This window comes from Phacochoerus africanus, chromosome 14 (assembly GCF_016906955.1).
Source record: "Phacochoerus africanus isolate WHEZ1 chromosome 14, ROS_Pafr_v1, whole genome shotgun sequence".
NCBI lineage: Eukaryota > Metazoa > Chordata > Mammalia > Artiodactyla > Suidae > Phacochoerus > Phacochoerus africanus.
The window spans coordinates 26403289-26540218 of record NC_062557.1 but is presented as its reverse complement, the minus strand read 5'-3'; the positions used below and the strand labels follow the sequence as shown (position 1 = coordinate 26540218).

Genomic DNA, 136930 nt, shown 5'->3' with positions numbered 1-136930 from the left:
CAGTGGACACTCCCAGCCTGGGTATATATGTATGTTTGTATGTATTTGTCTTTTTAGGGCAGCATGTGGAAGTTCCCAGGCTAGGGGTGGAATCGGAGCTACAGCTACCAGCCTACACAACAGCTACAGCAATGCGGATCCAAGCTGCATCTTTTTTTTTTTAGGGCCGCACCTGCGGCACATGGAGGTTCCCAGGCTAGGGGTCGAATCGGAGCTGTAGCGGCTGGCCTACGCCACAGCCACAGCAATGTGAGATCCAAGCCGCATCTGTGACCTACACAACACAGCTCACCGCCACACTGGATCCTTGACTCACTGAGCGAGGCCAGGGATCGAACCCGCAACCTCATGGATACTAGTCAGGTTTGTTTCTGCTGCGCCACGATGGGAACTCCTCAGCTCCTTCTTCTAAATACTCTCTCCCTACCCTGAACGTCTCTCCCCTCCCCAGAAGCCCCATCTTAGTCTGGCAAACCTGCCTCGTCCACCTTTTCCTAGCTTTTGCCCAAGCTCTTTCCTGCCAGGCTTTGACAGCTTATATACTGGATCTTCAGATGGGGGCTCCCTTTGTGCCTTGACCCCACCCCAGGCTGCCCCCAGCATTGCTTTGCTCCAGACACTAAGTCTTTCTTCCTATCTATGTTTCAGACCAGGGTTCCCTGAGGCTGGAACCAGGCCCCACTCTGAATGCCTGGAAACCTCAAATGGACTGACCACGACACCCGCTGGGAATTCCTTCCTGAGCTAGAGCTGCAGTTTCCCCTAAGAAGGCTGAGCTTCGTTCTCATCTGACATTCTCATGGACTTGCTTTCTGCTTGCTGTCCAGGGGCAAGTTTAGTTCATTCTAGGAAGGAGGGTAGCACAATGACTAAGCATGAGGACTCGCTTAGGATTTGAATGTGAGTTCCACTGCTTATTGGCTGTGTGACCTTGTGTAAGTTACTTAACCCCTCTGTGCCGCCATTGCCTCAACTGTAAAGTAGTTGTTGTATGAATTGAATGAGTTAAGACAGAAAAACATTTACATGTCTACTGGTCAGCATGCGGGAAAGGGTAACTTTTTTCTTTTTTTTCTTTTTAGGGCTGCCCTATGCTTTTTAGGGCATATGGAAGTCAAATCGGGGTCGAATCGGAGCTGCAGCTGCCAGCCTATGCCACAGGCACAGCAACATGGGATCCGAGCCGCATCTGCGACCTACACCGCAGCTTGTTGCCATGCCGGATCCTTAACCCACTGAGTAAGGCGGGGGATCAAATCTGTGTCCTCATGGATACTAGTTGGGTTCTTAACCCACTAAGCCACAGCGGGAACTCCCACTTCTTATAGGGAGCCTTCGGTTGTTATTATCATTGGTGTGATTTTATTAGCCACCAGGCCCCCTGATGAACTTGGCCTCCTGTGGGGGGATGATGTTTCCAACCCCTTTTCCATGAACCCACTCACAGTTGTGGGCTCAGCCTGGAGATCTTTTCCCAGACTACCTGTTGCTGGGTCAAATAGAGAGCATGGACTTTTCAGTACAAACAGTAAGGACTGGTTTTCTTAAAGGGGTGAGGGCCCTGGGCAGGGTAGAAGCAACCTGCTTACTGCTGGACTACTGATCAAATCAGGAAGGGGAAGTGACCCCCATCCACCCCCAAGTCTCAAGTAGTGGACACAGACTCCAGCTAGAGCCTGGATGCCAGGAAAGACCTTCTAGATTAAAAAAAAAAAAAAAAAAAGGAAAAAGAAATGGAGTTCCCATCCTTGCGCAGAGGTTGACGAATCCGACTAGGAACCATGAGGTTGTGGGTTCGATCCCTGGCCTCGCTCAGTGGGTTGAGGAGCCGGCGTTGCCGTGAGCTGTGGTGTAGGTTGGATCCCGAGTTGCTGTGGCTGTGGCGTAGGCCGGTGGTTACAGCTCTGATTCGACCCCTAGCCTGGGAACCTCCATATGCCGTGGGAGCGGCCCTAGAAAAGGCAAAAAGACAAAAAAGAAAAAGAAAAAGAAAGAAAGAAAAAAGAAAGACTTTCTAGCTTCATGCTGAATGGGCCACATGCCTTCCTGGTGGGGGTAGGGCTGGGGGGTAGGAGCAAGAACTTTCTGGCCAGCAGGGGGAGGTGGAGTCGCCCTCTTAAGGCTCAGGGAGAGTCAAGATGAGCTATTGAGTCTGGAATTTGGCAAGCAGCGTTGTCCAAAACACAATTTTCCATTCCCAGGCAAGGGGAGGCTGAGAGGGGAAGGGAGCCAGAAGAGTGAGCCTGGGAAGGCAGCCTGGAAGGTGGCACTCCCTAAGGTGGGGGAGGCCTAAGCTGGAGGGCCCCCTCCCTGCCCCCAGCCTCAATGTCTGGGTCTCATTACTCTAGCAGCACACACAGGTGGAAAAAATGCTCTGGGGACATTTTTTTCCAGAACAGGAGCAGAAGCCAGACCCAGGGCGCTCTCCCCTCCATCCTTCCACATAAACACTTGGGCGGACAAACCAACAAGCAGGTGTGTTCACACACACACACACACACACACACAGCCCCTTGAGCCCTGCCCCTGGCACACAGATCACAGAAGAGGGTCACTGGGCTGGAGGATGTTCCGACCCATAAAGTCTGATGTAGGTGAAAAACAGGCAGCAGAATCCCAATTTTGGATGATTCAAAAAGTAGGAGACCTTGGAGTTCCCATCGTGGCACAGTGGTTAACGAATCCGACTAGGAACCATGAGGTTGCGGGTTCGATCCCTGGCCTTGCTCAGTGGGTTAGGGATCCGGCATTGCTATGAGCTGTGGTGTAGGTCGCAGATGAGGCTTGGATCCCGTGTTGCTGTGGTATATATAGGCTGGCGGCTACAGCTCTGATTAGACCCCCTAACCTGGGAACTTCCATATGCCTCGAGTGTGGCCCTAGAAAAGACCAACAAAAAAAAAAAGAGAGAGAGAGAGAGACAGACCTTGAACAAGAAAAAAAAAAAAGGATTTTGTAGAAATAAATCAACACAAAATCCAAACCAACAAAGATTAATATCGTACACAGTAAAATTGGTTATTGATTCCAAATGGATGGAGGAAGCATATTTTCCAGACACCAGCAGAGCTTAGAAAATTGACCCAGGAAAGCTGGATGTGGTAGAAATAACTGGTCCTAAGAAAGTATCCACAAAATTGATCAAATTTGCCACAGGCCAAAAATATTGAGGTATAAAATCCTCCTCGTGAAATTTGCATAGAAAATCACTGGTCCCAATTGTGACAGGGGAAGTGGGGGAATTCTACCAAATAAAAATGAAAAAAGAGGAGTTCCCGTGGTGGTGCAGTGGTTAACGAATCCAACTAGGAAACATGAGGTTGAGGGTTCGATCCCTGGCCTTGCTCAGTGGGTTAAGGATCTGGCATTGCTGTGAGCTGTGGTGTGGGTCGCAGACATGGCTCGGGTCCCGCGTTGCTGAGGCTCTGGTGTAGGCCGGCGGCTACAGCTCCAATTGGACCCCTAGCCTGGGAACCTCCATAAGCCGCGGGAGTAGCCCTAGAAAAGGCAAAAAAAAAAAAGAAAAAGAAAAGAAAAAAAAAAGAGAAAGAAAATCCCCTCCCCCCTTTTTTTTGTCTTTTTAGGGCTGCATTCTTGGCATATGGAGGTTCCCGGGCTAGGGGTTGAATCAGAGTTGTAGCCCCTGGCCTACACCACAGCTCCTGGTAATGCCAGATCCTTAACCCAAGGAGCGAGGCCAGGGATTGAACATGCATCCTCGTGAATACTAGTCAGATTCGCTTCTGCTGCGCCACAATGGAAACTCCCAAATCTTTTTTTTTTTGGCAGATACGCTGCCCATCCCATTGTGACCCAGCAGGGAACTCCAAAAAAATCAAATCCTTTTCATTGTTTGTATAAAAAGTTGATGAAAGGATCAACTTCAGTACATCCCGGAATTACACTTCTGTTCCCTCTGGACAATTGATTCCCCATTCCAGTTCATTAAGGTTGATATAAATCTGATTCTAGAAATGTATTCTTCAGCCCAGTGGGCTGAGATGGTGGGGTCAGCATGATGGGTTTGAAACTGGGCTCGCGGGTCCCCCAGCATGAGCTGGCAAGCACACACACAGCAGAGGCCCCAGCCGCCTGGCTCGCTCAGCCACAGCTCTTTTCCCCTGGCCTGTCGGATGCCCACACACCCTGGCATCTCCCGCCTGCCCCTCCCAAGAGCGAACAATGGGGCCACTGTGACCCCCACAGGATTCTGGTGGCCTCACAATGTCCCCCTGAGGTCACCACAGAGGTAACCCTACCACCCAGGGACCCTGGGGCACAAGTCTGCTGAGACCAGTGTGGGTGATCATCCTTGGTCCTCCTCTGGCCACCCAGGGCCAGGCTTGGGCCAGATCCCTACCAGGAAGTCTCTGAGGGAACCAGGAACAGGGTCACAGCTCCCCCACCCCCACCGAGGAGAAACTCAGGGGAGACTTTCCAGCCGCCATCCTGGAGGTCCTTACGCCCAGTTCCCTGCAGCCGCCCCAGGAAGAGATGCAGAAAGACACCTCCCTGCCGCCTCCATCTGTGCCCTTGACCTCAAACGCTGCCCTGGGTGCAGGCCGGCAACCCAGCACATCCGGATTGCCTAGCAAGAGCGAGCCTGGGCGCCGTGCCAGCCCCAAAGCCCCCCGGAAGCCCAGCATGTCCAAAGTGATCCTGGGGGTTGTGGCGAACAAGGGGGCCCGTAACCGCGTGTCCCTGGCCACCCTGAAGAAGGCCGTGGCCACCAGGGGCTACGACATGACCCGCAACGCCTGGCGCTTCAAGCGAGTGCTCAAGGGCCTGGTAGACAAAGGGATGCTGAAGCAGGTGACAGGCAAGGGGGCCTCAGGCTCCTTCCTCATGGGCAAGAAGCAAGCCCCCAAGTTCAAGCTCAAGGCCAAAAGTCAGCGGCGGCGGCGACAGCAGCGGAGGCAGCAGCCTGCGCAGCGCCGTCCTGGGCCACGCCGGTTGCTCCTGGGCTCCAAACAGGGGTCCAAGCGGCCCGTCAAAGGGGTTCGAAGGGCAGCCAGATGCCGCCGTAGTTAACCAGGCTGGCTGGGCAAGCAGGCAGGGGCACCGGGCCCGCCAGAGGCTCAGTGCAATGGAAATAAAAGGAGCCTAGCTTATTTCACCTCTGCCTCCTGGAATCTCTGGGGTTCAAGGGAGTGGGAGAGGACAAGGTTTGGGGGCGCAGAGGTGTAAGGCCATGGATGGGGGCAGGGAACCAGGGCAAAATAAGGGTGAGAGATTTGGGAAGGGCTGGAGGAACTGAAAGCATGCAGGCATCGGCTGGTTCAACCGCATCCTCTTTTGGTTGTTTGTTTGTTTTCTGTCTTTTCTAGGGCCACACCCACGGCACATGGAGGTTCCTGGGCTAGGGGTCGAATCGGAGCTGTAGCCGCCGGCCTACACAAGAGCCACAGCCATGTGGGATCCCAGCCGCATCTGCGACCTACACCACAGCTCATGGCAATGCCGGATCCTTAACCCACTGAGCAAGGCCAGGGATCGAACCCTCGACTTCATGGTTCCTAGTCGGATTCGTTAACCACTGAGCCACAATGGGAACTCAAGCCACATCCTCTTGGATGTGGCTGAAGAAACTGAGGCCAGAGAGGATCACAGGAATTATGTGGCAGAATGCAGCCTGGAACCCAAGGGTCAGACTCAACAGCAAAGTGTGGTTGTGTGTGTGTGTTAAGTTGCTTCTCAAACCCTTTCCACCAGGGTGGCAGAAGATCCCTGAAGCCTGGCTAGGTCCCCACTCCTGTCCCACATTAAACGCTTTCATGGAGACCAGAAAATGAGAAAGCGAAGCCAGGACAGGACAGGACCAGCACCCAGCCAGCCCAGGGCTGGAGCTCACAGGCCAAGGGTAGCCCATGCTTCCAGAGGAATCTAGTTGGGTCTATGCTGCCCTTGGAGGTTGGGGGGGGGGTCAAGCTTTATAGTCCAAGGGAGCATCCTTCTGGCCCCCAGATTTCCCCTACTCACTCAGAGGTGGCCAAGTCTCTCTTCAGCCTGTGGAAAAGCAAAGGAGGTGATTAACTATTATCCATAACCCCGTCCTGGGGCCAGGCCAGGCCAGGACCCCCTCCCCCCCAACTCCTTCCCTGGCCGAGGACTCCGCTCCCTGAAGGGTGGGGGTCCCCACAAAGCACAAGTGCCACAGGGGGTCCCATGGATGTGAGCACCAGCCCCGGTGCCCTCCCTGCCCTCCGCGCCCCACACTCACCGTCCCTCCCGCCGGCAGCACATGACGTAGGCCAGCAGCAGGGTGAGCAGCAGGGCCACCAGCAAGGGCACCAGGAGGGTGACCAAGGCATCCGTCAAGAAGTCTCGGGCTGTGGCCTCGGTGGGTGGGCAAAAAAACGGGTCGTGTTCCAGGATCCCATCGCCCGGAGTAGGCACCTCATCTGCGGGCTCTGGCACTGACTTGTCCACCTGCTCAGAGAGCCCAGGCTGACTCAGGAGCGGATGGCTAGACACAGACCCCCCCGGGGCAGGAACTCTGAGGCCACTGTCCTCTGTGCAACCACGGGGATGCCTCCTGCCTGCTCATGGGATGGACCAGGACATGCACTGGACTAGGAGTCAGGAAAGAAATTCTGAGAGAGGCAGGACTGACCAATGATTAGAGCTCAGCTCTCTGGTCTGACTTCCTGAGTTTGAATCCTGTTTGGGACAAATGCTGTGCTGCAATGACTTACCTCTAGGTGCCTCTGTTTCCTCACTGTAAAGTTGAGATGTTACTAGCAGTACCTGTCTCCTGGGTGATTTTGAGGCTAAACATGTTGATTGTATAGAACCTGGCCCATAGCAAGTGCTCAAGAATGTTGATTACCAGTTCCTGGTTGTGCTGTCGGTCAAGTCACAGGAAGGGGTCCCAGCCCTGGGAATAGGATCTCGAGGAACCCTAGACACCTCTGCTCAATATCCCACAGAGCAGTAGGGAGCGTCTTTGGTTTATAATACAGGAGTGAGAGCTATCTGTTCCTCACTGCAGGCCGATTTGCTAAGTGACACCTTAGTGGAAAACAGAGCTGTCACATGGAGGCCCTCGGTGAAGAAAGGGGTTTGGAACCACCTTGCCAGAGTGATTGTTGTAGCTGTTGGGTTGGGCAGAGCAGGGACTTGGGAATGGAGATTCCTTGTCTGGATTATGGACTCTGTTGCCCTCTCGTGGCAGAAGGTAGAACTTCAGTGCGTGCATGTGGGTGGGGGCGGTGTGGGTGTGGGTGGGGGCGGTGTTTGTGTGTACAGATAACTGGAGAAACAGGGAGAGATGGGATGGGAAGATGGGGGATGAAGGAGACCATGACGGGGGCTTTGCCCCTCCCCCACCCCGCCCCCAGCCCCTCCTCACCAAGGACACATTGCACCAGTCAACTCGGAAGTGAGGTGCCAAGGTGTCATAGCAGGACAGCAGTGGAGGCTGGCCCTGAGCACAGCGAGCCTGGCTGTCGGGGGATGCCACCATCTTCAGGCAGGTGGAGAAGGGTGAGGCAGAACCCACCTTGATGTATACGCTGGGCACAGACAGAAGCCACCATCAGCAAACTATCAGTAAGTACTAGGATTTGGGGTCATGGCCACCCTGAGATCTGGGGTTATGGTGAGAGTACACAAGGTACCCCAGGTTTATGGGAATGACCATTGATGGGTGGATCTTTCATGTCCTTATGGGCACCAGGAAGTACAGAATTCAGGGTGACTAGGGTTTGGGTCCAGGAAGGGCAAGAGGGAGTGGAGCCAGCAACCAGAAGGCGGTGGACAGTGACGTGACACTGTCACTGTCACATCAGGTAAAGATGGGCACGGTGAGGGTACAAAGAGATGGGTAAAGCCCCACCCAGAAATTAGAGAGACCCACATTTCGCCTATCACCCAGGCAGAAGGCCACCTGCCCCCTCCTCCTCCAGGAAGCCCTCCCTGGTTGCATGCCTACCCTTCCTTTCGACCTTCGATAGGCAGGGGGACTCGGCCCCCTCGGTCCAAGGCAGAAGTGATATTGATCAGCTGGAGATCCCCCGGCTCCCAGAGCCCCCCGAGGGCTGTGAGGAAAAGGCTGGCAGGTGTCGAGGGCAGCACCTCCTCCACGTCATGGCTGCGCACCAGGAACTCAGCCTGGTATGGAAGCAGTGGGCCTGGGAGGGCCAGGTGGGCACCTCAGGCTGTGCCCAGCCCCCACCCTGCCTGGATCATTCCCAAGCATCCCCCCACCCAAGCTCCTCCCACCCAAGCATCTCCCCAGATCTCCTCAGCTCCCTTCCTTCTTCTTAGTACCCCACATAGCAGACCCTTCCTCCACCCTTGCCCCACACCCACGCCCCAACGACTTGCCCAGAGCCTCCTCTTAGTGTATCAGCAGAGCAGCGAAGACTACAGCTGCAGTCTTAGCAGGATGCCCAGCTCCCTACTACTCCCAGGTATCCCCTCTTCCAAGGGACAGCCCCCAAGACTGGCATTGGTAGGGTAGGGGTGAGGCTGGTGGTACCTTCTGGGTCTGCAATCAACAGCACCAGCCTCTGCCGGGTGGTGTCAAAACTGTCCCGGTTGTAGGCTGTGACCTGGAGGATGGGGAGAGAGAGGGCTGAGCACCCAGTTACAGGCATGGGATTTATGTAAATGAGGGTACGAAGCTTCCTGCTGCCGGCCACTCCCTGGGGCCCCTGCTGATACCTCAATGACCTGGTGTCCGCGATCCTCTGGGGTGGCAGTGCCATAGAGGAAGCCAGGGTGGTGGGGGCTGCGCTGGGTGTAGCGGAGCCACCGGGGCAGGTCTGGGTGTCCCTGGAGGTGGGCGTGGTAGGTGACAGGGACAGCTGGTGGAAGGGAGGAGAGGGGCTTGGAGACACGACAGGAAGCCTTCAGAAGCCTCCAGCTGCACCCCCCGCCAGCCCACCCAGTGTCCCCCAGGCCCCTCTTACCAACGTGCTCAGGAAGCTGCAGGAAAGCATCATGGTCCAGTGTGTGTACAAACACGCGGCCCACGAGTGGGTGCAAGGTGGTCTGCTGGATCTCGGTGCCCCCCAGCCCTGCCAGGAGACCTGTGGGGACCCACACCCCCAAACACACAGACCAGCCTCAGTCCTGGCCAAGGAATAAGCGTCCCCTTTTCACCCAGTCTCTGGTGGCCCTAAGGGACCAGAGAGACGTGTGCGAGGAGGGAGACAGCTTTGCTGGCTCCCAGGAAGGATGGGGTTGGGGCCCTGGCCGAGCCACACACTTTAACCAGCGAAGAGACCCAGGCTTTAGTTTGGTTTGGATTCATGGAAGCCCCCTCGCTCTTCATGTTAGGCCCCCATTGGGAGTCACAGCGGCTGGCTGGGAGGGGTGTGTGTGTGCATGTGCATGTGTGTGTGTGTCTACACATGCGTGCATGTCAAGAGCACTTGGAGGAGTTCCTGGCTCAGTGGAAACGAATTTGACTGGTATCCACGAAGATGCCGCTTTGATCCCTGGCCTCGCTCAGTGGGTTAAGGATCAGGCATTGCCACGAGCTGTCGTGTAAGCGGCAGCTGTAGCTCCGATTCGACCCCTAGCCTGGGAACCTCCATATGCTGCGGATGCAGCCCTAAAAAATATAATAAAAAAAAAATTAGGAAGAAAAAAGCACTCGGAAAAGAATGCCAAGCTGACTGTCTGGGCGCCTGGAGGGGTGGGAGGAAGAGAGGGAAGAACCCCTTGGAGGAGGCAGGTGGCCATTCTGGGGTTCCCACCCCCCTCCTTTAATATCCAGGGGGAACAGGGCCTCCACTGGAGGCCACTAAGAGCTGAGCAAAGAGGATCCCGAGCCCCAGGGAGAGGACCTGCCCCAGCGGCCCCCACACCCTCCCGGAGCCAGATTTAGCCTGGACTCAGAAAGAAGCCAGCCCAGCCAGCGCATTAAAGGGCCCATGACACTCTGGGCCTGTGTGGTTAGGCCCGGCCTGGCCCAGGACACCCCACCCCTCCCAGGTCCCAGCCCCCCGTTCCCTGGAGCCCCCACCAGCTGTGGCATTCACACCCCAGAGTCCTTCTGCTCCTGCCTTGCCCTGGCCCCCAAGCCCTCCCCTGAGGAACCTCTCACCCCCTCAGCCTGGGCCTCTCCCCTGAAGAAGCCCCCAACTTGCCCACGAGGAGAGAAATCCAGATCAGCGTTGCTGCCATGGCCGCCCCAGGCTGGCCCTGCCCTGTGAGTGACAGAGACAGGAGCAGGGAGGAGGGCGGAGGGAGGAACGGGAAAGTGGCCCAGAGCAGCTGGGCCCGGCTTCAGCCCGTGGGGCCCTCCCCACCCCTTCCCAGAGTACGCACTAAATCTAAGGCAGACACCTCCTCACATGACAAGGAGTTCCCATTGTGGCTCAGTGGTTAACAAATCCAACTAGGAACGATGAGGTTGCGGGTTCGATCCCTGGCCTCGCTCAGTGGGTTGAGGACCCGCCGTTGCCGTGAGCTGTGGTGTGGGTCACAGACGCGGCTTGGATTTGGAGTTGCTGTGGCTGTGGTGTAGGCGGCAGCTCCGATTCGACTTCTAGCCTGGAACCTCCATATGCCGAGGGAGCGGCCCTAGAAGAGGCAAAAAGACAAAACAAAAAACAAAAAAGACAAGGTCCCTCCAATCCTCCCCTCCTTGGGGCCAGAGTATATTTTCTAAACCTCCAACCTGATGGCCTTGATCCCCTCCTTGGAACCCTAAGGGCTCCCATTGCTCTGAGTTTCCCAGCTGCTGGTGGCTTTCAGGCCCTGTCTGCTCTTGGCTATCCTATCTAGAATCCCCTTCCCTTCTTTCTTTCTTTCTTTTTTCTTTCTTTTTTTTTTTGTCTTTTTGCCTTTTCTAGGGCTGCTTCCCGCAGCATATGGAGGTTCCCAGGCTAGGGGTCGAATTGGAGCTGGAGCCACTGGCCTACACCACAGCCACAGCAACGCAGGATCCAAGCTGCGTCTGCAACCTACACCACAGCTCACGGCAACACCGGATCCTTCACCCACTGAGCAAGGCCAGGGATCAAACCCGCAACCTCATGGTTCCTAGTCGGATTCGTTAACCACTGAGCCATGACGGGAACTCCCCCTTCCCTTCTTTCTAACCCCGCCCCCAACACACACACACACACACACACACACACACCACACACACACACACACACACACACACACACACACACACATACACTACCCCAGGCTTCTGTCCAGCTCACTCTGGCACCCCACAACCTGATAAGCTCCCCTGAGTCCACATGCCTTTGCATATGCTGTTCCCTCTGCCCCGAATTCCCTTCCTGCCCTCATTCAACCAGCAAACTTCTGCTCACCTCTCAAGACTCAGCAGGGGCGTCCTCTCTTTTTCTGTGCTCCCTCCTTCCCTAGGCTGAGCTGGAGCTCCCTTAGCCCCATGCACAGCCCAACCACACAGAGTTGCAGACAGATTGGGATCTTATAATCTTTGCATCCCTGGGGCTGGCCCAGGGCCCAGCAACTGGTAGGTGTAGAGGGTGAAGTGACAGCTTCATGAATAGTACATGAGGGTGCCCGTTCACCCAGCCCTGTCCTCAGACAAGGTTCCCTCCCCCGCCAGCATACGGCCCAGGTCTAGGAAGAGAGAAAGCCCTGGAGGGGACAAGTCAGATAGACAGACGGGGTGTAAAGAAGGTGGCATGGGCTTGGAGGTCTTTCGGGCCCAGACCTGAATCCCACCTTGACCGCTCACTGGAGAATGTGGCCTTGAAAAAGTTTTTTTTTTTTTGTCTTTTTTCAGGGCTGCACCCTCAGCATATGGAGGTTCACAGGCTTAGGGGCTGAATCAGAGCTGTAGCCACCAGCCTACCCCCACAGCCACAGCAACATGGGATCCGAGTCTCATCGGTGACCTATATCACAGCTCATGGCAACGCCAGATCCTTAATCCACTGAGCGAGGCCAGGGATCGAACCCATAACCTCATGGTTCCAAGTCGGATTCGTTTCCACTGCGCCATGACGGGAACTCCCAGGCTCTATTCTCAAAACTGCAAAGTGACAAGACCAGCGCTCACCTCCTGCCATCCTTGTGAGGAAGCTGCACAGTCCGGAATTCAGCACGTATTTACAGAGCACCTACTGTGCACCGGGCAGTGAGAGGGCAGAGATGAGCAGCCCCTGCTCCAGTGACGCTCACGTGCCTGGAGGTAATGACAGCGACCCCCTGCCTGCTACTGTGCTAAAGGTCTTACATATATTTACACCTGGGAGTTTCTGTTGCAGCACAGCGGAAACGAATCCAACTAGGAACCATCAGGTTGCGGGTTCGATCCCTGACCTTGCTCAGTGGGTTGAGGATCTGGCATTGCCGTGAGCTATGGTGTAGGTTACAAACGCAGCTCGGATATGGTGTTGCTGTGGCTGTGGCATAGGCCTGCAGCTGTAGCTCTGATTCAACCCCTAGCCTGGGAACCTCCATAAGCTGTGGGTGTGGCCCTAAAAATTAAAAAAAAAAAAAAAAAAGCGTGCATTTATATCCGGTAATTCATCCCATCCTCACAGCCGTTCCTCAAAGCAGGTATTATCTTTGTCCCCATTATACAGATGAGGAAACTGAGGCACAAAGGGTGTATAACTTCCCTGAGCCCTTACTACAGACAGCTGAATGTGTATAAAGCACCAATCCAGGATGCCTCGAATGTCCCCACAAGTGGGGTACCACTTCCTCTCCCTTCCCGCATCTGATCTCAGCCCAGGTGTGAAGGAAGCGGGGAGTCCCTCTTTCCCTGGGCTTCCCGTTCAGAGCAGGCAGAGGGGCACTCTCCCCAGATGCCCTGAGAAGGAGGCAGGGGGCCAAGGGTTCCAGGGTTCCAAAGTCCTCAGTGCCCATGTGGGCATTCTTCCTGGGCCTTGAGACAAAGGGGTTGGCACCTCACCACTATAACCAAATGCCCGAGGCAAGGACAGCTGGGACCGCAGAGTTCCCACTGTGGCTCAGCGATAACAATCCCGACTAGTATCCATGAGGACATATGTGGGTTTGATCTCTGGGCCTCTTTCAGTGGGTTAGGGATCCAGAGTTGCCATGAGCTGTGGTGTAGGTCACAGACATGGCTCAGATCTGGTGTTGCTGTGGCTGTGGTATAGGCCGGCAATTGCAGCTCTGATTCGACCCTTAGCCTGCGAACCTCCATATGCTGCAGGTTTGGCTCTTAAGAACAAACTAAAGGACATCTGAGATCGGTCCTGGGTCAGCCTGAGAGGGAGGGTGCTGGCCTGCAGACTGCCTACCCAGTAGGCAGAGGACTCTGTCCTTGTCCCTTTCCCTGTCTCCCCACCGGACCATCCCACCTGTCCCTGGATCCAGAGTCAGTGTCCACTCAGGCTCTCAGACAGGGCAGTGTACGTCCCAGAGACACCTTGGCTCCTCTCTGCCTTCTCAGAGATGGAGGGCAGGAGGAAGAGAGGTTCTGGAAGGGGAGGAAAGTCAGAGGGCTCTGGGGGAGCAGGCAGAGGTGCCAGGGCCTGGCTAGCTGCCCAGGCCTCAGCCCCTTGGTGACTCCACGTGACTTCCTCCCTCCCCTGCTGCTGCCTCTCCTGCTATTTTTAGAGCCACCCCTTCATACCCTTAGCCACTGGAACCTGGTGCCACCAGCCTGCTGAGGCCAGCCTTTCTTACTGATCCTTCTCCCTCCCCCCAAAACCAGAGGAGCCAGGGCCTGGGCCAGGAGTCTGCTGGAAGGCCCAGAAAGTCTCCTCTGGCCCCAGAGAACCTCCCCACTTCAGGGCTGTCTGGATTGTAACCCACTGCTATAACGCTCAGCACCTTCTGTTCCTTGAGGCCTCAGGGTAGGGAGGTGGGAGTCACAGGGTCTTTAAAGCTATTTTGGACATTTTCTTTTTTTTATTTATTTATGTTTTTTTTTTTTCCTTTTCTAGGGCCACTCCCGCGGCATATGGAGGTTCCCAGGCTAGGGGTCTCATTGGAGCTGGAGCCACCAGCCTACACCAGAACCACAGCAATACGGGATCCGCGCCACGTCTGTGACCTACAGCCCAGCTCACAGCAACACCGGATCCTTAACCCACTGAGCGAGGCCAGGGATCGAACCCTCAACCTCATGGTTCCTAGTCGGATTCATTAACCACTGAGCCACGACGGGAACTCCCTGGAAATTTTAAAATAAAACTAAAGTATACAGACCAACACAGCCCCCCTGTATCTATCACCCAGCTTCGACAATGATCAACTCATGGCCAATCTCATTTCATCTAGTCCCCTCTCAATTTTCCCCTTCTGTTTAACTTCCTCTGTTAATATTTCAGTACAAGGAATTCCTGTTGTGGCTCAGCAGGTTAAGAACCCGACTAGTACCTATGGGGATGCAGATTCAATCCTTAGCTTCGCTCAGTGGGTTAAGGATCTGGTGTTGCCAGGAGCTGCAGTGTAGGTCACAGATGTGGCTGGGATCCGGCATTGCTGTGGCTGTTTAGGTTAGGCCAGCAGCTGCGGCTCTGATTCCACCAGTAGCCCAGGAACTTCCATATGCTATGGTTAATGGGCCTAAAAAGACCAAAAAAAGAAAAAAAAAATTTTTTTTTTTAGTGTGAATCTTTGAAAGATAATGACTTTTTATTTATTTATTTATTTATTTATTTATTTATTTATTTATTTATTCACTTATTTATTTATTCACTTATTTATTTAGTCTTTTGTCTTTTGGGGGCCGCACCCGAGACATATGGAAGTTCCCAGGCTAGGGGTCGAATTGGAGCTGTAGCCGCTGGCCTACACCACAGCTACAGCAATGCAGAATCTGAGATGTGTCTTCGACCTACACCACAGCTCATGGCAACGCCGGATCCTCAACTCACTGAGCAAGGCCAGGGATCAAACTCACATCCTTGCGTACACTTGTCGGGTTCGTTAACCACTGAGCCATGACCGGAACTCCCCAAGATAATGACTTTTTAAAACATAATCGCAATTAATATACCCAATCACAAAATTTTATCTTAAAGTTAATAATGAATAATTCCTTTATATGAGATCTATAGTGTTCAAATTTCTCATTTCTCAGAAACGTCTTCTTAATCTTTTTTATTTTTTAACAATGTATTTGTTTGAATCAGGATCCAAATACGATGTACACATTGCAACTGATAGATCTCTTTGAAATCTCTCCTTTTTTTGGCCACGCCTACACCATGCTGAAGGTCCTGGGCCAGGGATCGAACCCATACCTCAGGAGTGACCTGAGCCACAGCAGTAACAACCCTGGATCCTTTAAGCACTAGGCCACGAGGGAACTCTCTTTAAATCTATAGGTTCCCCCTCCAACTAACTCTCTCTCTTTTCCCTTGGGGTAACCATGTCATTTGTTGACTAGTTTCCCAGTATGGATTTGTTTTCTTTTTAGGGCTGCACCCACGGCATATGGAGGTTCCCAGGCTAGGGGTCAAATCAGAGCTACAGCTGCCCACCTACACCACAGCCACAGCAACACAGGATCCGAGCCTCATCTAAGACCTACACCACAGCTCATGGCAATGCCGGATCCCCAACCCACTGAGCAAGGCCAGGGATCGAGCCTGCATCCTCATGGATTCTAGTCAGATTCGTTTCTGCTGCGCCATGAAGGGAACTCTACCCAGTCTGGATTTTGCTGATAGCATCTCTACTATGTTCATTAGCATATTCCTCTGACCTCTGTGCTTCTAGTAAATTGCATTTCCTGTACATCCTTATGGCTGGCAAATTCCAGGTGGATGGAGAGTCCCGATCAGGGGTAGGTTCCACGTTCTTTGGCAAGATCACTTCATAGGTGATCATAGGAACCCATCTTGAGCTCCTTATTTGGTCCTACCCAGTTGAAGCATCCATCAGGGGGAACTGGAAGGTTGGTTCTGCATCTCAGTCTCTCTCATCCTTGTCTCCAAAAGCTCAGCTCAGGTTCCCATGCCTTTGCTTTCCTCTTGCTACCCCAGCCCTGACCTCACTGCTGCTTTGCCATTTCACACCTGTCTCTCGGCTTTCCGCCCCATCTTGGTCGATCAGTAGCTCAGCTTAATCCCTTTGGTCCTTTGTCCCTGTCTCTCCGCATCTCCACGAATGTTTGCTGAATAAATGAATGATTGAATAATATATCATTTCCCCAACTCTGTCTCTTGAACCTGTCTCTTGATCTCTGAGGGCCGCAGTTTCTTCATTTGCATTTAAACGGAGGATTAGATGCTGTCAAGAGGGACAAAGGAAAGGGATTCTCGTCACTGTGATCCGGCTGTCGCATCTGCCTCCCAGACTCCACCTACAGCTTTCTCCTGCATCCTCTTCACCGCCCCCAGCACAACAAAGGGTGTGATCTGTCAGTCTGCCACGAGAGGGCGCCTACGCCGCCTCGAGCCCAGACCTGCGCCTGCGCACTACTGGCCCCGAGGCGGGTGGCCAGTCGGAACTGCCACTCAGCGCCCCGCCCCAGACTGGGGATACGCGTCAGAGATGCTCCTGGAGGGCCGCCGCGGCTAGAGGGGGCGACGGGAGAGCGGACCCAAATTCTCTAGTCCTACCTCGTCCTCCCCTTCCGGGTCCAAAGGATGTTCTTCCAAACAGGAAGCAGAACCCGCGTGGAGGCAGAGGGCTGCATACAGTGCCCTCTTTCCCACATTCTCCATCATCGATATATCATTCCCATGACTTTCAAGGACATGTCCATCTTTCCCCTCCCCCACAACGCTTGGGGGCACCCGCCTGAGGACCTAAGTGTACCCAAAATCCTCCCCCCGTTTTATCGGTGACCTTTAATCCTCAAAGGGGTTCCTTGAGCCTCGTGACCACCTAAAGCTATCAATTATGAGTCTGCCAATGCCAGAGACCATCCCTGGCCAAACTTTTTAGCACTGAGGAGACACGGAAGGAGAGAGACTGACTGAGGTCCCACAGCCCAGTATACTGCCCAGCCAGATCGCTGGACTTGAAGCTCAGAGCTCTTGCTACCCAGACACTCCCTGTCTGTAACGCGGGGGCAGTCTTAAGAATCGATGAGATAATGGAAGTGAAAGTGCTTTGTAAACTGTAAAGCTCTGGAGAAAGTAAGGGGGCTTTTATTTATTTATAAATGATAGTGCAAGGCAATAGCTGCCCAGGGCCAGCCCACGGGCGCAGCCTGAGAACAGAAAGAAGTCAGATTTAGAAGCCACCATTCAGTGCTAGATGATTAGGAAATTCAAAACAAAACAAAACAAAACAAAACAAAAACTCTTTTTTTTTTTTTTGGCAGACAGTATGATTATCTATACAGAAAACCCAAGAGATTCCACAGGTATGTTGTCAGATACCTGCAAAGGTTAGCATCCAAATACAAATAAAATACAAAATTCAATGGTGTTTTTACATATAAGCAATAATTTATAAGAAACTATAATATCTTTTTTTATTTTTTCTGGCTGCATCTGTGGCATGTGGATGTTCCTAGGCCAGGGCTTGAACACAAGCTACAGTTACCACCTGCACCACAGCTGCAGCAACCCCAGGTGCTTACCAAGCTGCGCCACAAGGGAACTTCCTGTTACATCTTTTTAAAAATAAATCATCACGGTAAAATTAATATTGTACAGAACACCCCCCCAAAAGGCTTAGAAAATATAAAGATATTTGTGAAGAAAAATTAAGCGTTCCTGCTTTAGCTCAAGGGGATCTTCAGTATCTCTGAAGCTCCAGGACACAGGTTTGATCCCTGGCCCAGCACGGTGGGTTAAAGTGTTCACCGTTGCTGCAGCTGTGGTGTAAATCAAAGCTACGGCTCAGACCTGATCTCTAGCCCAGGAACTCCATGTGTAGCAGGGCAGCCAAAAAAGAAAAAGTAGATGAAGGAGAAAAAGAAGAAAAACTGTAGCCTATAAAACTATAAAAATTATAAGCTATAACAGGAATAAATTTCGAGATGGAGAGGTGTATTAAGTTTAGGGGTGAGACGCCTCAATATCACAAAGTCAAGTCTGTCCATAAAAATCTATTGATTCAATGCAAGTCCACTAAATATTCCAACAGAATTTTTCAGAGTTAGACAAAACTGATTTTAAAATTCATACGGGGGAGTTCCTGTTGTGGAGCAGCGGAAACGAATCCGACTAGGAACCATGAGATGGCGGGTCGCTCAGTGGGTTAAGGATCCAGCGTTGATGTGAGCTGTGATGTAGGTTGTAGACTCGGTTCGGATCCCGCATTGCTGTGGCTGTGGTGTAGGCCAGCAGCTGTGGCTCCGATTCAACCCCCTAACCTGCGAATTTCCATATGCCTCAGGTATGGCCCTAAAAAGCAAAAGTAAAAAAAATTCATATGGGGGGGTTCTTCTTGTGGCTCAGCAGATTAAGAACCCAACTAGTATCCATGAGGATGTGGGTTTGATCCCTGGCCTCACTCCAAGGCTTAAGGATCTGGCTTTGCCATGAGCTTCAGGGTAGGTCAGAGATATGGCTCAGATCTGGCGTGGCTGCAGCTTTGGCTGTGGTGTAAGGCCAGCAGCTGCAGCTCCAATTTGACCCCTAGCCTGGGAACTTCCACATGCTGCAGATTTGGCCCTAAAAAGAAAAAAAAATAATAAAAAATAAAGTTCAGGAAATCTTATAACAAATAGAATTTATAAATGCTATCATTTATCATTTTTGTTTCTGGTTCTTCCATGTAAAAGAAACAGAACATGAGAGGTTTTTTGGTTTGTTTGTGTCTTTTTAGGGCTGCATCTGTGGAACCTAGGCTAGGGGTCAAATCGGAGCTGTAGCTGCTGGCCTACACCACAGTTCACAGCAACTCTAGATCCTTAACCCACTGAGTAAGGCCAGGGATCGAACCTGCTTCCTCATGGATGCTAGTTGGGTTCGTTAACCACTGAGCCACTATGCGAACTCCAGAATAGGAGAGTTTGAGCTGAGGCCCCTTTCTCTTTCTCCCTAGTTCCATTACCCACCCCACTCCTTCTTATAACTTTGCAGTGCATCCTTGACAGCCAGTAATTTTTTTTTGGGGGGGGGGGGTTTCGCACCCACAGCATGTGAAAGTTTTTGGGTTAGGGGTCGATTCAGAGCTACTGCTGCTGGCTTACGCCACAGCCACACAGGATCCAAGCTGTGTCTATGACCTACACCACAGCTTACAGCAACTCTAGATCCTTACTCCACTGAGCAAGGCCAGGGATCGAACCCGCAACCTCATGGATACTAGTCAGATTCGGTTCCACTGCACCACAGCAGGAACTCTCAGTAGCCCATAATCTTTAAATTACCACTTTAATTTTTATTTATTTTTATTTTTTGGTCATGCCTGAGGCATGTGGAAGCTCCAGGGCCCAGGATTGAACCCTTACCACAGCAGCCATCTAAGCCACAGCAGTGACAACACTAGATCCTTAACCTGCTGAGCTACCAGGGAACTTCTAAAAAACCATTTTTTTTCCCATTTTTTCAAGTTTTATTGAAGTACAGGTGATTTACAATGTTGTGATAACTCCTGCTGTACAACAAAGTATAAATGACCACTTTTAATTGTCAAAGATACATAATATAAAATTCACTATTTTAGGAGTTCCCGTCGTGGCACAGTGGTTAACGAATCTGACTAGGAACCATGAGGTTGAGAGTTCGATCCCTGGCCTTGCTCCGTGGGTTAAGGACGCGCGGTTGCCGTGAGCTGTGGTGTAGGTCACAGACATGGCTCAGATCCGGTGTGGCTGTGGCGGAGGCCAGCAGCTACATCTCCAATTGAACCCCTAGCCTGGGAACCTCCCTATGCCATGGGTGTGGCCGTAGAAAAGACAAAAAATTTTTCATCTTCCCAAACTGAAATTCTCTACCCACTAAACGGTTCTCCATGCCCCGTTCCCCGGCCCCTGGCAAGCACCATTCTACTTCCTGTCTCCCTGAATTTGACTGCTCTAGGTATATCATATAAATAGAATCATACCGCATTTGTCATTTTGTGACTAGCTTTTGCAAACAGCATAATGTCCTCAAGATTCATCTTGGTTGTAACATAGACTTTCCTTCCCTTTTAAGTGTAGCCCATAATTTCATATTTCCCCACACATTTAGGCATTCATAATGCAGCATATAGTAATGCTTTCTGTGCTATTAAAACCTGTAGTGGAAGTTCCCATTGTGGCTCGGCAGAAACAAATCTGACTAGTAACCATGAAGACGCAGGTTCGAGCCCTGGCCTTGTTCAGTGGTTTAAAGATCTGGCGTTGCCGTGAGCTGTGGTGTAGGTCACAGACATGGCTCAGATCCGGCATGGCTGTGGCGGAGGCCAGCAGCTACATCTCCGATTGAACCCCTAGCCTGGGAACCTCCATATGCCGAGGGTGTGGCCCTAAACACACACACACACACACACACACACACACACACGAGTGTATAATGACCATCATACTGTGTGTATCATTTTGTGTCTTTTTTTGCTTGATCATGTTTTTCACAATGGAGACACATTGATCCGTGTGGCTTTGGTTCACTTATTTTTAACTTCTGTGTACTATTTCATTACGTGAATAAGCCACAACTTATTTATCAGTTCCTCTAGTGACGGGCCTTTGAGTTGTTTCTGCTTTTTGCTGTTGTAAGCAGGACAGTGATGAATACCCCGTGCTTGTCTGAACCCGCTGCTGGAGTGTGCACCTCGGAGCCGGAAGCCAGGGTTGCAGACATACTGTCACCTAGACTAGTGATGCTGAGCTGCGCTCTACAGCCACTGAACTATTTCATGCTCTTGCCACCAGCGTTTGTACAAGATGTCCTGTCTGACCACATCCTTGCCAACATCTGCTCTTGTTAGACTTTTTATTTTTTGCCAATCTGATGGGCGTGAAGCGGTATCTCACTTGAATCTGCATTCCCTGCCTCTGAGGTCGAGTGTCTTATCATACTCCCTGGCCATCTGGGTTTCCTCAAGACAAATTACTTATGTCCACGCCCTTCGCTATCCAGTACAGCTGTTAATACAAGTTACAGAAAGCCCAACTAGAAGTGTTAGTTTAAGCAAAAAGGAATTGTATTATCGTGGAGTTCCCGTCGTGGCTCAGTGGTTGACGATTCCAACGAGGAACAAGAAGGTGGCGGATTCGATCCCTGGCCTCGCTCAGTGGGTTAAGGATACAGCGTTGCCGTGGCTGTGGTGTAGGCTGGCAGCTGCAGCTCTGATTCGGCCTGTGGCCTGGGAACCTCCATGTGCCACGGGAGTGGCCCTAGAAAAGACCAAAAAAAAAAAAAAGGAATTGTATTATCTCATATAACAAGGAGTCCTAGGGTGGGTGCATCTTAGTTATGATACCAAGAAGAGGTTCTTTCCATCTTTCTCCTCCTCATCATGTTGGTTTGCCACCTAGACTGGCCACCTCATAGTCCTAGATGGCTGCCTCGGCTCCAGGTATCTCACAAAGACAACAATGTCTAGAGGCAGAAGGAAGCAGATGCTTAAAAGGAACGAAACACTGGCATTTTTAGCGACATGGATGGACCTAGAAATGATCATGCAAAGTCAGTCAGACAATGAGACACCAACATCAAATGCAATTGCGGACATGTGGAATCTGACGGAACAAATTTCTTTGCAGAACAGATACTGACTCACAGACTTTGAAAAACTTATGGTTTCCAAAGGACACAGTTTGGGGGTGGGGTGGGGGGGGATGCACTGGGGGTGTGGGATGGAAATCCTATAAAATTGGATTGTGATGATCATTGTACAACTATAAATGTAATAAATTCATTGAGTAATTAAAAAAAGAAGAAGAAGAAAGTAGATGCCTTTCTCTCAGTGTCTTTTTCTTAGAGGCCTGTAGGAGATCTCCCTTCTGGTCTCAGTGGACAGGACTGGATACATGTCCACAGCTAAACCAATCACTGACCAGAAGAACTGTATTATTATCCTGTATTTAGACCAATCACTGTACACTGGGGAAGGTCCAGCCTCGCCCAAAGCCTAGACCCCTGATTCCTGAATCAGGCTTCTCTTAGGAAGGAAGAAAGGAAAGGATGCTATTTGGGGTGGCACTCAAAAGTTCTGTGCTTGGAGTTTCCGTTGTGCAATGGAAACGAATCCGACTATGAACCATGAGGCTGCGGGTTCAATCCCTGGCCTGGCATGGTGGGTTAAGGATCTGGTGTTGCCGTGGCTATACTGAAGGCCAGTATCTGTAGCTCTGACTACACCCCTAGCCTGGGAACCTCCATATGCCGCAGGTGCGGCCCTAAAAAAAAAAGAAAAAAAAATCGAAAAGAATTAAAAAAAAAGTTCTGTGCTTGCTTCATTGATTTGTAGAAGGTCTTTATACATCCTGGATACTAACCTTTTATCTGTTTTATGTGCTGCCAACAATATTGTCACCCAGGTTAGTGCTTATCTTTTTTTTTTTTTTTTTGGCTATGTCTGTGGCATACAAAAGTTCCTAGGCCAGTAATCCAACCCAAGCCACAGCAGTGACAATGCTGGATCCTTAACCGCTAGGCCACTGGGGATTTCCACTTGTCTTTTTACTCAGTGTATAATACCATTTTCTTTTCCCTTTTTTGTCTTTTTAGGGCTGCAACTTCAGCATATGGAGGTTCCCAGGCTAGCAATCCAGCCTGCACCACAGCCACAGCAACACGTGATCCCAGCCACATCTGTGACCTACACCACAACTCAGACAACGCTGGATCCTTAACCCACTGAGCGAGGCCAGGGATTGAACCCATGTTCTCATGGATGCTAGTCAGAGTCGTTAACCGCTGAGCCACAACAGGAACTCCCATAATGCTATTTTCATGGAAGAAAGCTTTCTTTTTCTTTTTTCTTTTCTTTTCTTTTTTTTTTTTTTTTTTTGGTAATGGAGTAAAATCAATCAATCTTTGTGAGTTGTGTCTCTCATCTAAAAAACTTCCAGAGTTGCCATCGTGGCTCAGTGGAAACAAATCTAACTAGCATCCATGAGGATGCAAGTTCAATCCCTGGCCGCCCTCAGTGGGTTAAGGATCCGGTGTTGCCGTGAGCTGTGGTGTAGGTGGCAGACTCGTCTCAGATCCTGCATTGCTGTGGCTGTGATGTAGGCCAGCAGCTGTAGCTCTGATTCAACCCCTAGCCTGGGAACCTCCCTATATCACAGGTGCAGCCCTAAAAAGCAAATAAATAAATACATACATAAATAAATAAAAACTTCCCTACCCTGAGATGTCCTACATTTTCTTCTAATTATTTTAACCAAGTTTTGTTTTTCACGTTTAGGTCTAAATCCATCTGTATTTGTGGAGGGTATAAAGATGGCTCATATGAAAAGTCACTTGGTGTGACTGTTCATTGACCTGTCTATTCTGTCTCGCCGGGTGGTGATGCCTCTGCCATCATCAATTAAATTCCCACATAGGCTTGGATCTGTTTCTGGGCACTCTGTTCTATTGATCTCACTGTCTAGTCCGGCACCAGTACCACACTGTTTTCATTACTATTGCTTTCAAATAAGTCTTGGTATCTGTTAGGCGCTTGTTCTTTTCCGGAATTGTCTCGTTTCTTCTTGGTCCTCTGCTTTTCCAAATGAAATTTTTTTTTTTTTTTTTGAGCCACAATGGGAACTCCTTGAACTTTTCTTTCTTCCTTCCGTCCTTCCTTCTGTCCTTTCTTCCTCTTTCGTTCTTTCTTTCTTTGCCTGCCCCCAACACGGCACATGCAAATTCCAGGGCCAGGGATCAAACCTGCGCCAGAGCAGCAGCCTGAGCCACAGCAATGACAACAGCAGATCCTTAACCTGCTAAGCCACCAGGAAACTCCAACTTTTCTTTTTTCTTTCTTTCTTTTTTTCTTTTCTTTTTTTTGCTTGCTGGGAAATGTTTATTTGCCGCTAAATCACCCAAGTATGCCACAATCACAAGGAAGGTACAGGTTTTGGGTTTTTTTCCCCCATAGTTAAAGTTTCACAGCATCTCCCCCATCATAAGTATTACAAAGGAAGAGCAAAGAATCACATTTTCCAGATCTTAGACTTGTCTTCCGCATTTAGCCCAAAGATCTCACCATCTTCAAAAAATAGTTCTCCTGCAAAACTCGTCAGCTAAAAGTTCTACCCAAACTAGCTCATGGCAATTCTTTCCCCATTTTCTCTAGCCAGTGAGGGCTGAACAGCAGAGCGTGGCCCAGATTGTAGGGGTGGAAGGGTAGGACATGAGGGCTAATTTCCCCCAGGACAAGATGGCATCTGAAGCTTGATGGGAGAGCAGAACTGGAGAGACTCGAGGGAAGGGTCCAGGCCCTGTATTCAGTCAGAGTCACTGCTGGAAGAGGAGGCGGAATGCTTGCCATGCTTGTGGTACTTGCGCTTCTTTTTATGAGCTTTCTTCATTTTCTTCATCTTGTCCATCAACCATGCCTGGTCCCACCATGCCAGGAGCCAATGGATTCACAGGTGGCATGCCAGGGGAAGGTGGTGGGTAGGGACCTGAGGGCTGGCATCTTGGATGCCCTGGCTGTGGCGCAGGATAACAAGGCCTGCCAGGGGGAAAAGCTGGATTCTCCTGGGGGAGTGGGAAAGGGGCCTGGAGGAAAGGGAGGGTTGGCAGGTGGTGGATGGGCAGGATTGCAACCTCCAGGGTATCTGACATTAGGCGGGTAAGGATTTGGCCTTGGCTGCCCGGCATTAGGATTCCACATGTTCAGTGGTTTTCTCCAGCCCTTTAAAAAGGGCAAGCAGGGGAGTTCCCATCGTGGCTCAGTGGTTAACGAATCCGACTGGGAACCATGAGGTTTGCGGGTTCGATCCCTGGCCTTGCTCAGTGGGTGAAGGATCCAGCATTGCCTTGAGCTGTGGTGTAGGTTGCAGATGCAGCTCAGATCCAGTGTTGCTGTGACTCTGGCGTAGGCTGGCTTCTGTAGCTCCGATTTGACCCCTAGCCTGGGAACCTCCATAAGCCGTGGGAGTGGCCCTAAAAAGGGGGGGGGGAGACCAAAATAAATAAATAAATAAATAAATAAATAATAAATAAATAAATAAAAAGGGCAAGTGGACAAGTGGAGACCCTGGCTCCCAGCAATGAAGGGACATCTCACCCAGGAATGGAGAAAGAAAGAAACCAACTTTTCTATTTTTGAAGAAACTTTCCAAACTAAAGTAAAAAAAAAAAAAAAAAGTCTATCTTTTTTTTCCTTTGACAAGTTCTCTAAAGACTGCTCTGAAGGGGCAAGCTTTGTCAACCCAACCTCTGGTGTGAGGCCACCAGAAGTCTGAAGGATTGCGTGTAGGGCCTGGCGAACTGGTGCTGCGGAGGCCGTGCCTGGGCCAGACGCCCACAGCCTGGCCGAGCCTGGTGGAGCCAGTCTGCGGGGGGAGCTGGCAGGGCCAGGTGCCTCTCTCCCTTGACCCAGGGCAGGTGAGGCAAAGGCTGGTGGAGAAAGGTGACTCCGAGAGCCAGTCTTTTCCCCAGGCACCCCCTGCAGATCCAGAGAGCAGATGAAAACTAGAAACCAGCATCAAAACACAGGAATGTGTAATAAGAGCAGTTGGAAGAAAGAGTTCTTCGAATCTGCTGATGACAAAATAATATTGCTCAATCTTTCCGGTTATTTTTTTTTTTTTCCTCTTTGACCTCCCTGCATATCTCTGGAGCTCCCACAGCTCTGGCTGTCTGCTTTGCAAAATACATATTTACAGGCCCGCTTCGCCTGTCTAAATATAGGCTTTTTTTTAAAGCAACTGATGATTTAGAGAAATCGTTCCTCTGTCCTCCCCCTCCCCCCTCCACACACACCCTGACTTCTTCTTGTCTCCCTTCTGAATCTCCAGGATGTCTCCAAGATTGCCAAGTGACACTAGGGCAGAGTGTGGAGGGGGGGGGACAAAGGAAAGAAGGGGCCAGGGCAGAGGGACCCAGGCAAGGCAGTCTCCCAGTTGTGGGAGGACCCCAAAGGCCTCGCCTCTCCCTGCAGGGGCACTGGGGGACTTGGGACAACAAAAGGCAGGACTGAGAAACTCTTTGAAAGGTACAGAAGGGAGGTCACTGCCCCTCCAGTGACGACCCTAAACGATTATGGAGGAGTTGCAGGCAAACTTCAGAATTTCCTATAACAGACCTTAAAGGGAAACTCGACGCCCTGTAGCCCAATGAAGTGTGTCTTAGAGATGCAAATACTGATGCTCAGCTTCAGCCACCCTGTCCCACACATGTACACGTGTGCACACACACCTCGACGTATACGGATGTACATTTGTGTGTGTGTGTGTGTTTTTGCCATTTCTTGGGCCGCTCCCGCGGCATATGGAGGTTCCCAGGCTAGGGGTCTGATCGGAGCTGTAGCCACTGGCCTACGCCAGAGCCACAGCTAGGCCAGATCTGAGTCACGTCTGGGACCTACACCACAGCTCAGGGCAATGCTGGATCCTTAACCTACCGAGCAAGGGCAGGGATCGAACCCGCAACCTCACGGTTCCTAGTCAGATTGGTTAACCACTGCGCCACGACGGGCACTCCCATATATGGATATACATGTAATCAGTAATGACCAACACACCAAGATCCTACCTCGTGCCAGGAGCTGTTCTAAATGTAAATTCTCACAACGATGGGAGGTTGGTCTAACATCTCCGTTTTACAGCTGAAAGAATTTAACTGGCAACGAGTAGTAGCAGGTTTACGATCCTAACCAAGATGGTCTGGCTTCAAAGCCCCCAGTCTGCTCTCTTCTGGAATCAGGGACACCGAGGATGGCCTCTGCTCCGGAGGGACACTCAGACATTCAAAGTTGAGCCCTTTGAGGAAATTGAGGCTTAGGAAGTGGACATGACTCACCTAAAGTCCTGCAGCAAACGGGTGGAGTTCAGACTCAATTCAGTCCTTGTAAACCCTGGTGTCTTTCCTCCCAAACTAAGTCATTTCCCCCTTCACATCGGGAAGTCTCAGCTGTCCTCATTCCCCCTGGGAAGGGGTCAGCCAAGGGCCACTAAAGGCCCTCCACTGCTGACATCCTGGATGTGAGTTCTCCTGGATGTAAACGTGTACACACGTCTTCCCAGCATCCTCGGATCAGCCCAGGTCCCCAGCAGAAGAGGACAGATGAAGGAGCGTGATCAGGGCAGGGGCCACGGGCTCACCACAAATGGCCACCCTCTGCTCAGATGACCCTGGCCACAGAAACACCACTTTCAGAGGCTGAGTCTCAAGGCCCCAGGGCTGGGAAGAGAAGCCAGCCTTGGCACCCAGCCTGGAGCTGTGCCCAGAGCACTAAGGGCTTGGGATTTATCGCAAATCAGGTCTCTCCCCGCCTTCATCACCTTTCTTTGCAGTTAACACCTGGTGTTTAAAACTAGCAAGCCCCGGAGGAAAGGCCTCAGAGGGCCCTGATCAGATTTGAGGGCAGGTGGGAAAACAGGGAGGGACTTGATCTGGAGGAGGATTGGGAGCGGATTATCTCTTCCTGTAGAAGCCTCTAGCCTTTTTAGCAAGAATGGAGAAAGGCACACACCCTACCTTCCTGTGTCATCCACTGTCACCTCAGTTTATCCTCTTAGGGCACAGAAAGGCTAAGGGACTTGGCCAAGGTCACACAGCTAGGAGTAAATGGGGGAGCCAGGATTTGAACTTGGGCAGCCTGACTCTTGTGCTAACTTTGGGAACCACTCCCTATTCCAAGAGCACCCGAGTGACTCCACAAAGGATCAAGGGGAGAGAAAGAACAGTTAAATTACCCTGAGGCTCTGAGCTGGGAGATAAGTGAGGATGCAGCCTGAGGAATGAAAATTGGTCTCAGACCCTTCAGTTTGGGTGTGACCTGTCCCCCCTACCCCAGTATCTGCCCTCCCCTCCCTATCCTCCTGGCAGGTGTGATCACTGCCTCAGGCAGGCAGGGACGGTGGTGGTGATAACACCCCATTCCCCACCCCTTTCAAAGGCCGGGGCCGGCCTGGCGCCAGACCCCAGGGAAGGGACGAGTAATGGCAAAGCATTCTTTGCTCCATAAAAGCTCCTTTGGGAATGCCAGTTGGGGGTGTCGCTGAGCGAACCCGGGGAGCCCAGGAAAGAATGATCCCACTCATTCGCCTCAGTCATCCAAGCTCTGGGCTGACTCCAACCTTCCTGCATCCCGAAGTCCTTAAAGGGCTTTCACTCTTGGAAGTTTCGACATGGCCGAGCCGAGAGCATCCCAATAATTTCAGCTCACGCCAAGCTGCGGCTGGAGATGTTGGGGGTTCTGGGGGGTGGGGTGGGGTAGGGGGGTGTCCGCTGGGTCTGACAGTTGGTTCTCAGCTCCTCCTCCCATCCTTAGAAGCTGGCTTCCCCACCTGGCCAGAAGCGTGGGCACAGACCCCTTGGGCTGGGACCAGTTAGAATGACTCACCAAAGGGTGTGGGAGATTCTGGGCAGAACACCCCAGGGCTCGCGCCCTCCCCCAATCCACACAAGAGCTTCTGAGGACACTCTGCCCAAACTCCCAGCCCCTACCTAGGTGAGACTTCTGTCTCACCTAGCTTCCTTAGTGACGTAGGGGTGGGGCTTCAAGCCCCAGATGGGCGTAGGGAACCCAAGTCCCAAAGCCCCTGCTGAGAACCCAAATCCTCCTTCTCCCTTAGCCTCAAGATTGCCAGCCTCTAGATCCAATCCTGTGGTTCCTGGCCCCTCCCTGTCCCAATATTCAAGGTTCCCAGGCGGCTTCCCACACCCCATCCCCCATGCTCTTTTGCACGTGCTGACCGGTTTCTATCCCACAAAACCTGCACATTGGGGGGGCTGAGTGGATTCCTTTTGACAGCCCTTCTAGGCAAAGGGCGGGGGAGGGGGAAGTGGGAAATTGGGAAGAAGAGGAAGAGGATGGAAGGGAAGAGGGCGGGGGAGGAGGCAGAGGCCCCGCAGGAAGGCCTGAGATGCAGGAAGCAGCTGGGAGTGGGGGGAGGCTTTGTGCCTGAGTTGTTCTCTGGGTCCTAGGGTCCACAGTGTTCATCAGGTTCTGGGATCCAGGCCGTGAAGCGGTACATCTGGATCTGTCATGGTCTAGGGGGTGGACCTTCCTTCCCAGGCCCTGGCAGCTGAGAAAGGGGAGAGGGCAAGCCCAGGCCTCTGGCTGTGTGTGTGGCGGGTGGGGGACCCTGAAGACCAGCTGCCAGGGCGGGGGATGTGAAGGCCCCTGCCACCCTTCCCCTCCCTCCCCGCACACACATGCACACAGTGTGTCTTCAGATCAGAGACACAGCTAGAGCTCTCTCTGGTGAAACTCTGGCCCCAGGCTCCAGAATTCCTCCTCCCAAACACTTTCTTCCTGTTTGATAGGCATGAGTGCCCTCGTCGGGGGCATGAAGATGGGGGACTCCGCTCCTCCTCTCCAGCCTGGGCGCAGGGGAGGACACCATCTGCAGACTTCCAGAGGTCAAAGGCCAGCTTCCGGCTGCCACCTGGGTGCTGAGGGGGGCTTCTCCCCTCCCCGTCCTCTTCCACCATCTCCGCGGGGCCAAGGTGTCACACCTTAAAGGGTGCAAAAGCTTTCCTAGGGGAGATTGTTCAAATGCAGGTTCCGGGGCCAGCCTCGGAGATTCCGCCTCACAAAGCTTGAGGGAGAGAGGATCCAGAAATCGGAATTTTTGAAAATTTCAAAGTGGATCATAATAGGGAGCTCCAAGGACCTTGAAGGAAATGATCGTTTGCCCCTCCCCACCGTTCTCCCGTCACGTCTGGGGTAGAGAAGGGCTGCACTGGAGACCACGATGGTGGGTCGCCTCCCCCCCCACCCAGTATTTAGAAGGGGTACAGTTACGTGGGTTGTGAAAAGCCACAGAGGTTGGGATGGAAGGCTTCAGGAGGACTAGCCAGCCTCTGGGGTCAGGGCACGGCTGCGGCGAGGGACGGGCAGGGGAGGGAATACATTAGGGTGGAGGGGAAGGGGAGGGCTCACAGGCTCCGGCCCCGGAAATCCGATCCCTTTAGGACCCAGAGGTGCCAGTCCCCCAGCGGCGGCGGCGAGAAGGGCAGCCGCTCGGTCTCGGGCAGCCGCCGCTCGGGCAGAGCCAGAGAAAGACCGAGGCTCGGGGCGCGGGGGGGAGGGAGGGAGGGTGGGTGGCACGGCGGCGGAGCGGCCCGGGCCGGCCGAGCAGCCATGGGCGCCCAGGTGCCGGGCTCCCCGAGAGCCAAGGCCCCCGGCCGGGGTGGGGGGCGCCCGGGCTACCAGCCCCGCTGACACCGCCTCGGACGATGTGAGCCGGCGCCTCCGCCGCTGCTTCGCGGGCAGGGCGCGCGGTCCCACCCGCCCCGGCCGCCGCTTTTCTAATTTGGGTGGGGGAGACCGTACCAGGCCGCTCGGCCTTTGGCAGAGGGGCTGGCTGCCTTTGGCAGCTTGATTCGGGGAGGCGACCCACACAGGGAGCTGGGAGATTTTTTTTTTAGCCTTTTTTTTTTAAAGCGAGGTTACTGTTTTTGGCAGCTGCTTTTGGGGGAAGCCTACAAAAGGCCTTTTGGGGTTCCTTTATTCTGGGGGAGGGGGCGGTGGTCCCGACTTGGCCAGCCGCCTGTTGGAAGGGGGGAGCGGGAAGCGTGGGGATGCGAACCCGGCTCCCCCCACTATGATGAAGACGGAGCCGCGGGGGCCCGGGGGTCCCCTCCGGAGCGCCTCCCCGCACCGCAGCGCCTACGAGGCGGGCATCCAGGCTCTGAAGCCGCCCGACGCGCCCGGGCCCGACGAGGCACCCAAGGCGGCCCACCACAAGAAATATGGCTCCAACGTCCACCGCATCAAAAGTATGTTCCTGCAGATGGGCACCACGGCAGGCGCGCCGGGCGAGGCGGGCGGCGGCGCGGGCCCCACCGAGGCCCTGCGGGCGCCCGAGCGCGGCGTGCGCCTGTCGCTGCCGCGGGCCAGCAGCCTGAACGAGAACGTGGACCACAGCGCCCTGCTCAAGCTGGGCACCAGCGTGTCGGAGCGCGTGAGCCGCTTCGACTCCAAGCCCGCGCCCTCCGCGCAGCCTGCGCCGCCGCCGCACCCGCCGTCCCGGCTGCAGGAGACGCGGAAGCTGTTCGAACGGAGCGTCCCGGCGGCCACGGGCGGCGATAAGGAGGCCGCGGCGCGGCGGCTGCTGAGGCAGGAGCGCGCGGGCCTGCAGGACCGGAAGCTGGACGTCGTGGTGCGCTTCAACGGCAGCACCGAGGCGCTGGACAAGCTCGACGCTGACGCCGTGTCACCGACCGTCAGCCAGCTCAGCGCTGTCTTCGAGAAGGCCGACTCGAGGACCGGCCTCCACCGCGGGCCAGGGTTGCCCAGGGCCCCGGGCGCTGGGGCTCCCCAGGTCAACTCGAAGCTGGTCAGCAAGCGATCCCGGGTGTTCCAGCCGCCCCCGCCGCCGCCCGCCCCGTCGGGGGATGCCCCGGCCGAGAAGGAGCGTGGCTCCGGGGGCCAGCAGCCCCCGCAACACCGAGTGGCCCCCGCCCGGCCGCCCCCCAAGCCCCGGGAGGTGCGCAAGATTAAGCCGGTGGAGGTGGAGGAGAGTGGGGAGTCGGAGGCCGAGGCAGCGCCCGCGGAGGTGATCCAAGCGGAGGTGACGGTCCACGCGGCCCTGGAGAATGGCAGCGCCTTGGCAACCAGTGCCAGTCCCGCGCCCGAGGAACAGAAGGCCCAGGCGGCCCCCGAGGAGGAGGCAGCGACCGTGGCGGCGCCTGAGAGAGGGGTGGGCAATGGTCGGGCCCCGGACGTGGCCCCGGAGGAGGCGGACGAGTCCAAGAAGGAGGACTTCTCGGAGGCGGACTTGGTGGATGTGAGCGCCTACAGTGGGCTGGGGGAGGACTCTGGGGGCAGTGCCCTGGAGGAGGACGATGAAGACGACGACGAGGAGGGGGAGCCCCCCTATGAGCCCGAGTCGGGCTGCGTGGAGATCCCGGGGCTCTCGGAGGAAGAGGACCCGGCCCCAAGCCGGAAGATCCATTTCAGCACGGCGCCCATCCAAGTAAGTGAGCCCCCCTCCCCGCCCCCGCGCCGCCCCTGCCACGTGCACGCTGTCGCCCCCACCTCGCCAGCCTGCCAGCCTGGTTTGGCAGGCTGAGTCAGCCCTGTCACCCAGCCCCCTTCCCAGAAGTAATTCCCCGAGGGGGGCGTGGGGGACTTCCAGCTGTGCGTCAGAGCAGGAGGATTTTTTGGCCTGAGGCGGGGTGGCCTGCCCCGACCTGCCCCTGCAGGTTCCTCTGCCTGCTGCCCTGCCCGGCGCTGGGGCAGGGGCACAGCGCCCTGCCCCTGCGCGGCTGCTCGGACACCTGCAGAGGCTGCTGGAGGCGGGGGCTTGGGTGACGGGAGGATGTGCCTGACCTCAGGAGCGCCTCTGCACTTTGGTCCTTAACTCTCCTCTGGGCAGGAGGAGCCTGGGGAGCTTAGAAACACCCCCCAGCTTTCTCTCTGCGCTGGAGCCGCACAGGGGAGGGAGGAGCCGGGAACTTCCCAAAAGGAAGGGGCAGGGGCCGGAAGCCCTTCCTCCAGACTCTTCTGTAGCCCTACCCCAACTTTGCAGAAGTGAAAGGAGGAAGCAAGTCTTTGAGGGTGAGCTGGGCTGGGGACATGTGACTGGGGGCCCTGTTCCCTGGGGTCTGTGCGGGGGGGCCCACACGGGAGCTGGGGGTGCAGGGTTCCACAGGGGGCAGGCAACTTCTGCGGTTTTTGAGGAGGCTCGGAAAGGGGGGTGGGGCTGAGAAACCTTCAGGTGCCTGGCAGCTGCCCTCCTGCTTTTGCCCTTGGCCTTGACAGCCTCCAAGCACTCTTGCCTCATCCTCCAGGTGCCCTGAAAGAGGGATGGGAGCAGCCCTTTCGGGAAGAGGGGGGGGTGTCTCAGCTGCCCCCCCAACACACACACACACACACACACACACACACTATTGGTGATTGGTTTGTGGGTTTGTGCCAGTGCCCAGAGATCCTCAGGACAATGCTGATGGGGCTGGGGACATCCCCTGGGAGAACCAAGAACCCTAGCCTCCCACCCCACTTTCTACTACCCTCCCTTCTTGGCTGGCACATGCGGCCTCAAGGTGCTTGCCCACCACCCAGGCTCAGCTGTGCTTCAAGAGGATGTCCAGGCCAAGGCAAGTCCAGCCTTTACCCCTCCCGAGCCAAAGCCCCATCTGTTTGATCCAAGTTTCCATAACTACTCCTGGACCATGAAGCTGCCCAAGTTTCCTCTCACCTGCCCCCCGTGTCTTAGCCTCTCTTCCTCTCCCATCTTCCAAAAGGGCTACTCCCGTCCCAAGCCAACCCCTGCCCCCAGACTGTGACCTTGCAAGCCTTGTCTCCACCCCGACCCCCCCACCCCCCGCCTCTCCCCTCCTGAAGGTCCTGGGATCCCGGAGAGAGCGAATCAAAGCTTATGGGTTGTTTTCTTGGGACACTGAGGCCCGTGGAAGGGACCACCCTATCCCCCACCACCGCCAGCAGTTCTTTGAGCTGCCCGGTCCCCTCGGAGGTGGAGTTTGGTCTTTCAGTGTCGAGCCTCTGCCTGTCTATATTTGACACCTTACCCTGATTCTTGGGTAAAAAATAGCGCATGATTTAGAGCAGTGCTCCCTGACTCCCTGGTGACTGCTGCTCGCCTGAGTGTGGGAGCCTGTGGTGTGTGGGGCCGCCTTTGTGTGTCTGCCTTTTGACCTTGCTGGGGGAGTTCCTCCTCTCTGTCCCCACCCCGGCGTTGACATTAAGTCCAGGGTCTTGTGTTCCTCGGATGACCCAATTGCTCCCTTTACGGAGGCTGCTCTTGAAGATGGAGCTCCAGTCCCAATTGTCATCTGGATTGCCATCTGGACTGGTTCCGGGGCCCTCTGATAGGCTGGCCCCATGGTGGTGGGCCATGCGAGTGGTGGTCGGTGGGGGGGGGGTGCCTCTGAGCCCGGCGAGGCCTAGGTTTCCTGCAGGGGGCAGGATTTGATAGGCTGAGAAGCGAGGGGAGGGCAAAGCGCAAGACAGGCTGGGAGGGTGTTTTGGAGGTCACAGTGTGTGTGTGTGTGTGTGTGTGTGTGATTGCGTGTGCTCACGCCTGGGGGCGGGCTTTGGCTGACCCAGGCCACCACCTAGACTGAGGGATGAAGGGACTCTCTGTTGGAGTGGTAGGTGAGGGTTAAGGAACACAGATGCAGAAGTGGGCCACAGCTGGTTTGCCGGGTCTAGGCGAACTCCAGCCCCTGTCCCAGGGCCTGGAGCATGTGTGCAATGGGGACAAAGTCTCCGTGACCCACCTACCAGAGCCCAGCTGGACGCAGTCTCATCCCTCCCTGCCACGGGCTAACCCGCCTGACCTTGGGCAGTGGTGGACCTGGCATCTTGCACTATGTGCAGACAAAGTGGCCTCTTCCTCCCAGGAGCTTGGGTCCCCTGGCCAGATGTCAGGAGGGCAGTCCAACCGCGGCACCATCAACAGGAAGCTGGAAGGGTCTGAGCTCGGACTTTCTCTGATGCTGTGAAATTGAGGGCAGGGAGTGAAGTGACCACACAGGCCCTTCCCAGCTGGGAACCCCTTTGTGGGAGTGAGCCTCTGCGGTGGGGCTGTGGGGGGGGGGGGTGACACCAAACCAAGGCTGGGACACGAGTGCTGTTGCTGGCCTGAGTGCCGGAGGGTGTGTGGGGGGGGCTGCTTCTGGAGGAGAGGGGCCCTGGCAGGGGCCTCAGGGAGACAGTGTCCCACTCCAGCGCCTCAGGCCCAGCCATCTGATAGGAGCTGCTGCCACCCTGCGTCGCCCCCGCTTGGCTCCAAGTGGTGCCAACCTGTCGCTGCAGGCAATGAAGCAGGAACACATCACGGTACCCCAAGTGGTTCTCATTAACCTCCCACTGGGGGCACCCCGCCTGGACCCAGAATTAGCCACTCCTGCCCGGGCCCTTGTCCTACCTTCTCTGTTCTTTGGAGGTGGGTCAGGCTGGGGGATTCCCGTTTCCGCTGAGAGACAGCAGAGGGGGTACAGGGGACAGTTAGACTGGGTCGCTGGGGATGGTGTCAGAGGCTGCCACCTCCCTGATCTCCTTGCTTTGTCCAGGTCACTGGGCCCAGGACCTCTGCCCGGGCCTCCTGGGGCCCAGGGGCTGAGGGGTGTACCTCAGAGAGGGAGACAGGCCCGGCCGTGCAGGCAAGGCCGGAGGGCACTTCGGGTAAAGGGCCTGCCCTCTTTTCTAGTAGGGTAGAGATGGCCCTTTGTGCCTCCCTCCTCTACCCTGGCCTCAACTTCAAGTTCAGGTCTCTTGGGTGCCCCTCTGCCTCTTCCCACCCCTCTCCTCCGCCACCCCCCATCCTGGAGTCTCACACCCGCTCCCCCCCCGCCTCCCCATCTGGCATCCTCCAGCATCTTCTGCACTCTTTGCTCCCCTCCTCCTCCTCCCCTCTTCCTCCCAGCCTGTTCCATCCTCTCTCTCCTGCTGTCTGTGTCCGTCCGTGTCCGCCCCCCTCGCCTCTGTCTGGGACAGGGGCTCTCTTGGTCTCTCTCTGACCCTGGGGACCTGGGTTTCCCAGCCTGACGGTTTCTCTCTGGATCCACTTGCCTTTCCGACTCCAGCCGGCCCTCGCTCCTGTGGTCAGGGCTGTGGCTGGGGGCAAGGCTGGGTCCTTTTCTCTCTCACCCTACAGCTCCAGCACCGTCAGGGCCTTCCCTCTGAGCTGGGGGGGTCATCGCGGGCTGGCAGTGGGAGAGGCCTGTGGCAGGAGGGGCGCATGGTGGGGGGGTGCAGCCTGCCCCTGTGGCGGCCTCCTTGCACCAGGTCAGCGCCCCCCCACCACCGTCGGCCCCTCTGACAAGTGGCCTCCCCTCTGCAGGTGTTCAGCACGTACTCCAACGAGGACTACGATCGGCGCAACGAGGACGTGGATCCCATGGCCGCCTCCGCTGAGTACGAGCTAGAGAAGCGGGTGGAGAGGTTGGAGCTGTTCCCTGTGGAGCTGGAGAAGGGTGAGCCGGGGTTCCTGGGGCTCCTCCCGGGGCGGGGGGCAGCTTCTGCCCTGGACCCTCAGGGGTTTGTACCGGGATGTTCCTGCTCCCTGGGAGCGGGCCCCTGTCCGCGTCTCACAGCCACACAGACCCAGCCCAGCCCAGGCTCCCGCCACCACCGCCCCTGTTGTGCGCGCTGCCCTGTGCGCTCCTGCGGTTCTCAGTCCCTGGGGGAGCATGTGGGCTGGGTCCACAGGCTAGGGGAGCCCTGAGGAGGTGCAGCTTGAGTTGCGATCTGAAGAGATCAAGGGAGATGCAGGGAAGAGGAGGGACCTGGTGGATTCAGGTGGTCGGGGAAGAAGGGTGTTGTGAGCAAGGCCTCTTTTTTTCTACGACGGACTGGAAGCCTTGCGAGGCGTGGGCCAGGTGGTCTAAAGAGACCACACCAGGCTGTGCTGTGAGTCACAAGTGGATGGAGGGGAAACCACTGTGGTGTGGACAAGAGGATGGCCATACAGGAGATGGGTGGACCTGAGCAATCCTTGGGAGGCGGGATCTGTAAGATCTGGGGGTTACTTGGCTTTCACAGAGGCTCTGAGGAGGCGAGGGGAATCCAGGCATCTCCCAGGCCCCGTGAAGGAGTGGCAGACGGGGAAAGCCTGTCTGTGGGGGCAGATCATGAGTGTGGATGTCGGAGGCCTGTGAGAGAGGCAGGGGCAGCTGCGGAGAGAGGATTGGTCCTTGGGGGACAGAAATCAGGAGGGCCCCTTGGGTCATCGAGGCTGTGAGCCGGGGCGAGATGGCTTAGGGAGGGGGAAGCCCGAGCCCACGGTGGCTCCCCCACTGGTCCCCTTCGGCCACCACACGCCATCTGCATACAGAGAGTCCCGCCTCACCACGTCCTGCTGCCCACCAGCTCTTTGGGTGGGGCAGAGGGCAGGGAGTGACCCACGAGCATCCTGGTTGGCTTGGCAAAAAGGGGGTGGACAGACCCATGTCCTTGCCCACGTGCGGGACATGCCCTCAGCATGGAGATGGCTTGAAGTGGGGCCATGCCCCAGAGCGAGGGATGGGATCGAGGGCGCCCCTCTCTCTGTCCCCCGCCAGCCCCAGGCTGCCGCTCCTCCCCCCACCAACCCCCACCAGCTTCTCCTCACCCTCTGTTCCACAGACTCCGAGGGCCTGGGCATCAGCATCATTGGCATGGGGGCCGGGGCGGACATGGGCCTGGAGAAGCTGGGCATCTTCGTCAAGACAGTGACCGAGGGCGGCGCGGCCCATCGGGACGGCAGGTACTGCCCCCAACCCCCACCCCCCCGTACCCGCCCCCTCATCAGTCATCCCCCCCTGCGTGAGGCTCATAGGTTCGTGTACCAGGTGCTGGTCCAGGCCTCAGGGTTCAGTGAACAAAACAGATGGAGCCCTCGCCCTCATGGCGCGTGTAACCTAGAGAGCCGTGTTGGTGTGGTGTGTCCTGGTTTTAAGTGTGTGTCCGGCTGTGGTGCGGAGAGCTTAGAAAATACCGAGACCCTGGAGTTCCCATCGTGGCGCAGTGGTTAATGAATCCGACTAGGAACCATGAGATTGAGGGTTCGATTCCTGGCCTCGCTCAGCAGCTCAAGGATCCCTCGTTGCCGTGAGCTGTGGTGTAGGTTGCAGATACGGCTTGGATCCCGCGTTGCTGTGGCTGTGGCATAGGCTGGAGGCTACAGCTCCGATTTGACCCCTAGCCTGGGAACCTCTATATGCTGCGGGAGCAGCCCAAGAAATGGCAAAAAGACAAAAAAAAAGAAAATACCGAGACCCGGACGCTGCTGTAAGGCTGGTGCCAGGCCCTGGGGAGCCGGTGACGAGGGCTTTGCCTGCGGGAAGCAGGGACTGTAGCGAAGCAGGTGGACCTTCGTGGACCTTTGGGTGGATACACGGAATGTGGTGAGATGGAGGAAAGGTACAGCTATGCAGGAGGGCTTGACCTCTCTGGGTATCAGAGGAGCCTTCCTGGAGGAAGTGACTTTGGAGCTGAGACCTGAAGGACGAGCAGGAGTTAGCTAGGCTGAGGGAGCGAGGGGTGCAGGGCATTCCGGGCAGGAGCCCGAAAGCAGACAGGCATGGCAGGACCCAGAGACCCACAGGGATCAGGTGTGTGGCGTGGCTGGAACAACCAGTGGGTGCAAACCAGGGAGGAGGTTGCTTCTTGCCAGTGTGCCTGTGTTTGGCATCTGAGGCTGGAGGGTGTGAGTCCTGTGGGTCAGAGGGCTCAGGGAGGACCCCCTGGAGTCCTGGGCAGCCCACTGACCCCTCTGTGGGCCACCCCACTGTGTGTGCATTGCCAAGGGGAAGTGGGAACCGCTTCAGGGCACCCCTGGGTTGTTGTAAGTTAAAGGCTGAGGGAGCTCCTATTGTGGCTGAGCAGGTTAAGAACCTGACATAGTGTCCGCAAGGAGGCAGGTTGGATCCCTGGCCTCGCTCTGTGGGTTAAGGATCTGGTGTTGCCGCCACCTGCAGCATAGATCACAGACGCGGCTTGGATCCCGAGTTGCTATGGCTGTGGTGTAAGCCGGCAGCTATAGCTCTGATTCGACCCCTAGCCTGGGAATAAAATGCAAATAAATGAAGGTTGATATCAGGGCTACCTTGTGGTGCCCCTAAACACCCCTCCATGTGACAGAAGTGAGGGGGTGTCCCTGTAAGGACCGGGATCATGCTTCGAGAGGTGGGGTGCTTCATCCAGGGAGCTTCTGCTTACTAGAGCACGGGTAGCATGTGGACAGCCCAGCTGAACCAAGAAAGGGAAGGGGACCATCCCCGCTGTTTCATTTACCCCCTCATCCGAGCTTCCCAGAGCCTTTCCCGTGGTCGCCTGTAGGCCATCGGGGGAGTGTGTGTGTGCGTGTGACAGTGTCCACAGCTCATGCCCCCCGTGCGGCCTGTGGGGCAAGCTGTAAACAGCCTGTGGGAGGCTGTTTCCTGCATTTCCAAGTGCCTGGTGCTCCTGGTGGAAGTTGGGGAAGGAGGCGGCCCAGGGTCCCTCCCACTCCTTCCTCCCCCCTCAGCCGGCCAGGCTGGACCGCCTGCATCTCTTTCCTCAGGTAGAGCATAGGGGCTTCCGGCACCGCCACCACCACCGCTGGAGCATCTGGGGGCGCTGTGCACCTGTATGGGAGGGAGGTGACCCCGCGGGACTGTGCGGGAACAGGGTCTCAGGCCTTTGGAGGAAATCTGTGGACTCGGGTCTGCACAGAAATGGGAGCGTGAGAGGGCTGCGTGTCACGCACGTGCTGTGGGCCCTTTGGCTGTGAGCGTGGCTGTGATGTGCTCTTTGAGTGTCATCAGGTCTGCGGTCTGTCGGGTGCGAGGAGGAGGGGACGAACGTGTGATTGTCGCAGAAAGCGTGCTTGTCACTTTTACCCGTCCCAGTGTCTGTGTCTGGCGCGCTTGCTTGGGCGTCCCTGCCCACAGGTGGGCCCGGCTGCCATCTGATCCTCGGCCTCGTGCATCTTCGGCAGGGAGACAGACTACCGGGTCCCCGTGGGGACTGCGCCTTGAGTCACTGATGGGAGGGGGGCTGTGTCTACCCCAGCTCCACGGTTCCCCTCATGACCCCTGACCCATGTCCCCTCTCCCAGGATCCAGGTGAACGATCTCCTGGTGGAGGTGGATGGAACGAGTCTGGTGGGAGTGACCCAGAGCTTTGCAGCCTCCGTGCTCCGAAACACCAAGGGCCGCGTCCGGTGAGGCTCGGGCGAGTGGCCGGGGGTGGTGGGGAGTGGGAGCCAACAGGAGGCTCCGCTTTCATCCAGCCCCTTTGCCCACCTGCCCACACCCAGTTAAGGCTCTGGGTGACCCAACTTATAGCGAAGGTTCCGCTGCTCGCCTGCCAGAAGGAATTGCTGGCTGCATATCCCTTGCTCTCTCCACCTTCCTGCCTCCAGCCCCTGACCACTGCCAGCCACCAGCGCTCAGGCTTCAAGGCCCGCCATCCACCGCACTTCCAAACGGGTCTCTTGGACTCATTCTCCGTTACCCCTGACAGTCCCGACTTATTTACTGAAGATTCAAGATGTGTAGCGAGGAGTTCCCATCCTGGCGCAGTGGAATTGAATCTGACTAGGAACCATGAGGTTGAGGGTTCAATCCCTGGCCTCGCTCAGTGGGTCAAGGATCGGGCATTGCTGTGAGCTGTGGTGTAGGTTGCAGACACAGACGCGGCTCAGATCTGGTGTTGCTGTGGCTGTGGCATAGGCCAGCGGCTACAGCTCCAATTAGACCCCTAGCCTGGGAATCTCCGTGTGCCGTGGGTGTGTGGCCCTAAAAAAAACCAAAAGCAAAAAAAAAATGTTCAATGAGAATGGCATCCAAATTGGGCTTCACCCCTCCCTCCTCTCTAGCCCGGGGTAGTCCTAGGAGGATGCTCACTTATGGGGGTTGGGTTAGAAGCCCCCCATGGTCCTCTCTGGCTTAACATTCAAGGACCACTCCCTCCCCCTCCAAGAGTGGCACTGCCCCCAGGAAAGGGTGGTAGAGAGAAACAGGATGTGGGTGGCCACGGAGAGGAGGGGCTGGTGCCTGGAAGTTCCACTGTTTCCTCTCCATCCTAATCTCCAGTAACCATCATCCCGCCCCTTCCTGAAGCTCAAGGGCCCGGGAGCACACACAAGACACCCCACCACAAGCCCAGGGTCAGCTTCGTCAGGCCCCTGCCTCGTTTTCTCCCACGTGATGGAAAAACATGGCTGCTACACTGGCCCGTCCTAAACTCATGTCCCCTGCAGCCCAGCCGGACGTCTGGCTGACAGCTCCCTCCCCCAGAACTGGCCAGCAGGGCCAGGGGGCCGCTGCCTCTCCTGGGAAGGAAACCCAATAAGGGCCCCCTGTTCTCCCATTCATTATTAACACTCTGCAGCCTCTGGACTCAGACCTCTCATTTGACGTCCCCTGGGAGGACCTGGGGGTGAGAGGGGCACACCAGCGGGGAGGATGGTGGCATTATCCAGCTGAAGACAGAGACAAAGGAGATGATGCTGGTACCCCTGCAGGTTTATGATTGGCCGGGAGCGGCCGGGTGAGCAGAGTGAGGTGGCCCAGCTAATTCAGCAGACCCTCGAACAAGAGCGATGGCAGCGGGAGATGATGGAGCAGAGATACGCCCAGTACGGCGAAGATGACGAGGAGGTAGGGACGCTGCCCGGCTGGGGGCGTCATCGCCCCCTGGTGGCCTGATGGAGCATTACAGCCATCCTCTGTCTCTGCGGCTCTTCCAGGCCTTGTGAAGGCCCCCCAAACGCTCCCTATCCTGGGGAAGCCCCTCAGTCTGAGGGAGGCAATGCAGACCTTTCCCTCAAAGAACCTCCAGTCTGATGAAGGAGTCCCACCTTCTGTCTTCAAAAAGACTTCCTGGCCTCACAAGGAAAACATAGCTCCTCCTAAGAGTCCCTGCTCTGAGGGGACCTAGTCTGAGAAAGGGGACAGCTCCAGACCTCAGGGGGCCTGTTGTGTGAGGGGGGAGGCAGAGGTTGTTTCTTCAGGGGTCTCAGCCTTTTTTTTTTTTGACTGTGCCTGCGGCATGTGAAATTTCCTGAGCCAAGGACTAAACCCATGCCACAGCAGTGACAAGGCCAAATCCTTAATCGCCAGGCCACCAGGGAACTCCAAGGGGGTCTCAGTCTCACAGAAGAACTACCCCTGCCTTCAGGGGTTACTCTCCAGGCTGTTGGGGGTAGACACAAACCATGTCCCTGGTGGAGCCGCCCCCAGTCTGATGGGGGAGGCATGAGCTGACAGTGAGCAGAGTGCTGCTGGTCTAAGCCCTGGTCATCAGGGCCGAGGGAGGCTGGGCTGGGCAGGGTGCACGGCCTCCTTTCTCCCTTTCTAGACGGGGGAATATGCCACCGACGAAGATGAGGAGCTGAGCCCCACGTTCCCGGGCGGTGAGATGGCCATCGAGGTGTTCGAGCTGGCAGAGAACGAGGATGCCTTGTCCCCTGTGGACATGGAGCCCGAGAAGCTAGTGCACAAGTTCAAGGAGGTGGGCGAAGGGGGTCTCTGGGGCGGTGGGGGGCAAGGGCAGGCCCGTGGACGGCCCCGCAGCACCACCTGCCCCAGCCACCACTGAGCGTCTGTGCTCCTGCCCCCACAGCTCCAGATCAAGCATGCTGTGACCGAGGCAGAGATCCAGCAGCTGAAAAGAAAGGTAAGACTGTGGGTTGGGGGGCAGCGCTGAGGGCTGGGGGGACACCACCTCACCCACACACACGCTGCCTTGCCTACCCCCACCACAGGAGCCCACAGAACAAGCTCCTCTGAGGCCAGGTCGTGTTAAGAGCTCAAGCTCTGGACCTGACTCTCCGCCACTCACTTGGGGGCTCTGTGCCTGTCTCCTCACCTATACAATGGGGTAATGACAGTGCCAACACCATAGGATCATTGTGAGGATGAAATAGTACAATACAGGAGGTCCTGTTGTGGCGCAGTGGTTAATGAATCCGACTAGGAACCATGAGGCTGCGGGTTCGATCCCTGGCCTTGCTCAGAGGGTTAAGGATCTGGCGTTGCCGTGAGCTGTGGTGTAGGTTGCAGACGTGGCTTGGATCCCGTGTTGCTGTGGCTCTGGTGTAGGCCGGTGGCTCCAGCTCCTATTAGACCCCTAGCTTGGGAACCTCCATATGCCGTGGGAGCGGCCCTAGAAAAGGCAAAAAGACAAAAAAACAAAACAAAAAAACAAAAAAAAATAGTACAATACATGTCAAGTCCTTAGTACAGTGCCTGACACATAACAACAGGTGCTTGAGAGAGAAAGGGGAGCTGTTAGCTGTCAACACTCTGGATGCCACCACGTTCACAGGCCCACAGGCGTCCTGTGCCCACAAGCCCAGCGGTAAATGCACACCCTCTAGAGATCCATACACTGGCACACAACAGGCCAGCCCCCAGGCACACGGTACCCACAGGCCCACGGGGACACAGTGCTTCATGTGGGAAGGCCTCCGTGCCTGTCTGCTGGGAGATGCAGGAAGAGCGTCATGGGACAAGTACATTGTCACAGAGATGCTGATGGTGATACTACCAGATGGTGCCACACGGGACATCTACAAACACACATGTGTGCCGTGTACAGACACCCACACAAGCACACGGTGTGCCAACACACTCGCACGCATTGATACACAGATTCAAAGTCTGTACTGGGGGAGTTCCCGTTGTGGCTCAGCAGGTTACAAACCCAGCTAGTATCCATGAGGATGCGGGTTCGATCCCTGGCCTCGCTCAGTGGGTTAAGGATCCAGCAGCCATGGGCTGTGGTGTAGGTCACAGACGCGGCTCAGATCCCTCGTTGCTGTGGCTGTGATGCAGGCCAGCAGCTGTAGCTCCGATATGACCCCTAGCCTGGGAACCTCCATGTGCTGCAAAACCCAAAGTCTGTACTGGGCCCCTGCTGGGCCTGGACATCAGGAGTCCTGACTCCTGAGGGGCTTCCAGTGTGGCGGGGAAAGGCAGGGGTACACAGGGCCGTGCAGACACGGTGCACCCAGGTACATGCGTGTGCACTGCCATACGTGGGCTTCGACCGGCATGCATGGAGAGAGGAGAGTGTAAAGCCGAACCCTGGGGGAGGGCAGGGCTCAGATGACCGAGGCAGAGCAAGGGCATTCTTGGCAGGGAGACAAGCCCAGGCTTGGAGGGAGGCCCTCAGGCTGTGGCCGTCGTTCCCGTGGGGGAGAAGTGGGAGGCAGAGCTGGGCTGCCAGGGTGGGCTGTGGCTTGCAGGGTCCCCACCCCCCACTGGGGCTCCAGCCTTGGTCCTGTGGCTGTGTGGGAACCCTAAGGGGGGAAGGTCACTGCTGACAAAGTGGGAGGCCTGAGGGTTGGGCAGGGCTTGGAGGCCAGTGAACCAGTCAGAAGCCTGGGTGGTGTCCTGGCAGGGGTGGGCAGGGCTGCCCACGGGCCCAGGCAGAGCATATGGATGGGAAGGGTGGATTTGAGTTGCATTTCCCAGGTCCAGATGCAGAGCGTGAAGGGGAGGAGCAAGTCAGAGGTCTTTCGATTTTTTTTTTTTTGGTCTTTTTTTTTTAGGGCCACACCCACGGCATATGGAGGTTCCCAGGCTAGGGGTCCCATCGGAGCTACAGCTGCTGGCCTACGCCACAGCCACAGCAACACCAGATCTGAGCCACGTCTGCGACCTACACCACAGCTCATGGCAACGTCGGATCCTTAACCCACTGAGCGAGGTCAGGGATCGAGCCCACCACCTCGTGGTTTACCTAGTCAGATTCATTTCTGCTGTGCCACGATGGGAACTCCCATTTTTTTTTTTTTCTTTCTGCTTTTTAGAGCCACACCCACGGCTTATGGAAATTCCCAGGCTAGGAGTCAAATCGGAGCTGTAGTTGCTGGCCTAGGCCACAGCCGCAGCAACGCCAGATCCAAGCCGCGTCTGCCACCTACACCACAGCTCACAGCAATGCCGGATCCTTCACCCACTGAGCGAGGCCAGGGGTCGAAGCTGCGGCCGCACGGATCCTAGTCGGGTTCGTTAACCTCTGAGCCACGACGGGAACTCCAAAGGTCTTCCATTTATAAGCATCTATCGGGTGCCTTCTAGGCGCCAGCACTGTCCAGTCCCTCTGATGGGCAAAAGCCGATTGGATTGCCCCTGTGTGGCCTAGAGTCTGCATGCCCGTGGCTGTATCCTAGAAGCTGACAGGGACTCGTAGGAGAGGACAGGGCCGCTGAGCTCTGAGAGCTGGCGGGGCCTGAAGCAGCCGGCAGCATGTGTGGGCTGTGCTGTCCGAGGGAGGCACGGGAGACTTTGGGGGAAGGGATTCGCTGAGCAGAGAGCTAGAGGGTGAGCTGGGGGACGTGATCCGGCCAAGGGAGGGTAGGTGGGTACGTTCCAGGCGCAGGGAACAGCAAGGGGAAGGCCCTGTGGCAGGAGGGAATGGCCTGTGTAGCTGGGAGGGCAAGGAGGGTTTGCAGCCACCAAGGTTGGAGGGTCAGGCAGGGCTGGAGGCTGAGCGCCGGGGTGGCAGTGAGATGATGGCACCCGGGACAGAGGTGGGCTGCTCAGGAAAGGAGGAAGAGGTTTGTGCTGGTGGGGCCAAGATTTGGGGCAGGGCGAGCTGGGGGTGAAGTTGGGCTGGCAATTCGGGGCTCAGTGCACAGAGGGGGTGAAGGAGGTAAGAATAGAGAGAACGCAGGCCCCAGGACTGGGCCGTGGGGGTGGAAGGTCTGCACTGGGCGGGGCAGCAGGGGCTGAGGAACTGGCAGAGGAGCCAGGATTGTTTGGGAAGCCAGGGCTGCAGAGAGGGGACAGAGGGCAATGGTGACCCTCATCTGCCCTGTTCTTTCGCATCTAACATCCCACTGCAGCCTTTGTGAACCTGGGGAGGCAGGACTTTACAGATGGGAGGACTAAGGTTTAAGACAGAAGTGGCCTTACGGGAGTTCCTGTCGTGGCTCAGCAGTGAAACTGACTAGTATCCATAAGGACACAGGTGCATTGCCGTGAGCTGTGGTGTAGGTCGCAGATGCGGCTTGGATCCTGAGTTGCAGTGGCTGTGGCTTGGGCCGGTGGCTATAGCTCCGATGGGACCCCTAGCCTGGGAACCTCCATGTGCCCTGGCTGCGGCCCTTAAAAAGACAAAATGAAGTGGCCTTACCCCAAGGCACGAGCCAGTCACTGACACCCATGGCCTCCTGCCTTCTAGGAGTGTGGCATGGTGTCAGGGGCCCTGGCTGGGAATCCTGAGGCCGAGGTCCCGCCTCTTCTCTCTCCAGGGTTCTCTGGCTCTGCCAAGGAGCGTTGGGGGGCAGTGGGCTCTGTCATCTGTAGGAGTCATCCAGAGACTCTGGCCCCCACCAACCCAGAGCTGTTCCTGCCTCTCTCAGCTGCAGAGCCTGGAGCAGGAGAAGGGGCGGTGGCGGGTGGAGAAGGCCCAGCTGGAGCAGAGTGTGGAGGAGAACAAGGAGCGCATGGAGAAGCTGGAGGGCTACTGGGGCGAGGCCCAGAGCCTGTGCCAGGCCGTGGACGAGCACCTGCGGGAGACCCAGGCCCAATACCAGGCCCTGGAGCGCAAGTACAGCAAGGCCAAGCGCCTCATCAAGGACTACCAGCAGAAGTACGTGGCCGGGGGCTGGGTGCCGGGGGGCGGGGGGCCTGGGCCTGGGGAGGACGGAGAGGCCTGTCTGTGGTGGCAGTCCTGCCCCACCCCCACCCCCCACCGAGTAGGGAGGCTCGGAGGCAGGGGGGTGCCTGGGTTTGTCAGAGCCAACCAGCCAGGCCCCAGAGGCTTTGGGAAGGCCTGGGACCTCCCAGCCTGGGAACGAGGAGAGAGGGGCCAAGCTGTCCAGGCCGGGCCGAGGACCCCCAAGACTCTCCGGATGGAAGCCAGACCTCACACCCTTACCGACCGTCTGTCCCCACCCCTCCTGTCCCCCAGGGAGATCGAGTTCCTGAAAAAGGAGACGGCACAGCGCCGGGTTCTGGAGGAGTCGGAGCTGGCGAGGAAGGAAGAGATGGACAAGCTCCTGGACAAGGTAGGCCCCGAGGTGCCTTGGGGGCAGGAGGGAGCAGCAGGTGGGCCCCCCTCTAGCAGCCGCCCTGTGGATCCTGGAGGGAGAGAGGGGAGTCATGCTGCTGGCTTCTGAGAGCTCAGGGTCATCTCCCCTCCCGGGGGAGGGGGGCGGTAGAAGGGGCGGGGCCCACGCCCAGGTCCCCCAGGCCTGACCCCCTCTCCTCTTTGCTTTTCAGATCTCAGAACTGGAAGGCAACCTGCAGACACTGAGGAATTCCAATTCTACTTAACAGGAATCATTCCTTGAGCGGACAATAATGAATCCCCTCCCATCGTCCTCCCTCCCCTGTCCTCAATACTTCACCCCGCCCCCTACCAGCCTGGGGACAGGTGCCCCGACTTCCCCACCCCTCCACCCCACTTTCCCCAGCTTCAGGGACCAGAGGGCCCGAATCACAAGGCCCCCTTTAGGTGGCCCGGGCAACACAGGTGGCGGCAGGAAGGATGGCCTCCTCCTTGCCCATGGGGCTGAGGCATGGGCCATGGGATGCTCAAGGGCTGGCCTGGGTGGTGGACGGACACAAGGACCTGCAGACCAAACTGCCAGACTTTACAACCTCCAGCCTTTGTCTCTGGACCGGACTGGGGCTGGGGGCTCTTCCAGCATCTCACCACCTGGAGGCTGCTCCCTGCTCACGGGGCTCCTGGGTGGCCCCTGGGCCTCTTGACTTGAGCTTCTACCTTCTTGGCCCTTCCCCCCTCCCCCATCATTGTGCTGTTCTGTTGCATTCTGACCCTCCTGCTGGGAGGGGCTGCCTCCACACCTCCTCCCACCCCCATCCCTCTGCCCTCCCAGGAGGGCCAGAGTCCACCCAGAGGCTGGAGGCTGGGCCTGGCCCTGCACTGATTTCTCACGCATCCTTCGTGGAAAGGGGAGCGTCCTGGACACCTGGTGTCCAGCTCCCCCTTTTCCTGGGGCAACAGCCCTTAATTGCTCCTTGTGCCTCCCCTCCCCCAGGTGCCAAATAGCCATAACCTCCTCCTAGAACTGTTCTGCGGCCTCTCCGGGGTCCAGGTTTTCTGGCCAAGCCTGGCAACACAAGAGAGGAGAGGAGGTCAGCTTAGGGGGACCCGGTTTTGGGCAAGGGGAACATTTCTCACCTGGAGAGCCAGGCCCTGTCCTGCCCTACCCAGGGCTCCACCTGGAAGCCTTGTACTAACATCGCAGAGATTCAGCCTCACCCTCCCCCCACCCCCACCCCCAGTTTTCCAATGTTCAGACCGGAGGGCAAAATTTTACTTCTCCTCCTCCTCATCTCTTTGGAGACCAGGGCTGCCCTGCTGGCAGCCTGCTTTCTAAATGAAATCGACGCCGTTTCCCCACTTGAACCCCAAATTGGGGCTTGGACCAAGGGAGGTGAGACCCGCCCCCCACGACCCCTCCCCTTTCAGAATCCGTCTCTCATTTCGCCTCTTCCTCGTGCCCCTGCCGCAGCCTGGGTTTTTGTTCTTTTTTTAAAAAAAACGGACAACCCCTTTCCATCCCTTTGGGCTTCTCCTTGTCCCCTTGTAAATAGACCACGCCATCGATCAGTATTTCTCGGCACCCTCTTCCTGCCCCCAGACGTGCGCCCACCCTACGAAAGAGCTGGCTGTCTCAGCGCCCCCGCCCGTGCACTTCGCCTCCTCCGCCCAGGCAGAGGGAGGGGGCGGGGCCGGGTGGGCGGGGCCCCGGGGCGCTTCCGGTTTCTCCGCCGGGGGCCACCCCTGCCCCGCCTCCCGCAGGACTGCGTCTCTGTACATAATATATATATGTATGTATTGTTCCCGGTTTTGTACGGACCATGCCCTCTGTCAGGTCGTCCCCATAAAAGCAGCCCCCAGAGCCTCGCTGCCTGGTGTTTTGATTCGCGGGGACGGGCGGCTGGGGGGGAGCGGCAGAGATGCCAGTCGGAGTCCAGTGGGTCCCCCCCTCCAGTGCTACCTCTGACCTTGAGGGTATTTTTATACAGAAAGCCCGTGTTTCCGCCAATTCCCTCTCTGCCACCGTGCCCTCATCAGCACCCAAGCCTTTTTATCTATTCTTCCTGGGCAGGGCTGGGGTTTCTAGAGCTTCCTAGGGCTCCCAGCCTTCGGGTCTCTGATGGAATTTAGAGGATGGGTTAGCCATGGTAAGGAATCTCTCCCCTGAGAAGTCCTCTAACCTAATGAGAATACCCAGTCCCTGCTCTCATGAGGGAGAAGGTACTTAGGGGAAGGATCAATGACTTACTGGGGGTGGGAGGTGATTGGTTAGAGCAGTTTTGTCCCCAGGGTCCTAGATAATCCCTTTGGGGGTGGCCAGAGAGTTCTTAAATAGCCCTAGCCATCCCCACCCCCCACCCTCTGTGCCAGCAGGTCTGGTTTGCTAACTCACCAGCTCTAATACCAATGGGTCCAGGACTCCAGACGCTGGGGTTCCAGGGACACACCAGTAAATTTCTAGAGAGGAGTGCAGGAGGCAACAGGATCATCCCCACCCCCAGCCCTTCTTTGCTCTGAGTGCTGTGTGCCAAGTGTGAGAAAACTGAAGCATAAGGCTTGTGTTCAGTGGGCTGGCCCCCAAGACGATTCTCACAATCCCCTTTGCCCTAAAAAATAGAAGTCCCAACATCAGGGCCTTTCAAGGGCCCCTTGGTGGGTCCCTAACAAATCTGAGATGAGTGGCCTCCACCAGAACTCCCAGCAGCAGTCAGCTCCCGTGGCGGCCACTCCCTTCTGGATGAGTCTGCTGCACCAGTATCATTCCTAGCAAGCCATATTCTGGTATCCCATAGCTTTCTCTCAAAAATCCGAGTTCTACACCTCAGGGCCATATATGACCAGTCCAGTCCTGCCACCCACTTGAGAATCATCTGGAGATGATGGCCATGCCTCTGAAGGCATTTTCTCTTACAAGGGGCTCTCCTTTGGAACGCTTCCGCAAAGACAGATCCAGGTGGCTGAATCCCAGGATCAGGGAACCAGACCACAGGATCACAGGTCATACCTGGAGTCAGAGGTGACTTGGGCCCTGCTCAGACAAGCTAGCCAAGAACTCCCAAGACTGGACCTTCCTGGGTGGGGAGGCAGACATGAGAGTTGTGAGGAGGATTCGTGCTGCTCTGACAGTGGCTAAGCATCCAGGGTGGGGTCCTGGATGCTCCCGTGTGTCCCATGTATTAGGTGCGGGGTTTGCACATATATATTCCAAAAGGTGGACCCCTTTGGGAAGCTGCCCCCCCGCCAAGCCTAAGCCTGAGTGTGGTGTGTATGGCTGAGGACGGTGTGTGTAGCTTTGCTGTGAGTTCCTAGGGCCTGAGATGTGATTCTCCTGGGACACGTCCATGTTTGGGGCTGTGTCAGGTGACCATGGGCGAGCTTGTGTGAGGCATGACCCCAGCCCTGCCCTGCCATCTCTCCAGTTCTTAGGACCTTGAGCAAGTTTTCCCACCACCCCCAGCACTTGCCACAAGGAAGGGAAACCAGATGGGGCAAGGTTCTCAGAAGCTTAAGCATCACTGGGAACAGGGGGTCCTCCTGGGTCTGATGGCTACAGACACCCTCCCATGGAACCTTCCTCCAGCACTGATACCACATGCCCATCTCCCCACTCCCTACGGGGCTGTAAGATCAATCACCCCTCTCCAGCCTACCACCCATATCTCACCAAATGCCTGCAAACCATGTCCTCTCTTTTTTTTTTTTTGTCTTTTTGGCATTTCTTGGGCCGCTCCCGTGGCATATGGAGGTTCCCAGGCTAGGGGTCGAATTGGAGCTGTAGCCTCCAGCCTATGCCAGAGCCACAGCAACACAGGATCCGAGCCGCTTCTGCAACCTACACCACAGCTCATGGCAACGCCGGATCGTTAACCCACTGAGCAAGGCCAGGGATCGAACCCACAACCTCATGGTTCCTAGTCGGATTCGTTAACCACTGCGCCACGACGGGAACTCCCCATGTTCTCTTTAAAGACCCCAGACACAGCCCCACTGAGACCTCCATCCAGCATCACCACTCCCTCCCCAGATCTCCACAGTCTAGCCAGCAACCCAGAATCTGATTCCAAAAACACCCAGCGATGCCAAAACACCTACAGATCTCCTTGGAAATCTTCAGTCCCTAAAGGTTATTCTGTCCCCAAGCATGGTCCCAAGACCATCGGGGCTCAACATGCCACTTCCTCAGCCCCTCAGAGACCTGGGCCTGCAGAGACTCCGGCAGGCCACCAGGGAACTCTATCCCTACAGACTGCACGTGTTCCCCCCAAACTCTGAACCCCCTTATCCATCCTCACCACTTAATCTTGAGCAAACGAAGGGGGTAGTAGAAACAGCTACCTTCTGGGTTTACCTGGAGGGTGACATTAATAAATCTGAGAAAAGTGCTTAGTGCAGGGCCTGGCCCCTCCTGAACCCTCTCAGGTTGGTCACTGGTTTTTGACGATTGCATCGTCTCCCCTGGCTGGCCCGCCACCACCTCCAGCTCACTGGGTCCAAGTCTGATCTCATCCCCCCATTCCCCCCTCCACCGCCAAGGCTTCAAGCTAAGACCTGCAGTCATCTAGACCCCTCCTCCTCCTTCAGTGGCCAGCCAGTCCCCAAATCCTGTCAATTTCTTCAACTCTACATCCTTCCTCCTTCTCATGGTGGTCTTTGATTTTCATGCCCCCTGCCATCCCCTCCCAATGGCCTCACGGGGGGTGCCCCAGCCTCCAGGCTGCCTTCTCCAAAGGAGCCAAGGGGGTTCTTCCTACCATGCAATCCAGAGTCCTTAGCTCCTGGGCAACTTTCCCCCCTCTGGCTGGTGGGTAAAAGGCAAGCCCCGCCCCCGCCCCACCTCCCAGAGGCCCGTCTCATCTTTCGCTCCTTCCCTCTCCCCCTCCAAGCCCCGCTAGCACTCCTACCCTGCCCTGGCCTGCAGTCGTAGCCAACAAACACATCACCTCCTTCCTTGATCACTTCCACATACAGCACCCCCACCCCCACCATCTCAGCCAGGCTGCCTCCAGTGTGTTCTCCCCGCGCGAAGTGTCCTCTGTGACCCGCGGCTGACGGCAGGCTCCTGAGAGCCTCCCCACTCGTCTGAACCCCTGACGAGACTGCGAGCCCCGACGGTCCGGACCGGGTGGGTTCTGTTCCCCATGATCCCCTCGGGCTTCGGCGCCCCCGACTGTTCTGTGGATGTCTGGGGAATGGATCCATCAGGAACCCTTACAGGCCTTGCAGAGGAGGCAGAAGCCCGGCGGGGCCGCCTCTCCGGTTGCTCCCACCGGGCCCCGACTCCCGCTGTCGGAGGAGTGGCAGCAACTAGAATCCCCTCGCCCGGGCCGCGGCCGCGGCGCTGGGCCGCCTCCTCCCTCCCTCGTGCTCCCGCCGCCTCCGCCCCTCTGTCCCTCCCACCCTCTCTCCCGTTCTTTGTCTCCCAGGCTCCCGGCCTCCCTGCCACGCGCCCCCGCATTGCCCCTTCCCTGGGGACCCCCGCAGATCCCCGCGGTCGCAGCGCTACGAGCATCCGCCTGCCAGGCGGGGAACCCCGCGTCCAGCAGGGCCTGGCGGGGCGGGGAGGTTTTCTCTCTCTCTCTCTCTCTCTCTCGCTCTCTCGCTCTCTCTCACTCACACACACACACACACACACACACACACACACACACACGCACACACACACGCACGGAGCATCCTCCTGTCAGGTCTTCTGGTCCAGCCCCGCCCGCCGCATCTCCTGCTTCCTGCAAACCTTCTCCTCTGTCGGAACTCCCCCCACCCCACACACACATTCCCTCCGGCTCCAGGAGCCCCTTCGCCGACCCCTACCCCTACTCCCGGGATGGAGAGGATGCAGCCAGCCCGGAGCCCCCCGCGGCCAGGGTGACAGTCCCCCGCCTCGCTCCCGCCTGGCCCCCGCCCCAAGCACCATGGGCCTAAGGGGTTCCCGATGCGCCGGACGCTGAAGATGAAAGATGCTGGAGGTGAGGGACCGGGACCCCAAGGACCCCGAGGTGGACGACGGGGATGCGGAACTGGGGGTCGCTAGGGCTCGCGGTGGGACCCCGAGTGCCGTTGGACACAGGGGGTGGGGGGGGGGTCGACAAGGGCCTTTCTTCCCCTTTCCCTAGCCCCCCCCCCACGGGAACTAGGGTGCTGAGCTGTCAGGGGAGGGGGCGGAGATTGGATTTGTGTCCCTAATCCTCTCCCTCTGCCCGCCGCCTGGAGAAATTAATTAAAAAAAACCCAACAACAACCTGGTGTTGGGGGAGGGGGGAGAGCTTAACTCCTTCTTGCCTGGCGGGAATTGGACAGATGGAGTGGACAGAAACTAGCCTCTTGGCCCTGACGGGAGGAACAGGGGGCTGGAAGTGCAGAGGGTGCCCTGTCCTCCACCCGCACCCTAGCACCAGCGGTGCTTGGTGCAAGGAATCTCACCCTTGTCCAATGCCCCCAGTGGGCTGGACGGGAGGGGGTTGCCGCCTTTTCTAGCTCCACATGCCTCCCCCTGCCCCAGCCTCCTCTTCCGGCCATCCACCCGGCTGTCCCTGGGCTTTCCCAATTGCACTTCTCTCTTGGGCTCCTTCTTCTCTTCCAGGGGCTCCTTTCCTCTTTCTCGTCCCCCTAGGAGCTGGCTGTCTCCTGCCAGCTGATTCTGTTCTTCTCCACCCCACCGCTGGGCTTCACTGAGGGCTGCTGGAGCACCATCTCTACTACTGCTTTCTGTGGCCCCTCAGGCGGCTGGGCTGCCCTCCATCTTCTCCCTTTCTTGCTCTTTCCTCCTCCTCCCTGCAGCTCTGTGTCCTGAGTCCCCACCAACCTGTCTCTGTCCTGCTCCCCACTCCCTCTCCAGGGCTTGTGCACCCTTTCTTTCTCTTTCTCCTTCCCCTGGATCCCGGGAAGCTTAGAGTTCCCCTGCCTCCCTTTCTCCTAGAGACAGGTGCAAGCTTGTCCTTGTTCCTCCTCCTGGAATTGGGAAGTTTGGGGAGGAAGGGGTGGCCTGGTGGACTCGGTGTCCAGAGAACAGGTTCATTTTCACCCTGTAGCATTTACTTGGTTTGAGTGTGTGTGTGTGTGTGTGTGTGTGTAAGTGCAGTGATGTGGGAGCGTAAATGGGGGGGGGGAGTGTCTAATTTTCCAAGGTTCAGTTTTGGAAGAAGGGGGGCTTGGGTGTGAGGGGCTAGTGACATCCTAATGTCACGCTCCCCAGAGTTCCCCATGAGACAGTGCAGGGAGGGCCTCCCATACACACCCCCAGGGAGTTAGCTGTTGAAGAGAAGGAACCACAGCAGTTTGTCCGTCTGTCAGTCCATCAGAATGGATTGGGCACTGGTGTGACCTCGAAGCTGCAGCCCAGAGGGTACCTGAAAGAGGAGGGCACCCACAAGAGGGTCTCCACTCTGGACAGGGACCTTGTGGGGCCAGTGGGGGAGTTCCTGCTGTGGTGCAGTGGAATCGGGAAGAGTGGCATCTCTGGAGCATGAGGATGCAGGGTGGATCCCCGACCAGCACAGTGGGTTAAGGATCTGGAGTTGCCAGAGCTGCGGTGTAGGTCGAAACTGCGGCTTGGAACTGATTCCTGACCGGGGAACTTTATATGCTCTGGGGCAGCCAAAAAAAGAAAAAAAAAGGAAAAAAGAAAAAGAGCACATGAGATCTCCATTCTCAGGTAGTGTAAGAGAAGAAGCACCACTACAGCCCTCAGGGAGCCTCCATGCTGATGGGAGAGGCAGTTCTTATCTTCAGAGAGTCCCTAGTGTGATGCAGGAATACTGGCCCCTCTCTTCAGGAACCTCTGTCTGATGTGGGGGAGATAGGACCCAGGTAGGGAATTAATGAAGTAGGAAAAATGACTAATTTCCTAGTGGTGGGGAAGGGTAAATTTAGAAATTATGTAGACAGGGCATTCCCATTGTGGCTCAGAGGTAACAAACCGAACTAGTATCCATGAGGATGTGGGTTCCATCCCTGACCTCGCTCAGTGGGTTAAAGGATCCTGCGTTGCCATGAGCCGGGGTGAAGGTTGCAGACTCAGCTTGGATCTGGTGTTACTGTGGCTGGGGTATAGGCTGGCAGCTGTAGTTCTGATTTGACCCCTAGCCTGGTAACTTCCATATGCCACACCAGAGGCCCCAAAAAGAAAAAAAAAAAAGGTAGGAGGGTACTCGAAAAGTCCATATCCTGGCCCCTTCTATTTTTTTCTGTATTTTTCTAGGGCCACATCCGTGGCATATGGAGGTTCCCAGGCTAGGGGTCTAATTGGAGCTGAAGCCGCCAGCCTACGCCAGAGCCACAGCAACGCCAGATCCAAACCAAGTCTGCAATCTACACCACAGCTCACCGCTACACTGGATCCTTAACCCACTGAGCAAGGCCAGGGAATGAACCTGCAACCTCATGGCTCCTAGTCGGATTTGTTAACCACTGAGCCACGATAGGAACTCCCCTGGCCCCTTCTAATACCTCACTTCCTGCTTTCAGCCTCAAGCATCCATGGAGCCTGAGGTGGAGGTGGTTTTGAAGCTTATCTGGTCCTAGCGTGTATGGATCAGCTCCCCTGCCCTTACTCCTGTCCCTTCTCCCAGCAGCATCCTTTCCTCAAGAGCAGCCTCCAAAGCTCTTGGAGGGGCATCACCCAGGATAGAGCTGAAGGGCAGGAGACCGGGGTCAAGGTTGAGTCCTGCCTCTTATCCCCTGCATCTCAGTTTTCCCATCTGTAAAGTGGGGATATTCAGAATCCCAAGCCTGGCCAGACCGCAGTGAGATGATACCTATGTACGAACAGAAGGGAGGGTTGGACATGAACCCAGCGGGTATGTGGCTTAGCTTTCCTACACCTGTCAAATGTACGGTCTAATCCAGTGCCCAGCCCTTCTCATGGGGACCCGAGTGTCGGAAGTAACTGGAGATCATGCTCCCAGCCGTGAGAACTGTGTCCCTGCCTCTAAGCATCCTCCCTCCCAGCACCCTCATCTGGTATTCCCCTGCCTCTCTAACACCTAGGCTGTGGCTTAGAGATGCCGCAATCCTTCATCTGCTAGGAAGCAGCGGCATCTATCCCACTTCCCCACCTGCCTTTCCTTCTTTGCTTCCCACAAATAAAACAAAACCAAACCCCTACCCAGCGGTACTTCTCCCCAGAACATACTTGATGCATCATAGAGATCTGGCTGTCCACTGTTCTGCTGCGAGTACGCCTTATACCCTTGTGCATCTGTGAGTCTGTCTAGAACTGTGAGAACTGTGAGTTTGTCAAGAACCGTGGCCCTGCTGCTGATGCCAGCTTCCTGAACAGCTCATGTTCAGGAAGGCAGGTGGTGAGCGCACCAGTGATGGGGGTGGGGGGAGGCAGGGCTGGCTGATGGATGGGTGGATGGTGGAAATTGATGGATGTAAAAATGGGTGAGTGGTTGGATGGGGGTGGATGCGGGATGGGTGGTTGGAGAGATAGATGGTTGGATGGATGATGGATGGGTGAATGAATGGATGGGTGACTAGACAAGTAGAGACATGGACAAGTAGGGAAGTAGAGGGTGGATGGGAGAACTGGGTTCTGCTTTGGGTTTTGCCATTAACTCGTTATGTGATCTTAGGTCAGTCATTCTCCCATCTATTTCTTTATAAAATGAGAAGATTGGATTTAATAAGCGCCCAGATTTGATGTTGGACAATTTATGGTCAGTAAAAGCTTTTAGAGAGGAGTTCCCGTCATGGCTCAGTGGTTAATGAATCCGACTAGGAACCATGAGGTTGCGGGTTCGATCCCTGGCCTTGCTCAGTGGGTTAAGGATCTGGCATTGCTGTGAGCTGTGGTGTGGGTCGCAGACTCGGCTCAGATCCCGTGTTGCTGTGGCTCTGGTGTAGGCGAGCGGCTACAGCTCTGCTTAGACCCCTAGCCTGGGAACCTCCATATGCCAACGGGAGCGGCTCAAGAAAAGGCAAAAAGACAAAAAAAAAAAAGTTTTTAGGGAATGCTAATGATGGAAAGGCCCTAGACAGTGAAGGGGGGAAGTTCGGTGACATGCGTGGGGGCACTCAGCCCATCAGCTCAGACCAGGACGGCAGCAGTCAGCCTGTGTCTACACCCTGGACTTGCTTCTATCCCTGCCCTACTGCTTCTGCCTCCTGCCCTGACCCCACAGTCTGGGGAGTGGTTCAGACAACTTCTCTTCCAGGACCCGCAGGAAGAGTTGGAAGGGAAGGGGCCGGAAGGCCAGGAGCAGGCAGCCTGGCCTCCACTAAGCTGAACCTCTTTTTATTTTTTTTAGTCTTTTTGCCTTTTCTAGGGCTGTTTCCCATGGCATGTGGAGTTTCCCAGGCTAGGGGTCTATTCAGAGTTGTAGCTGCTGGCCTCCACTAGAGCCACAGTAACGCAGGATCCGAGCCGCATCTGCGACCTACATCACAGCTCTCACAGCAATGCCGGATCTTTAACCCACTGAGCAAGGCCAGGGATCGAACCCGCAACCTCATGGTTCCTAGTTGAATTCATTAACCACTGCGCCACGACGAGAACTCTGTCCACTAAGCTGAACTTCTCATTCATGGTCTTTTTATCTCTTTCTCTCCCCTTGGCCTCTCCAGCTTTCTTGAGTCATGGCTTCTTCAAAGCTCCGAGAACCTGTGGATGAGGTTTTTGGTAAGATCTATTTGGCTCTATCTCTAGCCAAGGCTACTGGGCATTGAGGGAGGGGGAGTCCCTTGGGGACTTCATTTTGTGTGTGTGTGTGTGTGTGCGCGCGCGCGCGTGCGCGTGCGAGCGCGCGTGCGCTTACGTGTGTGCACTGACCTTCCAAGCTTATTCTTTGTCTCCTCTCTCTGAGCAACAATTACAACAACAAAAACAATAATATAAGTGTTCCCACTTATACTGGTGTCGATTGCAGACGCAGCTCAGATCCTGTGTTGCTGAGGCTGTGGCGAAGGCCGGCGGCTGCAGCTCCAATTCAACCCCTAGCCTGGGAACCTCCGTATGCTGCAGGTGCAGGCCTAAAAAGAAAAAAAAAAGTGTCCCCACTTATTAAGTGCTTGCTTTATGCCAGGTACGAGGCTAGCATCCCCATCTCACATGTACTGGATCGTTTCACCCCCACAGTAATGCTAAGAAGTGTGCCCCTTTTGCAGACAACGAACCTAGGATGCAGAGCACTGAAGTGGCTGGCTTTAAAAATCACACGGAGGAGTTCCCGTCATGGCTCAGTGGTTGATGAATCCGACTAGGAACCACGGGGTTGCAGGTTCAATCCCTGGCCCTGCTTAGTGGGTTAAGGATCTGGCGTTGCCGTGAGCTGTGCTGTAGGTCGCAGATGTGGCTCGGATCTGGTGTTGCTGTGGTTGTGGCGTAGGCAGGCAGCTGTAGCTCTGATTCGACCCGTAGCCTGGGAACCACCCGTAGCCTTGGTGCAGCCCTAGAAAAAGACAGACCCCCCCCCCCAAAAAAAATCACATGGAACTAGCCTATCTAGGGTGGATAAACAATAAGATCCTACTGTACAGCACAGCCAACTATATTCCCTATCCTGAGACAAACAGAATGGAAAAGAATGTGAGAAAGGATACATACGTGTCTAACTGAGTCACTTTGCTGTACAGCAGAAACTAACACAACATTGGAAATCAACTAGACTTCAATACAGGTTTAAAAATAATAAAAAAATTAAAACAAATAAGGATCCCATGGCAGATGAGTGGCAGGGCTGGGACTCGAACCACAGACTGCCTAAGTCCCTGCCGGCCATCACTGTGCGGTACACCCAAATCCCTCAGCCCAGGTGACACACTTCACCAAGTCTCATAAATACGGGACCTCACCTGCATGGATGCACATGGAAATCAATGCAGAACACACGCTCAGCTTAACTCCCCCAGGCCAGCCTCTACACACACTGGGGTTCGTGGACACCGCCCCCCCACCCCACTTACCCCTGCAGTCTTTCTTTTCTGTTGTCATTGTTGGCTTTTTAGGGCCACACCCTCCATATATGGAAGTTCCCAGGCTAGGGGTTGAATCAGAGCTGCCGCTGCCAGCCTACACCACAGCCACAGCAACGCCAGATCCAGGCTGAGTCTGTGACCTACCCTGTGTAGCTCAGGATCAGCTCAATGCCTGATCCTGAACCCACTGAGCCCATGAGCGAGGCCAGGGATCGAACTTGCATCCTCATGGATATTAGTCTGGTTCTTTACCGCTGCGGTCTTTCTGTTGTGTGGATCAGAGAAAGACCACCGGTAGGGCAGAGCTCCCATCATGCACTGCAGTGGCAAGGCTGTTTCCCAGCTGGATTCGGTGGAGGAGTCAGTGAGCAACAGAACATAGAGCAGAACAGGTGGTGGCAGAAAGCCAGTAAGGTGTGTGTGTAGCCTTCAGGACTCTGAAGCCAGGAGGGGCCTCCAGGTGGGGAGTGCCCCAGGGCCTTCAGCTTGTCTTCCTCTGCCTCCTCTCTAACCTCCCTGCCCTTTGCCCCCCTCCCCTGCTCACTTCATCCCCGCCCCTGCTGCTGCCAAGAGCCCTGGCCATGCCAGGAACTGCCGCCTCCCAGCTCCTGGGGGAACACTGCTTCCCATCCGGGGCTCCCTGGGGCCCGGGCGTGGAGCCTTTGCCTTGGGAACTCTTCCAGCCTTGAACTGCCTCTGGGCCTCAGACTCTGAGTCTCTGCATCCACACCCAGGCTCAGCCTGACCTCTGGTCTGATGGAGATGAGCTCCCTCTTCTTCGGGCTTTTTAGCCTCCTCTCTTGGCCTGCTCCCAGCCCTTCCTGTTTTCCTTCTCCTTGACCTGCGGAGGTAGGGAGGTAGCCGGCCTGCCTGGCCAGCTTTCTGAAGAGAAAGGCAATGAAATATTCATGACTTCCCACTGCCCAGGGCTGGGCTGAGGCCCAAGGAGAGACTAGGTGAGAGGAAGAGGGAGAGAGAGATGGAGGGAGGGATGGAACAAGTGGGGAATGGGTTGCAGTAGAGCAAGGGACTGAAGGGGAGGCTGGCTCCGCCTTGCCTCAAAACCCTCCAGGCCCAGAATTCCTGTTGTGGCGCAGTGGAGATGAATCCGACTAGTATCTATCAGGATGTTGGTTCAATCCCTGACCCCGCTCAGTGGGTTAAGGATCCAGCGTTGCCGTGAGCTGTGGTGGAGGTTGTAGACTCGGCTTGGATCTGGCATTGCTGTGGCTGTGGTGTAGGCCAGCAGCTGTAGCTTCGATTAGATCCCTAGTCCAGGAACTTCCATATGCCGGGGGTGTGGCCCCCAAAAGCAAAAACAAACAAACAAACCAAAAAACCTCTCCAAGCCCCTTGGGGGTGCCTTTGCTCCCTAGATCCTCCATAGTAAAATGACCATGGCCTTTTCTTTCTTTCTTTTTTTTTTTCCTTTGGTCTTTTTTTTAGGGCCGCACCCACGGTATATGGAGGTTCCCAGGCTAGGGGGCGAATCAGAGCTGTAGCCACTGGCCTACGCCACTGCCAAGCCACATCCATGCTGGATCCAAGCCGCATCTTGGACCTATACCACAGCTCACGGCAACGCCGGATCCTTACCCACTGAGCGAGGCCAGGGATTGAACCCGCATCCTCATGGATGCTAGTCAGATTCGTTTCTGCTGATCCACGACGGGAAATCCAAAATGACCATGTTTTTTTTTTTTTTTTTTGTCGTTTTGCCTTTTCTAGGGCTGCTCCCATGACACATGGAGGTTCCCAGGCTAGGAGTCTAACTGGAGCTGCAGCTGCCACCCTGTGCCAGAGCCACAGCAACGCGGGATCCAAGCTGCATCTGCGACCTACACTACAGCTCACGGCAATGCCGGATCCTTAACCCACTGAGTGAGGCCAGGGATTGAACCCGCATCCTCATGGATGCTAGTCAGATTTGTTTCCGCTGAACCACGACGGGAACTCCAAAATGACCATGGTCTTGATGTGGCCCAGATTCAGGGGCAAAGGGCCTTTCTCCCTGGCACCAGCTGAGCGCTTGACAGGTAGGGGGTGGGTCTCAGCTCCCCCCTCCCGGAGCCCTGCCTGCTGTCTTTAACTCCCTCTGCACCTGGGCTAAACCTTCCTCTCCAAATCTCAATTTTCCCACCTGTAAAGTACACATGTGGACTCACAAGTCACTCCCATCTCTGCTGCAGAGGAGGTAGAGCAGGGTTGGTAGTTAGATACTGAGCCTCTGGAGCCAGACTGTCTATAACCCCACCCTGCTCTTCGCCAGCTGCACAGCCTTAGGCGAGTCGAGGCTGCCCTGGGGATTCCTTGAGTCTCTTCCTCCTTGGGTTGTGGTTGTGGGAGGTTTGAATGAGCTATAGCACATAGGACACACACACATGCACACTCCCTCAGACACACACACACACTCACACTCACACACCAGTCTATGCCTGTTAGAGCAATGAGCAAAAGAGAGAAACATCTGGAGTTCCCGTTGTGGCACAGCAGAAACGAATCTGACTAGGAACCATGAGGTTGCAGGTTCGATCCCTGGCCTTGCTCAGTGGGTTAAGGATCTGGCGTGGCTGTGGCGTAGGCTGGCACCTGTAGCTCCGATTGGACCCCTAGCCTGGGAACCCTCCATGTGCCACGGGTGCAGCCTTAAAAAAAAAAGAAAGAAAGAAAGAAAGAAAATAGAGAAACATCTGCCTTCGTGGAGCTGACATTTGCATGGGTGGAGAGAGACAATAAACTAAGTAAAATATATGGTATGCCAGAGAATGATAAATGATATAGGAAAAACATTTTTTTTTTTCAATCTCTGTCTGCCCTCCGGCATATGGAGCTCCGGAGCCAGGGGTCGGATCCGAGCCGCAGCTTTGACCTCGACCGCAGCTGCAGGCAACGCCAGATCTTTAACCCACTGTGCCAGGCCGGAGTCTGGAGGCCTCTTACCCTGTGTCAGATGGAAGTTTTGCGCGGAGGAGAGACACGAGCTGACATGTTTTATCAGGATCACTCTGGCTGCTGTGTTGAAAATAGGCTGTAAGTGAGAAAGGGAGGCAGAGGGAGGACCAGCTGGGAGAATCTGTACGAACTGAGGCAAGAGGTGACGGTGACCTAGAGCGGGGATGCTGTGAGATCCTCCTCCTCTTCCCTCTCCTCTCCCCTCCTCTTTCTTCCCACATGGACACACGTATGTAAGTGTGTGTACACAGACAGGTAAACAATACTTAATTTTTAAACAATTTTTATTTTCAGCTGCCCCACGGCATATGGAAGTTCCCCGGCCAGGGATCAAATCCCAGATGGGCAGCTGCAACCTGCACCACAGCTGCAGCAATGCCAGATCCTTTCACCCACTGTGCCTGGAATTGAGCCTTCCTCCTGGCGCTGCAGAGACACCGCTGATCCCATTGCACCACAGTGGGAACTCCCAAAAAATACTTTATTGTGGGAAATCAAATATAGAGAGACCAGTACAATGTACTCCATCGTTCACTCAACCCCAACGACCATCAACTCACGGACCTTTTTTTTTTTTTGGTTTTTAGAGCCACACCTGTGGCACATGGAGGTTCTCAGGCTAGGGGGTGAATCAGAGCTGTAGCTGTTGTCCTACGCCACAGCCACAGCAACTCGGGATCCAAGCCATGTCTGCAACCTACACCACAGCTCATGGCAACACTGGATCCTTAACCCACTGAGCGAGGCCAGGGCTCGACCTTGTATCCTCATGGATCCTAGTCGGGTTCGTTAACCGCTGAGCCATGACGGGAACTCCCTTATGAACCATCTGGTTTCATCTACATCGTCTTGCACGCTCCACTCCTAGTCTCCTGGATTATTTTGAACCTAGTCCAAAACCTCATGTCATTTCACCATAAATATTTCACTAGGTATGTCTACATGCAGTTCCTAAGTAGAGTTAAGAGGAATTGTGGGTGGATCAGTTTCCAGGGTGGGAAGGAGAGGGAGGAGTCAGTCAAGGGTGACTCCAGGGTTTGGCCTGAGCAGCTGGAAGGCTGGGGCTGCCATTCACCGAGATGGGCATCTGGGGAGGAGCAGCTTGTGGGTGGGAGTTCAGGAGTCCAAGTTTGACACGTACCTTGAAAATGCCTGTTGGATTGGACATCCGAGTGGAGGTGTCAGGAAGGCAGCTGGACACATGAATTACCAACTGGGTCTGGATCCGAGAGGAAGGGAGCTCAGAGGTGTCTGAGAGGGGTGATTGGGTGGACAATGGAGTCTTTCACCGAGCCAGCGGACAGAGAACTAGTTGGAGGCATCGAGGTGGGTTCTTTTTTTTTTTTTTTTTTTTTGCTTTTTAGGGCTACACCTGCAGCATATGGAGGTTCCCAGGCTAAGGGTCACATCAGAGCTGTAGCCACTGGCCTACACCAGAGCCACAGCAACACGGGATCTGAGCCGCGTCTTCGACAGCTCATGGCAACGCCTGATCCTTAACCCACTGAGCGAGGCCAGGGATCGAACCCACAACCTCATGGTTCCTAGTCGGATTCATTTCCACTGAGCCACGATGGGAACTCTGGTGGGTTGTTTTGGTAGGTTGAGTTTGAGATGCCTGGGTACTTTTGATGTGGCAGGTTCCCTGGCAGGTGTTGAGGTGCCCAGGTTTGGAATTCAGGGGGAGGCTCAGGGCTGGAAATAGGCTATGGTAGTTCGGCCGCTGGGGTGGCTTAGGGGGTGTCTGCAGGCAAGAGAAAGAGGAGCAGGCAAGACAGGGTGGGTGTGAGTGGTGGGACAGGGGTCCCTGGGATCCAGGGAGCCTGGAGGGGTGAAGAAAGGCTTTAATCCATGCTGAGGTCAACAAAGAACCTTCTCTGCCTGGAGAATGCAGAGCGAAGGTTGCACTCTCAGGTGGAGCAAATGGAAAGTGAAATTCGGAGCAGCAGTGTTCATGCATGATCCGCTGGGTTTGCCTCCTCTTCCTCCACGTCCTTATCCAGTACCTAGCCCTGGGGCATGGTCCCCAGGATGGGAGAGACAGGCCTCGGGGGTCTGTGGGCTTTCCTCTCTGCCACTGCCACTGGCTTGAGTTGTGGGGCGGGGGGAGTCCCCTCTGTTCCGGTTCAACCATGAGCCCTCTAGATGCTCAGCAGTGCTGTCTCAGAGTGCGACCCTGAGCACGGCATAGCCAGCCAGTGTCCCCAGTAGGGCTTGTTTCTGGAGCTAGGTGAGCTAGGCTCAAACCCTGGACCAGTGCCCAGGTGCTGGCCTCAGTGAGGAGACGTAACCTCTCTGATCCTCCGTTTGCTCGGCTGTGAAATGTCCCTAATGGCAGTCCCCAGCCCATGGGCGGTTTTGAGTCAGCGAGGTGATGTCGGTACCTTCCTGGTGTGTAGTTGGCACTTCTTCAATGGGAGCCATTACCATCATGCTCTCTTTGGCCTCACCCTCCAGTTCTGTCCTCCACAAACCCGCCCTCCCATGGCCCTGGAGCTGCCTGATCCCGCCCCCCTACCTCTCGGCTCTGGGCTCTGGCTTCCCTTCCTCCCAGCCTTGCATAGACTGGTTTGGTTTTGCAAACCTCCCTTCTCATTAAACTCCCACCCAGAGCTTAAGACCGCTTTGGGTTTCCTCCTCCAACCCATCCAAGTCCTCCTCTGGGCCCGTGGCAGGTTGCATTGCGCTGCAGCGTGTCCAAGATGACATGTCCAGCTCCCAGGGAGACTGTGAGAGATATGATTTTCCATCTCATCTGGACGCCCAGTGCCCGGCACTCAGAGACATTTGCTGAATGTCTGGGTGTGAGGGCAGGTGGCCACTTAAGGTGGTCCTCTGGGCCTGGGGTCCTCATGTGTCTGGTGTCTGTCCCCCTTCGCTGGTTTGCAGACTTGGACTTGGCCGTGCCAGAGACCGTCAGACTGGATAGCAGTTTACACAAAGCCCGGGCCCAACTGCTGGCCAAGGGCCGGAGACACCGGCCCTCCCGCTCCAGACTTCGGGACAGTGCCAGCTCCACAGAGGACGGTGAAGGCTCCGATGGGCCCGGAGGCAAGGTTGGGGCAATCCCCTCAATCATACATAGCACCCCCTTCTTGCCCCTGGAGAATCCCTCCAAACCACCCTTCCAGGGGAAACCACACCCCCTGACTTCTGACATAATCAGGCTAACAAATAATTAGCTGCAGTTCAATTCTGGCTCATTTCATCCAATATATATATATATATATATATATATATATATATATATTTGTCTTTTTGCCATTTCTTGGGCTGCTCCCGCAGCATATGGAGGTTCCCAGGCTAGGGGTCAAATCGGAGCTGTAGCCACCGGCCTACGCCAAAGCCACAGCAACGCAGGATCCGAGCCGTGTCTGCAACCTACACCACAGCTCACGGCAATGCCGGATCCTTCACCCCTTGAGCAAGGCCAGGGATCGAACCCACAACCTCATGGTTCCTGGTCAGATTCGTTAATCACTGAGCCACGACGGGACCTCCCCCATTTCATCCTTTCAAGGAAGGCAATTATCCCCATCTTCCAGATGAGGAAACTGAGGCTGAGAGGCTCACTAACAAAACCACGGTTAGTAAATGAAGGAGGTGGGATCCAGCTCCAGCCTGTGTGACTGGAAGACCCATCTCCCACCTCTCGCTGCCCAGATGCCCCTTGGCCCATGGACACGAGGAAACCCTCGCTCCAGGCCCGGGAAGGACTTACGGGTCCCGCCCCCCCCCCGCCCCCCAAGAGGAGAGGAGGAGGGTTGTTGGTGAGCGGCTGCCCCTTCCCCAGGTGACCGACGGCTGCGGGAGCCCCTTGCACAGGTTGCGTTCGCCTCTGCACTCGGGCCCCGGGTCCCCGGCCGGGGGCACCTTCTGCCTGGAGCCCCCAGGGTTGCGGCGCAGCCTGGACGAGGACGAGCCGCCGCCCTCGCCGCTCGCACGCTACCGGCCCCTGCACAACGCCGCCTCGCACGAGGGCCTGGCCGCCGCCTCGGGCTCGCCGCCCCGCTCAGCGCCCTCGTCCGACAGCTCGCCCAGCTTCGTGCGCCGCCACCCCCGAGCCGAGCCGCACAGCGAAGGTGAGCGGCAGCCCGCGCAGCGCCCCCTGCCGGCAATCAGTCCCGTGGGCCAAGCGCGTGGCGGCGGGATCGGAGGGACAGGGTGGCTGGACGGGACGGTAGAGAGGAAAGACCACGGTTCATTCCCTCCTTTCCCGAGCGTCTTAAGATGTGCCAGACACTGGGGGGCACCCGGGCACACAAAAGAGCACGCAGACGCAGCTTCCGTCCTCTTGGGGCTAGCAGTTTCGAGGAGAAGTAATCAAATAATTTCTTACACTTTAAGGAGGAAGCAATCAAACCATCCCTTAATTAAACGCATAGTTACAAGATGTAATAAGTGCTGGAGTTCCTGTTGTGGCTCAGGGGTATCGAATCCAACTTAGTATCCATGAAGACGGGGGTTTGATCCCTGACTTCGCTCAGTGGGTTAAGGAGCTAGCGTTGCCCTGAGCTGCGATGTAGGTTGCAGAGTGGCTTGGATCTGGCAGTTGCTATGGCTGTGGTGTAGGCCAGCAGCTACAGCTCTGATTGACCCCCAGCCTGGGAACTTCCATATGCGCGGGAGCAGCCCTAAAAAGCCAAAAAAAAAAAAAAAAGTAATGAATGCTATTGAGAAATGGTACACAGGGCAGGAGTAAAAGCATCCTGGAAGGCTTCTCTGAGGAAGTGACATGTGAGCCGAGATTGGAAGGCTGGTTACAAATGGGCTCTGATAAAATTAACAGTAAAGAGGGGTGGTTCCTACATTTCCAGAGTGGTTTATGGTTTGTGTAAGGCTCCCATAAACATCCAATTAGGTCCCATGAAATAGGCAGGGTTATTATTCCCATCGTTAAGATGCAGGAAGCTCAGAGAGGTAGTGACTCGTCCTAGGTCACACAGCCAGTGAAGGGCACCAGAGCCAGGCTGCCTGATGCTAAGTCAAGAGAATTTCTACCACCTCACCGGCAGCTGGAGGAGGCAGTCAAAGGCTCTTTCCTTCCTTCTCTTCCTCAAAAGATGACAGTCGGGATGCCAGCCCACCTGAGCCCGCCAGCCCTACCATCGGCCTGGATAAGAAGACGCGCCGCAAGTTCCTGGACCTGGGGTGAGTGGAGAAGGGGGCCAGACCTGAAGGCTTGGGGGAGGGTTAGCATGTGGGTAGCATGGTCCCACTCCTCCTTGCCCTCCCCACAGGGTCACCTTACGCCGAGCATCCACGAGCAAGAGCCGGAAGGAGAAGGGCAGCAATCGCCTGTCCATGGGCAGCAGGTAAGACGTACCCACAGCCCCTCAGCCACAGCTTCTGCTTTTGGCTCCCTGTGGGCCTCCTGCCCCGGCCTTGGTGCCCACACCCATGCGGGGTGCTCTCTCCACAGGGAGTCGGTGGAGGGCTCCAGCAGGTCGGGGGGCTCGCCGTTCCTGCCCTTTTCCTGGTTCACAGACAGTGGCAAGGCCTCCGCGTCCTCTGGCAGCACCACCTCCCCAGGCTGTTCCCCTAAACATGAGGGCTTCAGCCCTAAAAAGTCAGCTTCTCAGGTGAGTCCATGGCCATCTGGCCCCCAGACTGGCCCCCAGACTCAGGTGACGTGAGGACACACTTCTCCCTGGCTAGGGCTGGCAGCCAGGCATTCCTGGAGTCCATTTGTCCATCCATGGAACCATTCAGGAATCCATGAATTCATCCAGTCTCTGAGTTCACCCATTCACATGCTGAATGGGCCCTTCATTTTTATTTATTATTTTTTTTCTTTTAGGGCCACACCCATGGCATGTGGAAGTACCCAGGCTAGGGGTTGAATTGGGGCTACAGCTGCCGGCCTACACCACAGCCATAGCAACTCGGGATCCGAGCCGCGTCTGTGACCTACATCACAGCTCACGGCAATGCTGCATCCTTCATGCACTGAGTGTGGCCAGGGAGCGACCCCGCATCCTCATGGATACTAGATGGATTTGTTTCCACTGCGCCACCACGGGAACTCTGAGTGGGTCCTTCATTGATTCATTCACCGCTGCCTCCATTCAACACACTGAGTGCTAGGATTCCTAGCGCACACCCAGCCTGAGGGCTCCTCCATTCCTGCGAACTCCCACCTGGCTCAGTTCTGGCCCCACGTCCTGCCCGAAGAGCTGAGCTATGTGTGCGGTGCACTGAGGCTTGGGGGAAACAGACAGACAGGACCCCAATCCAGCCAGTGCTCTGACAGCTCACAACCCTGCGGGAGAAGTGGGAGCCAGTCACAGAGCAGCAACGAGCATCTGCTTGGGTTCTCCAGGACTCTACAGTCTACGAAGCTCCCAATGCATGTTTTTGCTTTCCTCTCGCAAAGGCTCAGTTACGGAGGGAGGGCAGGCATGCTCTCCTCCTCTGTACAAATGCGCAGATGCGAGCCCAGACTCGGGGATTTGCCTGCAGACTCAACTGAACGTGGGTGCCAGGCTCTCTGACCCCTAGCCCTGTGCTGCTTCTGTGATTCTGTTCCTTATGTGCAGCTGGGGTAGAGGAGATCAGAAAACTGGGAATTCAGGGGACCAGCGGTCCCTCCCTTTCTTCCTTCCCTTGTGCTGGGCCCTGGGGACAGCATGGTGAACGGACACAGTCTAGGCTCTCGGGGAACTCACGGTCCAGTGAGGATGAGGACATGTAATGAGGCATTTACGAGCCAGGGTGCTAGAGGGCCCACCTGCTGACTGGTCCAGTGGGAGACAGTGGGGAGAGGTTCATCCAGAAACTGCGGCAGAGACCAAGGAGAGTTGAAGGGGAAGACACAGCCTGGACAGAACATTGGACCCAGCCTGGAAGAATCCCGGTCAGCTGTCTAGGCAGTGACACTGGTCTGACCGCCTCCACTCCTGCGAACCACCCAGCCTGGCTCGTTCTAGCCCCACATCCTCCCAGGGGGCCTCAGATCCTGATGCCTTGCATGAGTCACCACGCCCTGTGTGCCCGCCCAGTTCCTGGTTCCTGCAACTGCAGCCCTGAGCAACTCTGGGTGCCCAGTCCTGGACGCCAACCCCATCAAGTTTGGGGGTGGTGGACTGGGGGTGACTCCCTTGGGCGTGGAGGTGAGCTTCCTTCTCAGTGGCATGCCCCCTCCTGTCTAGGAATCCACCCTGAGTGATGACTCCACACCCCCGAGCAGCAGCCCCAAGATCCCGAGTGGTCCCCGGCAGGGGGCCAAGTGTTCCTACCCCTACCACACCCTGTCCCAGTCTTCGGATGAGGTAAGCCAGCTCTGACCTCTGACACTGCCCTGGGGTGCGGGCTACAGGCTGTGTCTTCCCCTTCAACTCTCCTTGGTCTCTGCCGCAGTTTCTGGATGAACCTCTCCCCACTGTCTCCCACTGGACCAGTCAGCAGGTGGGCCAGTGGCTGCACAGCCTCAACCTGGAGCAGTATGCCGCGGAGTTTGCTGCACGGCGGGTGGATGGGCCGCAGCTGCTGCAGCTGGATGGAAGCAAACTGAAGGTGGGTCCGAGTGGAAGGGCCACGACCCAGCTGGAGCCTGAGGCACCTTTCGGGGATTGGGATCCCCTCCACTTGACCTTTCCACTCCCTTTAAGCCCCTGACCGCTGGGCAAGGTCCTTGGCCTGATCTCTGCTCTCTAGCATGGGTTCCCAGGCTCCATGGTATTGTCTGACTCTTGACTCTTTTTTTTTTTTTTTTGTCTCTTTAGGGCCACACCAACGGCATATGGAGGTTCCCAGGCTAAGGGTCAAATCAGAGCTGTAGCCACCAGCCTACACCACAGCCACAGCAGCGCCAGATCTGAGCCGTGTCTGCCACCTACACCACAGCTCTAGGCAATGCCGGATCCTTAACCCACTGAGCTAGGTCAGGGATCAAACCTGTGTCCTCATGGACACTAGTCGGGTTCCTTAACCACTGAGCCAGGACGGGAACTCCCATCTTGACTCTTAATTAGTAGCGTCTCCCCTGAGCATCTCATTTGATTTTTAGTCTTGGAGGCTGGCGATTTGGGGAGGGAAATCAGCAAGGAGTGGGGGGGTGAGGGGAGGCGGTGGCACTCTGGTCTCTGTACTGGGGGGGTGGTTTCTGGCCTGTTTTGCATCCTCTGCTGAGTTGCTTGGGGAAGCAGTGGTGAGGAGAGTCCCCCAGGAAGCCCCTGGAGTGGGGAGGGGTCCTAGCTATTGTCTAGCTGTGTGACCCTGGGCAGTTCACACCCTCTCTGGGCCTCAGGGGGTCAGGCAGGCAGGGTCATGCCAAAGCTGAAATCCTGAGTGTCGGAGGGGGAGCCCAGGGTAACGGGCAAAGGGCAAAGGGCCCGAACCCACCACCCTCATCTCTCCAAACCACTCCCATCTCAAATTCTTGCCCTGAGGGTTCTGATCTGGCAGCAGGTCTGGGAGGTGCAGGCTGAGGGCTGGCAGAGCTCCAGAGAGTCCACCTGGGGCAGAGAAACCCAGGGCTTGGGATGGCCAGGCCCGTGGGGGGTAGGGGGCCCTCCGGGGCTCTGCCCCTCACCCTTGGATTCCTCCTCCAGAGCCTGGGGCTCAGCAACTCGCACGACCGGGCGCTGGTGAAGCGGAAGCTGAAGGAGCTGGCGGCGGCCGCTGAGAAGGAGCGCAAGGCCCAGGAGAAGGCTGCGCGGCAGCAGGAGAAGCTCCGGCGCAGGGAGCAGGAGGCCAAGAGGAGCTAGGGAGGCTGGGCAGGCACTGGCACCTGGCCCGGGCGGCTGCTGGGCTCAGCGGGCACAGGCCACCCCGGGAGGCGGGGCCCGGGCACCAGGCTTGGGCTGGCCTGGCCCCATATGCTCTCAGGAGGAACACGCCCTGTCACCCTGTCGTCTGTCTGGACCCGGATCCCCCAGAAAGGGAGACCCCCCCAGGGAGAGGGCCCCATAGTAAATCTCACTTCAAGGACCTGTTTGTGGCAGAGCGTTCCTGGGGGAGGTGGCAGATTATGGGCAGAGAGGCCAGGGCTGTAAGGGAGTCTGGGTGCCCAGAGGCCCCAGGTCCTTCTTCTCACCCTCTGCCCTCAGCCCTCGGTGGTCCTGGGGCCTTCCAGAGGCCCTGGGCTCAGAGAGGCAGGCTGAGCATCTCTGCAGGAGCAGGCAGACAGAGCAGTTCCCTTCCAGCTCGCCAAGAGGCCTGCGTGTCGGGCGGGCTCTCTTCTGCTCCGCGGGGAGGCTGGCAGGCGAAGTGACAGGTTGTGCTCAGGGTAGAGCCCCAGTCTGTGGTCCTCAATGGGAGACAGAGCCGAGAAGGCAGTGTGACGGGATGACGTCATCTTTGCAAGGACTTTAGGAGAAGGACGGGAGGAGGCAGGACCGCTTCTCCTTTTGCCCTGCCCTGCCCTGCGGGTCTCAGTGGGCATGATGCCCTTGCGGGTCTGCCCCTCCCGAGGCCCATTCAAAGCCTGGTCTTTGACCCATGCCCCAAGCTGGGCCCACCTCTGCTGCTCCCTCAGAGGCCACCTGGCCCCCTAGTGAGGACAGAGCAAACTTGGGAGTTGGCAGGGACAGAGGACAGCCCCTACCCATGCCTAGGGGGTCCCGAACTGGTGAATCCTCACCCAGCCAGGCAGGGGCAGAATCTGGAAAGTCCCCTGGAAGCGGCTCAATTGGAAAAGGCCCATCACCCCTCTCCCATCTGTCCTGGTCCCCCGCGGGGCCTCAGCGGGCTCCACGACTGGCAGATGGTACAGGCTCTGGTTCTCTGGGGGCCAGAAAAAGGGGTGGTGCCAGCTCCCTGGGTGGGAGTGGAGTCTCTCTGTCGGCAGGGGTACTGTCCAGGGATGGTGCTGGCCAGCAGCTGGCTAGCTTCTGGAACACTGGCTGGAGGTACTGATGGGGCGGGGGGCTTCTGATCAGATCTCCCCTGACCTCCTCCCATCCGCCTGGAGCAGTGGGCAGGGCCCAGTGCACCCCCACTCCTCTCATTCCAGCTTAGGGGCTGTGGCCTGTGGGGCCACCCCTGTCCCCCGGTCTCAGTCCTTTCTTCCTCTGCTGTCCTGGGAGAGGGGCTTCAGAGGGGATTGAGCTAGGGGGGCAGCAGCACCCATCTTGGGGAAGGTGGAAAGCTCCAGGTCCTTGAAGCCATCAGGAGCTATCCGGGTGCCCACCTGCATGTGAAGGGGGAGGCGGTGCTGTTTATTTCAATAAACATGGATGACGTGCCAGTGACCTTTCTGTCTGCCCCGGGGCAGGGTGGGGCTGGGCCCTGAGGGTGGTGGCCTGGCCGGTCACTTGGATGGCTGCGGCCACTGCTGTACTCGGGGCGAGCACCCAGTCACGTCCTGGGCTGGGTGTCTGAGCACGTCCTGTGCGGGTCACAGGGACTGCGGTCCTTGTGCGTTTCTATGTGTGAGGCTCCCTCCCGCCGGAAAGCAGCTGGGCCACAGACTCATTTGATGTCCTCTTTACTGTGGATGTCACTGTCACAGCCACTGGGAGGAGCACACGACTTTAACCCCCTGTGTGCTCAGGGGAAGGGTTGGGGTGGGGGGGGTGGGCATTCAGGGCTAAAAAACTAGCTATGTACACAGAACATTCTAGGGAGAAAGGCGGCCCAAGCACACGCGTGTCTGGGCACAGTGGGAGTCGGGGTCTGGAGGTCAGGTGGGGACCGTGTGTGGCAGGCAGGTGTGTGCATGTGAGGACATGCAGGGAAGGGCTGGGGCCTCCCCGGGTTCCTGGGCTTTGGGAGTAAGCCCCAGGCGAGAAGCCCCTCCCTTTTAACTTTGACCTTAAACTCAAGAGTGGAAGGCCAGACTGCAGGACTAGGTCCCTGACCAGGGGGGGTCCCCTCCCACTACCCCACATCTGGCGGACACCTGGCCCCCTCCTAACACGGACACCAGACCAGGGCCAGGGTACCGGCACGGGCCGGAGGAATAAGGCGAGCAGGGGGTGTCTACTTGGAAAGCCAGGGCTGTGAGTGGCAGTGAGGGGGTCCTAGGACCCTTGGCAGAGAAAGTGGCAGCTCTGGGCTCAGAGAGGAGGACTGCCATGGAAACTTATTTCTGGGATATTCCATCAGGGTGGAGACATCCCCCGATCCTCAGGCATTGCCCACAGAGCTTGGACCCAGGGAGACCACCTAAGGATCTCCATGGAGACAGAGATTGGCACTTTGGGGCCACCACAGACTGGTCACTGCAGTGATTTCCATAGAGACAGAAGCTGGTCATCAGGGGGGCCTCCTCCTCATCTGGCGGGGAGATGGGGAGGGTCACCGTGGTGGCCGGACCCAGAGACAGCAGTCCCTCTTCTTGGGTGCGGATGAGCGGGGTGGCCCCTTAGCTGACACGGTACGTGGACGTGTTCTTGGGCTCCGTGCTGGGCACACACCAGTCGCCGGCCTCCTGGATGGTCTGGTAGTGGCGCCAGGCTGACTTGTTGTAGACGGGCAGGCGCTCCACCGAGTCCGTGGACAAGGCCTGGAGGGCGCCAAGGTCAGCCTCTCCCTTCCCTGCCCCGTGCCTCAGCAGACCACCCTTGTCCCAGGGTGGGCTCTGGGGGCCACCGACTGCGGGCCACATGTCAGCTCAGCCAGGTGCCTGACACTGGCTGGGACAACTAGCCCAGAAAGAGCCATGCAAGGGTCTGTCCCTTCCATGGCTCACTCCCGCCCGTTCACAGGAGCAGCTCACTCGAAATGCCAGGGAGGGAGAGGGAGGAGGCTGAGCTGTGTGACCTTGAACAAGGGTCCCCTGAGCTGAATGACAATTTCTCTATGGTTCCCTTTTTCCTTCTGAGTCTAACACCTCGAGCCTTCCCAGAACAGGGGTCTTACTCAAGCACCAGAAACTCCCTGAAATTGCCTGTCAACTTCAGAGGGTGTCTGGCAGTTGGGGGAATACAGCTTTGGTTGGATTCTCCATCTGGAATTGGGCAAAGAAACCTAACCACGCACCAACCCTGCTCCACCTGTCGGCAAACCCCCCTCCCCGGCCCCCACCGTCCCCAGCCAGGCTCTGCAGGCGGGGGCTCTCACCTTGAGATAGATGACAGCATCAGTCCCAAAGCCCTCCATGGAGAAGAGCTGCAGGTCCCCCTGGAAGTACTTGGCATAGAGGCGCGAAATGGGGAGTCCATACCCGAAGCCAGCCTGCAAGGGGGCCAGAAGGGAATGCTGCTGGGCGCTAGGCTTCCTGGAGCTGCAGGAACCCTGGGGCGGTGGGGGGGCGGGGGGGGTGGCAAGTGAGGAGGGGGACTGTATGAGCTGGGGTCTTGCAAGGGGACACCCAGAACCGGGAGGGGACACGAAGCGATGGCTCTGAGGCAAGGTGGGGACTGTGGGATGAGGGAGATTGGTCCAGCGGAGGGAGGGAGGCAGGCTGCGGTGGGAAGGACGCTGAGGGGCAGGAAGCAGGGCTCTGGGAGGAGCTCGGCCCTGGTAGCCAGGGCGTCTGGGCAGGTCCCCGGGGGCTCCTCTTAGTCTCAGTTTCCCACACCCAGCCCGGCCTGCTCTGCTGGAAAGGGACAGAGAGGTGCTGGTGAGTTGAACACCGCAGCAGAGAGAGATGGTTGCTTGTGCAGAACCGGGGGGTGGGGGGGGAGGGCAGGGGACAGTTGAAGCAAGGTGACAGACACACAGCCACAGCGAAGGAGGGAGGTGACTGATGTCACACAAGGCCACACAAGGAGGGAGGGACCAGGGGAGGCAGGACGACGAGAGAAGGGGAAGAGAGTGACAATGTGCTAAGAAGAGATGAGAAGCCATGCTTTGGGAGGTTGTGGGGGAACCGGGGTGAAGCCATCTCACCAGTGGGGTGCCCCCAGTGCCGAGCTGGGGCGTGGGGGCTGTGGAGTACATGTAGCTGAAGAGTCGCTCGATCTTCCTCAAGGGGACACCTCCACCTCGGTCACTCATCTGGGGGGAGATGGGACACGTCAGAGGTTCTCCAGCCCCCGATTTTCTCCATACCCCCAGGGTCTTCCCTAAGCCCATCTCCTAGCAGGACGGACACCTCCAACGCCACTGCTCTCTGGCCCCCAAAGTCCAGGGGTCACCTACTTTGCTTTTTTTTTTTCCTAAGAGCCACACCCGCAGCACATGGAGGTGCCCAGGCTAGGGGTCCAATCGGAGCTAGAGCTGCCAGCCTATGCCACAGCCACAGCAACGTGGGATCTGAGCTGTGTCTGCGACCTACACCACAGCTCAGCAATGCTGGATCTTTAACCCACTGAGCGAGGCCAGGGATCGAACCCGCATCCTCAAGGCTACTAGTCCCGTTCATTGGGCTGGGCCACGAAGGGAACTCTAAGGGTCACATACTTTGATGGAAAGATCTTCCTCGCCCAAGGCCACCATGACCTTGATAGATGGGAGAGTGAGGCTGGATTCATGGCTTTCTACAGTTGCTCGCATGGCGTTCTGTGGAAGGAAAGGGGTAACAGACGAGTGATGGCAGCCCTGCCCTAACTGCTCCCACCCCCCACAAAGGACCAACCCCAGCCTCCTCACCTTGAAGAGTTCAAACAGCATGTGGTAGAGGTGGGAGGGGACATAGACCATGTGAATTGGCTGTTTGGAGTTGGATGCTGCCAGCAAAGTCAAGACCAAAGATCAGGAAATTGTCAAGAGGCCACCACCCAGCATTCATTCACCAGCATTTAGCACCCAGCACTCACCCACCATCCAGCTATCCATTCATTCAGTGTCCATTCAACCATCTACTATCCATATGATACCCATCCATTATACAACGTCTGTCCACCCATCCATCTATCCATCCATCCAGTATCCATCCATTCTTCCATCATATTCATTCAATATCCATTCTTCTATCTACCCATCCAGTATCCACCCAACCAACTGTCCTTCAGTCAGTGCATCTGTTCAAACATTATCTTTTCCATCTATCCATCCATCCATCCATCCTTCCATTCAGCCACTGTTTATCTACCCATCTATCTTCCATCCACTCAAATAGTATCTATCTATCTATCCATCCAACCATCCATCCATCCATCCATCCATCTATCTCTAGCCTACTAGCATCCACCTGTGTATCAAAATCCCCTGGAGAATTTTTTTACCCCCAGGGAGAGGGGAAGGGGCTGCCCAGACGATTCTGACAACAGCAAGGGAAGGGGAAGGCAGCAGAGATGAGGCAGGTGAACTGGGTAAGTATCTTGGAGGTGAAGGGGCCATTATTTCCCAGGAATCATTCTATCCTCGAGAGTTTCTTGGGTTCAGGGGCTGAGTGTCTTTTTCGGGTGCCTGGAACAGAGCTTTGTATGTAGCAGACGCTCAATAAATGTGCAATGGATCAACGAAGGAAGGAATCTCAGGCCCTGTGCTGGGCAGGGGAGACATAACGTTGAATAAAATTTGGCTCTCCCCTCTTAGAAATTCAGGTCTAGACAGAGGAACGCACAACTGACTTTCACATTAGGTGCTGTACCCAGAGCTGGGGCTAGGCCCTGGGCTTGACCCCGGGCATCCTGAAGTGGCTTGTCTCTGCCCTTCGGTCTCTGCCCCCAAGTAATTCACACAGTGCAGTACAGCGGTACGGCTGGGGGGCAGGTGGTGCCTAGCTTTCCTCTGGGAGGATGGAGGGCTTTTCGGAGGTCCTGGACTGAAGCGGGCCTTAAGGGAAGGTTAGGATGCGGGCAGCGTGATTTGCAGGTACAGAGGCGTAAATACCTCAGGTTTCTGGCACACGGGCTCGGCCAGGGGTGGGGGGTGCTGAGGAGCAGGAGGGAGAGGGGGGCAGAGGTAACTTCTAGGTCCCTGGTCCTCCTCACCCCTACGCTCCTGGCCCCTCCGCCTTCAAGATATATATTCAGTTCGCCGGCTCCTTTCATCTCTGCTGCCTTCCCCTCTCTTGCCTGAATCCTGCAGTGACCTCCTAACTGGCCTTCCTGTTCTCTCTTCTCTCCTGCAACCTCTAAATCAATTTATGTATTTATTTCTTAACTTTTTCTTTCTTTCTTTTTTTTTTTTTTTTTTTGCCTTTTCTAGGGCTGCTCCCGCGGCACATGGAGATTCCTAGGCTAAGGGTCTAATTGAAGCTGTAGCCGCCGGCCTACACCAGAGCCATAGCAACATGGAATCCGAGCCACGTCTGCAACCTACACCACAGCTCATGGCAACGCTGGATCCTTCACCCACTGAGCAAGGCCAGGAATTGAACCTGAAACCTCATGGTTCCTAGTTGGATTCGTTAACCGCTGCACCACAACGGGAACGCCTCTAAATCTCTTTAGAATGGACATTAGATCCTGCCATTGCTATGCTCTAAACCTTTCAGAGGCTTCTTTCTCCCGCTGCTCTTGAAGTCCCAGCTCCTGTCTGTGGCCCACAGCCCCGCCCATCCCAGCCTCTCTCTCCCACCTTCAGCCTCCCGACCCCACTACGTGGGTCCTTCTGGTCCACCACCACCCCATCCTGTGGTCTTCCTCCTGTGGCTTACTTCCTTTCTTCTTTCAGTAATAGACACCTCCCTCCTGCAAAGCTTTAACTGGCACAGGACTGCCAGCCAGAGACTACATTCCCAGCCTCCCTTGCAGCTGGGAACAGCCAAGAGGCTGACGGAAGTGATGTGTTCACTTATGAGGCCTCATCTTCCACATCGTCTTTCTGTTCTCCAGGCTGGAACTGAGACAGGAGGGTGGTGGCCAGCTTTGACCATTCCGCCCCAGGGGCTGGGAAGAGGGAAACCTCTCTCTCTCTCTCTTTTTTTTTTTCTTTTTAGGGCTGCATCTGCAGCATATGGAAATTCCCAGGCTAGGGGTCAAATCGGAGCTGCAGCTGCCAGCCTATACCACAACCACAGTCACGTGGGGTGCAAGCTGCACCTGCGCTCTACATCCCAGCTTGGGGCAACGCCGGGTCCTTCACCCACTGAGCAGGGCCAGGGATCGAACCGGCATCCTCATGGATACTGGTGGAGTTAGTTTTTTCTGAGCCCCCAGGGGAACTCCTGGGAAGCCTCTCTCTCGATTCTAGGAAGGCAGTTCAACTGCTATCCCATCTAATACCCGCTCCCACCCATCCCCATCATGTTACTTCCTTCCCGTCACTTACCGTGATCTGAAATGATCTTGTTTCTTATTGCTTCTGGTTAAAGGCCCCATTCCCCAGCCTCCCCAGCGCCAAAAACATAAGCTCCTTGGCAACGGGGACCTCGCCTGTTGTGGTTGCTGCTTAACATTTACCAGATAAAATAATAATAATAATAATGAGACTGGAGTTCCCGTCGTGGTGCAGTGGTTACGAATCCGACTAGGAACCGTGAGGTTGCGGGTTCGATCCTTGCCCTCGCTCAGTGGGTGAAGAATCTGGCGTTGCCATGAGCTGTGGTGTAGGTCGCAGATGCAGCTGGGATCCCGTGTTGCTGTGGCTCTGGTGTAGGCCTGTGGCTACAGCTCTGATTCGACCCCTAGCCTGGGAACCTCCATATGTTGTGGGAAGCGGCCCTAGAAAAGGCAAAAAGACAAAATAATAATAATAATAATAATGACACAATAATAGCTCTGCCTCTCCCTCATTCAGATAAGTTTCCTGACTCCCAGCTCACGTTCCTCTCCAATGTCCCCAGCCCTTAGACAGACAGACAGACAGACAGACAGACAGACACAGTCTTGCTCCCTCACCATTGATTTCCTGGATCTCCAGGTCAGGTGAGGCCATGTAATACTTGTCACACAGGAGCTTGGCCATGTCGTAGGCATCTGCGAGAAGACAGGGGTCATTTAGGGAATGGGGTGGCCTCCCCCACCAGGCAGTCCTCTTGGCACCAACACCCGGCATCACCATCATTAAACCCACGGGGATGTGGCCTCCACCCCCTGGGGGATGGGTCACCCTCTGGCCAGGTGAGCTGGCAGGGGTCTCCGGGGCTCCTCTGCGGACCAGGCACCTTGGGGATGGCTTACCTTTCACCACCTCAGAGACGTTGCAGTTGGGGTCAATGCTGCCAATGTGTTTAGGGTGGGCTGGGTTCGTGCTGCCATCAAAGATCAGGGCTGTGGGCAGGAAGGGAGGGTGCTGTGGGTGGGGCTGCAGAGCCTGCCATGGCGCTCTGCTCCCGGCCTCCATTTCTTTTTTCTTTTTTTGTCTTTTTGTCTTTTTAGGGCCACGCCTGTGGCATATGGAAGTTCCCAGGCTAGGGGTCTAATTGGAGCTACAGCTGCTGGCCTGCACCACAGCCACAGCCACAGCCACAGCCACGTGGGATCTGCAACCTACACTACGGCTCACAGCAACGCCGGATCCTTAACCCACTGATCGAGGCCAGGGATCGAACCCACGTCTTCGTGGATGCTAGTCGGGTTCTTTAACCGCTGAGCCACGACGGGAACTCCCTCTGCCTCCATTTCTAATGTTTCTGATCCTAACACCACACCCTCTTCCCCACCTTTCTTCCTTCCCTCCCCTGACCCCCTCCAACCCTGGCTCAGGCCATTTTCAGGCCTTTGTAAGCCTGAAGCAGTCTCAGAAACCCCCACACATCCTATGTTACATTTCTCCTTCTCTCTCTTTTTTTACCTTTTCATGGCCCCACCTGGGGCACATGGAAGTTCCTGGGCCAGGGTTGAATCGGAGCTGCAGCTGCAACCTACGCCGTAGCCACAGCAACACCAGATCTGTGACCTGCGCTGCAGCTTGTGGCAACGCTGGATCCCTAACCCACTGAGCAAAGCCAGGGATTGAACCCACATCCTCACAGAGACGAAGTTGCGTCCTTACCCGCTGAGCCACACCGAGAACGCTACATTTAGTCTTCTCTTTTGCTGTATGTTTAAAAATAATTTTTACCCACTGTAAACTAACTATAATGGAAAAAATAAAACTCATTATAAAATAAATAACGTCTCTAAAATAAAAATAGGAGTTCCTGTCGTGGCTCAGTGGAAACAAATCTGACTAGTATCCATGAGGAGGCAGGGTTGCCTCCTCATGGAGCTGTGCTGTAGGTCGCAGATGCAGCTCAGATCTGGCATTGATGTGGCTGGGGTGTAGGCCAGTGGCTACAGCTCCTGTTTGACTCCTAGCCTGGGAACCTCCATATGCCACCAGTGCCGTCCTAAACAGACAAAAATAAATAAATAAATAAAAATAATTTGTATCATCTTGTGTAATCAATGATTGGCTACGAGGTCTCAACAATCAGAGTTTATACTCCTGGAATAAGAGACTCTAGACGACGACCTGTTTCCAAATGTTAACGGGAGCTTGTATGAATAACCCGCATAAAGAGACAACATGGGAGTTCCCGTCGTGGCGCAGTGGTTAACGAATCCAACTAGGAACCATGTGGTTGCGGGTTCGATCCCTGGCCGTGCTCAGTGGGTTAAGGATCTGGCGTTGCTGTGAGCTGTGGTGTGGGTCGCAGACGCGGCTCGGATCCCACGTTGCTGTGGCTCTGACCTAGGCCGGTGGCTACGGCTCCGATTGGACCCCTAGCTTGGGAACCTCCATATGCCGAGGAAGCAGCTCAAGAAAGATAAAAAAAAAAAAAAAAAAAAAAGAGACAACGGGACTGGGCCGCCGTGAACACCTGAGCAGGGAACGGCCCCCGTGCCTGCTCACTGTGCTGGTTGATGAGCATGCGGATGGAGATGCGGCTGAGGTAGAAGCGGTCCAGGAAGTACTGGATGTTCTGGTTGGAGACCGGGTCGTCGCCGTAGGCGTCCTTGTACTCCAGCACGCCCTGCGCCATGGTGGGTACCACGTCGTTGTGGCGGTTCCGGATGGTGACCAGGGCGTCGGTGAACCTGCAGCAGGCGCGGGGCAGGGGGCGCGGGTGGGGGGGGATGTTGGCTCCTACCTACCCCCAGCCCTGGGACAACCTCAGCCTCTCCCCGCCCTGATTGCCTCACCACGGGATCTTCACCTACTGGACCCTTCTCAGCCCACTCCTCCCAAAGCCCCCCGCCCCCGCCCCCACATCCCACCGCCTGCCTGACAGCCTAGGAGCTCCGAAGGGGCAGTGCCTGGTCCCCCACCATCAGACTCAGGGGACAGCAAGGATGGGGGCAGTGTCTCCCCCCCACCCCACCCCCTCGCCCAAGATTGGGTAGTCCTGAGGACAGGGGTATTTCCTTCACCCTGCAGCCACTGCTGCTCCCTGGGGCTGTGACCTGCACCTGCCCTCCTGCCCCCAGTCAGGGCCTCACTCACTGGCTCAGGGTCCGATGGTCCTCAGGGTCCTTGTCCAGGAACTCCATGATGTCCAGGAGACTCTGGACATACCTGGGGGGGGGAGGGGGAGGGGAATGTCACCTCATCTCCAGGCCAGGCCCCTTCCCACCCCATGTGGCTGACCCCACTTGCGTTCTGTGCCTCCGGTGGGCACCACGCCCAGCTTGATGAGCCAGGTCACAGATTTTCTCCCTCTGCTCCATGAGTCTCCCCAACAACACAGTAAGTTATGCAAGAACACTTCTAATTTGTCTGTTCTTAGCCCACTTTTGCCTTGATGGGAGTCTTCCAAGGGGCTTGGCCCCCACCCCACCCGTGGGTCTCCGGGATTAGGAGACTGAGGTCTAGCAGACTGGGGAGGGGGCCTTGGCCAAGGCCAGCAGTGAGAGAAGGCTGGGCAAGGCACTCAACCCCCCTGAGCCTGTCATGGATACAAATCTTTTGTTTGTTTGTGTTCTTTCAGTTTTTAGGGCCACACTCACAGCCAGGATACGAGGTTGCCAGGATACGAGTGGAATGGGAGCTGCAGCTGAGGGGCTCTGCCACAGCCATGCCAGATCTGATCTGTGTCTGCGACCTATACCACGGTTCATGGCAACGCCGTATCCTTGACCTGCTGGGTGAGGCCAGGGATTGAACCCAAGTCCTCATGGATACTAGTTGGGTTCATTTCCACTGCACCACAACAGGAACTTCATGGAAACAATTTTTTTTTTGTCTTTTGTCTTTTTAGGGCCACACCTGCAGCATATGGAGGTTCCCAGGTTAGGGGCTGAATGGGATTGAATGGGAGCTATAGCCAATGGCCTACACCACGGCCACATCAACTCGGGATCCGAGCTGCATCTGCGACCTTCACCACAGCTCACAGCAACACCAGATCCTTAAACCACTGAGCAGTGCTAGGGATCAAACCTGTGGCCTCATGGATGCTAGTCAGATTCGTTTCCACTGAGCCAAAACAGGAACTCCTGGAAACAGATCTTAATGTCTGTCTTGGTTGTCGCTGCATCTCCCTGGGCACAGGTGGCAGAGTGGCCAGCTCAGAGTGCTCACAGAACAGGGCTTCAGTGAGGAAGATGAGAGCTTCACACCCTGACTCTGGGCACCAGGAGCTGTGCAACCTGCCCAGAGAACTGGATTTTAAATGGTAGGTGGGAAGGACACTGGGTGGGACTGGGGCCCACAGAGAGCCCCAAGGGGCCTGGGCTGGTCAGATGGTGCCAACCTGGAGCCACTGTCCCCCATTCCTCACTGTGAGGCAGGATACCACTGCTTCCCTGTAATACGCTTGGCCTGAAGTAGGCCTGCAGCTCATTCATTCTCTGGGGGAATGTGGAGAGCCAGCCTCTTTCTGCACTTCCAGCAGTAGGAAGGCGGGGCTGCCAGCCCAGAGCCCTGAGGGGGCAGGGCACCTGGGGCTGATCAGTCTCTCCAGAAGGGCCCCCCATACCCCCAGTCGGAAGCATTCTCAAGTACACAGTGCTTTGACCTCAACAGGTAAGAAGGGCAAGAATTAACCCCATTTCACAGTCTCCTCAACTGAGGCCTGAAGCCATCCCACAGCCAGGAAGTGGTCTAGTGAAGATTCCACCTCCTGGAGTTCCCGTCGTGGCTCAGTGAAAATGAATCTGACTCGTACCCATGAGGACACAGGTTTGATCCCTGACTTTGCTCAGTGGGTGAACGATCCAGCGTTGCTGTGAGCTGTGGTGTAGGTGGCAGATGCAGCTTGGATCCTGCGTGGCTGTGGCTGTGGTGTAGGCCGGTGGCCACAGCTCCGATTCGACCCCTAGCCTGGGAGCCTCCATATGCCCAGAGGGCAGCCCTAAGAAGACAATAAATAAATAAATAAATAAATTTAAAAAGACTCCACCTCCTGCGCTCTTGCCACTACCTGGCACTGGGTGCTCAAAATGCTCAGCCCGACTGGTCCTGTGGTCCGCCTGCCTGGAATGCCCTGCCCCCTTCACCTACTAACTGCTCCCCTCCCCTCTCTTGTTTAAGACAGTAGAGGAGAGAGAGGGTGAAGGAGTAGCTTTGGAGCTCTTGCTGGCAAGTCACAGGCTGGGCTTGTCCACTTGGAGCTGTGTGGCTCTGGGCGAGTCTTGGAACCTCTCTGGGCCTGAGCTGTCTCATGGGAAGAAGGGAGGGGTTTGTACCTACTGCTATTTCTGCTTTTTGGTGAGAGTTACCCATAGTGATTAACACAGTGCCTAGCACAGAGGGAGCGCTCTCTAAATGTCTGCTCATTATGAACAGGGGTTCAAACACTGTCAACAGCTGAGTGTGCCCTCTGAGTCCCCAGGTGGCATGTGACACGCTCATCCTGGCTGAAGTGGGCACAGGCTCTGAATCACAGACTGTTTGAGTCCGCCCTGTTCTGAGAATAGCCACTGACAGCAGCCCTGCTGTTCCCGCCAGCCTTCCCCACCCGGGGCCCAGCCCAGCTCTTGGCAGGAGGGGGAGCCCAGGGAGCAGAGAAGACCAGCTTTCCCCAGGACCCCCTCACTGGCCCTGAAGCCCTGGCATTGTCCCCGAAGTCAGAGTGGCCCTCCCATGGCCTCACCTTGGGCTCCCTGGAGAATAATAGCTGACACTCATCCAGTGACGAAAAGTGCCCTCCTGTGCTCAGAGACTACACAGGGCTCCCACCTCCCAGAAGCCTTCATGAACAGGCAGTATTTCCCCCTTTTGCAGACAAGGACACCAGCTCAGAGAGGGCAGGTAACATGCTTCAAGTCACACAATACGCGGTTGCACTGGGATTCCAACCCAGGTCTGTCTGATGCCAAGTCTACCCCACCCGGCCAAGTTCTCACCACTTATACCGGTCCCAACGGTGATGCGGCCACTGTCCATGGGGAAGGCAGATGGCATTTACTGGCACTGGCCTTGTGCTCCCCCACCTTACCCTCCACAATGACCCTGTGAGGTGGATGCTACTGCTAGACGCATTTTACGGATGAGGAAGTTAACGTGCAGAGCTGGGATTCTCTCTCACAGGCCTCTGTTAACCAAATCCCCTCTCCCCTGACCATGCCCAAGAACAAATAAAGCCTCATGCTCATGTGACTCTTTTTTTTTTTTTTTTTTTGAGGGCCGCACCCGCAGCATATGGAGGTTCCCAGGCTAAGGGTCTAATTGGAGCTACAGCTGCCAGCCTACACCACAGCCACAGCAACGCCAGATGTGAGCCGCATCTGCAATCTATGCCACACCTCATAGCCACGCCAGATTCTTAACCCACTGAGCGAGGCCAGGGATGGAACCTGCAACCTCATGGTTCCTAGTCGGATTCATTTCTGCTGCGCCACGACGGGACCCTCATGTGATTCTTAAGGGGGAGAGGGGGCTGGGGAGGAGGACCTGCAATGCAATGGTGGGGGTAGGAAGAAAGCGGAGAGGGAGGGGACCAGCTGGGGGGAGGGGGCCCTGGAACCCCTTCCCAAGACCCAGGGGGCAAGCGGAGGGGGATGAGGTGGGAGCTGGGGGGCCCTGAGCAGCCTGGCCCGGGGTGGGGGCAGGGGTAGGGTGAGGGCTCTAGCTGCTGGCACTGCCCTCCGTGGCTGCCTAGTGAACCACAGAGGGCAGAATGGGGCCGGTCACATGGCCAGTGAAGCAGAACAAAGGGCACCAGGAGGGATTGGCAATGGGCAGCGCCCGCCGGCACAGCTAGGAGGAGAGCTGCCAGCCTCAGGCCTCAGTCTCCTGGACTGTGAAGCAGGGTTTAGAATCGCTGACTGTCTCCCTCTCAGAGTTGTTCTTTCAGGGATCCTGGGTGTACCCTTGGACGGGAAAGAAGAGGATGACAAGGATTCTCCTGGGGGAAACCTTGACCCTGGCCTGAAGCCCCCCATGGGCCTGGCAGACCAGACCTCACCCTTGGGCCAGATCTGGGTCCCCAAAAAGGGAAAGACGCTGGGGAGGGAGTGATGCCGGCTCCACCGATGGTCAGAGAAAGAGCTGGGCTTAGATGTGGGCGATCTGGACCAGTGGGGCAATGACAGATGCGTCACCTGCCCTCCAGCAGGCCGAGCAGGTGGTGAGGCCCCAGGTGATGCCCCAGGGACGGCCTGGCCTGAGGACCTCAGCAGTAAGCAAGGCCACTCAGGACTTCCTGGGTGAGATCTGGAGCTTCCTCCTCCCTTGATAATGAGGAAGCCCCAAACCCTGCTTTCTGGGGCTTTCTAGCCAGTCTAGAGGCCTGGATTTGGGAGGCAGGAGGGGTGGAATTTGGGGAGAGGAGGAGGGAGCATGAGTGTGTGTGTGTGACAGTGTGTGTGAGACAGTGTGCGTGTGAGTGTGGGTGTAGGGATGTGGGGATGAGCGTGCAGAGGCGGGGGAGGAGGAGCACAGGCTTGTGTGGGAGCCGAGGAAGCACTCAGCCGGGGGAGGGGGGGGCATGAGGGTGAGCCTGGGAGCCTGTGGGTGTGTGTGCACCACGGCCTAGTGTCCACAAGCTGTTGGGGATGCAGGAGGAGGGGGCAGTGAACAAGGTGAAGGCCGTGTGTAAGGGGGGTGGGGGGGAAAGAGGCGCCCGTCTCATCCCACCTCTGGAAGCCACTTATGGAGGGGTGGTAGCGCAGCCCTGAGCCAGGCTGACTTGGGTCCCATTGCCAGTGGTGCTGCTCGGGTCCCTGCATGTAACTGTGTAAAGTGGGCTTTGCAGCAGCAGCAGCAGCAGCAGCAGCAGGCGCGGATTAGAGCCTCCACTCTTGATTACATAAGCAGTGGCTGAGGGATTCAATGGCAGGGTTTGGCTACGGCCCCAGCGCCTGGGCCTGGTCCTGAGCAGGTCCTGGGGGCCAGGAGCCTGTGAAGTGCTCAGTCTTTTCATGGGAAAGAACTGGGTTTGGGGCCCACGCACCTGCTGACAGGCAAGGCGGTTCATGAGCAGGGGCCGGCGAGACCCCATTCCCACCCGTTCCCTACAAGTCATGTGAAGGCCCTATGAGCGACATGAGGGACTCACGGTCCTCTGAATCGACTCTGCGACTCTCATGAGAGCCTCTATGTCCTGGAGGCGCGAGCCCACCGACTCCACAGCATCCCTGAGGCTGGGGACGGGGGTCAAGCTTACCCCGGTGACACCAGCCATCAGACGATCTGACGGGCTCTGTGAGCCTAGAAGTCCCTGACTCCCGCCCCAGAACGCGCGCTCTCCTTTCCCTTCCAGAAGGCAGCCTCCAGATCTCAGGGCCTGGGTTGGAATTCTGGCTCTACCACTTACTACCTGCATGGGCTCAGACAAGGTTAATCTCTCTGAACCTCAGTTTCCTCATCTATAAAATGGGGAGAGTAACCAGGACTACTTTACAAGGCTGCTCGGAAGCCTAAACAAGTTCATACGTGGACACAGAATGTAGAATTTCTCCTGATGGCCAGCAGCTCTCCTCCAGCTATGTCCGCTCCCGTCCCTGTCACCGTTAGCACCGCTACACCGTCTAAGGGAACCTCTGCTGCAGCAGCTCGCAGACATCATTCGTATTTAGAGAGTTCTATGTATTTTTATAGCAAGCAGTGGCATTTGACTCTTAGAAACAGAATGGACCCCCATTTTTTTTTAGGGCCACACCCATGGCATATGGAGGTTCCCAGGCTAGGGGTCGAATCGGAGTTACAGCTGCCTGCCTACACCACAGCCACAGCCACGCCAGATCTGAGCTGCGCCTGTGACCTACACCACAGTTCACGGCAACGCCAGATCCTTAACTCTCTGAGCGAGGCCAAGGATCAAACCCGCAACCGCGTGGATCCTAATCAGATTCGCTTCCTCCGTGCCATGATGGGAACTCCTGGACGCCCATTTTACAGATGAGGAAGCCAAGGCTCACAGGGACCTTGTGCGTGGCCAAATGTTAAGTATCCTGCAAGCAGCAAAGCCCAGCCTCGGAGTCAGGCATGCCGGTGCCACATCCAGGGCCTTCCTCTACCTTCCAGTCACTTCCAAAACAGGATCCCATGACACCGAGCCTGTTCAGTTGAAATCACGTTATCAGGTTTGGTTAGGACCAGGGATTCTCCACTTGCCCACAGTGATTCCTGCCTAGAACCTCTCCCCAGCTGAGCAGAAACTCCAGTAGCTGTTACCACATATTAACTATTAGCACCACCACCAGTAAGAGCATTTGCACAGGACCTGTCCATTTCCAAAAGGGAGGTTTTACTCCTCACTCACCAGACTCTGAGGCCAGCAGCCCCTCTTGCCAGGCTCCTGGGTAGGTTGTGTGCCCTTCCTCTCGTGCAAACTCTGCCTGGCCCCCACCGCCTCCATCATCCCAGCTGCCAGGGGTTCTCCTGGAGAGGGAGGTCTGCCCTGTTTCACAGGCAGCCACCTCACACCTGTCAGGAAGTCCTTCCTTCCCTCAGACCACAGTCTCTCTTGCTGCAGCCAATGCCCAGTCTCTGGAAAGAGTCTCAGCAGGGTATCTCTTAAGTGTGTCTGCACACCCTAGCAATACCTTGTCCTGGTCTCCTCGAGGCAGAATCATCCACTGGGAAGTGTTTCCTCTTGTCTAACCTCACTCCCTCCTGCTGTTGATGGACATTACTTCCCAGCCTTTTTTTTTTTTTTTTTTTTTGGTCTTTTGAGGGCCACACCTGCGGCATATGGAAGTTCCCAGGCTAGGTGTTGAATCAGAGCTGCAGCTGCCAGCCTACACGGCAGCCACAGCAATGCTGGATTCAAACTGCCTCTGCAACCTACACCACCGCTCATGGCAATGCTGGATCCTTAACCAACTGAGGGAGGCCAGAGATTGAACATGTGTCCTCATGGATGCTAGTCAGGTTTGTTACCATTGAGCCATGATGGGAACTTCCAGCTTTTTTTTTTTCTTTCTTTTTCTTTTTTTAGGGCCATACCCATGGCATATGGAAGTTCCCAGGCTAGGGGTTGAATTGGAGCTACAGCCGCTGGCCTACGCCACAGCCACAGCCACTCCAGTTCCAAACCGCATCTGCGACCTATGCTGCAGCTTGCAGTAATGCTGAACCCTTAACCCCCTGAGCGAGGCCAGGGATCGAACCTATGTTCTCATGGATACTAGTCAGGTTCTTAACCTGCTGAGCCACAATGGGAACTCTCTGCTTCCCAGCTCTGAGGGAAGAATAAAGTCAGGCCAAGATCTCACGTGTGTGACTGATTTTTCGGGAAGGGCCTCTGAGGGGCTTCAGGGGCAGTTTGGTGGATCCCTATCCTCCCTCTCTACCGCCCCAGACTCTTCCAGGAACACGGTGTCCAGGGAGGGGCCTGAGAAGCCTGGTCCTGGAGTCGGGGACCAGCTGGAGCAGTAGCCAGGTCACTCAGCTGGACAGAGCTGGAGGAGGGCTGCGGAGAACAGATGGCACCTTCTGTCCCCTCCCTGTGCCTTCCATGCTGCCCCATGGAGGGAAATGCTGCTTGGCTCAGAGGCCGTGGCCCTCTAAGGGACAGGGCCCAGCGTGAGGTGACCTCATTGGGCTACATGAACATCAGGCTCAGCCCTGTGTCCCCCCACTTACCCTCACAGGTTGCACTAATAGCACCGTATCTGCAAAGTGAGTGCTCAGATGCCCTGGCCGGGCCGCTCCTACCTCCACACCTTTGTACAAGCACTTCCTTTGGCTTGGCATGCCCTGCCCTCCTTTCTAGGTCAAGGCTCACCTAGGCACCTCCTCTATGTGTCCATTTCTTTCTTTCTTTCTTTCATTTTTTTGTCTTTTGTCCTTTTAGGGCTGCATATGGAGGTTCCCAGGCTAGGGGTCGAATCGGAGCTATAGCGGCCGGCCTACACCACAACCACAGCAAGGTCAGATCCGAGCCCCATCTGTGCCCTACACCACAGCTCACGGCAACACTGGATCCTTAACCCACTGAGCAAGGCCAGGGATTGAACCTGCAACCTCATGGTTCCTAGTCGGATTTATTTCCACTGCACCATGACGGGAACGCCCCTATGAATCCGTTTCAACTTCCCCCCAACTTGCTGATTCAACCAAAGTTCACTGTGCGAGGACCACGTGCCTGGCTTTGCCTCACCTTATCCTTATTCGATTAGAATGAGTCAGACACGTGCACACCTACACAGAAAAAAGCTGGAAGGGCACCAATAAAACCTTATGAAACCTCAGCAGTGTTTGGTTAAGGGGTGGACAGTGGTGGTTGGCAGGCTCTTTCGTCTACTTTTCTGTATTCTCCAAATGTCAAAGTGGACATGTCATACTCCTGCAACAAGGGCAAACCCCACCAGTGTGACTCTTAAATTATATTTTGCCTTCCCCCCGCACCGCCATGCCCCTGGCACGCAGAAATTCCTGGGCCAGGGATCCAACCCTTGCCACAGCAATAACCCTCAGGACAGCAGTGACAATGCCAGGTCCTTAACCTGCTGGGCCATCAGGGAACTCCAATCATACTTTGCTTCTAATTTAAATAAAACTAACTCTGCGGCAGTTCACTGTTTATACCCGTGTCGCTCTTAGTTTGGCCTTTTATTTATTTATTTATTTATTTTGTCTTTTTGCTATTTCTTGGGCCACTCCTGTGGCATATGGAGGTTCCCAGGCTAGGGGTTGAATCGGAGCTGTAGCCACCAGCCTACGCCAGAGCCACAGCAACGCGGGATCCGAGCCACATCTGCAACCTACACCACAGCTCACGGCAACGCCGGATCCTTAACCCACTGAGTAAGGGCAGGGACCGAACCCGCAACCCCATGGTTCCTAGTCGGATTCGTTAACCACTGCGCCACGACGGGAACCCCAGTTTGGCCTTTTAAAATTGTTTTATTTGTTTTTATTTGTTTTTTTCGTTTTGTCTTTTTGTCTTTTTAGGGTTGCACCCACAGCATATGCAGGTTCCCAGGCTAGGGGTCGAATTGGAGCTGCAGCTGCTGGCCTACACCACAGCCACAGCCATGCCAGATCCGAGCTGAATCTGCGACCTACACCACAGCTCACGGCAACGCTGGATCCTTAACCCACTGAGCGAGCCCAGGGACCGAACCCACGACCTCATGGTTCCTAGTCGGATTCGTTTCCACTGAGCCGCGGTGGACACTCCTATTTTTTTATTTCTCAATTAACAAGTTTGGCCTCTTTTATTCTCCCTGTGAAATCATGGGCTCCCCAAAAGGTGCTGCTTTCCTACACCTAGTGTCACGCTGGGCTCGAAGTAGGTGTGGATGCCCCGAATCTAAGAGGAAACTACAGCCACACGAGCCAGAAGAACGTAAAAGGTTGCTGAACTTGTGCTGCTGAAACCAACCATGATTAGCCATTTACATGCCCAGTTCCAGAGCAAATTTTTTTTTTTTTTTTACATCCACACCTATTGTATATGGAAGTTCTTGGGCTCGGGGTCAAATTGGAGCTGCAGCTCAAACTGGAATCAAATAGAAGCTAGACGGGCTAGTCAAATCTGAGCCACGCCACAGCCACAGCCATGCAGGATCCCAGCCACCACAGCTTGCAGCAATGCCAGATCCTTAACTCACTGAGTGAGGCCAGGGATCAAACCCACATCCTCCCAGACACTATGTCCGGTTCTTAACCTGCTGAGCCACAACAGGAACTCCAGAGCAAATTCTTGTTTATTCTTCCTATGACTGGCCTTTGGCTAATACCATTTAGCTACCTATCCCTGGACAGAGTTTTTTGGTTTGATCTTTTTTTTTTTTTTTTTTTTTTAGGGCTGCACCCTCAGTACCTGGAGGTTCCCAGGCTAGGGATCCAATCGGAGCTGCAGCTGCCGACCTACGCCACAGCCACAGCAGCGCCAGGTCCGAGCTGCTGCTGTGACCTACACCACAGCTGGCGGCAATGCTGGCTCTTTAACCCGCTGATGGAGGCCAGGGATCGACCCCGCATCCTTATAGATACTAGTTGGATTCTTAACCCGCTGAGCCACAACGAGAACTCCTGGACAGAGGTTTCGCCTGAACTTTACTGAGGATTTCTCTCTGCTGTGGCTGCTCTGCAATAAACTTTTGGTCTTTGTCCGTCCGAAGTTCTCTGGGGTTGGTATGGTGCCATCCCTGTGTCTATTTGCATGTTTTCCATCCTCCCAAATAGGCTGACTTGTTCGGATTACATAATTTGAAGATCTGCTTCTCCCTATTTCTGTTTCCCACCAAGGTGCCCCAGATGGGTATTACCCAACAGGTGTTATGTTTTCAGAACCGGGTTGGGTGCCAAATGCTGACATTAGCCTGCTTTGGGGTTTGGGGCTGTGAAAAGGATCATTTCCTACGTGGATCCCATGCTTCCAGAGACTGTAGGGCGGAAGGTGGAGGGCTGTTCCCTAGACATGGAGACTAGGAGCTTGGTCCTAGTCCCTGCTCTAGCCTAGGGAACTCCTGCCCTCTTGGAGCCCTGGTGCCTCCCCTCAGTCCCCATCTCCCTCAAGGCTGCGGTGGGCAGAGGGCATCTGGCAATGGAGCGGGAGGTGCAGGGACCTAGCCAGGGGTCTCACCAGCTCTGTACCAGCTGCACCGAGGGTGTGCTCAGCACCCGGTCGGGAAGCAGGTTGATCTCTTTCATGATGTTGGCCAGGCGCACTGGCAGCTCCTGCCTGAGGAAGGTGAACGAGGTTTTCTCACAGGCATTGCTGGATCCTGGTGGGAGAGGGAAGGGTGAGCCCCATAGAGTCATGAACCATGCACAGGAGCCAGGGGGTTTCTTGGGGGTCAGATCTCTAAAGCCTTTATTTCCTGAGGGTTCAGAAGAAGCCAAGGCACAGGACAAGGAGCCCCTCCTGACCTCTGCAGTGACCGCCACACCACCCAGCCTCATCCTTAGGGAGGCTGCATGCTCTCTCCACCTGCAACTGAACCCAACCCCGGGGGACAGGGCCATCTGGGCTCACTGTGACCTCCATCCCAGCTTCTTCTCTTTCCTTCCCTCCCAGCAGACACACAACCCACTTTGAGGGGGGTGGATCCAAGTGGGCAGAGGAGCCTGGAAAATCTATCCCTATCTTGAGATGAGCACCCTCCCGCCCCTGGCTAAGGGGAGCTATGCTGGGACCACAGCAGCTGCAGGGTCCTGGTGTCACCTCTGGCCCAGCTGGTCTTTCTGCCCATTGTAGGGCTGCCCCTACATTAATGCCCACCCACCTGTGAGGTGGACAAGGTTGAGAACCAGGGCCCAATACTTTGGTCTGGCTTCAAGATGAAGAGGTGGTGGAGGACTGCATGGGGCCATGGCCTAGAGTCGGGAGACCTGGGTTCTAAGTCTAGCTTCTGCTTCCAACTCTGTCACCCAAGGCATGTCACCATGCTTCTGAAGGTCTGCTTCCCCCGCTGTACCCCATCCTTCTGAAGGTCTGCTTCCCCTGCTGTACCCCGAGGGAACCAGACTCTACCCTGAGCCCTTCCCAGCTGTGACAGTTCTGTAACTGGGATCCAGGCTGGGCTGGGCAGCTGCAGGGGGTTGAGAGGGGGCTCTGGAGGCTTTCCTACACGGGAGGAGCTCAGGCAGACAGGTCTTGGGGAACAGGTGCCCCGTGTCCTGACTGCCACCTTCCCCCGCCTGCCATCAGTGACACAGCTGTAACCTGAGCCAGGCACTGTCTCTCCTCAACTCTTGAGAGAAGGGGCACCCCCCCCTTCTAATCCCCAGCTGGCACCATGGAAACACGGTGGGAACAGACAGGGACCACACAATGCCTGTTTCAGTCACCACGTTGGCACAGCCTTGCTCTGGCTCCAGAGCCACCCCCAGAATGGTGGTGGTGGTGGGGGGTGTTAGGCCATCCTGGCACAAGAACCCAGGGGCAGCCAAGGGTGGGTACACGGCACCCGACTGCACCTCACAGCGCCCCAGACCCCTGCCCAGCTGGAGACAGATGGCCAGGCCACAGCAGATTTGATCTTCAAGTGTCCTTGCCCACTGGGACAGCTGGAGGGCAGCTCCTTCAGTGGGCGGAGGTGTACTGGTCAGGGCGTCCCTCCTGTTGACTCATCTGAGAGAGCCCCTGCCCCCAACTGACCCCTCCACGTCTGCCCTGCACAGGTCTCCTTCCAGATGGCTGTGCCTCCCAGCCCTGCCTCCTTACAGCCACCAGCATCCCGGCCCATTTCTTCTCTGACCCTCACTCTTAGAATCGCCAGAACAACCCCAGGAACCCTTTCGTGCCTTCCAGCCCTAACATCACCGCCTCACTGCCCCTTCCTCGCCAAGACCCCTCACAAAGCCCGAGAAGATACCTCGGATCCCTCCTCAGCGCCCCCACTTCCCACTGCCTAGTCTCTCCAGCCGGGGTGCCCTAAACCCTTTTAAGGCCGGCTGCCTCCGGCCTCTCCGTTAACCCTTTCCTGCCTGGACCCCTGCAAGCCAACCCTTCCCGTCACTCGGCCTCTCTCAACCTCCGTGTTAACCCTTCACGGCCAGGACGCCTTCCTCCCCCCCCGCCCCCCCCCCCCCGCAGGTCCCGGTGGCCAGCCGCCTCCCGCCCCCTCGTACCGAAGTCCAGAAACTGCTTCATGGACAACGGGGACGGGGAGAACTTGCTGAAGTGCTCGATGTACTTGGGCGCCCCTGCCAGGGACGCATTCTTCAGTAGCGCGCGGACCCAGCGCATGGCGGCGGCGGCCGTGCCTCGGGCTCGGGCTCGGGCTCGGGCTCCGCACCCCGCGCGGGCAGCGCTGGCGCTCGGCTTGGCCCACTCGGGTCCCGCGCCGCCCAGGCCGCCTCCTCCCCACCACCGCCCTGGCGGGGCTCCGAGTCCGGCCAATCGGCTCGTCGCGGCGCCCCGACGTCGCCAATGGCCGCTCACAAACAACTCCCGGAGAGCCAATTGCCTCTCGTCCCGGCACGTGGCTGCCCCCTGGGCCCGCCCCCTTAACTCCGTGTTTGCCCGGAGCGGCCTGTTGTTTTCGGGAGGCCGGGCGGAGAGCCCGCCTCCCGGTGTCACCCCGCCCTTCCTCCTCCCCGCCCATCAGGGGTTAACCCCTCCCTTCCCAGAGGTTCGTTATTCCCATACCTATTCTACTCCCTTTCCCCGCTCCCTCCTCAGACTCCTTCACGTCTCGTCTCTGAGATTGTTCCGGTAGCTGTCAGCGCACCCCATTTCCTCCCAAAGGGTCCCGATTCACCTATCTTGATTCCCACCTGCTCTCCCTTAGGGGGTCTAGTGGGTTCCCAATTCAGATGACAGTGACTCAGACTGAATGTTTGCTAACTTCGGGATCAGGATGCGATCCCACGTCAGTCCCTCGTATCACAAAGATCCAAGCAGCTCATGAAAAGGCGGCATGTTGCTTTTCCAGTTAAAAAAGTCAGTCAACCTCCTAACTAACACCTGGAGGCGGCAGAGGCAACCCTAACCATCAGTGCTACAATAAAGTTTTCAAAAAAAAAATTTTTTTTTTTTTGTCTTTTTAGGGCCGCACTAGCGGCACATGGAGATTCCCAGGCTAGGGGTCAAATCGGAGCTGTAGCTGCCGGCCTACGCCAGAGCCACAACAACTCGGGATCCGAGCCGCGTCTGCGACCTACCCACAGCTCATGGCAACGCTGGACCCTTAACCCACTGAACGAGGCCAGGGATCGAACCTGCAACCTCATGGATGCTAGTAAGATTCGTTTCCGCTGAACCACGAGGGAAACTCCCAAAACACTTTTATTTTTTTATTCTCTTCTCTTTGGACCTAAGAAAGCAACCTTTTTCGCTCTGAGCGTTCTTAGAGAAAGGTCCTGGAAGATGATTGGTGCTGGAGGCGGAGAGCCCGCCCTTCCTGAGCCAACCGGCTCTCTCGTGGGAACACAGCGCGCGCTCTCTTGTGGTCGAGAGCGGTAAGTCCCCCGCTTCTCCCCCATCCCCTTGAGGTGTTTTTCGCTGTTCAGTCGTGGGCTCACATTAACCAATGGCATAATAAATTCTAGGCTTTGTGCTGGGACAGGGAAAGAGACAGGATTGGGACATTGCCTTTTCCTTCGATCGTTTCATTTCTCAGTCTGGGAGAGAGCTGCATAAATAAATAAATAGTTATAACAGAATATGATTATAGCCTATGCAGAGCTATGAGCAAGGCCTCACAATGAAGGGGACTCTCTTAGCTGAATGAATAATAACCTATGTGTCAAGCACTGTTTGCATTCATTATCTCATTTACTTCTCAGGACAGCTCTATTGTGCTATTATTATCTCTATTTTGTAGATGAGGAAACAGGTTCAGAGGTCATTCTCAACTGCAGCTCTGACCGTGTTACTTCTCTTGCTCATAGCCTGTTGCTGGCTCGCCACTTCTTCCTGGAGCCTTTCCAGTTCTCACATGGTCTGCTTTGGCTTAACTCTCCAGCCTCCTCATCTCTCCACATTTCCCCTGCTCAACTCCCAGCCACACTGATCAACTGCCTTGAACCAGTCTCCAATCTCCGTGCTGTTGCAAATGCTGTCTCTTATGTATGGAGCATTCTTTCTTTTTTTTTTTTTTTTTGCCGTTCCTTGGGCCGCTCTGGTGGCATATGGAGGTTCCCAGGCTAGGGGTCGAATCGGAGCTGTAGACACCGGCCTATGCCAGAGCCACAGCAACGCAGGATCCGAGCCACGTCTGCAACCTACACCACAGCTCACAGCAACGCCGGATCCTTAACCCACTGAGCAAGGGCAGGGACCGAACCCACAACCTCATGGTTCCTAGTCGGATTCGTTAACCCCTGAGCCACAATGGGAACTCCTGGATCATTCTTTCTTCTCACTTTCACTTACTCAGTCTTCAGGTCCCTTGACCTGCCCGGCTGGGTTATGGGCTCCCTCCAAAGTTTCCTTAGACCTCCCGATCTAACACCCATTTTAACTCCTTTACACGAAGTGTCATCATCTGTTCCTCTGTCTCCCCAAAGAGACTTTAAGCTTCTGGAGGGCAGGGCTATCTCGGTCTGATTCACGGCTCTGTGTCTAACACCAGGCGCTGCATCCAGCACACTGAAGGGAAAAGGTGAAAAAAGAAGTTGGGGTCCCCGGGGGAAGACATGCCACAGCGGTATCAGAGAGGACCGCCAAACCAGCAGTTAGACCATGGATGATGTTGGTGAATGCGGTCTTCAAGGTGCCTGGAAGAGTACATGAAATATTATATGTAAAAAAGTGGATCCCTGTGTCTGGTGCACTGTAAATATCAGTAAGCGGCAGCTATGGCTATTACTGTGAAATTTGGGAGTTCCTGTTGTGGCTCAGTGGGTTAAGAACCTGATATAGAGGATGCAAGTTCAATCCCTGGCCTTGCTCAGTGGGTTAAGGATCTGGCTTTGCCCTGAGCTGTGGCATAGGTCGCAGATACAGCTCCAATCCTGCCATTGCTGTGGCTGTGACAGGCCAGCAGCAGCTGCTGCTTGGAGTCGACCCCCAGCCTGGGAACTTCCATGTGCTACAGGTGCGACCATTAAAAAAACCCCGAAAAACAAAAACCACCACCACATCAAAAACTATTATTGGAGTTCCTGTTGTGGTGCAGTGGAAACGAATCCAACTAGTATCCATGAGGATGTGGCTTCGATCCCTGGCCCCGCTCAGTGGGTGATGGGTCCAGCGTGGCCAGGGTGTAGGTCACAGATGTGGCTCAGATCCTGTGTTGCTGTGGCTGTGGTGTAGGCCGGCAGCTACAGCTCCAATTAGACGCCTAGCCTGGGAACATCCACATGCGTTGGGTGTGGCTCCAAAAAGAAAAAAAAAAAAAAACCCAGAAAACAAAAAGACAATTAACTGTCAACCTTCAAGTAAAAGGAAACCCTGAGCCTGGGTGTAAGAGACAGATATGAGATTTCCCACGGTCCTCCCCTTAGAGCTAGGCTTCCATAACGGGGGTTCTGTGCTTGGATCAAACTCCTCCTGCAGAGATTGCTGCAGGGTGAGTAACAGCAGGGCTGGAGGTATCAAGCTAGGTTAGGTGATGGGAAGTTAACAACCCCACCCCCCCCCACATTCCCAAATTTCCCGCTACATGTACAACATGGCTTGGTGGCGGGGACTGAGTCTGACAGCCGCTTTTTCTCAACACAGGCTTCCACAGCAGTTTAGAGAAGCAGAATTGAGGGTCTCAGCCCAGAACAGAGTCCCTTCCCTCCCGCTGACAACTCATTGGCCAGAAGGAGTCATGTGGCACCATCCAACCAGGTGGGGCCCAGGAAGCGCAATCCAGCCCGGTGCCCAGAAGAGACAGAGAACCTTATAGGTTCTCTCTCCTTCTCCCTCTATTTTTTTTTTTCTTTTTTAGAACCGCACCTAGGGCATATGGAAGTTCCCAGGCTAGGGGTCGAATCAGAGCCACAGCTGCCATCCTATGTCATAGCCACAGCAACGCGGGATCTGAGCTGCATCTGTGACCTACACCACAGCTGACTGCAATGCTGGAACCTTAACCTACTGAGCGAAGCCAGGGATTGAACCCGCATCTTTATGGATACTAGTTGGGTTCATTACCACTGAGCCACAACAGGAAGTCCCTTATGGGTTCTTTCCGTGACAAAAGAGCCAAGACCCTCTTCTGAAACAATCTGGAGATGCTGCAGCTCCAAGAAACTCAAGAAACTTGCAATTATAAAGCGTCCTTTTCTGTAAAGTGGGCATTGCTGGCATCGCTGCCAGTTTGTTTCTTTCATGAAAGTCTGGCCTACTTGTTGTCACATGCGTGTGTGTGTGGTGCACTGTGTGTGTGTGTTCTCATCCAAACAGCTGCTCACAGGAGGTGGGGCTGATCCTGTGAAGCTGGCCAGAGGGATGTCTAGATCCCACGCTTTTCTTCAGCAGCAAGTGGCTGCAAAGGACTGGACTGAGCTGGCGGGAGCCCTGCTCAGCCTGAGCTGGGCTTTGACAACACACATGTGTGTATTCCTGACTCCGTGAACAACCCAGGTTCTGGAAAACAAAGGTCTAGGTAGGGGCTGGGGTTTTCCTGGAGGACATGGACATTTTACTGTCAATCGGTGACAAATCCCAACCCAGAAAGTGATGGGGCAGGCTCCCCTTGAGCAGGTGGAGGGCAGACAGCAGCCACAGGGAGGCAGACACCAGGAGGAGCCCTGGGACCAGCATCTGGTCTGTGGGCTCTGATGAGTCAAATGGAGGAGCTGCCTCTAGGCGCCCCTGAGTGGTCACATCCAAACTTCCGTCTTGCCAAACATCACCGCCACAGGACCTGTGCCACAGGTCAGGACAAAGAAGTCATAGGGAAGGTGGCCTTGCTCCACCCCCAGGTCTGTGTGGCTGGGACACCTTAGCGCAGAGGAGGCGGTGGAGAGCTTGCCCCATGCTGTGGCCGTGAGCTCCATCCTGAAGCACCCCGGGAGGAAGCGTCGCAGGCAAGGTTTCTGGGTGGACCTGCCCAGAGGCTGGGGAATGGATGCCAGGACCTTTCAGGTATTCCAGCCTTGGGTCACTGGTTCACCTTCTGATCTGCTCAGCATGGTTCCCCAGGGTGGTGGTGGGGAAACTGAGGCAGTACAGCAGGTTCTCTGAATTTAGCCACCAGACGAGGGCTCTCAGCTCTCCACCCATGCACCCAGCCTCCCTGCACCATTACCCAGGGCTACCTGTTTCTACAGCAGAGTGGCTCCTGGCCCCTTGCAGACCCTACACAGCCCCACCTCTACCCACCCCTCCTCGCCGGAGGTCCATCAAAAAGCCATTTAGTTTCCACCCATTCTCCTCGGATCTCTTCCCTTATCTGATATTCTGGATCTCAGTTATACGACCATGACCGTCCCTTAGACGGGGGACCCCTGAGAACAGAAGTGGATCTTCCCTATATAGCTTCACCCTCCCAACCTCTAAGACCCCTGCGCTTGGTTGTGTCCCGCTGGGGGGGTCAGCCGGAGAGCAGATCCATCGGACTGAATGAGGCTGGCGTGGGGGTGGCCGGAATACACCCTGGGCAATGTGTACAAACTGGGAGCTGTTTACTAGTTGCCGTGAGAAGCCTATATACAAAGAAGGCACGAGGAGGGGGAGGGAGCTCCCCTGCTACAGTACCGTGGATGGGGGTGGGTGGGAGAGGTTTTCTGGAACCAGCCTCAACTTCTACCATGGGCCACGGTGGGGGGAGAAGGCAGAGCTGAGTTGGCTCTGAAAGCCAAGGACAGCTGGGAGCTCCACGTCTCCAGCTCATGGTCCATGGGGGTAAAGTGGGGTCTGGCTGATGGGGCAGGTGCAGGGCTCCCTCCCTCTTCTACATTCAAGTGTTGCTCCCCCTGTGATCTCATGGGGGGGTCCCTCCAAGCCTTCAGAGGTCGGGCTGGTCACATGGGTGAGAAGTGGCATCTCTTCTGTGTCCTTCGGACATCTCCTTGGCCCAGGACCAGTCCCCTCCTCTGCTGAGGAGTCCCCCGCCTCCCCGGGCCGTCGGAGCACAGTGTGTTCTGGCTGCCTGGCAGCGTGTCCTTCTTTCTTTCTTCGGGCTGCCTTTCCTGCTAGTGCATGGGTGGCTGTGGCCAAGGACAGAGATTTCGCCTCGATTCATGAAAGAAAGCCAGCCTGGGGACTTTCTTTCTAGTTCCTTCTGCTCTTGGGTCTGAACAACCAGCTCCTGCAAACACCCCCTTGGACAACCTCGGGCAGGCTTCCCACGCTCTGGCATGGCTGCTGGGGGCTGTGCCTGGGCCCAGCGGGCTGCTCTTTGTCAGTGGTTTTCATCTCGAGGGCTGAGTCAGTCCAGTGACTATGGCTCACGATGGGTCCAGTGTGAACAGAGGAGGCGTCACCACAATAGGGGCTGCTTCCTCCTGGCTCTGGCGGAGGTCCTTTGGCTTGGTTTTGGCACAGGCAGAAGCTGGGACACGCATGTCCACACCCCACCCGGGGTGTACAAGCACGGGCCACAAGCATGTATGTCCAGGGCACAGGGCTGCAGTGCTCAGCAATGCAAGGTCCACGGCCCCGGCCCTCCTGCAGGGAGAAGGCCACGGCTGGATGGCACGTGAATGCACGTGAAGACGTGTGTGTGCCCAAGCCTGCTGGTGCCAGCCAAAGGCAGTGGCCCCTGTGGACTGTCGGGGGCATAGCTTATAAATAGAAGGGGATACGGGGGGAGCGGGGGTGGGATCGGGGTGGGGGGTGTCAGTAGTATCGGTCCCGAGTCTGCCAGCTGGTCACCCAGTGCTTCTTGGTGGGCACGGTGCTCCCTGGAGATGGGTAGCGCGCCTCCTCCCGGATCCGCACCGCGTGGTACTTGGGCATGATCCGGTAATAGCGGGTACGCTTAAAGAAGTCGCACTGGAGGTGGGGGAGAAGACGAAGCCCATCAGCATCTGGCTTTTGAGGCAGCGGGGAGAGGTGCCCAGCCCCCTCTTTGCCCACCAGAGGTCCTCACAGCCAGGACCCCCACCCAACCACAATGCCATCTCCCTGCACTGACAGGGTTCAGAGAAAGGAGGCCCCAGAGGAAGGCAGAGAGGAGAGGGAGAGGCAGATGGAGATAGATGGGAAGTTGTTGAGACGGCTGACTGAATGGCTAGGAAGGGTGGGGACCGTCCCTGAGCACAAAATTGGGAGGGGCCAGTTTGTCACCCCGAGGGGGCTCCTAAGAGGAAAAGGGCTGTTTGCCAGGGGGAAGGGCTCCCCTAGTCCCTTCCTGCCCTGGAAGTGGGGCTGGGGAGTCGCATCACTCTGAAGTTTGTCTTGTGGCCTTCAGAGATGGGGTCCCGCCTTGGTCTTGACCCCTTTCCAATCCCCAGAAAGCGAAGGGGGCACAGGGAGGGTTTTATGGCTCCCTCTTGGGGTCCCAAGTCCTTGAGGAGCTCAGGGGGGAGGCTGGGGGAGGGCAGATACCCGGAGCTCTCCCACGGGTGTGCAGGGGAGGCAGACAGAGTGGCCTGCCCTTTGGGGTGGCGCCAGGGACAGAGTCAGGTGCAGAGAGGACCCATGAAGGAAGAGGAGCAGATAGGACAGAGTCAGAGGCCCCAGCTAGCTGGGGGCTTGGGAAGGGGGCCCGGAGGCCGCGTTACCCGGGTGGGCTGGGGGTGGGGGGCTGCCCCCCTCAGTAGTCGTCCGTCAGCCTCTCCGTCTCTGACGGCTGGCTCTTCATCTCCGCCTTCTGCCTCTTAGCTTCATACAGGGCGCGAGTGCGGGCTCGCTTGAAGAAGCCGCACTGCGGAGGGGGGGAGGGGGAGGGGCCATCAGGGGGAGCTGGGGGGTCCTTGCCAGCAGCACTGGCAGTGAACTGGGGCTTAGGGCCGGGGGACCTGGCTGCCTGAGTCCCAGCCCCAGCTTGGTGGAGAGGTGGGAGCCAGTGCTCCCGGTTCCCCTTTCCGTCTTTGCAGATCCCCCCATTGACCGGGACAGGTGCATCCAGGAGGGTGAGGTGAGGATGGGGTGGGGGTGTGGCTGGGGGAAGGCGGGGTGGGGGGACATGGGGGCGGCTGGGGTGAGATGGAAGTGTGGTCCCAGAGTGGGAGTGCCAGTGGCGGGCTGGGTGTCCTAACCTTCCACAGCAAGAGGATGATCAGTCCCAGGAGCAACAGCCCGGCACTCACAGCCACAAGCACCAGCCACAGCTCGATCTCGGCCGGCAGCTCCTCCACCAGGTCAGAGTCAATGTCCACGGAGAACTGCAGGGGGTGAGAAGGGGCTGAGCTTTGCGTCCACGCTCTTTAGGCCCCCCAAGCGCATCCTTCCTTGTTCTCAGGAACCTGCTGTTTGATCTACTGCCAGTAGGGGGCACTCGGGGACTGGAAAAGCCCCTGCTGGTTCTCTGACAGCAGCAGATTTCTCCATCCTACAATTTCTCCCAGGTGCGGTCCTGGCTTCACAGGGGGCAGCCTCAGATCTGGGAGGCAGCCTGGAGGCTGAGTTTGTTACCCACACATCCGGGTTTGGGTACCAGCTCCATCCCTCACGAACTGTGGGACCTTAGACAAGTAATTTTACCTCTTTAAATCATTTCATCTGATAAGGCAATCATAATGCCTACCTCACAGTATAGTAGAGTAGCCAAAAACATGGATTCTGGAGCCAGGCTACCTGGCTTCAAGTCCTGGCTGTGTTATTCACTAGCCATGTGACCTTGGGCAAGTCACTTAACCTCTCTGTTGTTCATCTGTAAAATGGGGATTATGCTAGTAATACCTACCTCATGGGTTGCTGGGGAGGATTAAATGTGTTTACCATGGGTAAACTGCTTTGAGCAATACCTGGTACACAGCAAGCACTCCATAAATATTTACAAAAAATAAAGACTGCATAGCATATAGTATCATTTTTTTCTTTATTATATATCAATGAAGATATATATTATATATTTTATAATATAAAATTATTCTGTATATGTATATATAGATCTTTTTCTGACTGTACACTATTTCTCAAAAAGTTATTTTATTATTTTAAAAAATACAGATGATATAAAGGACATTAAAGGTTTCCAGTAATTTTACTCTATAGAAACAGATATCGTCAACATTTTGTTGAATCTCTTTCCATATTTTTATTTATTATTTATTTATTTATTGTCTTTTTAGGGTTGTCCCCACTGGCACATGGAGCCTCCCAGGCTAGGGGTCGAATCTGCACTGCAGCTGCCAGCCTACAGCCACAGCAATGCTGGATCTGAGTTGCACCCATGACCTACACTGCAGCTTGTGGCGACACCGGATCCTTAATCCCCTGAGTGGGGCCAGGGATCGAACCAGAATCCTCACGGATACTAGTTGGGTTCTTAACCCGCTTAGCCACAGTGGGAACTCCTCTTTCCGTATTTTTAAACGCCTATATTAAACATATATTCTTCTTCTTTTTTTTTTTTTGTCTTTTTGCCTTTTCTAGGGCTGTTTCCCACGGCATATGGAGGTTCCCAGGCTAGGGGTCCAATCGGAGCTGTAGCCACCAGCCTACACCAGAGCCACAGCAGCGCGGGATCCGAGCTGTGTCTGCAACCTATACCACAGCTCATAGCAACGCCGGATCCTTAACCCACTGAGCAAGGGCAGGGACCGAACCCTCAACCTCATGGTTCCTCGTCGGATTTGTTAACCACTGTGCCATGACGGGAACTCCTAAACATATACTCTTTTTTCTTCCACATAAATGGGATCTGTGTGTACTAGACATACTCTTCTCTGAACTTTTTCTTCATCTTTCGATGTCAATTAATAAAGATCAACCTAATCCCTTCTGATGACTGCACAGTCGTTGTAGGAAATGTACCATAATTTATTGAACAAATATTCTACTAAAAGACATTTAGATTGTTTCCAATTTTCTGCCACTATAAACAATGCTTTAAATATCCCTATATATTTAGGTTAGGTTTACATACTTGTCCTCTTAGCTTTTAAGACATAGTGTCATATGCTGGATCAAAGGAAATGTGCATTTAAAAATTTAATAGCTATTGACAAATTCATCCCCCCAAAGAATCTATCATTTTATCCTCCAATCAATAGCATTTCCTTCTACCTCATCAGCACCAGACAGCATTATTCTTCTAAATATTTTCTAATCTGATAGGAAAAAAAACCCTCATTGCTGTTATTTTTACTCCTTTACAGTTTAGTTGAACATTTGGGAGTTCCCGTCGTGGCTCAGTGGTTAATGAATCTGACTAGGAACCATGAGGTTGCAGGTTCGATCCCGGCCTTGCACAGTGGGTTAAGGATCCGGCATTGCTGTGAGCTGTGGTGTAGGTCGCAGATGTGGCTCGGATCCCGTGTTGCTGTGGCTCTGGCATAGGCCAGCAGCTGTAACTCTGATTCGACCCCTAGCCTGGGAATCTCCATATGCCTCGGGAGTGGCCCTAGAAAAGACAAAAAAAAAAAAAAGATAGTTGAACATTTGTATCTCGCCCTATGTACACTGCCTGTTTATCTTTATGCTGCCCTTTATTTTTATGTATTAAAATATGTCTATCAATATTTTGGCGTATATGTTATAAACTTTATGAAAAGCAATATATCATTTGCCAGTTTCTTTACTATCGCTTTTGCTGCATACAGCTGTAAAATATCAGGTAGTCTAATCTGTCAAATGCTTCCTTTGTGATTTCTGAGTTGAATAATCTGACTCCTGGATGTCCCTTGTGGTGCAGCAAGTTAAGGATCCAGCATTATCACTTCAGTGGCTTGGGTCGCTGCGGTGCTGTTTGATCCCTGGCCTAGGAACTTCCACATGCCATGGGTGAAACCAATAAAAGTAAATAAATAAATAAGTAAAATAACTCCCTCTTCCCATAATTAAAGATTACCATCAAATTATTTTCTGGGAGTTCCCATCGTGGCTCATTGGTTAACAAATCCGACTAGGAACCATGAGGTCGAGGGTTCGATCCCTGGCCTTGCTCAGTGGGTTAAGGATCTGGTGTTGCCGTGAGCTGTGGTACAAGTTGCAGACACGGCTCGGATCTGGAGTTGCTGTGGCTATGGTGTAGGCTGGCAGCTACAGCTCCGATTCGACCCCTAGCCTGGGAACCTCCATATGCCGCAAGAGTGGCCCTAGAAAAGGTAGAAAGACAAAACATATATTTTTTTTTTCTGAATTTTCTTCTGATATATTTTAGTTCCCATATTTAAATATTTTAATAGAACTCCAGTGTGTTCTTGTTTATGGTGTGAGGCAGGGATTTGTCTTTACTTTCCCGATACTACTTAATCATCTACCTTTTCTACCTTTCATCTAATTAAAAATGCCATCAGGGAGTTCCCATTGTGGCTCAGTGGTTAACGAACCCAACTAGTATCCATGAGGACCCAGGATCAATCCCTGGCCTCGGTCAGTGGGGTAAGGATCTGGTGTTGCTGTGAGTTGCGGTGTAGACTGGCAGCTGCAGGTCCAATTCTACCCCTAGCCTGGGAACCTCCATGTGCCATGGTGTGCCCCCCCCACAAAAAAAGAAAGAAAAGACAAAACTAAATAAATAAATAAAAATTTTAAAAAATAAAAATGCCATCAGGGAGTTCCTGCTGTAGCACAGTGGGTTAAGAATCTGACTGCAGTGGCTTGGGTTGCTGCACCTACAGATGTGATCCCCAGCCTAGTACAGTGGGTTGAGAATCCAGCATTGCCTAAGCTGTGGTGTAGGTCACAGCTTCGGCTTGGATTCAGTCCCTGGCCTGGGGATATCCATATGCTGTAGGCGCAGCCATAAAAATAAATAGATCAAATTTTAAAATTAAAATGCCATCTGTATAATAAAGTCAATTCCTATTCTTTTTTTTTTCTTTTTTGTATTTGCTGGCCACCCTGCAGCATATGGAGCTTCTGGGCCAGGGATCAGATACAAGCCACAGCTGTGACGTATGCCAGATCCTTAATCCACTGTGCCAGGCCAAGGATCTAACCTGCATCACAGTCCTCCAGAGACACGGCTGATCTCCCTCGCCACAGCAGGAACTCCCAAAGTCTTATTCTGATCTGTCGATCTTTCTGGCCCTTCCTCCACTACCTCAATTCACTTTAGGAAATGTACCATAATGCATTTAACCAACCCTTCATTCACCTTCTCTAGGTATCGCCTCTATATCTCCACTTACATCCTTTGCACAATCAAATTATTAGCAATTTCATCATCTTTCTTTTTCCAGATTGCGTCTCAGAATCAAGTTTGGGAACTTTTTTTTCAAGTCTCCACCAAGACGGATCCTTGTCACAGAGGTGCCGTGCAAATCAAAGAAGCTCAAGCAGAGCTTCTCAATGCTGGCTGCACAGCAGAATCACTGGTGGGGGTGGGTACTTTTAAACATACCAATACTGGGGTCCCATCTCCATAGACTCAGATGTCACTGCTCAGGGGCGCAGTCCAGACACCAGAAATTCTCCAGGGGAGTCCCATGTGCTGCCATGATTGAGAACCCCGTGGCTAAAGTGTGCGAGAATGCTCTGAAAAGATGCCCTGTGCTCCCACGCCCTGGCCAGGCGCTGTCTAGTTGACATGCTCACTTACCCACACTGTCCTATTCTCCATATTGATGGTGGGGACGCTAGTCCGGAGGAATAGGGTGGCCCAGCTGGTTACCCTGACTCGGTCAAGGTCTCTGTAATCCTGGAGGGGGGAAAGGATGCATCAAAAGAAGCAGGTGAAGCCCCTCTGAGCCTCCATCCTGACCCTAAGCCCCTCCCTCCAGGACACCCTCGCTCCACACAGCATCCTTCAGCAGCATCCCTAAGGACCCGATGCCACGTCTCCCCTCCTCCACCCTTGAAGGCACAGCATGCAATCCGCTGTGCCTCAGATCCTGTGTTGGATGCTGGGGTCAGCAGAGACAATGAAGGTCGCAGTCCAGGTCTGGTCTGTGGGCTAAATCTGGCCCATGACCTAGTTTTTAAAAAAATTGAAATATAATGTCCATTGACAATGGTGTGTTACTTTCCATGACCTGCGTTCGGACATAAAGCATTACTGGCACACAGGCACACCCATTCCTCGTCTCATCCTCCACTGCATTGTCTGGGGCAGCTTTGGGCTGCTGTGAAGACGTGAGTAATTAAAAAACTGCTTGGTCCACAAAGCTGAAGAGATGTTTCATCTGGTCACTTATAGAAGAGGTTTGGTTTAGGGGGCATGAGAAGGCTGGCAACGGCAGCGGAGCGTGGGTTACTGGCATGTGTGGCTTCTGTGAAACTTCTGTGGGTGTCCAGAGAGGAGAGGTCATTTTCAGCTGGAAAAGTCCGAAACGACCTCACTGGTGGTGAAGCATCTGGGGGAGACCTCAAATGCTGGACAGGAGTTTGCATGCAGAGAAGCAGAGGGAAGCTGGCATCCAGGGGGAGGGAACAGCTTGGGCTAAAGCAGGGAGGTGGGAAAGTCATAGAGGACAGACTAACAGACACACAAGAGAAGGTCAGGTTGGCCGGAGACAGAATTATGTCATGTCCACAGACACAGACTAACACTGACACGGCACACAATAGGTGCACAACCCGTCACCCATCGATCTCCAGGCTGTCCCTGACACACTCGGGCACACACATGCACCCTGGCCTCACCCTCTCCCTGCTGCTCTCCTCGCCCAGGTGGGTGGCAGGAGACACCTCCAGACCCTGGCACTGACCTCAATGAAGGTGCTGTTCCAGACCCGTGCCTGCACTGTCACGTTGGTGATGATGGGGGCATCAGGAATGGGGCACTCCAGCCACACACAGCGGGCGCGGTCATTGTCACACCTCTGAGGTGAGCAGGGAACAGAAGACATGAAGCAGGCTGTGTCTCTAGAGCCTTTTTTTTTTTTTGCCTTTTCTAGGGCCGCACCTGTGGCACATGGAGCTTCCCAGGCTAGGGGTCCAATCGGAGCTGCAGCTGCCGGCCTACGTCAGAGTCACAGCAACACCAGATCCAAGCCACATCTGCGACCCACACTACAGCTCATGGCAACACCGGATCCCTGACTCACTGAGCAAGGCCAGGGATCGAACCCGCAACCTCATGGTTCCTAGTCGGATTCGTTAACCACTGAGCCATGATGGGAACTCCCAGGAGACCCCAGTCTGATGAGGTGCTGTGTCCCTGCCTGGAGAGGCTCATCTCCTGCCCTCAGAGGGGCCTTGCCTTGTATTAGGGAGCAGCCAACTCAGTGGCCCCAAGGAAGAGATACTGATTCTCTTCCCAGGGGCCCCAACCTATTGGAGTGATGTTTCTGCTCAAATCCTGGGACGAGGTTAAGGCTGGGGAATGGGGAGAGGTGAGATGAAGATGTGGGCGGTGCAGGGCGCCCTCTGTCGGAAGGGAGAGAGATGACCAGGCCTGGGTATCGAGGTGAGGCCCAGCTGGGCTGAGAGGGAGGCGTGAATCCCACGCGGATGGAGCCTGAGTGAACAAAGGCTCAACATGGGAAGGGGGTGGGAAGGTGATGTTGGGGATCGGCCCCCGTTTACATGCACAGGGATCAGATGTCCTGTTCTCCATGTCACTGACGTCCAGATACGCTTGGTCCAAAGAATGTGCCTTAAACATGAGCGTGCAGGTTGGGGGCGGGGGGGAGTATGGGAAGGGATGAGGGCAGGCCCCTTTGGGTCTGCTGTGGGTGCCACCAAGCCAGGGGTGGAGTATGAAGAATCTAGAGGGAGTTACCCTGTGGCTCAGCGGACAGGAATACATGAGGATGTGGGTCTCCTGGAAAGTAGCATCTATCTCCTTTGCTTCGTGTCCCCGTAGGTGTCCACCCACCTTGGGACAGTTGGGCACAGTCCTCTCCACCCCTGCCCTGGCCACTCACCAGTTGGGTCTCAGACCTGGCTTTTTTGGCAGCAGCCAGAGTGACAGGCGGGGGGCCCTGGCCTCCCCCCGGGTCCAGCTGTCGCCGCCTGCGCTGTGTAGATGGTGGCCTGTCTTCAGGAACCTGAGGAGGGAAGAGGGGATTTGCTGGAGGCGGGCGTGGGAGCAGAGGCGAGACGAGGAGGAAAGGACAGGCCCCAAAAGTGTACAAGGGGAGGGAGAGGAAGATGCTGGCCTTGCCGCCCCACAGCTGGCACAGGAAATGATATGCAAGGAAATGATCTTGCTGGTGTCCTTACAGAGAGAGTGAGGTTGAGAGGGTTGACGAGATCTCCAGGTGGCTGGCAGTGCCAGGACCCGTTGCCATGGATGGTGATCTCAGTCGGGTACAGCAGCCACTTGCCATTGGTGACTTCGTAGGGCCACTCCAGCCCCAGGACCAGGGTCCCAAGTTCTGCCAGCCCTTCCCCCATTGGGCCCACCTGTGGGTACAAAGAATGTCATGGCCACTGTCTCATGGAAAACCACCTCCATCCGACCATCCCCCAGCCATCACACCCCCAAGGCCTTGGACCCAGAGACCCTCTTACCTGGAACTCATACTTGAGGGGGCTTCCCACATCCTCCACAGTTTTCATACCCGACTCGCCCATCACTGTCCCCCCAAAGAAGCTTTGTAGCCGGTGATTCACCCTAGGGGTAAGAAACAAGCTGGCATCATGAGAGACAGAAGAGCCTCTGGCAGGGGGAGGTGGGCACCAGTGAATTACAGCTCCCCTGACATCAGGCAGAGCTGAGTTAGACCCCAGCTCTAGCACTTGCTAGCTGTATGGCCTCACACAAGTTTGTTATCCTCTCTGAGCCTCCGTTTCTTTATCTGTAAAGTGGGGTTCATGTGTTAAGTGGAGTCACTGTATCATGGGGCTGTTGTGGGAAGATAATGAGATGATGCTTAGAACACCCTTAGCACAACGAACTCTCATGAAAAGACAGGGTCACATCAACACGTTCACCCCAGTTTGCTCATGCCTCCACTGCCACCTGCTCTGCAAGAATACTCATAGTAACCATAATGACAGTGGCATTGGCCTGAGGATACCAGGCCAAGAGCGGGGTGGCAGAGGAGCTTGAGAGACTCCCTAGGGACAGGGAGGTCCTAGCCCGGGCCCAGCAGGCTGGTGGTGGTGGTGGGGGATGTGGTACCCACATGCTGAGCGAGGCCTGGAGTGTGTAGTCCACCAGCAAAGTCAGGGTCTTGGGCCGCAGGTCGTCCTGGTGACTTGATCTGGGGAAGGCATGCAGGGGAAAGGGGAGGAGATGTGGCTGGAGTGGGGGAGGTCCCAGGACCCCTCAACCCCGACCCAGACTGGCTTCTCAAGGTCACTCACGTGGAGAGCTGCAGCTGCGCCTGGAGTTCCCTCGTGTGCAGGGTCACCCCGATGACCTCAAAGGCGATGAGCAGCTCCATCTGCCACGAGGGTGAGGGAGGCAGAGAGGGGCGTTTGGGGTCAGGTGGGGGTGATGCCATGGGGAAGAGAGGGGCTGAATTCTATACCAGGGAGCTGGTCCTCTCTGGCCTCCTCCTTGCCTTCTGGGTGAGGTCTCCACCTCCCACCTGTCCCTACCCTTCTACCTTCCTCACCTCATCAATTTCCCTTTTCCCTTTCCTTTCTCTCAGTGACATCCCTGCTATTTTTTTTTTTTTTTTTTTTTGGCTAGGGGTCAAATGGAGCCAAAGCTCCTGGCCTGCAACATAGCCACTGCAACACCAGGTCTGAGCAGTGACTGTGACCTACACCACAGCTCATGGCAACACCAGATCCTTAACCCACTGAGCGAGGCCAGGGATCGAACCCGCATCCTCAAGGATGCTAGTCGGGTTCGTTAACCACCTAGCCACGACGGGAACTCCACTAGTCAGAGTCTTAAACTACTTTTGAGCTACATGAAGTTGAGCAATCACTGAAACTTTCTAAGGGCATGTTTCCTTTCTGCAAATCAGCAGCTTCCTTCTCAGAAGATAGTGAGAACTATCTGATATAAAAGGAGCATGGTGTTGGGCTCATGGCCTGGCACATAGTAGGTGCTTAGTAAAACTAGTTTTTCCCACCTCCACCTGCTCTAGCTTTGTGCATAGCTCCCTAGTGGCCCCATTTTTCTCAGTCTCTGGGGCTCTCCCCCTCCCTTGCTGTATCTCCCCCTCCCTCCCTCTGGCTCTTTGCTTCAGGGAAGCCTGGGAAGTAGGAAGGCAGAGGTGAGAAGGATAAGAAAGTCATCAGAGGAGTAGCCTGGGACCCACAGTAGGCTGGGAAAGTGTGATTGGGCCTCACCCTCTGGTTCCGTTTGAAGGGGTTCCCCAGCTCGCAAATGATGGTTTCGTTGGCCTGGCAGGCTCCAGGCTGAAGAAAAGACAAATCAGGTGGTCAGAGCAGGGCTTGTCCAGCCCCTCCCCTGTGGCACAGGGCCTGAAGCCCTAGAGGCTTGAAAACCGGGTTCCCTTAGCAGCAGAGATGCTGCAGGCTCCCGAGGAAGCCCAGCCCAGAGGAGTACGGGGGCGGGGGGGGGGGGAATATATGGCAAATGGCAGCACATGCACATGACATGCATGTAAGATGCAAATACATGGTGGAGCCGCGGTTGGGCTCTAGGGGGGCGGAGGGCACTCACAGGGCGCACTGAGGACAGCAGCAAGGCAGAAGGCACCGCCAAGGTGAGCAGCGCTTCGTGGGCATCTTCCCCGGCCCGTTCCCGGGTGGGGGTGTTGGTCACGTTGATGCTCAGGAGCAGTTTTCGCATGTCTCTCCTGTACTGGAGCCTGAGAGGGGAGGAGCCCCGGACTGAGCCCAAAGCCCCGCCCCTCGTCGGCCCCTATCCCTTAGGCCCCGCCCCTCGGAAGAAAGACGCTTTTCTAGCCGGGTAAGACGAGCCTTAGAGCTCCCAGCTGGCTAACAAGGATCCCTTTCCCTCGAACTAGCCTCTCTATGAGACCCCACTCCTCAGATCTTACCTGGTCTCTCTCCTTTTCCTGACCAATAGGGTCCCGCCCCTCAATTCCCAATAGCCAATGAAATCTGCTCCACCCAATTCCGGAGGCCTAGGGCGCACCTGCTCAGCCGCTGCCCCTGCTCCGACACGAAGGCCGCCCGCATCTGCAAGTTACTGTCGCACTTGTTGTCCTGTCCGCACTCCTTCTGGAACTGGACCTGGGGGTGGTTGGAGGTGTGAAGGGCCCACCACCCACAGCGCCTTCTCGCCACAGCTCCCCCGGTCCCCGCCCTTTCGGCCCCGGCCCCACCCACCTCCGTGTAGTTCTCCAGAGCCTGTGCCTGATTGAGGACCGGGTAGGCGTCCAGGGGCCACGGTCCCAGCCGGGGGCGCTCAGGCATCCGCAAATGTAAAGAGTAGTTCATGGAGATGACGATGGGACGGAGTTTGTCGCGGACATTGTCCTGGGAAAGGAAGGTGAGCTGAAGCCAGCTCTGCGCTGCCCTCCAAATCGAGTTGAATCCTCAGACCACCCTAAACCCTAGGGAGGAGCCGAGGCCCCCTCCACCCTGAAAACACCCTGTAAGGCTGACTGAGACCTCAGTCCCTCACCCTTAGGCTGGGGGACTCTGGCTACCTCCCCTGGGGACTGTGGTGCCCATGTGCCACCCCTCGCCTCTCCCTCACCATCAGGAGCAGGTCCAGCGTCTGGCAGCGTGTCTCAGGCATGGAAAAGAAGCCGTGGAAGACCGCTGACTGGCTGTGTGCAAAGCGGAGCCGGGGTGGGCGGCGGTCCCGATCGGCCTCCAGCGTGTAGGCCAGGGCTGCAGGTGCACAGGCTGGTCAGCAAGTGACCAGGTGGCCATGGCCCCCCTCCCCGCGCCCTGCAGCCCAACACTCACTGATATTCCGCCTGTAGTTGGGGTTCCCGGCACTCTGGTTGTAAGCAAAGCACAGCTCAACTTGCACGCTGTTGACAGGTGGAAGACACACAGGAGAGCCTGGTCACAGTGGGACCCAGCTATCTGGGCCCTGGCTCTCATCCCTCTTTACCAGGCAAGGGGAAAAGGGCCCTACAGGGGAAAAGCAGGGGCAAGACTGGGGAGTCCATAGTGCCCCTCGCCCTTTCCCTCCCTACTTTCACTAGAGCCATAGAAAACACAGTTAGAGGGTACCAATGGGGAACCTGAGGCCCTGAGAGCAGGTGCGCCAGCCCAGTCTTGGGCAGGATCCCCAGTCCAGATCTCCTTCCCCACTGCCCGCTGCTTCCCTGCTCTGTCGACCTTTGCCTTCTGATTCAGTATCTTCATTCACACCCAGATACTTTGGTTATCACCATCATTACCAAACCATCTCAGCAACTAATATTTGTTTTTTCCCCTAGGGCTGCTCTTGCGGTCCACGGAAGTTCCCAGGCTAGGGGTCGAATCGGTGCTATAGCTGCTGGCCTACGTCACAGCCACAGCCACACCAGACCCGAGCTGCATCTGCAACCTACACCACAGCTCACGGCACTGAGCGAGGCCAGGGATGGAACCTGCATCCTCCTGGATACCAGCCGGAGTCGTTTCTGCTGCACCACAATGGAAATTCCTCAGCAACTAACATTTTTTGAGCACTTACATGTATAGGGTGCCATGCTAAGGGCTTTTTTTTTTTTTTTTTTGTCTTTTTGCCATTTCTTGGGCCGCTCCCGCGGCACATGGAGGTTCCCAGGCCAGGGACCGAATCGGAGCTGTAGCCACCGCCCTATGCCAGAGCCACAGTAACGCAGGATCTAAGCCGTGTCTGCAACCTACACCACAGCTCACGGCAACACCGGATCGCTAAGGGCTTTTTGTACATTATGTTATTTGCTTGTCACAACCCTGTGAATTGGTTTATTATTATCAACTTTCTTTCATAGGCAGGGAATCTGAGACTCAGAGAGATTAATAGTTTGCTCAAGGTGGCTCTCTCCCCTTCTCCACATCCCATCCACCTAAGTGTTTTCCTCTTCCCTCTTCTCCCAGGATTTCACTCCTCAGAGCCCCCACCTACCACTGCAGTGGGCATAGCTGGGATTTGAACCAGGCAGTCTAGTGCTTCTTCTCAACCGCCATGCCCTACGGCCCCCTCCCAACTGATCCATTACCTCTCGCAAGGTTTTTTTTTTTTTTTTCTGTTTTGGTTTGGTTTGTTTTTTGTCTTTGTAAGGCCACATTCGTGACATATGGAAGTTCCCAGGCTAGGGGTCGAATTGGAGCCACAGCTGCTGGCCTATGTTACAGCCAAAGCAGTGCGGGATCCGAGCTGTGCCTGCAACCTATACCTCACCACAGCTCACAGCAATGCTGGATCCTTAACCCACTGATCGAGGCCAGGGATTAGCAGAGATTAAACCTGTATCCTCATGGATACTTAGTCAGGTTCTTAACCCACTGAGCCACAACAGGAACTCCTGGGTTTTTGCTTTTGAATGAGGTTGGGTAGGGAAAGCAATGCTTACCCAAGAATCAACCCTTTAAAGATGGGATACCAGGAGTTGCCAGGGAAGGGTTTGGGGAGCCAGGGTCCCTTCAGGCCTGCCCACAGCTCAGGAGGAACGGGTGGGCAGAGTGGGGCCTGAGAGTCTCACCAGGAGGTGTCCGTACAGAGTGCAGGGTCCAGCACGGATGGCCTGGCCACCAGGGTCTTGTGAAGGATGTTGATGACAGGCCGGGCCCTGCATAGAAAACGAAGACATCAGTGCCTCCCGCCTGCCCCAGGCCAGGCGGGGGTCGGGGCTCAGGCTTGCATGGGCCTGGTGCTGAAGATGGACAGAGCTGGGGCTCCATGCATTCAGGGATAGAGGAGAGGAAGACCCCATGCAGGTGCCCTGGCTCACCGCAGCAGCACGATGCGGTCCGACAGGCTCCCCACCAGCAGATCTGGGTAAAAGTTCTCATCTACATCCATCCGCCCACTCAGGGAGTAGCCGAAGGTGGCCAAGCCAGGCAGTCCCAGCTTCTCTCCATGGATGACCTAGGGGCAGAAGTGGGGCAGGCTCTGAGCCAGGCTCTGGGAAGTGAGGCCCAGGGGGAATGGGCGGGGTGGGGGGGTGGTGAGGGAAGGAGGAAGGGCCCCTCTGTCTGTCCACCATACCTGCTGGGGCTGTCTGAGGAGCCCCCCGGAACTGCCGTGGTAGATGTACACTTGGCCCGAACCCTCGAACGGGGCTCCCACCGCGATGTCTGTGGAAGAGAGAAAGTGCAGGGTCACCCTGGACCCATGGTTCCCCAACCCCGTGCTCTAGACACAGAGCTCAGCATGCCATTGACCTCCCTGCCGGGCCGGGCTCAGAGCATCGGGGAAACAGTTCTGTGGCTCAGGATTAAGACTGGGACCAGGAGCTCCTGTCATGGCTCAGTGGTTAACGAATCCGACTAGGAGCCATGAGGTTGCAGGTTCGGTCCCTGGCCTTGCACAGTGGGTTAGGGATCCGGTGTTGCCGTGAGCTGTGGTGTAGGTTGCAGACGCAGCTCAGATCCCCGTGTGGCTGTGGCTGTGGTATAGGCCGGTGGCTACAGCTCCAATTGGACCCCTAGCCTGGGAACCTCCATATGCCACGAGAGCGGCCCAAGAAATGGCAAAAAAAAGACTGGGACCAGCGGCCACACAATTGCCTGCTTTTATAGGAGGGACACAAGGTCCAGGAGTGGGGAGTGACTTAGCTGACACAGCCAGTTAATGTCCCAGGCAGGTGAGAGCCTCCGATTCCTGACCACTGGCTGGTGTTTGTTTCTCCTCATTACAGTGGCTTCCTTCTCCGCCACCACCTGCCCCTCCAGAGGCCTGGCTCCTCTAATGACCTTTATCAGCAGGGTCACAAAAGCAGGTGTTCTCCATTGGTGACTTTGCCAGGGAGTTACTAAGCACCTCGCCTTATCTAATCCTCCCAAGAGCGCTGGCGGTAGGTACTACTGCCCCCAGATGAGCCAGTGGGCTTGGGAAACCCAACATTACACAGCTCCTGAGTCGAAGACAGGCTATTTGAGCCCATGTCTGTCTAACAGTGGGGGCTGGGGTTTTCACTGTCATGAACTCTACATGTTAAAATGGCCAGACCTTTTTTTTTTTTTCACTCTAACCAGGATTTTCACAAATAAATCCAAAATGTTTTACCTTTTTTTGTTTTGTTTTGCTTTTTGTTTGTTTGCTTGTTTTTGCTTTTTAGGGCCACACCCACGGCACATGGAGGTTCCCAGGCTAGGGGTCCAATCAGAGCTACAGCTGCCAGTCTACACCACAGCCACAGCAATGCAGGATCTGAGCCACGTCTGTGACCTACACCATAGCTCACGACAACGCCGAATCCTTAACCCGCTGAGCGAGGCCAGGGGTCAAACCCGCCACCTCATGGTTCCTAGTCGGATCCTTTTTTTTGCTTTTTAGGGCCGCACCCGAGGCATATGGAAGTTCCCAGGCTAGAGGTTGAATCAGAACTACAGCTCGTGGCTTACACCACAGCCACAGCAACTCGGGATCCGAGCCTTGTCTGCAACCTGCACCACAGCTCACGGAAACGCTAGATCCTCAACCCACTGGGCCAGGCCAGGGATCAAACCCACAACCTCACGGTTCCTAGTCAGATTTATTTCTGTGCCACGATGGAAACTCCCTGTCTTACCTTCTTAAACTTTCTTGTTTGCTACTTTTGATCTGATAACGCCTAGGTAACCAGGAAGCCAAACTTGTTAGAAAAGTAAGTGAAGGAAGAATGAGTTGTCCTGAGTGACAACTGGACCATTCTGGTTATCAGTAAATGCTTGGGCTTCATTAATGGAACTTTCTAGCACCTATTTTGGCTCTGGAGAGGTCCCTCTGTCTTTCTGGTTTTCAGATATGTTCTGGGAAACTTAGATGGTCAGAGAAGTGACTTGCACGTTAAGCCAGTGCAATGTCCGTTGAGTCCCATGGCAACCAGGCTCGACCTCTTGATCTGTCCTTCTCCCTGACACGCCAAAGTCTGATTGGTCCCCAAATGTGGCCGAGCCCTAATGACATCCCCTCCATCCGCGACTTCTACCTCGTCCTATCGCTTAACACCACACACCTGATACACTATATTCTTTTTAGGGTGAACCTGTGGCATATGGAGGTTCCCAGTCTAGGGGATGCGTTGGAGCTGCAGCTGCCAGCCTACACCACAGCCACAGCAACCCCAGATCCGAGGCACACTTGCAACCTAAGCCACAGCTTGTGGCAATGCCAGATCCTTAATACACTGAGTGAGGCCAGGGATCAAACCTGTCTCCTCATGGATACTACTCTGGTTCTTAACCCCCGAGCCACAATGGGAACTCCCTGATATACTATATTCTTGATCGTGACACCCCCAGGCTTGCTCCCCTCTCCATACACCCCACGTTGCCCTCCAGAATCATCTTCCAAGGTATACCATGCTAGCGTATCACATCCCTGCCCCCAACCTTTTTGGACACCCCGTTACCATAGCCCAAGTATAAAGCCCCAGTTTTTTCTGCCTGGCTTTCACAGTGTCCACCCCACCCCCATACCACCCTCTAGCCTCATCTCTGATGTGAACATCCTACACCCACTAGATCCGGGTACAGCACACAAGAATACCACACTCACGTGATGCCCGTTCGGGTCCCTCTGTTGTGCACACTCAGCCTAGCCTTTGATGCCCAGTGGTACATCCACTCCTCCAGGAGGTCCACCAAGCTTGTTGCTGGGGGCTCCCTCTGCATGCCATCTCTCCAGCCCTGCTGTGAGCTCCCCATACCTGGGCCCCAGCCCATCTCCACTTTGGGCCCTATCAAGCCTGGGATGCAGCTAGCGCTCAGTCAGTGGGTGCGGGGGCAGGAGTGCTGGCTCATACCCTGGAATCCATCCTGGTTGATGTCGCCGATGCTTGCCACAGAGAAGCCGAAGGCAGAGCGACTGGGGCCGTGAAGGAGGAGGGAAGGGTCGTCCGGGAAGGAGGTGCCTGCCTGGTTCATGAAGACATAAACGGCACCCCCTACCTCCTCTTTCCGCTCAAAGTAGTAGGGGGCGCCCACCAGGAGGTCCTGCCACCTGCACAGGAGAGAAGGAGGGGGAGATGGGACAAACAGTACAACTCTTTTTTAGCAGGCATGATTCCACAAATGGCACTTCTGGTTATAGGTCATGGGAAGGACATGGAAGTGTCACCGTGACCTGTCTTAAGAAAAAACACATGTTGTGGAGAAGCCATGCAAACCCAGATCACACCCAACAGCTCACGTCTGTTAGAGCCGTACGAACGACTGGCATAGACAAGGAGAGGCAGGCGTCACGAAATCGACATGCAAACATCCAGGATCCCATAAAGTCTGGTGGCAAATTAACACGCAAAACTGAGTTGCAAATCCCTGCAAACCGCAGGCCAAAAAAACGCACCACTGCAAACCTCCATTACTCGGCCCTGGCTTGGGCAAGCCCACTTCCCTCATCATTCTCCCCGCCCCTAAAGAAGCATCCCTGGATTCTCACCCATCATTGTTCAGGTCTGCCAGGGCAATGGCGCTGCCAAAATAGGCGCCCACCTGCGTGCCCTCCAGCACCTGTCTCCTCCGCAGGTCTCCGCCTGCCTCCTGGCTCAGCAGAAAGACAGCACCCACATGTTGGTGCCTTGGGGCACCCGTCACAATGGTGATGTTCGTGGGATGCAGGATGGCACTGCCCACCTGCATTGTGTACCCTGGGATGGGAAGAAGGTGGTCAATCGAGGCCCCGGTAAGGTTTGCCCCTTTTACTCTGGACCTATCCCCCAAGAACTCCCCCACCCCATTATCTTCCAGTCCTTTTATTTTTTTCTGACTGCACCTGCAGCATATAGAAGTTCCCAGGCCAGAGATCGAACCCACGCCACAACAGTGAGAGTGCTGGATCCTTAGCCCTCTGAGCCACCAGGAAACTCTTCTATTCCTCTCTATTAAGCTGGGCAAGGAAGTGGACCTTGAGTGCCCAGTCCCCGGTCCTGCTTGCACATTGGACTGTGAGCTTCAAGAGGGCACAGACTGCATCTTGGGTATACACAGGTGGCAGTTATAAGTATGGGCTAGTTGAACCAAATGCCTCTAATCACACTGCATCCTGACCTCACTCCCCCCAGGCTCTGAAGGCGAGAGGACCAGTGTGCCATGGATTGAGTCCCTTCCTCCTCTTTGCCCAATGGGCCACCACCACTAGACTTACCAATATAGAGGTTTCCTTGGTCCTCTGGGTCCTTGTAACTGTATTCGGATAAATCCCAGTCCTTCCGCTGAATCATGTAGCTGTTTCCTTCACAAGGATTTGAGGAGGGGGAGCATAAGTCACCTTCCCTTGCCTCCACTATGTCCAACCCTGGCCCCCAGATATGGGTAAGGATAACCCCTTTTTGGGGGGAGTCCTTTGCCATTTGCCGATGACTTCCTGTCTAACAATTCTGGGAAGTTGAAGGATGAGCCCATTTTTCAGATGAGAAAAAGTGAGGCTTAGGGATGGAGAGCTCATTGCAGGGCCATGGTTGGAATGCAGTCAACCAGGCACCTGGATAGCTCCCCCAAACTAGACACTAAAGCCAGACCCCACACCACTATCGCTTCCTAATCCTGCCCCCAAATTCGGGCTGCCTACCTGTCTCCCGCTCCCCAGGGCTGCTGCTGCAGCATGTCTGTGACCCTGTCAAGGTTCTAAAGGACCCGGGGGTGGGAGGGCAAGACTAAAGGCCTTGGGCTCACCCAAGGCTGTGACTATATCTAGGGTCACAGGTTGGTCAAGAGGACAAAATAAAAAAGTCGTGGGATGTAACATACAGCATCAAGAATATGGTCAATCAATGAAATTGGAGTTCCCATCGTGGTACAGTGGTTAACAAATCTGACTAGGAACCATGAGGTTTCGGGTTCCATCCCTGGCCTCACTCAGTGGGTGAAGGATCTGGCATCGCCATGAGCTGTGGTGTAGGTCGCAGATGTGGCTTGGATCCTGTGTTGCTGTGGCTCTGGGGTAGGCTGGCGGTTATAGCTCCAATTAGACCCCTAGCCTGGGAAGCTCCATATGCTGCGGGAGTGGCCCTAGAAAAGGCAAAAAAAAAAAAGAGAGAAAAAAAATAATGAAATTACTTTGTAAGGGGGACAGATGGTTTCTAGACTTAGAGCGGTGATCATTCTGTAACATATTTAAATGCTGAACCACACTCTCTTGCACACCTGAAACTAACAAAACATTGTACGCCAGCGATACTGCAATTTCAAAAAAGGACCAGATTCTGGGCTCCCTCTGCTTGTTGATTCTGCAGGAAGGGAAAAAGGATGGCTGTTGCTACAGCCTATGTGTTGTGGGGGTGCAGAGATGGAGGAGGTGTGAGCAGCCAGACTCCTGCGAGGCATTGCATGGCGTGGCAGATGCAAGCATGGGCTGACATGAAAAGATGCCCACAATATACTGACATGTGAAAAGGAAGTAGCAGAACAGCATGTTTAGTGTGAGTCTCTGCGTGTGTGTTTAAGTTATCTATATATTCTTTTTTTTTCTTTTGCCTTTTCTAGGGCCGCTCCCGCGGCGTATGGAGGTTCCCAGGCTAGGGGTCGAATCGGAGCTGTAGTCACTGGCCTACGCCAGAGCCACAGCAACGCGGAATCCGAGCCACGTCTGTAACCTACACCACAGCTCACAGCAACACTGGATCCTTAACCCACTGAGCAAGGCCAGGGATGGAACCCACAACCTCATGGTTCCTAGTCGGATTTATTAACCACTGTGCCACGATGGGAACTCCTATCTATATATTCTAAAATAAGTCTGGAAAGATCCATAAGACACTGGGAAATGGGACAAAGGAGATGGGGGAGAGAAAGGGCAATTTCCCCTTTATTTTACCAAACCCTACAGCACCATCTAATAGTTGTACCAGGAACGTGTTTTATTTTTTAATAAGTTTTTATTTCTCTTTCTTTGCTTTTTTTTTTTTTGCTTTTTTTAGGGCCACACCTGCAGCACATGGAAGTTCCCAGGCTAGGGGTCAAATTGGAGCCACAGCCATGTCAGATCCAAGCCACGTCTACAGCCAACACTGCAGTTCACGGCAATGCCACATCCTTAACCCACTGAGCGAGGCCAGGGATTGAACCTGCGAACCTCATGGATACTAGTTGGGTTCATTAACACTGAGTCCCAGTAGGAACTCCCCGTTCTGAAGTTCTGAGTGTCTGCGTACATCTAGGAGACTTTCATAGGAAAATGAACCGGTCTTTGGATGATTTTCTTTATTCTTAATAAATTCCTGTTAATTAATATTTTAAAAGATAATAGGGGCAAAGCCTCTGGCACATAGTAAGCGCTTTAAACTATCAGAGGTCAAGGTGGTTGCTAATGCTGGCAAAGGGATGCTCCCTTTGGCCCCCTCGTGTGGAAGCCCTGGCAGGCTACCCCAGGAGCTAACAGGGTGGTGGTCTCTGCTCCTGCCCCCTTCCCCGTGGCGCCCACCTTTCCAGTTGTAGGCACCAGGAGCTCCGAAGTACACCGTGTTCTGGGTGAAGCCACCGCTGGTGCCCAGCTGGCACATGCCCGTCTCCAGGTAGTCAGTGTTGCTGTTGCACATCTCATTGTGATAGGTCTGCCAGTCATCATTGGGGTCCAGCTCCAGGTCGTTGCCCCGCACATAGCACTTGCCCACCATGCGCCGCTGGTCCTCCGATCCCGACCATAGCACCTGGGTGTAGCGGTGGGCACAGACCTGGGAAGAGCCCCCCCGCCAAAGAAAACACACAGCTGAGCCCGCCGCAGGGACCCAGGGCCAGCATCTCCACAGCCCCTCCCTCTGGCTTTGTGGGAGAGGAGTGGAAAGAGGTCTCCTGGCTTTTCTTTCTTCCCACAGTGATGCCTGGATCTGCATTGCATTTCCAGAACTCAGACACCTGCTCTGAAGTGGGGACCCTTTTTGGAAGACCAGAAGGTACTGGATTTCAGTGGCTTAGCAATCTTGGCCACACAAAGAGGGAAAAGGATAAAGGAAGGCGGAGTTCAGGTTCTTCTTTTTTTTTTTTTTGTCTTTTTGCCTTTTCTAGGGCCGCTCCCGTGGCGTATGCAGGTTCCCAGGCTAGGGGTTGAATCGGAGCTGTAGCCACCAGCCTATGCCACAGCCACAGCAGCGTGGGATCCAAGCAGCGTCTGCAACCTACACCACAGTTCACAGCAATGCCAGATCCTCAACCCGCTGAGCAAGGCCAGGGATCGAACCTGCAACCTCATGGTTCCCAGTCGGATTTATTAACCACTGCGCCACAACAGGAACTCCCCCGGTTCAGGTTCTTGAGTCTAAAAAGAACTGGTGGTTCAGTGGGTTAAGGATCCAGCACTGTCACTGCTGTGCCATGGATTCAGTTCCTGACCCAGGAACTTCCGCACGCAGCAGGCATGGCCAAAACACCACAAAAAACAAAACAGAACAAAACAAAACCAAAAAAGAACAAAATTAAAAGGAGCTAGATGCAGAGCAGGTAAAGAATTTGCTTCTCTGCTGTGCCCTGATGACCCTGCCCTCTTAATGAAAGGACCAATATTAGAATAACAACAGTAGCAGCAGCTAACACTTACTGAGTGCTTCCTGCCTGCCAGACACAGCCAGAGCTCTTCACATATTAATTCTTTTAAGCCTCCTACCAGCCCCATGGAGTGGGGACCATTCTCCTTCCCCATTTTATTTTATTTTTTATTTTTGTCTTTTAAGGGCCCCACCAGCAGCGTATGGCAGTTCCTAGGCTAGGGGTCAAATTGGAGCTGCAGCTGCTGGGCTACCCCACAGCCACAGCAACTCCAGATCCTTAACCCAATGAGCGAGGCTAAGGATCGAACTTGCATCCCCATGGATATTAGTCAGATTCGTGTCCACTGAGCCACGATGGGAACTCCCCTTCCCCATTTTAGATAAGGAGCCTGAGGCACAGTAACTGGCCTAAGTGCTCACGTCTGGAGAGATGTGAAAATATTCCAACCAAGCCTGTCATGTCAGGCTCAGGGGTCTGAGCTCTTAAGCACCAGGCTGTGCACCTCTCTCAAAGCTTCTCCCAGCAGTTCCCGTCGTGGCTCAGTGGTTAACGAATCCGACTAGGAACCATGAGGTTGCAGGCTCGATCCTTGGCCTTGCTCAGTGGGTTAAGGATCTGGTGCTGCTGTGGCTCTGGTGTAGGCCGGCGGCTACAGCTCCGATTCGACCCCTAGCCTGGGAACCTCCATATGCCACAGGTGCGGCCCTGGAAAAGGCAAAAAGACCAAAAAAAAAAAAAAAAGTACCGAAGGGATGGATGCATGAGCAGAAAAATGCTGAGGGACCCAGGATCCAGAATCGCCTTAAATGGAATCCTAGATCCATACCATCCTGAACAAGGGACTCGAAAGTGAACTGGTCCAACCCAGAGCTTATGGCAGGGTTCAAAGGTGACAGAAATCACAACAGTGATGGCTCTGGGGGTGACAGTTGACCGGAAAGGAGTGCACTTTCTGAAATGATCTAAATATGCTGCTTCTTCAATAGCTTTTAATAAAAGCTGGTTACGCAGGTGTATAATTTGTCAGAACGCAACTGAAACTTAACATCTATACACGTGCTCATTGAGAACTATGTCTAGATACTTACACCGCAACACAACAGTGGGAGGAAAAATTATATATACATGTATGTGTAACTTGCTCCCCATGCTGGACAGTGAAAAAATAAATTCAAAAATCCCAAAAATCTATACATGTGCTCCGTGTAAATGTGACATCAATTTAAACAATGAGGAATTCCCGTTGTGGCTCAGTGGTAATGACACCAACGAGTATCTATGAGGACATGGGTTTGATCCCTGGCCCCGCTCTGTGGGTTAAGGATTCAGCACTGCCATGAGCTGTGGTGAAGGTCACAGATGCGGCTTGAATCCCACATTGCTGTGGCTGTGGTGGAGGCTGGCAGCTGTAGCCTGACTCAACCCCTAGCCTGGGAACCTCTGTAGGCCACATGTGCGGCCCTAAAAAAAAAAAAAGGAGAAAGAAAGCAAAATACATTATCTCTCTGAGGCTCAGAAATCAAGACCCAGGGGCAGGCCCTGGAGAATGCGGGCAGGAGGTGACAACAGATAATAGGGAGTGACCCCCAAATGCAAGCCGGGTGAGTGGGGGGCAGGGGGGCAGGCAAGGCGGTGCCTCTTCCGCCAGCCCGCCTCCCCGGAAGGGGGCCATCCAGGCCACACCGCCTGAGGCCCTCGCTGCCCTTTCCTTTCACAGTTCCTGCAGCTCATTCCCACGAAGCGTGACCACCGCCCCCGGCCCCGATCCAGAGGGGAGGACAGTGGGTGATTCAGACAGGACCCGGGCTAGCCCTTGGGAGAGCGCCAGTCCCCGCCTCATCCCCGCCCCACGGTAAGTGCAGGATGAAGAAACACACATGCCCATGGGGACAGAAGCCACAGCAATGGACACGTGCAAGGCTCCCGCTCAGGCACCGATGACCTCTCTTCTGCCCTCTGCTTCCCTCCACAGCTCCTGGGGGATGTAGGACAAGGCTGGAGGGGGAACCGACGCTGCGCACCCACTTACCAGGACTCTGCCTGCAGGGCCCTGGCTGGCCACAGTCACCCCAAGCCACATGTCCTCAATAATGTGATGGCTAGGGTCACCTGTGGGCATGAGAGGGATCGTGAGCCAGGGCACCTTACCCATACTCCCAGCATCCAGAGAATCCAGAGGGCAGGGGTTGGTCCCTCCTGGATCCCTGGAGGGCAGCCCTCCCTACCCCACTTCTCCAGCCCATCACAGTCTGAGCTCCACCCATCCCACCTGGTCCCACTCTCCTCTGGGGCTCCCTTCTCCCAGCCGGACAAGAAGGGACCAAAAACTGCCCAGGCGAGACCTCTGTCTCCTCCAGTCATTCTCTCTGTGTCACCCTCTCCACCAGGCTCCCGACCAGTACCAGCCCCAGGCCTTCTCACTTTTTTCCTCGATGTCCATCCGCTTACAGTCATCCTTGTTGGCAGTGAGTGGGCACAGGTACACAGCACCGGTCCGGTTGGTAGAGCCATCAGGCATGGCGAGGTCCCGTGGGGCACCAGCCAGGAGCCTGGGGGCAAGGAGGTAGGTGGACTCGGCCGCAAACTCATCAGAGTCCACTTCGAACAACTCCCTGCTCAACGTGCACTTACTGAGCATTTGCTCAGTGCCAGGCTGTGTGCCAGGCTCTGCAGTGGCTTGGCAGATGAATGGCTCCCTCCCCGGCCCTCGAGGAGCACCCAGGGCAGGAGAAGGTGGGCAAAGAGACACAAACCCAGGGTCAGGTGAGCATCGCATGAGAAGCATGGAGCAAACCAGCCCAGATGCTGCATGGGGCGGGTGGGGTGGGCAGTCAGGGAGGCCTCAGAAGAGGGGACCCTGGCCTAGGTCTAAAGAGGATGGCTTGGGTTCACCGAGTGATGAAGGGGAGGAGGGCAAAGGTCAGGCATGCGCAAGAGCCAGGAAGCATGAGCAGGTGGGTGACTGGGGAACCTTTGGTACAGCTGGAGGCCAGAAACACGGGGAGGGACAAGAGGACAGGGTGGGAAGGGGAGCCACGGGGGGATCATCAGCAAGGGGATGACATGGCCAGGGTCTGGGCAGGACTGTCTCGGCATCTAAGTGATGGAATCTGATCTGGGTTTGGGCAGGAACGCTTGGCTTCTGAGATGACAGCAGATGGGAAGAGAGCAAGGTTGGCAGAGTCCGGCACAGGGTTCAACTTCCGGGGACCCAAGAAGAGAATGTTTGAGGGGGTAGGGTGGGTGGTTGGGTGAAGGCCCAGGGCCTCCGCTCCAAGCCATCTGAGGACTCAGATCTAGGGCCTGGCATTGAAGAAGGTGGGCAGGAAGGCCAACTGACCCCAGACCAGAGCTGGGTAACTGAGGTCAGCAGGGCACTCAAGTGACCTGGGTGACAGCTACTCTCCCCTCCCCACCACTGTTGAGACAGACATAGGAGGCATGGGGGAGGGGGCAGCTGAGTACCTGACACTTTGGGTAGCATGGTCCCCAGGCAGAGTTCTTGGCTGGTGGGCTTGAGAGCGGAGATGGGTGAGGACTATCAGTCACCCTGTCCCCAACCTGCCCAGAACCCCCCCTTTTTTTCTCTCTCTTTTTTTGGTCTTTTTAGGGCCTTGCTTGTGGCACATGGAGGTCCCCAGGCTAGGGGTTGAATTGGAGCTACAGCTGCTGGCCTACATCACAGTCACAGCAATGCCAGATGTGAGCCACATCTGTGACCTATGCTGTAGCTCATGGCAATGCCAGAGCCTTAACCCCCTGAGCGAGGCCAGGGGTCAAACCCACATCCTCGTGGTTACTAGTCAGGTTCTTAACCAGCTGAGCCACAACGGGAACTCCCAGGACCCATCTTTAGGGATGCTGGCTGCAAGTCCCTGCAAGGGTTCTTAGGGCCCTGACAGCCCATCCCATACCGGAGAGGTGATGGAGGAGAGGAACACAGGTGATCAGCCTCAAAATATTATCTCAAAAGATAGTTCTTAGACCAGCAGAATCAAAAACCCAGAGATTTCTTTCTTTCTTTTTTTCTTTTCTCAGGGCCGCATCTGCGGCATACAGATGTTCCTAGGGTAGGGGTCAAATCAGAGCTGCAGCCACTGGATCCTTAACCCACCAGGTGAGGCCAGGGATTGAACCTCAGTCCTCATGGATGCTAGTCAGATTCATTTCCACTGAGCCATGACAGGAACTCTAAAAACCCTGAGATATTTGTTAAGGCAAATTTCTCAGCCCACTGCAGACGACCTGAATTGAATCCAGGGGGTGCATCCCTGGAACCTGCATATTTAACACACCCCAGTTTGAGAACCCAGGTGTACCACTCCTTGCTCTCCGAGCATCATCTGCCTTCAGCTTCTGGACATTCTGCCAGGACCGCCTCCTCAATCCCGCTGGACCCCGCCTCCTGGAGGGCAGGCACCTCTTAGGTTCCCCCTTCATCTGGTCCCAGCGATGCTATCACTTGAGGCTGTCAGCTCAGAACCTGGGCGCTGGGCCTCCTGCCAGAGTTTGGATGTGCAGAGCAATAGCCCTGCCTGCAGCTCCTGCCTAGGACTTGAAAGTGAGGCCTGCGGAGAGTGGGCAGGGCAGGGCCTGGGCATGCCAGGGCCTGGGTGCCTCCACCCACTGGGTGTCAGGAATGCGCTGCCTGGGGGTGCCCGGAAGGCAGCCTGCACCTCACAGGGTTCCTGAGGACAGGGTGCAGCTAGAGATCTTTAAGCAGAGCAGGGCTGAGAGCTCTGGCAGGAAGGCTGGCAGGGGGCCAGTGTGGCAGCCAGGCCCTGTTAGTCACCCACCGTCTGGGCTGGGAAGGGTGCCTGGGGCATTCACGGACGGACCACGCCTGGATATCGGCCTTGGCGTACCTGACAGGTAGAGAGGGAAGCATCTGCCCGAGGGAAAGGAACGCCTCAGCCTTGGAGCCAAAGGGCCTGATTCTAGGTTTGTTCTGCCTCAAGGGAGGCTTTCGTTTCCCTCTCTGATCTGAGTGCCTCATCTGTAAAATGGGACAGCAGCTTTCCCACCAACTTCCAGGGTTGCTGGGGGAATAAGTGGGTTTATTCTTTGAAAGGACTTTCTGACTATGAAGCCGAGGCCAACATAAGCACTGTGGTTCTGCTTTGTTTTATTTATTTATTTATTTATTTATTAGTTTTTATTATAGATTTTATTTAATCCACTGTTGAAAAAATATTGCAATTCAACACATTGTCAATATGCAAAATTATTAATAATATTTATTTATTTATTTTAGGGCCACACCGGTGGCGTATGGAGATTCCCAGGCTAGGGTCAAATCGGAACTACAGCTGCTGGCCTACGCCACAGCCACAGCCTTGCCAAATCCAAGCCTTCCTTGTCTGCGATCTACACCACAGCTCAGGGATCCTTAACACACTGAGCGAGGCCAGGGATCAAACCCGCAACCTCATGATTCCTAGTCAGATTCTTTGCTGCTGCACCACAACGGGAACTCCATGAGGTTCTGCTTTATTGTGGCACCAGGCCTTGCTCCAGGGACCCAGGCATTTCTGACCCCCTGGGTTAGGGGACCTGTGGCAGAGAGCAAAGGGCAGACTAGTTTAAGTGTTGAGAGGGAGCAGAGGATGAGCAGAAAGTAACATGTCCATGGCCTAAGGATACCAGGCAATCAGCAAGGAGGAGGTAGGCACTGGCTGCTAGTCATTGCAGGTGGGGAATCATCAGATTTGTGAGCCACACGGGAAGTCCAAGGGAGCTCAGATTTGGCTGGAGGTGGTGGTTGGGGGTTGGCTACAATGACCTTAAAGGGCTGGGTCCAGGCCTCAGCAGGTGAGGGGTCCCTAGAGAGCCCGTGGTGCATTCCAGGGCATGCAATGCTAGGAAAGTCCTGCCATGCCTGCTGCTTCGAGGCCCAAGCTGTCAGGGCGGGAGGAGGCTGAGGGGCGGTGGAGGAGGGGTGGGTGACGGGGTGGCCACACCCTCCCAGCTCCCTCATCTTACAGGGAGTGGCCTGAGAGACCTCTCCTTTTAGCTTCCGGAGGTCCAGAGCAGGCAGAGCTGGGCATGATTAGCAACTGGATAGACAGGAATCCACTTACATCTCTACCCGCTCAGCTCTCACCCCGCACCAGCCGCGTGCCCACTGATGGGTGGTGGGTTAGTGGGCCCTCATCCCAGCCCCACATCCCAGGCCCCTCCCTCCCCAGAGATTTCACAGGGAGCCCCCCTCCCCACACCTCCCTAGAGTATTTTTAGCTCTTATTTGGCCCGCTTAGAGGCCCTTTAAGGCCCTCTGGCTCCCAGCCCAGGAGCTAATGGGTCTACAGCCAGAGGACTGGGAGTGGTTGGGGAAGACGGGTGTGCAGAGGGCCAGGTCCAGCTTCCTCCAGCCACGGCCAGGTGTGGGGGAATCCAGAGGATGGGAAAGACCTTACGCGATGCAAATGGATGTCAATTGCCATGCAAATAAGCACACTGCTCCTGCTGTTGGAGCTGCTCCAGATCTGAGAGTCCAGAAGCTGATCCCTCCCACACCACCCCTGAGGCCACCCTCCCAGCAGCAGTCTGAAGCTTCAGAGATGTTTCAGAGTGAGGAAGAAAGGAGATTGGACCGCCTCTCTCCTGGAGTCAGGTTGGGCTGGGCGGGGGCAGGTGCCCCTCCAGGAGGAAGGGAGATGAGCCAAGAGACCTCTCAAGGGCTTTCAAACAGCTGCCTCTTCACCCTTTCCTTTGGCTCCAGCCAGACAGCCCCTGCTGGCCTCTGCAGAGGCCCTGGAGCTCCAAGTTCCGGAGACACCCATCCTCATCCCTGCCCTGTCACTCTTGCTGGGGCAGGTCAAGACTGATGGGACAGCCACGTAGAAAGCAGTAGAATCAGAGGAGGCCGGGGAAGGGGGGCCCAGCGGTGTCAGGGTAGCAGGTTGGCTCACTCTAGAGCCAAAAGTTCCCTACAGGGAGTTCCCTTGGTGGCTCAGTGGTTCATGAACCCGACTAGGATCCACGAGGTTGTGGATTCCATCCCTGGCCTCGCTCTTCAATCATCAGGTTAAGGATCCGGCGTTGCCGTGAGCTATGGTGTAGGTCACAGATGCGGCTGGGTGTAGGCCAGCAGCTGTAGCTCTGATTGGACCCCTAGCCTGGGAACCTCCATTTGCCGCGGGTGCAGCCCCAAAAAGCAAACAACAAAAAAAGAAGGCCCCCTAGGGGATGGTGTGGGGGGGTGGGTGGTGATGCTCTGAGAATCAACCTGTAAGACTCTATTTCCCAGACTCCTCACTTCAAAGAGGCACTAGGGTGGCCCTTCAGGGAGGCACATGGAGGGACCAGAAGGGCCAGTACTCAGGCAGCAGGGCCCCCATGCCTTACTTCTTAGGCCAGGAAGCCAGTTGCAGTGGGTGGGGAGGAGGTTTCCAGCTCTGGGCCCTGGGTGGGGTGGGGGCAGCTCTCAGATGCCCAGACCCGAGCTCGGTGCCAGTCCTGCTGCCCGAATTAGCCACGTCCCCAGAGGCTGCTCCTGCAGGAGCTGAAACTGCAGCCTTCTCCATCCTCCCCCAACTTCTTACGCTGCCCATCCAGCCCCCTCTCCCCTCTGGTGACTCAGCCCTAGAGTCAGAGGAAGCTGGAGGAAGTGAGGGAATGATGGGGCAGGAGAAAGAGGCCTTGCCTGAGCCGCCAATAAAGAAAAGGCTGTTTTTCTCATTTCTTCTCCCTTTCCCTGGCTCCTTCGTCTTTTTTCCACATTTGATCCCTGAGGGCATTCTTTGTGTCATCTAACCTCAATCTACCTTGCTGTAACGGTGGCCACCCTCTTCCTTCTTGGTTTAGGTCTGACCAAGCCCCTTTCAAAACTTCATTCTCTACAAGAGCAGGCTCCCCCTACCTCCTGTCCAGTTTTAAGCTCCTTGGCCCAGTGCAGTCTTTGGAAAGAGCCAGAGGAAAAAGGACCCTATGCATCCAGGCCTTCTGCTTGCAGCCGCAGCTGCCGTGCCCATTTCCTCTGGCACGAGCCTTGGAGGCTGCCAGGCACCTGCCCTGCCCAAGGAAACATGTTTTAAGAGAGCAAGTAAGCCTGGTTCCTGCCTAGCTCAGGTATGACCTCACCTTCCAAGAGTCATGGCCACTCCCGCCCTTCGCCTCCTTGTTTCTGGGGCAAAAGCCCCAGAGGTATCTCCCATAACCCACCGGGCCAGGCCAGAGAAGGACACCTGGATTCCCAGGTGAGAATGACAGAACAGATGCTGGGGGAAGGGGAGTGTCAGGGACCATTTCCCAGAGGAAGAGTCCCTCTGCTTCCCCAGGGCTCCTTAGGTACCTCAGCAAGAAGCCCAAAGCACCCTGACCCCTCCCTCCAGAGACTGGGAAACTGGGGCCTGGGTGGGGTAAGGTCTCTGCTGTGAGGCTGGAAGGAGGGGACCCTCCGTCCAGAGATGGAGGTGCTGGGGAACAAAGACACACCTGGGTTTGTAAACATTTCTGAAATCAGGCCTTCTTGGAGAATATGATAAAAAGCTACGCTCTCCCCTCCTCCTGGCCCCAGAACAAAGAGACATGATTTTGCATGTAATTTCTGGGGTCCCTGTGCCTCGTGAAACCCTTCAGTCTCCTCCAGGCTCAGACTGTTCAGGGCCATGACCCCTTCCCCTTTTCCAAAGGGACTTGGAAGCTAACAGAATAGAAGACGGCCAGTTGATCTGCTGGGTCCCCTGAGCTGGGCACTCAGGCAGCTGTTCACATCTGGTGACACAGCTGGCTGCAGCTAAGCCCAGTGGGCCCAGCTGGTTCTCCTGAAGGGTCATGGGGGCAGAATTCAGGGAGAGGAGGCGATGAGCCAAGATCTAGAACCACCCTTTGAAAAGACTGAGGGGAGTTCCCGTCGTGGCTCAGTGGTTAACAAATCCGACTAAGAACCATGTGGTTGCGGGTTCGGTCCCTGGCCTTGCTCAGTGGGTTAAGGATCTGGCGTTGCCGTGAGCTCTGGTGTAGGTTGCAGATGCAGCTCGGATCCCGTATTGCTGTGGCTCTGGCGCAGGCTGGCGGCTACAGCTCCGATTCGACCCCTAGCCTGGGAACCTCCATATGCCGCGGGAGCGGCCCAAGAAATGGCAAAAAGACAAAAAAAAAAAAAGGGAAAAGAAAAGACTGAGGATCCCCAAGTGAGTGACCTTGCACGCTATCCTGAACCACCTGTCTCTCCAAAGCTCAATAGGTTTAGACCTCTCTGGGCTCTTGGCAGGCCTAATGCCACCTCTAGCTGCCCAGGAAGAAAAGCAGGACCCCTGTGCTCAGCCATCTCGAGGGAGGCCCTTGGGTAGCGAGGATGCAGCTGGGTCCTGGCTTTTGGTACCAGGGCCCTCAGCCGCTCCTCGGAGAAGCAGACATATGCAGAGCGTTTTATACACATTATCTCATTAAAACGCCACTGCTGAAGTTCCCTGGTGGCTCAGCGGGTTAAGGATCCGACATCGTCACTGCTGTGGCCCTAGTTACTGCTGGGTTCAATCCCTGGCCTGGGACGGGCTGCATGCCAGGGGCGTGGTCAAACCCCCCTGCCCCACCTCTTGAAGAAGGTGTGTGACTCCCCTCCCCCCTGACATGTGAGGACATTAAAACTCAGGGATTTGGAGTTCCCGTCGTGGCACAGTGGTCGAACCATGAGGTTGCAGGTTCGATCCCTGGCCTTGCTCAGTGGGCTAAGGATCTGGCGTTGCCGTGAGCTGTGGTGTAGGTTGCAGATGTGGCTCGGATCCCACGTTGCTGTGGCTCTGGTGTAGGCCGGTGGCTACAGCTCCAATTTGACCCCTAGCCTGGGAACCTCCATATGCTGTGGGAGCGGCCCTAGAAAAGGCAAAAAGATAAAAAAAAAAAAAAGGCTCAGGGATTAGTGACAGATCCAAGATGGGAAGCTGGCAACGGGACTCAGGATTCTCTTTTTTTCCCCTTCAATGCCAAGTTGCCTTTTATAGGCCAACAGAGGCAGGAAGGAGTATATAGATCCAGGCCTCATCCCTCCTGGGGGAAAACTGGCCCAGAGAAGAGAAATATCCTGCTCAAGTTCACCTAGCAAAAAAAGGGGGGTAGGTGGGTATTAGAGAGTCTGTTTTTTACCCTAGTTTTCCATTATTTACCCCTGCTTTTTCTGATGTTCCCTTTCCACTGTGTTGCCTTATGCATTGCAGCTTCAGCACGGACCCTCTGAAAATCCTTCCCTGGCCTGGGGCCGAAAGAGCACCAATATGGAAACTGGTGCTGATGGTCACTTAGGGTCTCCAAAAGATGGAGGGTTGGCCAGACCGCAGCGGTTGAGGCTGGGCTGGGCAGGGTGTGGTGGCCCCTGCCTCTGCAGAAGTGAGATGGAATTGTAGGCCAAGTAGGCAGGTAGACCAGGCAGGGGCTGGGCCAGCAGGGCAGGGGCCAAGGCTGGGGCAGAGTCTGGACTTTGGACACTCCAGCTTCCTCAAGTTTCTGCAGGTTCCAGCCAGCGTTGAGAAAGGTTTCAACACACCCTTTATCTGACTAGGTCCACTTGCTCAGCAGGGTCTGACATCACCGGAAGAACTACTGCCCCCAAAGGGCCTAGCTGAGCCGACCTCGGCCTAACAATCTTCCCTCCTGGGACAGCCTCACCTCCGCCAGTGTCCCCCTTCCCCCAAGTGCCAACCTCAGCACCACTAAGCCCATGCAGAGAAACTTCTGAAACTTGGACATGCGCCTCGGGGCAAAAGAGTGTCTGTGGCCCGGGGTGTGGGTGTGTGTGTGGGGGGGTGGGGCCAACAGAAGCAGTTGGATGCGTCTCCTTCTCCTCTGTCCCCTACGCGTGGCTCTTACCCCTCCTTCTCCTTGCAGCTGTCAGGGATGGAGAACCTAAGAAAGGGTAAAACACGCCTTCCCTCTTGCAACCAAAACAAACACACTCAGGCTTGGAGATTCAACATGAATCTGTGGAATGCGGGAGACTCAAGACCTTCTGGTGGGAGGGCGACGCTGCTGGGGGTGGGGGGGCAGGAGGCCGAGCGCGGGAGCTGGGACCGCTCCTCCTGGCACTTGTACTTCCGCACACTCAAGGGGTCAGAAGGAGCGCCTGGACAGCTCCGAAAGCCCAGACTCGCCCATCATCTCACTCTCCAACCGCCAAGCAGTTGCGAAGGCCCCCTAGTCTGGTTCTGCAGAGGGTGTGGCTGGCGTGGCCGCAGACTAAGTGCGAGGTAGGGGCGGGCTTAAACGCATATGCCCACGGGTTCTTCCCAGGAAAGGGGGAAGGGGGATCCACTAGGTGTCTAGGTTGCAGTGTTCCCCAGTTTCCAGCCCTAGCAAGAAGAGACATTCGGTAGGCTAAATACCGGGTTCATAGAATCGAAGGGGGCTCAGTGAACGGGGACCCCACTTCTGCTCGCAAAAGGTCTAAAGGGTTGAGGCGGCGAGTCTAGACAGGTACTGGTTCAGTCAGCACTTGCCAATGATTACTGTTCCCCCCCACCACCAACCCCTCCGCTTCCCGCCAACCGTCGGCAGCAGGAGGGCTGCCCAGGTCCCCGCCCCCTAAGTCCTCGCTTCTAAGAGCCGGCGGCCTGCGAACCTGGAAGCCAGCGGGCCCAGGGCTCGGACTCAACTCTGGATCCGCACCCTGTACACAAACTCTCTCCCTCCTCTCCGCTCAAGACACCCCCGGTCTCACAGTTTGACTCACAGGTAGCGCTGCTGCCGCTCCGTCTGCCGATGGAGGGCGACCGAGTAGCCGAAGAGGCTGCCCGGGTTCTTAGCCTCCTTCACCACCAGGAATTGGGTGTCCAGGTTGAAGGCGGTGGCGATGCGGCCGCCGGAGGCCACCATCAAGACCAGCACGCAGAGCATCGGGCGTAGGACGCGGGCGGCGCGGCTGGGGCCGGGGCCCATGGCTGCAGGCAGGAGCCGGGGCCGGGGCGAGAGCGCGTGAGGGCGTGGAGCTCGGAGTGAGGACCTGTTCACCTGCTCCCCCCGCGCCGCTGGAGAACACCCGGGCCGGCAGCGTCGTTGAGCTCCGCAGCGCTGATCAGTCTGGGGCCCTCAGCCCTGATCGGTTTCACGACCGCTAAGGGTCTGCGCTCTCAGAGTCCCCTCGGGGGTCCTCGGAACTATTCTCTTGACTGCTCAGTGTCGGGGTCACCGCCCCCTTGCCCCGGGCACCCTGCCCCCCAGCTCGTGCCCCGCCGCGCCCACTTGGCCGCACTGTCGCCTCCGATCCGGGCTCGGCGGTGGATCTGGGCAGGCGGACCGGTAGACCGCAAGGAGGACGGAAAGGAGGGGTCCTCCCCGCGCGCGCCCCGCCTCCCCACGCCCAGCCCCGCACCTCCCCACCTTGCGCGCCCAGCCCGGGCTACGCTTTCCTTCCGGGGAAAGAGAAAAGGTCCCGGCTCCGCCACCGCCTCTTAAAGGCGCAGCACCGCCCCTCCCTCCTCATCCTCCCTAACCGGCTCCGCCCTCTCCCCCAAACACCTGTCGGGAGCCCCCAGAGGCTTGGATTTCCCCTCCCCGCCTCTTTCTTCTCCGGAGAAACGTTGCCTCCCGAGCAAGACGGATTGGACAGGCGGGGCCAGGGGTGGAATTTGTCCTGCCGCTTGGCTGCGGCTGCTACAGCTGGTGGAAAGGCCGTTCCGAACGCAGCCACCTCTGCGGGTCGGCTGAAGAGGCCCAGCGTTGGCGTATCTGGGACCCGACATCCGCAAGGCACTGGCTGGAACGCCCTACTCGTCTCCACCGCGCTGTGAGTCCCTGAGAAGAGGCTGGCGGTCTCTGGGCGTTCTTCCTCGTACCCAGCCCCTTGGCCATCCCTGCCAAGATTCATTTCTTTTGCGCCTTCGCTCCCACCCACCCTGATCCGAGCTGGGAATGGTCTCTTGGCAAAGTCAGACAAATATTTAGCAGTGGTAATAACCAAGCATCGCTAAATGTAATTAGCAGCAAGAGTGTTTTCCCCGAAGGATATTCTTGTATCACTTATATTTCTTGTATCATCGATTTCCTGTCGATGTGGAAGTAAGTCTCTTCTCCTTAGAGTGCACTGCAGGCGCGGAGCTGGGCCCACACTGTATCCATTTCTCATCCACCCTTGCCTTCCGGGCCCAGCCCAGCAGAATCCCAAAGGTCCCCTCTTCCCACCCAGGCTTGAAGACTGGGCGGGGACTCCAGCCCCCACAGGTGGGTAGTGGGTGGTACCAGGCGGAGGTAAGTGGGCGGGCCCAAAGGTCTGGTTATCCGCGAAGGAATCAAAGTGAAAGGAAACTTTCATCATGTACTTTTTCGAGCCTAATTCAGATTTGCCTCATTGTAGTAGAGAGATGCATTTCCCCAGAGCATTTTTTTTTTCGTCCCAGACTAAAGGAGCTTTCTTATTTTGGTCCAAGGGTTCAGTCCAAAGGGCTTACTCCCTTGAAGTCTATTTTAGAATCCCCATCTCTTAGAGTTTATAAGAATGAGAAAACCACCATATAGTAGTTCTTATGTATGCTAAGTGCCTTACAAATATTATTAAAGTAAATCCTCACAACAATCTTTGTGAAATCATCTGTTTTAAGATGAGAAAACAGGCTCAGAGAGGTTAAGCAACTTGAAGCCAATGCAACGCAGATATTATGTATTTATTTATATATATATATTTTTTTTTGCTTTTTTTTTTTAGGGCCACACCCGAAGCATATGGAGGGTCCCAGGCTAGGGGTCTAATCGGAGCTGTAGCCGCCGGCCTACACCACAGCCATGGCAACTCCAGATCCGAGCAGCGTCTGCAACCTACACCACAGCTCACGGCAATGCCGGATCCTTAACCCAGAGAGTGAGGCCAGGGATCGAACCTGCAACCTCATGGTTCCTAGTCCAATTCCTTTCCACTGTGCCACGATGGGAACGCCACAACTCAGATTTTAATGCTGTGTTATCTGACCCCAGAGCCCTTCTCCACCACTTATGCTAATAAGTAACATTTTTGGTGTTCCCATCTATGGCTCAGTGGGTTAGGAACCCAGCATAGTGTCCCTGAGGGTGCAGATTTGATCCCTGGCCTCGCTCAGTGGGTTAAGGATCCTGTGTTGTGGTGTAGGTTATAATGCTGCTTTGATCTGATGTTCTGTGGCTGTGGCTAAGCCAACAGCTGCAGCTCAGATTTGACCCCTAGCTGGGGAATTTCCGAATGCCGAAGGTCCAACCCTAAAAAAAAAAAAAAAAGCACCATATTCAGAACAGATCTAAGGCCTGAAGCTTGTGCAATTTGGAGCCCTCTTTAAGCAAAAGGATGAAGAATTGGAGTACAAAATTAGGTTCAGAGCCTGGGGAGGGACATGAGCTGAACTTGATAGCCTATGAATCCTTTCACCTGCAGACTCTGATTTCATTCTCCCAGCCTCATTTGACTCCTCATTTGACTTCAAAAGGTCACGCCGCTCCTGGGAGGCAGGGCTAAGACTGGAGGCCACTGGCCACAGCTGTGTCTTTAACAGACAAACTCCAAGCAGATGTTGGAGAGAAAGCCAGACATGCCTAAACAAAAGCAGCTGTGATAGCAGCATCCTCTGCGGTATTTGGAGAGAGGACACTTGTCCCTGTCTGCCCTTGGGACAGCATTTATTCCCAGGCTGTGACTCTCAGAGCTGCCCAGCCTCTCTCCGCGATGCCTGTCATGATTCAGAGCCTCCCGGAATTAGGAGATGTGGGGTCCAAGGAACAGGAAGCTGACCTGGATGGAAGTTGAGCAGTTACCTTGCTCTTCTTCCAGCTGGCTGCTGGGTCCTCTACCTCATTCTTGGAGAAGGGGAAACAGCCAGGGCCAGGAGCTCAGGGACCAGGGTAGACACACAGTGTGGGCAGAGGGCCTGCCTGAAACAGCTTTGAGAGTTCTAAAGTGACAGAGTGGCTCCATGCCAGGTGTTATCTCTTTGGCCATCCCAAACAGGAATGACCAGCATGTCCGATCCCAGGGCTGGGAGCAGGAAAGGGATGAGGGATGGTTTTTCCCTTCCATGGGAGTGTTTGGAGGGAATGTGGGAGTGGGGGGAGCAGGGGTGTCTGGTTGGGGGAGGGTCCAAGCTAAGGAATGTGGGAGAGCATTAGACAGATCTGGGGGAGATGGAACGGGGATGGAGGAATGAAGGGATTGGAAGGCTCCCTGGGCTGGAGAGATGCAGACAGAGAAATCCCAAGTTCCTGCCGAAGGTCCAGAATCCCCTGATGTCAGTGACATTGTCATCCACAGCCTCGTCTCATCCCTCAGTTGACGTTATCCTGCCAACTCTTCCTGGTGGAGAAGGGACCCACCTAGAAATGTAGACACAGAGAACAGCACGTGTATGGACGAGTCCGAGGCCATTTTTTCATGCTTGACTGCTGACTCCTTTTAAGCTGTCCTCGCTCCCTCTTTTCCTTGTGCCTCACACCTGGACAAGCTCAGAAGAAGGCCCGCGCTCCCTTCTTTTCCGTCCATGGCAGATTCCAACCATGCAAACCCCTTTCCACACAAATGCACCTGACCTATCTCCCTCACCGTAGTAAAAACCCAGGCCAATCTCCTTCCGTGCTCTCTCAAGGCATCTTGGACCTTCTTGAGAAGCCATCCCTGCTCCTTCAGAGACCTCGAATCATGTCATTAATAAACCTTTCCCTACCCTCTTGGTGTGCCATCATCAGTTTTTTTGTTTGTTTGTTTGTTTTGGCTTTTGTCTTTTTAGGGCCACACCTACTGCACATGGAGGTTCCCAGGCTAGGGGTCCAATCAGAGCTACAGTTGCCAGCCTATGCCAGAGCCACAGCACCACAGAATCCAAGCCTCGCCTGCGACCTACACCACAGCTCATGGCAACGTCAGATCCTTAACCCACTGAGCGAGGCCAGGGATCGAACTCGAGTCCTCATGGATGCTAGTCGGCTTTGTTAACCACTGAGCCACGACGGGAACTCCATCATCAGTCTTGACATTGAAGC

At 55.5% G+C, this 136930-nt stretch overlaps 6 protein-coding genes, 2 long non-coding RNA genes and 1 pseudogene across 13 annotated transcripts in view; 5 read left to right on the top strand and 4 right to left on the bottom strand.

Annotated features, from left to right (window-relative positions):
• LOC125114567 (uncharacterized) overlaps positions 1–1021 on the top strand; it is a 5512-nt gene extending 4491 nt beyond the window's left edge. The window contains exon 2 of the long non-coding RNA XR_007131850.1: positions 649–1021. This is a non-coding gene — a long non-coding RNA (uncharacterized LOC125114567). The remainder of the gene's footprint in view (positions 1–648) is intronic.
• SGCA (sarcoglycan alpha) overlaps positions 1–10229 on the bottom strand; it is an 11687-nt gene extending 1458 nt beyond the window's left edge. Inside the window, exons 1-8 of one of the 3 annotated variants that reach the window (XM_047757919.1) lie at positions 10101–10229; positions 8916–9035; positions 8668–8832; positions 8483–8555; positions 7934–8132; positions 7352–7514; positions 6221–6447; positions 5980–6006 (exon numbers count right to left, since the gene is read on the bottom strand). In XM_047757919.1, the coding sequence (XP_047613875.1) occupies positions 5980–6006; positions 6221–6447; positions 7352–7514; positions 7934–8132; positions 8483–8555; positions 8668–8832; positions 8916–8948 (887 nt within the window). In that variant the 5' untranslated portion in view covers positions 8949–9035; positions 10101–10229. The remainder of the gene's footprint in view (positions 1–5979; positions 6007–6220; positions 6448–7351; positions 7515–7933; positions 8133–8482; positions 8556–8667; positions 8833–8915; positions 9036–10100) is intronic. The other 2 variants (XM_047757917.1, XM_047757918.1) reach the window with 2 other exon arrangements.
• LOC125114565 (spermatid-specific linker histone H1-like protein) lies at positions 4429–5335 on the top strand. Its single transcript, XM_047757920.1, has one exon. The coding sequence runs from the start codon at positions 4495–4497 to the stop codon at positions 5029–5031; it is 537 nt and encodes a 178-aa protein (XP_047613876.1). The 5' UTR covers positions 4429–4494; the 3' UTR covers positions 5032–5335.
• A 13537-nt stretch (positions 10230–23766) lies between the features above and the next one.
• LOC125115068 (proline-rich protein 13-like) lies at positions 23767–24706 on the bottom strand (annotated as a pseudogene).
• Positions 24707–29885: 5179 nt separating this feature from the next.
• PPP1R9B (protein phosphatase 1 regulatory subunit 9B) lies at positions 29886–48193 on the top strand. Its single transcript, XM_047758880.1, has 10 exons — positions 29886–31852; positions 35684–35816; positions 36967–37087; positions 39422–39526; positions 40832–40967; positions 41668–41820; positions 41932–41985; positions 45683–45912; positions 46234–46330; positions 46545–48193. Exons 1-10 carry the CDS (start codon positions 30479–30481, stop codon positions 46596–46598), a joined length of 2457 nt encoding a protein of 818 aa, XP_047614836.1. The 5' UTR covers positions 29886–30478; the 3' UTR covers positions 46599–48193.
• Positions 48194–51948: 3755 nt separating this feature from the next.
• SAMD14 (sterile alpha motif domain containing 14) lies at positions 51949–71386 on the top strand. Of its 3 annotated transcripts, XM_047758881.1 has the most exons (11): positions 51949–52295; positions 56896–56950; positions 64087–64253; positions 64718–64783; positions 64991–65279; positions 66261–66348; positions 66438–66512; positions 66620–66779; positions 68349–68468; positions 68557–68712; positions 69750–71386. In XM_047758881.1, the coding sequence occupies exons 2-11, from the start codon at positions 56908–56910 to the stop codon at positions 69903–69905; spliced, it is 1320 nt and encodes a 439-aa protein (XP_047614837.1). In that variant the 5' UTR covers positions 51949–52295; positions 56896–56907; the 3' UTR covers positions 69906–71386. The 3 variants fall into 3 exon arrangements, with proteins under 3 accessions (XP_047614837.1, XP_047614838.1, XP_047614839.1); XM_047758882.1 differs by lacking the exon at positions 56896–56950; XM_047758883.1 differs by lacking the exon at positions 64718–64783.
• Positions 71387–71610: 224 nt separating this feature from the next.
• On the bottom strand, positions 71611–93054 carry PDK2 (pyruvate dehydrogenase kinase 2). Its single transcript, XM_047758885.1, has 11 exons — positions 92812–93054; positions 90821–90962; positions 80344–80415; positions 79753–79937; positions 78096–78185; positions 77814–77891; positions 74677–74753; positions 74488–74586; positions 73975–74082; positions 73204–73317; positions 71611–72646 (listed from the first exon to the last, which is right to left on the bottom strand). Exons 1-11 carry the CDS (start codon positions 92927–92929, stop codon positions 72506–72508), a joined length of 1224 nt encoding a protein of 407 aa, XP_047614841.1. The 5' UTR covers positions 92930–93054; the 3' UTR covers positions 71611–72505.
• A 5173-nt stretch (positions 93055–98227) lies between these two features.
• On the bottom strand, positions 98228–133360 carry ITGA3 (integrin subunit alpha 3). Of its 2 annotated transcripts, XM_047757336.1 has the most exons (27): positions 133319–133360; positions 132672–132879; positions 123428–123555; positions 123036–123115; positions 119946–120195; positions 117672–117758; positions 116967–117174; positions 116332–116528; positions 113592–113680; positions 113335–113471; positions 113086–113172; positions 111371–111438; positions 111156–111292; positions 110783–110932; positions 110589–110686; positions 110151–110298; positions 109814–109882; positions 108872–108951; positions 108691–108768; positions 108074–108176; positions 107783–107965; positions 107485–107607; positions 106324–106437; positions 105216–105314; positions 100765–100890; positions 100288–100430; positions 99430–99556 (listed from the first exon to the last, which is right to left on the bottom strand). In XM_047757336.1, the coding sequence occupies exons 2-26, from the start codon at positions 132875–132877 to the stop codon at positions 100320–100322; spliced, it is 3156 nt and encodes a 1051-aa protein (XP_047613292.1). In that variant the 5' UTR covers positions 132878–132879; positions 133319–133360; the 3' UTR covers positions 99430–99556; positions 100288–100319. The 2 variants fall into 2 exon arrangements, with proteins under 2 accessions (XP_047613291.1, XP_047613292.1); XM_047757335.1 differs by lacking the exon at positions 133319–133360 and having other exon boundaries at positions 98228–99556; positions 132672–133236.
• Positions 133286–136618, top strand: LOC125114187 (uncharacterized). Its single transcript, XR_007131728.1, has 2 exons — positions 133286–133724; positions 136206–136618. It is a non-coding gene; the product is annotated as an uncharacterized LOC125114187 (long non-coding RNA).
• The last annotated feature ends 312 nt before the right edge of the window (positions 136619–136930 follow it).

What these genes read in the sequence shown, in the direction of transcription:
- ITGA3 (XM_047757336.1), bottom strand. Translation starts at nt 132,877, where the DNA reads ATGGGCCCCGGCCCCAGCCGCGCCGCCCGCGTCCTACGCCCGATGCTC. An exon ending in CTCTGTACGGACACCTCCTG is followed by an intron (nt 111,439 to 113,085) that starts GTGAGACTCTCA and finishes ACCTGTCAACAG; the next exon opens with CGTGCAAGTTGAGCTGTGCT. An exon ending in CCAGGTCTGAGACCCAACTG is followed by an intron (nt 106,438 to 107,484) that starts GTGAGTGGCCAG and finishes TGCTCACCTCAG; the next exon opens with AGGTGTGACAATGACCGCGC.
- PPP1R9B (XM_047758880.1), top strand. Translation starts at nt 30,479, where the DNA reads ATGATGAAGACGGAGCCGCGGGGGCCCGGGGGTCCCCTCCGGAGCGCC. An exon ending in TAGTGCACAAGTTCAAGGAG is followed by an intron (nt 41,821 to 41,931) that starts GTGGGCGAAGGG and finishes CTGCCCCCACAG; the next exon opens with CTCCAGATCAAGCATGCTGT. An exon ending in TGGACAAGCTCCTGGACAAG is followed by an intron (nt 46,331 to 46,544) that starts GTAGGCCCCGAG and finishes TTTGCTTTTCAG; the next exon opens with ATCTCAGAACTGGAAGGCAA.
- SAMD14 (XM_047758881.1), top strand. Translation starts at nt 56,908, where the DNA reads ATGGCTTCTTCAAAGCTCCGAGAACCTGTGGATGAGGTTTTTG. An exon ending in CTAAAAAGTCAGCTTCTCAG is followed by an intron (nt 66,780 to 68,348) that starts GTGAGTCCATGG and finishes CCTCCTGTCTAG; the next exon opens with GAATCCACCCTGAGTGATGA. An exon ending in TGGATGGAAGCAAACTGAAG is followed by an intron (nt 68,713 to 69,749) that starts GTGGGTCCGAGT and finishes TTCCTCCTCCAG; the next exon opens with AGCCTGGGGCTCAGCAACTC.
- PDK2 (XM_047758885.1), bottom strand. Translation starts at nt 92,929, where the DNA reads ATGCGCTGGGTCCGCGCGCTACTGAAGAATGCGTCCCTGGCAGGGGCG. An exon ending in CATGCTCATCAACCAGCACA is followed by an intron (nt 78,186 to 79,752) that starts GTGAGCAGGCAC and finishes TCCTGCCCACAG; the next exon opens with CCCTGATCTTTGATGGCAGC. An exon ending in TGCTGTTTGAACTCTTCAAG is followed by an intron (nt 74,587 to 74,676) that starts GTGAGGAGGCTG and finishes TTCCTTCCACAG; the next exon opens with AACGCCATGCGAGCAACTGT.
- LOC125114565 (XM_047757920.1), top strand. Translation starts at nt 4,495, where the DNA reads ATGCAGAAAGACACCTCCCTGCCGCCTCCATCTGTGCCCTTGACCTCA.